This window comes from Filicampus tigris, chromosome 18 (assembly GCF_054856515.1).
Source record: "Filicampus tigris isolate MCC_2025a chromosome 18, RoL_Ftig_1.0, whole genome shotgun sequence".
Classification (NCBI taxonomy): domain Eukaryota; kingdom Metazoa; phylum Chordata; class Actinopteri; order Syngnathiformes; family Syngnathidae; genus Filicampus; species Filicampus tigris.
The window spans coordinates 6300240-6435000 of NC_141234.1; the positions used below are offsets into that span (position 1 = coordinate 6300240).

Here is a 134761-nt window from a genome sequence, read left to right on the forward strand (position 1 = left end):
ATGAACAAAGATACATGAGCTGAGTAAATAACGTTCGGACCTATTAATTGAAAGTAGATCATTTACAGCATACCCAAAGATCTCAGTCTCATTGAAATGGTGGTTGGGAAACACTGGCTTAGAATTAATGAGAACGCACTCACTTTTTTAAAGATCGAACATCTCAAGATATTACCTGAGAATACCATCTGTCTATTTCTCTCAGGACTCCTCCAGGGCACCTACTATTCTACACGTGAGGCCCATATTCCAATTGGATAGCAGCAACGGGGAATATTTTAATGAATTCATATGCATTGTCCCAATTAGCCTTTGCCTTTGAGTAATTATCAGCGCCGCACATGTTATACGCTGAAACTGGGAACAGCCCGTCGCAACCCAAAGGATTGTTGGAGTTATTTTTAAGCCGGGGGAGGTCAAATGCCTCCCTCCTCCCTTTGTGCACGTTAATTAGCTTGAATTCATTTGTGTAGAAAATGTGATGTGACAGATGAGCGGTCGGGTATCTTAATTCCTTCGATCTCGCCTCCAGGGATTCCAGTTGGGGCGAGGGGGAGGAGGGGTCCATGTTGTTAGAAAGCAGAATGCGGTTTGTTTCAGACGCATGATTGCTGTAATCTGCTTATGTTGTCAAAGTTAACCACGGTTAATGATACGGCCTCGAAGACCGTATTCATAACTGGTGTAAACAGTTGGTGCTGATTCATTAAAACTCTCAATTATGGATTAGCTGAACTAAGACATTTGAAAACACAAATATTTGTTTTTAATGGCGGGACAAGTATCTATGATGTCACACGTGCTACCGGATGGCAAAATCCATCTGATGGATTTGGTAAGTCCCTGCCCCTCTAATGGTGCCACAAGTAAACCTCTACATGTCATTTTGCGGAGGCAAAGCGATTAATAAAGAAAGGGAAATGGCTTGAATGATGATTTTAAACTTCTACTACTATAGTTCTGAATGTGTGACATGTCAATTAAAAAGCCGGTTAGGTTGGATGGGTTAGCGTGCTTTAACCTTGCTCCTAATAGAAATTGTGTGCCGGCCGTAATAAACATTTCAACGGGTAAGTTGATTAAAAAAATAGACATGATGGACATTCATGTTTTATTTTCCGTTACACCGGCACAAAACGATGCTGTTTGCCTGCCATTCAAATTTCAAATCTGAATAGGTAACCTGTGAAGATTTTAGGGCGAAACTTGGTCGAAAGAAGGTAAACAATGGGATGCAGAGGGTCCAGGGAAGGATGCTGACGTGGCGATGGTGTGATGGTGGGGGGGGGGGGAATGTCTGAATGAGTCAAAGCAAACATGACAGAAGAGAGTCGGGGTAGGAACATGGGGAATGGCTGACTGGCCTTTGGCATCTCGCACGCTTTAATTAAACAAGACTGGCTGAAGCAGAAGGAGAGAGGAGGGGAAAGGGGAAGAGGCTGTTGCTATGGCGACCAAGTTTGGGGAGATGTAAGCGATGATCGGCTTGAACAGCAGTCTCATATTTGTACACATCGTTTTATTTGTAAGTAGTAGAAAATAGCCAATCATCAGATTGAAAAAATATTTAATTTTTTTTTTATATTGGAGCCATTATTAAATAATCTAGCAATATATATTTTATCAAATTGTATGAGGTTATGCCTTGTGTCGGATGAACGTATAAAATGTTAGATTCAGACTTTTTATTATTGTTAAATGTATTTCATTTTGTGTGAATATGCGTCAAAAAATCGAAACCTAACGTACGTGAAAAAAAATCTAAATTTCTTGGGTTTTGGTTTAATCCATCTATTAATTTTCTATCTTGCTGATTGCTATTTACCATTCTAAACCACTGTCATTGAAAGTTACAATTACATAGTATTTGATGTGCTGCAGTTATTGACAAAAGGGGGTGTGTTTCTATGACACACTGTGTTACTCTGACCCCCCCCCACCCATCAGTAACTTGGCTGGTGGCAAGCAGCAGCTCATCACTCACACAGGATGGGGGTGATTACTTGGCTACGTATTGTGACTCCCGTGTCTAAATATAGCTTTGGCTGTTGGGCGAGGAAGTGGGGGTGGAGGTGGGGTGGGGGCATGACAAAGTCAAGCAGCCGTCATTGATTCGGCAGCAAGGGCGAAACGGCTGATTAACATTTATGCTGTGGACACACGACTCTCGTACAAGCTGGCATGCAAATGGCTGAAAAGACGAATTCACTGGAGATGATTAGCGAAGCAAAAAACAATCCCAGCAGACGAGCTAAAACGGCTAAAGGGCCTGTTTACACTTTGTTTACACGGTGTATTACAACTAGTGGCTTGTTTTTTTTTCAGTTCAGGCACAAAAATTCTCCTTGTCATTCACACAAGTGTGGTTTGCATTAAACAGGGAAAAAAATGGACCCACTTGTGTCCTGTGCTTTAGCCTCAACATTGACCCAATAAAGAATATTTCGCTTCCCATTTTGAGCCCTGACCCACCGTTTGGGTAACCTTGACCTCGCTTTTCAGCTCGCCGTCTCACTCTGATTAGAAGACTGACCGGGGCATCGTTATTTGTCATACGTGGAAGAGTTAAAGAGGGAATAACAAACACTGCCACAGCTCGATGGACGCTAATGATGCAATAATGTGAGCTTCTAGCATAGTGGAGAAAGCCACTTCTCTCCGTTGGAGAGGCAAAGCACCGGGAGAGTGTCAACAGATGGCCAAGTTGAAGAAATGCAAAGAGAATCAGGTGTTTTTTTTTTGTTTTTTGTTTTTTTAAAGGGAAGTCTTGAGGAGAGAGGCTATGTCTAGTCTCTAACATGCAATTGGATATGCATGGGTACCAATATAAAGAGAAGAGCTCTTTGCATTAGGGGAAGCCCCCTGGGAGGATGTGTCAGGGAATGACTCAAAATGAGACAGAGCACGACAGGCTCTTTAACACCCAAGTGGAAAATCAACAAAACTTCTGCCAAGGCCAAACAATCCCAAACGTGTCTGCCGTGACATTACTAGTACTGCAGGCAGCAGTCAATGTGAAAAGCAAAGAGGTGAGCATAGCGCCACTTAATGGATTTGATAAGTCACTGCCCCACTTGGCCCCCAAAGCAGGCAGACTCTAACAGGAAACAGTTTCTTGAGCAGTGTGTTGCCACCATTTCTTAGGTTTAAAACCAATTCCTTGATCCTTCCTTTTTTTTACACAATAAAAAAGTGGTTGAAATAAATTGATCTGCTGTTGTAACCAGATACGTACTTGATTTAAAAAAAATAAAATAAAAAAATAAAATATATATATATATATATATATATATATATATATAATGGTTCTTCTACTGACTCTTGGGGCACACATGTGACACGATGACCTGCCTTGTATTCGGAAATTGCCTTACAGGCTCCTGTGAACATGTCTTGTAAATCACAAATGCTTTTCTAATTCTGCCCTTGCTCTTATCATCCTTCCTGCTTCCATTGTTGCCACCTCAGATGATATCTCAGGATAGCTCATGGCACTTTTTCACCGTTTGCGACATTTGCCGCCACCTTTTTCCCTTTCCCCCCCCCAACCTGGATCAGGTATCCATGGAAACACAAGTCTTAGTGTGTTGCTGGTGAAATGGATTTCCTAATGGGCAATACTGCGATTATCTACCTGGTGAATTTGGAGCTTTACAGCCACCCATTCAAAAAGTTAGCATGAACGTAACCACATCCGCAACACACACTTTTCAAACTTCTCCCATTTGCCGCCTGAACAAGACTAAATAAAAAATAAAAAAAAATTCTACCCGGACGCCATCAGAGTCCTGAGCAAATGACATCCCAATCTGTCAACCACACTGTGCAATATTTTTCTCATGTAATCAGGTTCACTTGAACGTTTGCACTGTGCAATACCTCTGCAACGCACGATACTTGAGTAGTCGAATGCCTGCACCATTGCACAATTGATACATAGTTTTAATTGCACTAACTAGAATATTACTACTGAAGGACTCGGATACACTGTCTTTTTCAAAAAATGTCATTGTTTACCTCCCCATTGTACCTCATACAATGTATGATCCCTATTGTTTTATGTTTAGTTTGACAGTCACGTTCAACCGGGTGTAGTAATAAACAGCTCGTATCTCGAAAACACGGAAGTAGGGTCATTCGCACCTCAAAACTCCACAGTACTGTAAAAAAAAACATAGCAAAATATCGCTTCCACAAAACACAATATAACGGACAATCGAAAATGGATTGTTGTTGTTGCTGTTTTTAAGCAGCCTTATGTGCTTATAAATTACATCTTTATGGGCTCATTTCTGCTTTGCGCACCATCTGTCGTTTCCTCTTACTTTAGCCGTATGTTGTGTTGTTTCCTGAATCTATCAAGGGTTGCCTATACCTCCACCTAAAGTAAGCATAGGTCAAATCTGATAGCTCATACGGGAATGACCGTGTCATGACAACATCCACTGTTTTTTGCGTTTGTGCTCATGCTACTCAAGTGGCTGGCCGGCACAGTACAGTCGATTCATATTGCCTCTTGTATCTGGCAGAGTAGCACAGTTGAGGCATGCCCGAATATCTCCCCCAGGCACCTTTTCGGGCATCATGAAGCACAAAGCGGCCGTCCTGTGCTTCATGATCCCTTCTAGTTGATGGATATTGTGTGTTGATGCGTACACTTGGCAAGGCTGCCCCGCATGTGTGTCATTAGAGAGCTCTCTTCTGCAAATACAGCCAGTTGGCTCTACGCCATGAGTCACATTTTATCTTTTGTTTGCATCCCAGACGCTAAATGAATGCTTAACGCGGGTCCCGCCGGTTCATTTTAGCACTAAGGCGCTAGGTAGATGACCGCCGAGCGCTTTCTGGCTTTTATCGGCTGAATTCTGCTGGAGGATCAATTATGGCCGGGAATATTATTAACACATATATCACAGACTGAGTTCAATGGAGAAGCGGGCTGTGTGTCTGTTGTGAAACGATAAGGGGAACACAATGAGGAAGACTAAAAAGTCAACCTGCTTTCATCCTAAATAATTAATCAAGTCTGGGAAGGAGGCCACCGTTCTGCAGAACATTTGTATCGCAGTACTGCCACCCTATGGTGGATAGTGACAGTGATGAGGCTATTGCACCTGTTTTTAAACAGGGAACACCGAGCTGCTAGCCAAATTATTTTGTCAAAAAAAATATAAACAATTAATAGAAATGTATGACTTTTCATAAGGGCTCAACTGGCATTTCATTTTTTCTTTTCTTTTTTAAATTGCATGGCCAGCCAATCGAATAACAGTACATGGCCTACAGGCTGGGTGTTCCCCGGCCGCCCCTATGCTACAGTGAATTTAACGACAAAAGCAATAGATTGTTTTCATACTTTATTTTGAATTCTTGTTCATTTTTACATTTTCTGTTATAAGGATGTTAAAACCTGTCATGCTTATGTTTTTTTTGTTCAATTTTCCAATGTGGATAATATGCATTAACTCATCCTTGTTGGATTTTGAAAAGCCCAACAACCTTTTTTTTTTTTTTTTTTTTTTTTTTTAAATATGAGAGACCCACACATGACGAGGGAAAAAATCGCTGTGTGCTTAATAAAATAGCTTCACTTGTATTCTAACTGTATTCAAGGATGTAGATTATTACATTTTAACCTGTGATGCCCCAAAAGAAAAGGAGTCCCATTAGCATCAGCTTTACATTTATTCTTACACATTCTACATTTTAGGGCCAATGTGTATTGCTCTAACAAACGCTGCAAGCGGTGTGCTTATTGACTCAAAGGCACGAACTATGAAAAGCTGTATTTGATTAGGAATTTTCACTCATAACATGAAATACATTTAGTCGCATACAGTAGCACCTCCAAAGTCAAATGTTGTTGTACAATTTGAAGTTCTGACAAATTTTCTGAAAAAAAAGGGAAAAAAATATGCCTTCCTTTTTTGTGTGTGTGATGTTACCACAAAGAATACTGAATAAGAAACGTGATGATAGGCCCCCCAGAAACACAAACATATAGGATAGGAAAGGTTGCTATTTGCTCATTATAATATGAGCAGTCCAATTAAATGTCAGTCATGGGCTCATACCAAGCAGATGCTATCGTAAATACGCGTACTATTTTACACAACATTTTGTAATTGTAACAGTACAGTGCCTCTAAAAAGTCGCTAGGTAACAGTATCGTTCTGCAGACACCTTCTTGTTCCTTCTCCATTATTGTCTGTCCGGTGTTTAAATGAAGCACCTTAATTCACTTCAACATATTTCCTTGGGACCAAGAAGCTACCACAAGGTGTCAAAGCAATACTATTACTGTAGTGAGTCTAATGGTATAGAAAATGGATGGAAGGTTAACGTAATGGGTTTTTTTCTCTACAAAACAGCAAATGTGAGTTCATCAGATAACAACGGATAGGTAAAAAAACAAAAACAAACAAACATGTAAAATAGAACCAAACAACCAAGAAATCAACCAGCTTCACAGAACTAATTGACTTTGGGTGTTCCACTGATTGCATTGCATATATGTTTTGACCTATCTCCATATTGTACCGATGGCTTTTATTCACAGCGACTTTAGCATCTCCAAGCATTCCGTGATGTTTGGTGTTTGCTTGAGTTTCTGTTGTAGTTGTGGCTTGAAAGCAGCAAAAATTAGCTTGAGTATAAGTCAGTTTTCTCACTTACAAAATAATCAGAGGAGCCTTTTAGATAGACACGTTGATTTTCAATTCTCCTCTGGTCTACTTCCCCACACCGGAGTTTTGTCTGGCGTTGTGCTTCTGCGCGATGCCATAAGGCACGTGGGCCGCAATGGTGCCCATCTCGGCCGCGCCCTCCACGTGAAACATCTGGTCGTCAAAGTAGATGTGAGGTCTGATCTTCTCTAGCATGGGGCCCTTGGGCGCCCCTGCCAGGAACAAGGCCTCGTCGATCTCCAACCCCCAGGCCCTGAGAGTCTTCAGGGCTCGGATGCCAGAACTGGCTGCGCTTCGAGCCGTCACTAAGTAGGTCCGGATCGGGCAGTCCAGGCGCTGGCCTTTAGCGTAAAATTTCTTCTGGAGCTTCCCTAGGGCCTCCAGGAAACTTTTCAGTGGACCCTTTTGGAGAAGATAAGGGTAGATTGTGATTCATTATATTGATTTCACAGTCACACAGACTAGTTCAAAGCACATACGTGATCCAGCAGAGTGTCCTCATTTTCCCGCTCGTGTTCAAAGAACTTGTCCAGTCCGTGGGCCTTGAAAATGCGTTCAGACTCGTCGGAAAAGAGAACGGCATCGCCGTCAAACGCCACCCTCAGCTGGGTCTCCGACACCTCTGTCTGCTTCTCTGGCATGAACATAGTTGCCGCCGCGATACCTGATAATCAACTGGCATGTCAAAATTGCTCTTAATTCCTTGGCGCAAGTTGATTGTTGATTGATGACGTCACACGCAAGAAGTGTATTTTTGATTCTGAACTTTTCCAATGTAATTTAATCACTCTTCAGCAATAATGAAAGCACGCGCAGTGATATCCTCCACATCCAGGCAGTACTAGCAGATGGCCTCCCAGCTAATTAAGACCTTTCAAACAAAATGTCATGGATGCCGTTTTTGCCTGGCGTATGCGCATGTGTATGCAGCCTGTAGAGTCACCTTGGGAGGTGTGTGGTCCTACGCTTAATCCTCCCTTGACGGTCTAAACGTAGCAAATGCCAATTGATATGATGTCTAAATGAGATTTGTGGGTTCCAAAGGATTCTTGGGGTAAGGAATATGTGTCATGTGTCATCTTCCAAACCGCTTATCCTATACAGGGTCACGGGGAGGTGCTGGAGCCCATCCCAGCCGTCAACGGGCGAAGGCAGACTACACCCCGAACTGGTCGCCAGCCAGTCGCAGGGCACACACAGACACCGTCACTGAGCGGGAATCGATCCCACGCTGCCCGCACACAACTCAGGCGTGTGTACCACTACACTATCAGTGACTGGGATAAGGAATAATTCATGTTAATTGATGTTAATGTCACAATGAATTTAGAGTAGATTCCACTTAAATTCAGGTGTTTTGCCACAAAAAAAGTCATCTCAAGCCACAGCAGGGAAGGAGAAACACATTTATGATTGTTAGTCCACGTTATTGAAATGTAATAGGCACTCACCTTCAGCCAGCGCCTCCCTGACCTTTTCTGCATCGGCCGACAGGTAGAGGTTGGTGTGCCAGGCCTTGAGGTAGCCGATTGGGCTGCTTCCGCCAGTCATGCAAAACCGCTCAATGAAAAGATCTGGGAACAACACATTTGAAGGGACATCATTCCTTTGCAGGCCACTTCAAATCCAGAAGAGTGGCCGAGTGTTGCCATAACGAGGAGAAATGTGACGGCACGAGGTTAGCTAGCCAGCTAGCCCTTCTCCCCCATGCAAAAGCCACGTAAGATGCTGGGCGCCCTCTGTGGTCATGTTAAAACATCCCAATCAACAGAGTCATTCCACTATCTGTAGTTGAGTATTCCTTTAACTTTTTGTGCAACTGCAACTTTTCCATCTTTACTTCCATTTATGCTACGTATGGATTTATTTTCAAAACAGATGAGTTTAAAAGCAATCCATGTGGTTTTCAAGACAAAAGCAGACACCAAATAGGACAGAATTGCAGTATAAAAGCCTCCAAGTGATCCAACTGGTCCTACTAGATCTCATCTCGCTAATTGTTTATTTAGCTTTGTATTTGCGGTCTGGTGGATTTGATTCCCTCAACTCTTTGTACTTGAACTTTGTCAAGCCTTCCATCCAAGGAAAACATCCTGCAGTTTTTTTGTACTCTTTAGTCATTTTTGTACTCATCATCGGTCCGATCGAACATGTCAGTGTGATTTGGTTGTCTTAATCGTGACATCTGAAATACACTGATTATGAAAACAGGAAAGTCCTCTTTATGTGTACAAATGCCTAGGAATTATGTCAAGGCTACTTTCAAAAAAATTGCCCCTGCATGAAAGTACAATGAGTGATTAATATCCAAATGTTACCCCAAGGTGTCAAACGTTTCCTATGAGAAAGACGCACAGCAAACCGTGATGGAATTCTTTCTTAATCACTTTTTAATGACTGCCTCACTCAGAGTGGCCCATCAATGAACTTCTCTGCGGGAGGTTTGTTCAACATCAACATGTCTCCGTAACATCAGAGAGGCCTTGTTTGTCTTCGTTTTTGTCGGGAAGCTCAGAGGTCTTAAACCGCTCAAGTGTTCACGCAGAGAGCCTCCAGCGAGATCTAACATCGACTCTTCTGGGCGGCTCCGATGTTGTTTTTGTTTTGGGGCCCGCGGATTAACCTTGGATCCCGCGGGATGTGGTTTTGAACCCGGCGCAGCGTGAGGTCCGGAGGATCTGATATCGTTGGATGATGCAAACAGGAAATGGTTAGTGACGGAGAGGACATTTGCGTGGGAATGATCCATGAAAAGTCAGCTGTTGATACACGTTGTTTACGTCCGCTTCAGCATAGTGACTCTGCAGAAATGGCTTGTTCCTAACTAGATAGTCTTGACGAGAAGATAAAAAAATCATGTTACATCAGGGCTATATTAACACCGACAGCTCATCTGTTTTCTGAAGCTGAGCCATGATTGGTCGTTATCTGAACCCTGATCAAATCGGATGTCATTTTCCGTTGACAGAACTGACAAAACGGCCGCCCCACGAGATGGCAAAAAATGGGTGGATTTTGCTGCTTAACTCATATTCCACAAACGCAATTTTAATCTGAATGCCTTGTTTCAACTCATGGGTCTGCATCGAACATATTCTTTAAAATAAAATATTTGGGGTGACTTTCCTCTTTAAAGACTTACTGTGATGGTTGATGGTGTTGATGAGGCGGATCCCTACGTGAGCGTGGTTGTACGTCACCAGCACAATGTCGAACAGCTCTTCGCTTTGCGGATACAACTCGCGCAGACGGGTATTTACCGCTTCTAGAGCCTGTTGATGACAAGACGACATTGTTATTTTCACATCGACAAGATTTATAAACCTTTCCCTCACATCTCTTTCTTTGCTTTTTGTTGCTAACAAAACTAAGCGGGGTAAACTCAGACCGAAAGAATGGCATGAAATGTTTTCCTATTGGCATCATGAAAAGGAAAATCATTGGCATTTTTTGTATGTGGCGATAAAAGCTAGGACCACCTCCGTATACAGTAAATATAACTAGTTGCTCCTCTTTTTGTATCCCGCAAGAGCTCAATGTCACTTCCCGATCGGCAATCGTTCTTTCACATCACAATCAGGGAATCTGTGGCTCGGCCCAACTGGGTGTTGACCACACACGAGATGATTTGCCATTCTAACTATTAAACAGGTTTAGCAGCTGCGATGACCGGGCCTTCTCTGATTTTGATCCGAAGACAGGAAAACTGCTCAAATTTGGCCCAATTGTTGGTATGTTTGTCCCTATGCGTCTCTGTATAGCTGGTAAGTGTAGATGAGCATGCAAAGAAGTCCACTTTCAACCTTGACTAAGGGGAAAGCGGGTCCCGGGGCGAAGGGTTCGTTCTCATGTTCGATTTGGTATCTCAGGTATTCCTCCACGCCGTGCTGCTCGAACACTTTCTGCTCCCTCTCCGTTCGAAACAGAACCCGTGTGGAAACGGCGATCGTCACTGCGTTCTCAGGCTTAGGCTGCAGCAGCAAAATGAGAAACAAAACCAAGGAGAGTGTCACTTAGGTAATGGAAGGGATTGAACGTGAGGAATTCAACTGTGATGGGACCTAGAATTGTAGAAAGGTTGTGGAGAGGTTGGTACTCAAGACAGTCCTCTCATGATTATTGACATTCAAATGTGTCATTAATTGCATCTAAAATAAACCGTAGTTATTTACATGCCATGCTACATGTATCATTTAGCACATGCCAGTTAGGTGCAGTGGGCTCACTTGTGTCATCATCACTGTATAAGAAGCCAGTGCTTTTGGTCTTTTTATAGCTTCACCCAGCCAAGTTTGAGCGCTGTCACCGTAATGCGGATGTGCCTTGGTTCGAAGAGGTTGGTTCCAAGTCTGTGGTCAGATTTGGTCCCGTTAAAACCAACTCTGCTGCGGTTGCTCTAATTCCTGCGGTTCATTTGAGGAAGTGTGCATGTCATCTGAACACCAAACAAGCATACTGATGGTATGATGGCCTCAATTTGGTGCAGTTCACTCCAAGTGTGAATGGTGCATGGGCCTAGATGGGTCAGGGTTCAAATGATGGGAAAATCGCAACCGTCCAACTGGAAAGATCCACTTTCTTTGTATGTTTTTTCCTGGGTAACCTTCGGTCCAACAATAAAAACAACAGCATGTGTCAGGCTACAGGCCTGAAAGGCCCACTTGAGTCAGCACAGCGCTACGACGCGGGGAAGCCAACAGAGCAACCAGTCGGGAGCCGTGTTGCGCGTCCGCAAGCTTGAATAATCGCGTCAAATAAAATAGCACGGCTTCGCACTCCAGACGTGTGACCTTATGTGGCCGCGTGTGTTTGTGTGTTAAGGCTCTGGTGCCGGTATTCAGAGGTGATTGGCTGCATTCCGAATGGGGCAAAGTGGCATTCGTGACTGTAGTGCAGCGATTCCCAGCCACTGTGCCAGTGTGTGATATTGTTCGGTTTAAATTATTTACTACAAATCATGTCGATTTGTTAAGCAATGTATTCCAGTGACATATAGTGGCAAGCAAAATAATTCAGTGCTGTACTTTTCTATTAGATGGGAGAAGCTCATTGGTTGATTGCGGGTAACCAGATAATTTGATCGGGCCCTTAACTTAACCTGGGCAGTGCAATTCTAAAAACAAATGAAACCTAAGAAGACCAGGCCTTGCTTTATTTTGTCACTAGTCAGACAAAATGTGACGAAATCAAAACGACACACTCAACATTTCAACAACCAGAAAAGGAGACGAGGAAGGTTATGTAAGATTGGAAAGCAAATCTTAAATTTCACCTTTTCAGTGGGGTGGGGGAAAATATTGACGGATCGTTGTCAAAAGTGTCAAGTATCAATATTATGCCAGACTGAGTCTCTGTATTTTTCTTCATACGCTGCCAATTCTGCATGTCTAAAGGGCCATAAAACTGCTCATATTTATCATGCGATAGTCTGCTCCGAAAATGTTACCCAAACAGTAATGACTGTGGGAAAAAAATATTTTTGACACCTTTTAATGCTGCTGTCGTACCTGAAAAATCGCTAGTGTTGTATCAGAGAGTTTGCAAGCTTGAAGTGCAACTTTTACCTTTTAATGACATGTTGGTCATACTGTCTTGGTTTTTTTTTTAGTATATTGACTATCCCATAATAACTGTAGAAATAAAAAAAATTATGAATTTCACTCCAAAACAATGGTTTGAACACACAACACCTTCGACCGGCGGTTCATTTCATGCAGCCATCGCAGGGGAGGATAAAAAGAGGAGGGAGACAAAGCGAAACCTTTCATTCGTCCATGTGTCATACTCACAAAGAACACGCCTCCTTCCACCTTGCGGGCCCGTCTGCCTGTCACCTTCAGCACAATGACAGTTTGCATTTTTAAATCCAGCACACACAAATGGTGTTGGTTAAGAGCAAAATGTGATGATGGATCACAGAAATGGAACTACATGGGAAACAATTACAAATTGAATTGAATTAGACCAAGCAGATGTAAACATACAACAAAAACAGCAAGACCAATAAAACACCACTGAGTAGTTGTGCTTTGTCATTTTGGGTTTATCTCATTGAAGATTGGCCTTGGTGGAGGTCCACGCTCCCCAGTTTGAATCTCCCACTGTAACTTTGCTCTTCCGGATGTTTGCGACATTTTGGACGTGCCTAATCCACCAGAGTCAGTTTACGCTATGAATAACGTGTCATACAGTTGGAGGTGGGCCGTGGGAGTGTTGTGGAGGAGGGGCGGCTGGGGGTCTTTGCTTGCGATCCGATACGGTCGGCGTTAACAGCCTGCCCTCTGCCAGCCGGACCACACAGCGTGCCTGGATCACATGACTGCCCCCCCCCCCCCCCCCCCCCCCTTGGTAAACGCCTTCATCATCGGCACCTTTGCCACTGAGTGATAGCCCCCCGAAACCCTGACTCATCTATTTGCATACATGGGGATGCTGCTTCTGTTATTCCACAGAAACAAATGTGGAAGTCCGAAGGAGTTTCCAGGTAATTGTCTCATGATATGCAAAGGGTTCGCAGCGGGAATAAATAAAGGGTGAGCACAAAGTAACACGATTGAGGGGGATATTTATAGGTGAGCAAAAGGCCACGGACGATTTGACGTTTTGCAGCAGATGATAGCAAGGGAAGTGCGACTGCACTGAAGTTGACTTGTATCTCTGTAATGAGAATCAAGGAAGATGAAATGCAGCAGCCAAACAATTGATGTGCATTAAGCCACATTTACAGCTTTTGCCACATGAACCTGCAACAATGCATGTGTCCACTATGGAAAGCCATTTAGCTCCTTGGTCTATATTGTTGTATTACTGAGGCACACTAGTAGCAGTACTGTATTTCTAGTTATGTTACTTTGGCCTACTTGTGACCAATTAAACCTTTCTAATAAACTACAATGCTGCACTAGTCACACAATCAGCCCAGCTAGTCGGCATGTGTTACGCAGTAGTAGCCTCCTGGACCCTACAAGTAGCATAAAAATGCCCACTAGTAGTTTTACCCTACTAGCAGCATGTACATAGTAATTTTGTAGAGTACATTTTACTCTATAAACACTATATTTGGTCTCAGTAAAAATTTGAGGGTAAAATATTCAGTATAAAATTCACTGAGAATTTTGTCCTATTATTGGCCTAATAGTGTGCAGAAACGGCATAACGTAGTGGGAATTTTTTTGATTTTTGTTCTACTAGTGCGCTGGATTGTCTTACTACTGACGACAGGATGTACTAAGACCTTAAAATAGATATCAGGTATTTTGAATAAATGATCCACAGCCCAAATAATCCTAATGAGATTGTTTCACCAAGGTCGCCTCTTTTTGTTTTTAGCCTAAACGTACATTGTCGTTTCTCAAGCATTCTGAGACATAATACTGCATAAACTTCTATTTAATGAGAATGAAAATATTGTCATCTACAATAGGCCCACTTCTCATGTTCAAAGTTGTTAACAGTTTGTAAACCAAATACTTCCTTTGCTGTTGTTTACAGTATGTAGTGGCCAAGAGTTTAACTTTAGAGAGTACCAGGAGTCTATTAGGGATACGGTGTTTATTAGCCTTTATTTGTGCAAACACATTTTTAGAATAATTTTGAAAAACGTTTTAACAATATATGATACAATTTTTACTCACTAATAATGTGCTGTTGTTGTGTTTTGGGTCCTCACACAGCACAGAGACTAGTAGCAGTTGTTTCGTGGCTTATAAGTACTGTAACATAAAAGCAAATGTTTGCAATATGTTAGCATTAAGCTAGTGGACTTTCTTTGCTTTGGTGGTGTGGTTTGGTTGAACATTTTGCTGTTGAAATGTACAATGTTTGAGTCTCTTTTTTTACGCGTTTTACTGTAAACTTCAATGAGGAGTGACAAATGAACAGCTTGAAACAAGCACTTTTGACCTCTTCTTTGGTGAACTTATTTGGATAAATGTGTTTAAAGCATTTAAAGGTGCCTCCATATTGCGTGTGATTTTTGAACGTGATAAACGGTTCATTGTATTTCAAAAATGAAAAAAAATAATAATAAATGCCCTCTGCTATACCAGCAGAAATACGAAGCAGGTCACTTGTTTGCTGTTTATACTGCGTGATCCTCCTTATGACCCTTCATAAGCTGCTCATGTGCTCGTTAACAGCTGACGCCAAAAAGACTGTCTATTAGTGCTGATGTAAACAACTGGGTGAAAAAGTTGCTTGGACTTACCTGTTTTGGTTTGGTGGTGAGTCCCAGGCAGTCTTCTTGGAGCTCATCAGTCTCCTCCCACGACTCTCTCTTCTCTCCATTGGAAGAGGCGCAAATTTGGAGCTCCTTCACCTTCACGGGGTCTTCACTCATCTTCACCATAGAGATTGTGAGCACCCTTAAGGTGCCCTCTCGGATTGGCCTTAGTAAGTCGAAAATGTCACCAATGCAAGGCAACGTCCAGCAGCTGTCTGAAGCATTTAGTAGGATTCCCCTCGAAGGTGCATTGGCGAGTGGCTGATGTTTGCTGAGCGTGCACCTGCCTGCTGGAAGCTGCCCTTGCGCGAAGAGCAAAGATCCAGAGGAAAAGAAGAATGTTCAGCTAACCCCTCTCGCGCATAGCAATCTAGTGAACGGGGTCATGTGGAAAGTGTATTTGTCGGGAGCCGCAGTCCATCTGCTGCTATCTCTCTTCCCCCACTGCTCACTTGCAAGCAACACCGGCCTCCCTTGCTCCCTCCCTCCCTTTTTTTGTGCCGCTACAGGCTGCCTGCGTCACGGCCAATGCCACGCCGCGGCCCTCCTGGCCACCAATCGCGGGCACCGCTTCTGTGTTCAGTAAAGCTCTGTCCTTTTGCTGCCTGGTGTTGACACGGGGGAAAGGCACATGGGGTGTGGAGGAATATTATTTGGACAAGTGAGACAGCGTGAAGAAATAGAATATACTGTATATGAAAGGAAATGGGCTGCACGGGGGCCTAACGTTTAGCATGTCGGCCTCACAGTTCAGAGGTTTGGCGTTCAAATGTGAGTGAGTGAGTGAGTGAGTGAGTGAGTGAGACTGCACTGCAAAAATGTCTAAATTTAAGAAATAAATACTTGTTTTGAGAGGATTCAGACTACAAACAAGTGAAATGATCTGCCAGTGCAGTCAGGTAATTACACTTGCTAAGATTTCTTGAAATAAGAAAAATGATCTTGGCTTTTGAAAAGGCAGAAACACCTTAAAAAAGTGGTGAAACACTAGTTTCAAGCACTATGTTAAAGTAAAATAAAGGTGAATCTAACCTATCATGCATGTTTGTGGAATGGGGTGGGGCAGAGTACTCGGAGAAAACGCACGCAGGTACAAGGAGAACATGCAAATCCCACACAGGAAGAGCAGGGCCAGATTCGAACCCACAACCTCTACGCTGTGAGGCGGACGTGCTAACCAGTCAACTACCGTGCAACAAAAAGTGTGAATGAAGTGTGTTGATATTGATACACCCCAGGTTCTTGAAAAGTTTTCACAGCTAAAAGTTCTCTGAAAACATAAACCATAGCATTAAACCGAGACTTTGACAGTAATTTATCTTATTTTGCATGTAAATGAACTCCTTTTAAGATCTAAACGCTAAGTAACAAATAAAAGACAAATCATCTTAAAACAACATTAATAATTTTACAAATTCTACCCTTGCATAGTATATGATTCTCAAAACAAGATCAAAAAGACTTTTTGGCTTGATATAAGATTCTAAGTCTAGGTTAGATGATTTTTGCAGAGTGTGATAGGAGTGTAAGCGAGTGAGTGAGTGAATGAGTGTCTGAGTGAGTTAACAAGTGAGCGAGTGAGCGACTGAGTGAGCAACTGATAGGGAACATGTGAGCGAGTGACTGAGTGAACATGTGAGCGAGTGAGCGTGTGTGTGCCTTTGCGCACATGTTGAATTACCCTAAAGGTATCTGCTAATGGATAACCGCCTAACTGCAAGGCCATTAGCGCGCATGCCGATTGTCCCACGGAGTCGGAGGCACAATTGATCAGCACGTCTAAAGGCATCTGTGGCGCATCACCACAGATCAATTTTTCACACCTGCGATTGACGCCCACTCTTGCCAAAGTCAAACTGAATGTTTTCTCTAGAAAATGGATGGATGGATAGTTCACATTTATCCGTCACTCCTTTTCCAACTGGAATGGTCTCAAAGTACTCGGCTCTGTCTTAACGCCCTCATGTGGCGCCACTGAACACTTTTGTACTCTGCCATGACCTCTGCTATATCCAGACTGTCCTCCCTCTCTCCCTCCCTCCCTCCCTCCCTCTCTTGCTGTTTTTTTCCATCTGCAGCTCTGCCCCACTGCACAAATGTGAGTTTTTATCCCGAAGCCGAAACGTGATCCAGCGAGGCTCACGATTCGTATTGATCCATGGAGAGTGGCTGAATGAGGTGAAAATATCCCAATCCGAATAGTTTCACAGATAGGGGGCTTGGACCTGAAAGCCCACTAAATCCACTAAATGCAATTTTTTTTAGTTGAAAGCTACCACTAAAATCGGACACAATTTGTCCCATCATGCTGGTTGACTTTCAAGTTGTTATGCTTACAGCTGCATGCTATTTACATTAGCGTTCATTTGGCAAAACACATTTGGGCATGTAATTCGTATTTAATAAATTGCCTGATCCTGTCCTATGCTGTCTCAGTCATTCCATTTTGCTGGTTATCATCACACATTTCGTCTTTCTCTAACTACTATTTTATGGTTGCGTCACACACACACAAAAAAAAAAAAACATGCAAAAAAAGTCAAAGAATGGAAATCAAAATGTGGAGAGTCTCTGTTGCCACAATGCACACGGAGCATTGTCAAAAGCCTCTCGGAAACGTACACACACTCCGTCCTTCATTCTAGCCTGTTTCCTCTTTTTCAGGCCATCCCATTCTTCCATGACAATTTCACCATGATTTGGTGGTTCAGTAAAAAAAAAAAAAAGACAGAACGATATTTTATGTGAAGCCTCAAAGTCTATGATCACAAGTTTTTCCATTGTAGCACAATGGTGATGTGCGGTGCTCAATCAATTGGTGTGTCACAAAGAGACATGAACTAATTGTTATTCAGTCGCTTACGGTGGACCTCACTAACATTTGTATTATTTACAATAAATGAATTCCTTGTTTAATTATATAACTGAATAGAAAAGAAATTGTAATTATCAAAAATTGTATTAAATATTTAATCTTTTTAATTTCTTACTTATTTTTACTTATTATTTGTGATAATTATTTAATACAGTCTTTATGTATTTATTCCTACTCATTATATCACAGGCAAAGTTTTAAGTTACTCATCATTGTGAATCATCATGAGAATATAATAATTGTTATGATGCGTGCGCTTGCTACCACGGCGAAGCTCGTGTGTGTGATAGCTGGTCGGCCTTGGTATGGTTGCCATGGGAACAGCAGGGGTTGACGTCACTGCAGCAAGGTGACATCATCGCGAGATGGTGACTCATTACACTTTGCGGGTCTGCACTTCTGTTATAACAGAACAGGAGGAGGCGAAAACAGTTTTTTGATATCCACGTGTTTTAATCCATGTAACAAAAATAAGCATGTTACCTTTTTGCTTCTAATAAAACAGACAAATCGACATTTACAAATGATTCAAAAGTAAATATAAAACATTTCCTTAGCATTTCTGGTGATGTGAGTGACGCATCCTGTCATTTTCAGCTCCAAGGAAAACAAGACCATCTTTGGCACCTCAATATTGAATTTTGAACTGGAGGCTCCACACAACAAATTGCATACTTCTTTTGGGAGAAAATTGAATGTTTTTCTCTGGGGTCCAAAGTGGTCCTCATAACGACTGTGGTCCTTGTATCAGAAAAGGACTTGTTAAGGGGCCATTTTGTAGGATTATTTAACAAATCAGTGGAAATAAAAAGGGCCCAAAAAAAAATCAACAACGAATTAGTGCACATCATCTTTGTGATTTATTGCAATAGCGCACTTATTAGCATAATAGCTACAGTTTTGGTTTACTGTGCACAAAATCATTTCATTTATTGACTTAAATTACTCAATAAAAATATATAAGAGTTAGATTTGAACATCTGTTACTACTAAAATTAAGGGACATTCTATAATAATTTGGCCTGACATGCTGCTTCCATCCACTGGGCGGCACTATGACACACTACTCACATCTCTACATTCCCTTCACTGGCTTATCCACAATGTACTTTGTTGAGACAAAAACTTGTCTAAGTGAGTATTTAAAGTGTATGTTCCTCGGTGAATAAAACCACACACACGCACACACACGCAGACCCAAACATAAACACATACATGCTCACACATGCATGCGCACACACGGACACGCACACACGCACACACACACACACGGGCACACACAAATCAAGTACCAGCAGAGCACAAAAGCAGGGACAATAATCAGTGTGTTTGCACACACATACAATACACATCTATTGGTAAAACTAGACTGAGACGTCCTTTTGTAACACAAATGATGCAAATACAAAAACGTGTGTGAACGCCTGCAAAAGTCCCCAATACACACCCGCGCACCCCCACACTCACACACACACACAAACTGTAGCTGTGTCATCTTTATGAAAGTAGTTCTAAGCTACAAGTACATTTACATATTACATTTGTTTATAATCATAAATACCATTGTGTTATAATGTACATGTACATTTTATAATAATTACAGTATCGAACACAGGAGGGCTATTTATGTCAATGTGAGGAGATGGAAGAGGAGGAGCAGCAATATAATTCCCAGCACATGCAAAGGGATATTTAGAAAGTCGGACATTTGGAATGTGCCTGTGTTTATTCATCAAGTGTATTCAATGCTAACAAGGTGCTAAAAGTTGGACTCTGTCAGAACGTAATACCTGCTTATTAAACTTTTTTATTGTAATTGGATAATAAAGCTAATTACGAGCTAATGTCAATTATTTTAGCACAGTACCAAAGACACACAAAATCAAAATCTCTCATCATTATAACAAAGCCGGTGCATCTTGTTTACACAAAATGTCTTTCAGCTCGGTTAATTTAATGAAAGATTCCAGTGATTTTAACATGTGTACATAGCATCCTCGTTGCCAGTTAGCATCATAGCATAAAAACACCTACTCAAACCTGTCCCTCTCATCATCTTAATCAAAATGATACACCTTGTTTGTTTGCACAAAATTAGTCTTTGTCCTTAGCTAAGCTAAGTCGAGCTAGTGGTGATTTCAGCGTGTGTCCATAGCATACTCATGCCAGTTAGCTTAGCATCTTAATTCAGACACCTGGGAAAAATAAAACATATGGAACCTGAATAATTCGGCAAAATTAATCTTTGTGTTTATCTAAAATGAGCTAATTGAGGCTAACTACACGTGTAACAATCTCATGTCAATTAGCCTAGCAGGGTAGCAGAGAAAAGAGAAAACATACAACAAACACAAACTCCAGCCTACATAACTTCATCAACAAAATAAATCTTATATATACACAAAATTCAAGTCATTTTAAATGGTGTGGACCTATGTGTTTAGCTTTCTCTATTCGAGTTCCAGTCTGTGCTTTCACATTGACTAATAGGTGCGCACACATCACAGGGTTCTCGTTTCAACCTTTTGCTATTCCCCCCCCCCCCCCCACATTGATTTGTCTTTTTTTTTTTTTTCTTTCGAGATCAGAGCGGAGTTCAACAGTTCCTCTACCTGCTCCACAAATCAAAGCGCTTCCCCTGTGACATTTCGGGGGAGAAAGACGGAGACAAAACGAGCAAGGACAGGACGGCGGCGAGACACCGGCTCCACATTAAATCGCAGAGGAACATTTGACCTTCACAGGTAATAGCCACTGTCTGTAGTCATGCAATTATTGTCACTTCTTGTGTAGCTCTAAACGTAAACGTCATACATTTAACATCAGTCCATAATTTGTGATTGTAATGGGAACATGATAAGAAGTTCACATTTGACTTTGTAATTGCTTGTATTGAAATAATCCTTTATAGGGAACTCATTTTTCTCCTCAGACTCTGGGATGCTTCAAAACAAGTAGCGTGTAGTTATCATTTGCTGTTTATAATCGTCGTCATCAATGTAATGAACTTTTAATGAAGTTTGCTTTAAGTCCGGATGTCATGTTGTACAGTAATCCATTTAAAATGGTTCCTCCAAGTGGGAGGGGATTTGACTGATTACACCCAAACACACCAGTGACGCATTAATATGGATACACATGATCTCGCCAATGCACTGACAAATTTTAAATCCTCTTCCTATCAGTGTCATATTTCCAAATTTGAATCCCTCTTGAGCTTTTTTTTGATTGTTTTCTAAATATCCCTTGATTCATAGTGATGAAACTAACAAAACCGCCATGATTTCTCTAAACACTGGGGGGAAGAAAATTTCCTCGCAATCCTAGATTTCCTCCCTCCATCTCCTCCACTTTCCTCTCTTTACCTCCCCCTACTCCAAACAATCAGCGTCTACTTCTGCATGTCACACTGCAGCAATAAGACGATGGAGGGGTCCGACTTGGCCGCCTCCTTGAACTCCTCCAGGGAGATCTCGTCGTTGTGGTCCTTGTCCATCTTGGAGAAGATCTTGTCGACGCGTTGCTGTGGGGTCAGGCCGTCTTCGTTCATGCGCATCATGATCACCGTGCCCACCATCTTATAAATAGCCTACACAAGGGGAAAAAAAAAAACATGAATCGATATTTTATGCTGCGTATGGAAGTGAGGTCTCGAAAAACTTTAATCGTCTACCGTTTCAAATAAATAGGTGTTGCGTGTTCACATTAACAGATTGCACGCTCCGTTTGTGGGCCTGTTGTGCGTTTACTGCTAAGATTGCATCAAGTGTAAATGTGGTGGGGACCGACCTATTTTTTCGCGTTTCTGTCCGATAATTTTGGGGAAGCCAGCAATGGCTTTAAAGTCCTGTTTTTCTTTTATTTAAGTCTGAAAGAGGGCTGCACCAACTGCCACAGTGCACTGAAATGACCCAGATGCAAGATAGCAAAATCTTTGTCATAAACTATATGGCATGACTCCTTCTTGTGACTGTTTCCAAGTCAGCCCTAAGATCATTCAGAGGCTCCCAAATTGCATTGTTGAATATATTCAGTCGGTCGCAATAATGTCTGTTTCTGGAATTTCAAAAATGAACACATTCATTCTGTCCATACCTAGATCAAAAGGCTGAGTCAACAATACAACATGACCTCGTTAATACGAATAGTAGAATAATAATAGCATTCTACAATAGATGACATTTTGGTTGCAAATTCCGAGAGCCCAACATACTGTAGCTGTCCTCCGAATTGACCCACCTCAATGATCTCCAGCATCTCCACGCGGGTGATCTTGCCATCACCGTCCAGGTCATACATGTTGAAGGCCCAGTTGAGCTTCTGTTCGAAGCTGCCCCTTGAGGTGATGGACAGGGCGCAGATGAACTCCCTGAAGTCAATCGTCCCGTCGCCGTTTTTGTCGAACGTCCGGAAAGCGTGCTGAGCGAACTTGGAGGCATCGCCGTATGGGAAGAACTAAAAAACATAACAGGACATGGCATCACCGGAAGGGAAACGTTTGTTTCTGTATCGTACGATGAACCGCAACACTGAATCCAGTATATGGTCCTTTGCTCCCATTGTTCCAAACAGGTGATTATTCATGGTACCCTAACAAGCTAATAATGTCCTAGCTGAGTCCTTCATATTTATAGAAACAAACCTTTAGGCAATGTGTTTCTAATTAGCACGGTAACTCCATAACCCCTTTGACCAAACTCTGAGTTGGCCGCCATGCTGACCTTCACATAGAGCTGTTGAAACTCCTCTAGGTTGAGAATTCCAGAAGGGCAGTCCTTGAGGAAGCCTTTATACCACTGCTTGAGCTCAGCCTCGTTGAATTCTGTATTCTTGGTCAGGTCATCCAGGACCTCCGGGGCCAGCTTGCTGTTGTGTTTCCCCATGATGCCTCGCCTCTCTAGAGTCGGAGGACAGAGAGATAGAGACAGAGAATCAGATGGGGTCAACACAGGCGAGACAGCGCTTGAAGATAAACAAGAGCAGTAATGCATTGTCGTCTGTTGCTTCAGCTAGTTCAGAGCTCTAAGGATGGTGACAAACAAGAAATAGTAACTGTTTGGTTTGACCAACCCCCCCCCCCCCCCAAAAAAAAAACAATGTTGGTAAGAAGGTCAAACCACCATGTTTCACTATAGGTATGGTGTTCTTTTTGTGGAGTGAACTGTTTGAATTAGAGCCAAAAATGTCTAAATTTGCTTTCATTTGACCATAACACATTTTCCAACGTGTCAAGAAAAGCAAAATCAGAACAGCTGAACTTAAGGGTTCATCAGAGGCACTTCAAGTGCTGGTGGTGTGTGTGTGTGTGTGTGTGTGTGTGTGTGTGTGTGTGCTGACTCCCATTTAACATGAATTTCAATGTGATTGGTTCATTATGAACACAGCCACATTCCACGTACAAGTTTCCATTTGTGTTGTGCAGGTTATGAGCCAAATTAATGGTGGAAAATGTCTAATTTTATGTTATCACAAAAACCTGGCAGTTGAACAGGGATGTGTGTAGACTTGTTTTTGGTTTTTGTAATCACTGTCTGTACAATTTAACAACGCAATTGAGGAACACTCTTTCAAATCGCTGTTATAGCTAATGCCATATAATGCCATAAACATCACATTATGACTTGATTGGACTGTATAGTTTCATCAATGCACATCTATTAGACCAAACAATCATCCTTAAAAAGGACCTCAAATCCTGATAGTCCAAGTATCATGGCCCATTAACCTCCCATGGACAACTGCAGTCCCTTCATGACGCCATCCATGAGTCATAGCCCACTTCTGACAGCTTTTTCACACTTGCACACTAGGACCCAGCGTGCGGCCACAAATCCTTCCCCTCTAAAACTGCTCGTCCAGGAGCTTTGTGGCGAAAATATGACCAATGAGTCATCCGGCAAGAGAGCGAGGCAGCCAACCCTCTCCGCAAACCGCAGCAGGATTTTTGCAGGAGGAGAGCCACAAGGGTTACAAGGAGTGGAATGGAGGACAGTCCGCCTCGGCCTGTAACTTGCTTTGAAAATATCGGCGCAGTTCTCGTCAAGCCCAGGCATGAAAAGAAGAAAACCTTCTACACGTGCTGACAATTTACATGTTTGTTCATAGAATTCAAATACTTTGCGGCCACCAACTGCGACGGATGAGATTCTTCCCTCGGTTAGGGAGCAAAGGCGGCTCATAATAGAGTTTCCTCTGCGTGACGTCGAGACGCTCCATTAGCCGGGCGAGGCGAAAGCCGTCAAGAAGCAATCCCATTTGAGGGAATCAAAATAAACACCGCTCGTGACGGCGCGGCGGGCGGAACCGTCAAGTTCATGCAAATTATTCCCTGGAAGGCTTCACGTCCTTGCCGGAATGTTAAAGAGCTAGAAATGGTTTGTGTTTGGCCATGGGAGAGAACAACTCAACGCAAACAAGCAGCTTAATAACAATCAGTCGCACTTTGCAGCCAGTCATTCATTTAATTGATTACTTCTTCATTCAAAGGTAGACATGAGTAGCCGCGGTGCTTCACAGTGAATCAAAACCCAAGAAACCCTTCGCGTTATGTGCTATGACGTCCAAGACATTGAATTACAATATATGAAAAGCAAAAACACGTGGCTTAGTCTGCCAACTTGCTCGCATGCCATCGAAAGGGGCTGAGTTGATGTGGCAACAGGCTGCCACTGTGCACGGTGACGTCATTGATTATTAGGCTCAAAACGCGTCAGAAACGCACGCGCGCATCCTGGCGCTTTTCTCTTTTGGAGCAGTCAAAATGTAAACATGATGGAGGACGACACACACACATTCATCCAGGCACAATCATGGTTTCCTCGCATGGGCCACTTCATTAGGCACCCCTGATTTGTGCTTTTGTATTGTCATAAGGCAGTGGTGAGAAGCAGCACAATTTGTACTGAATTAGATTTTTCGTCACTAACCATTGGTCCGTTATTGTCGGACGCCCGTTTTTCTGATGTTTTTGTGGGAGACCGACTGACGACCGACTGACGGAATGACGGACTGATGATACCAATTCAGTTAATCCCAAAAAAATGACAGACTGACAAATGGCGGACGGGTGCCCTGGCTGCTGACGGATGACGAATGATGGATCGGCAAAATCGTCAGATCGGCCAGCCCCACATTGATCAGAATGACGCGGGATTAAGAGGTGAATGCACAGAGATGACTCAATGCGGATTCCCAGCTCAGAGGGAGAAGACCATTGCGGGGGAGAGACAGCTTGTGAACAGATGACAAAGATAGACGGCAGGCGAGCAGGCAGACAGGAGGCATCCGGCGGTAATTTATAGAAGCGGGCATTGGACAAGACAGACAGTTGTCAGGCTGATAGTAAACACAAATCAGAGCTGCTGACGTGCGGGACACCGACCGGGTGTCGTCTCACGGCAGAGTTAACTTCTGACGAATGTCATGTCAAACTCTCGTTAGAGTGATGAGACAATTGGTGCATCGCTGAATATTTATTTCAATTGTTGAATGCACCATTCATTGTGCCAGGCTTCCTGGTTTATGTGTGCTTAGGAAAGCCACGTTTGCGATTCTGCTACTCATGAACTCAGCTATTCGTGGATTCCTTTTAAACCATCCTCCGTTATTCACTTTGCAATTCCAAACCTCTTTTAGGGTGTACATCAATTATTTTCTCTTTTCGCTATTCGCAGCAGAGAATAGCGAAACTGGATGTAATGCGAAAAGCTTGGACATAGCTTCTTTGGACATCAACAGAACCTCTCTTGGTAGCTGCTGACTTTTGCCTCTGTTCAAGGCACAGTAAAGCAACAATCAATTCCACACAACTGTTCACATCATTGATTGTTACGCCCATCCCTCGTCTTAACTTGATGGCATTCTGGTGACTTACCAAATTGTGCGGCCTGGTGGGGGCTCGACATACATGGAAAAATAAACATATTTTTACATACATAGTAGCAGCGAATGATGTTAGAAGGCAGCGTGCCTACGCTCTCATTATTATGACAATCAGGCTCCAACTAAAAGCTGAAAGCCGAGAGCGGGTAGAAAAATGTCTCGCTGTGACTGAAAATGAGCTGGTAGAAACTGTAATTGAGTTGGAAAGTGTATGTATATATATATATATATATATATATATATATATATATATATATATATATATATATATATATATATATATATATATATATATATATATATATATATATATATATATATATATATATATATATATATATATATACATTGTATATATATATATATATATATATGACAGACTATATATATACATTGTATATATGTGTGTGTATATGTGTGTATATATAATGTGTATATATGTTTGTTGTATATATATATATATATATGTGTGTATATATGTACATATTTTATATACTGTGTGTGTTTGGCAATAACCTTTGTACAAGTGGAAAAAGTACAATGGACTGACAGAGGAACAATCAATGGGATACCAGTCAAATACAGATCAGCTACAATTGTGTCAGCGTGCATGTGCGCGCGTGTGTGCGCGTATGTGCATGCCCGTATATGCATGTGTGCCCGTGCATGTGTGTGTATGTTTGTGTGATAAAGTCGTCTCTAAGTGAATGGATGGTCTTGGGGGCAGCTCAGCGGCGTGTTGCCTTGACAACACATTGTTGCCGCCAAAAAGCAATAGAGCAAGAAATGATGGATTAGCCAATCGAGACAGGCCCTTTCCCAACTGGGCCTGCTCCAGTTGACTTCCCTCCCGTCTAGCTTTTTCTCTTTTTTTTTTTTTTTTAATCAATGGTTGCAATCACCGACACTTCATTCTACACATAATGCCTCGGTTTGATAGCTATTTGAAGAACAATGCCAACGGCAGACCACTGAACTGCATGTCTGCTTTTTCTAATCAAATCCACAGATTCTCGACTTGACTATGACACCAACCAGTGTAACTAAATGAACAACATGCCACATACACTGCGGCAGTCCATATTGCTTCTGCGCTGATTAGCGCCGTGTTTATTGACGTAACCCGACAATCACAGCGGCTAGGATCATGCTGGTGTCACTGCGCGCCTCAGTACTTGACGGGAAAACAACAACGGGGAATACGCTTGATCCAATCAATGCGCTGGCACGTACATGAAAACAAGACAAGGGATTTGTTATGCTGGTCGCCCGTGTTGATTGTAAAGTGGTTGTTGATGTCAATTGTGACCGCGTCGCTGAACCATTATTGGCTGTAAAAGTCTTAATTATCTGTAAAAATGACATTTAATCATTCAATTTGCCTTGAAATGCCACCGCTACTCTATAACAAACAGCCTATGTACTCATGTTGTTTTTGTAAGAAATGGATGACTTAATAATCAATGTTGCATTTTGTGATTGAAATTTTGGACACCAACAGTAATTATTGGTTTGAACCCACTGATGGCCACTATTAAATTACAACAATCCAAAACTGTCTTGGAAAGGTGAGACAAAAAGGCAACATTTTCCTCATATTCAAGTTCAATAAAAAAAAAAAAGATAAGTAGCTCCAGTCTAGTGACTGTTATAGCTCCAGTTTATTGACTTTTTTTTCCTGACAAATTTCCAACCAAATTTTCAAGAGGCTTGGTTTGAAAGCAGCCAACCTTCATCGCTCCGCATTCCATCAGCGTTGCCCGGCCACTCATCCGTGGCCTCGTATGCTTTGACACAAGAGCGCATGAACGCACCCCGTATTCCGGCATCCGTCTTCCTGTGCCTTAAAGCATGTGACACGAGACAAGCTTGTGTTGCCACGTATGCACCTCACACATCAAACACTCGCACAGCCAGTCATTTTTGAGAAAGAAATGTTGAACATCAGTCACCGCGCATAAGCCAGATCTAGAAAAATGCAGGACAGCTGCCACGTCGTAGCATCATTTTGTCGTAATGGGGGGAAAAAAATCCACATATACAAGAAATAGTGGAAAGCAGCTGCTCTGAACAAATACATCCCACCTATGGAATATGAATCAATTTCTTTCCAGAGCAAAGCTGTCGTCAACGTGCCTTTCCATTGCTTGTTGTTACCAACAGTAAGTTCCTGGTGTCATCGCTTTAGCAAATCACCTGCAGCTAGCCGCGTGCGGGCCACACACCTGCATCCATATGCACGCGCTGCTGCGCATTAGGATGCACATTGCCGATGGTGGCGGCGAGTCGAGGGAATGAAGTGAAAATGTCAGAAAATGACAGCTGGCGGAGGCAAAACGGTAGATTTACGATACACTTTTGCGGTGCAGTGGTTTCAGTTCATATTGTCGACACAAAAAAAAAACAAGATAGCCTAATTCCCCATGTGAAACGCCTTCTGTATTCATGCATCAGAAGTCAGACCGTGACAGTGAAATAAACACCATACCTCGACTCAATTACTTATTTATTCCACTTCAGTCATAAAAATAATAACCTTTACTATGACTATCTGACACCCCCAATCGTGACAACCATGACCACACCACACACGGCATCTGTAAAGCTATCGTATCCAGTGGCTTTTAAAAAATAAAAAGCTGTAGCAAATGTGCGCATCAGGATGCAGAGTGGCGATGCTTGTCTATATTTAAACTGTTCAAAATGTTCAACCAAACCTCCTACTGTGATAAACGTCTGCTAGCAATACAAATACAATGCAAAAGGCTATCGATGGGTTAACGGAAATTAGCGTCTAGATTCAACTTAAAATAACTACTATTTAATCACACAGACAAATAATTCATAAAAACTACTCACAGGCGTATAAACTCTCTTCTCTGTGGGAATGACGACTATTACTGGAGTTTAGTTGAGGACCTTCTCTGTCTTTTATTCTTGCTCTTTAAATACGCTATATCTGTTCCAGTAGACCTCATTGTTGCCCGGCATGGAGCCACGGCATTAAAAATGTGCAATAAACCTCAATGGTTCACTGTATACTACAATTCTAAATGCCTCTATAGTTTCTGACTAATTGTGGTATACACAGCCACGCAAGTATACACAAGTCCGAGACTGCACCCTGAGTTTGTGACGCCACCCAACAAATGAAAGAGTTCATCCTAACGTATATCGACTTCATCGGAGAACGTAATGCGCACTCAGTGGCTATGATGCAATTAGCCTGAACTAATCACCCGATTGATGAGCAGCATACGTGCAGACCTAGTTAAGACACATGTCGATGATGCACATCAGCCTGAAGGCCACCAGTGATCGTATGCGCTCGCATGCTTCCACACAAACGTCGCAATCTGCACTAGCGCGCCGGATATTCTCACTCATTTCAGACCTGTGTCGCTTTCCTGCGGACATATAACAAGCAGGTGTCCTTATGCATAGGGAGCATGAAGGGCACACTGTCATCCATGGCTGCGTGTTCCGATCAATGCAGAGGCACAACCAGTGCGCATCGTAGCCACCATTGCGCCCCGGTAATCCCGCATTGCATGAATCTTGCACCCCGAAGTGTCCTTGAGCTATCACATACTTCCATCTGTTTGTGTAGTCAGCTTTGTGAATTATTTTGCAGTGCTGGATGTGTGGAACCGCCTAGCAGACAGAGCAAAGGGATCACTTCCCCCAGAGAGCATCACCTTGAATAACAAAACAGCATCCAATGACTTGAACCCCCACTTCTTCGTAGTAATACTAGATGGATATTTGCCAATCAAAATGCCATCTACTCACCTGCTAAAGATATGGGGGGGGGGGAAAATATGCTCCTCGTGCGTGTGACAGAAGTGTGTCCCCCTGTTCTCCGCGTAGCCTTTGGGTCCCAAACACTTGCTTCCTGGTGTAAAAGTGAGCTTTCGCCGGTGAACTCACCTCTCTGAGTGAGGAAGATGATGAATGAACCACTGCCGTCTCCCTTGCCAACACAGTCGCATCAAGGCCCCCCTCCCTCACGCCCCCATTGGCTGGGGCGCTCCAGGGAGGCGGTGCTCTTTTGTCCGGATGGCTGTGGCTGCCTGTCAATCACAGCCCAGGTCAAGAGTGAAGATTGGGAGGGGGATTCATCATACTTCAAGGATTGATTTGTCTCTCTGTTTACACACTTAAAAAAGAGGCCTGTCAATAATGATACGTAGTTAGTGAATATTTAACTACATGGAAATTACGTAATAATTAGTAGCATTAGAATTAAATTCCCTTCACAATAGATTAGCACACTCTACTGCGTTGGAGATTTCCTTTAACACAGTCTATTATTACTGTATTACCGGGTTTTTTTTTCATCTATTTAATGCTCCCACATTATTAGGAAGGATGACAAATTTTTGTCCTCATCAACATCATCATGATCATCATCCATTATACTTTGTAATAATAAAACATTAATATATCTATTGCATGTTGATACAAAAATAACCATTTGTTTAAACCGCACATATAAATTCAAGCATCTTTATTTGATGAAACAAATTAATAATTTGTATAAAATGTATAATATAAAACAATTTGTAAAATATGTAATGATATACAACAATTTGTAAAATATATATAATATAATATATATTTATATATAACATATTTTTTTTAAATCAATATAAAGGAAAATATGAACAAATAATTTGAATTCTTGCATGTTTAAAGTGCACAATACATCAATTTCAATATGTAAAAATGTAAAAAAAGTTTTTAAAAGTATATATACGTACTGCATATAAATTCTATACATATATAGACAAATTAATAAATCAGCAGACCTCATAGGGTTCAATCGATCGCTCAAGGTCAGCCAAGGCGTATCCACAGGAGTGTCCGCGTCCATCACCTTTCGAGCACCGCTGCGGTCCACACGGCGCGTAATCTTTGTTGTTCGTCCTTCGCTCCAAGGTGAGCATTACTCACTTTGACTGAGGTGCAGATAATCAGATAAAATCACCAGCGTGACGCTTGTGCTGGACCACTTTGGCTCCAATTTGCACTTGCAATGCAATGTAGTGCAAAGATGAGGGGATTGTGTGGGGGAATTGGGCTGTTGACGTGTATGTGTATGTGTATATGTATGTATATATATATTTATATATATACTCATGTGGTCTTTGAGAGCACCATGTTAGTGACCCCTTGACCTTGACAGAAGTAGCATGTCACGCGGATCACATTCCTTCCATTTCCAAGTGTGACTGCAACAACTTTCCATATTCTAGCGAACACAATCCTTCACTGAGTTCAGCATCCCGTCCAAACTTCTAGTTGAAATATGGATGATTGAAACACCATCACTGAACTGCTCCTGTCTAATTGAACCATGCTTAATTGAAAATGGCATGAATATACCATGAATCCCTCTTTCCCGTGTTTTTTCCCCCTCCTTTGAATATTCCTGACTGCGTGTGTCTGTGTAGCCATCAGCAACACTGGGTTGCCATGGGAGATGGGCCATCCAGTCCACCATTATGCACTCACCCTTCTCGCTCATCATGCCCTCACTTGCAAGCCTCCTATTTGCGTGTGCTCTACTTTACTTTCTTTTTTCAACTTCTACTAGAAGACAGCAGAGTAGACGCAGACAAACAATGGGGGCCAAATTTTTTTCCCCCTCCCCATAGTCAAGGCTCAGACTCCTTTCAAAAAACTCTTTTTGCACATAAGGCGTTCTTTGTTTCAGCATGAACATGCAATGTTTTGATCCCGACAATGATGAGAATAGCAAGTCGGATGTATGATATTATTAATATTGTGTGATGCAATCATAATTACACGTGCTAATTACATGTGTTAATGTGACATTTAGTGCCTGGATGAGGAGGAACCTGTGGCCCGATAATGAAATTCAAACCACTGTTCGTGCCCTGATGTGTGTCTGACAGTGTGTGCGCGTTTATGTAATTAAGTGTCATGGAGCCCATGAACTGTCTAATTGACCTTTTTTGTTCTGCACCTCTTCCCATTGTGGCCCTTCTCCTCTTTGCTCCCTTTTTCCGTTTTCTGACCCTGTGACGATCCTGCTCGCCTTCACTCTCTGAGCTTTTATTCTCTATAAAAATGTGACTCACTCTACATAATCGTCCCTTGAGATGAAAAGACTTTTATTTTGTAGTATTTATGACTTGACAGGATTCACATTTAAAGTGGTAGTCAACCCAAACATATTTTTTTCAACAATATGTTCCCAGCAGGCCCACTTGTTGAAACACGGCACTCTGATTAATTTTGCGTTTGTGGAATATAAGTTAAGAAGCAAATGCATTTTTTTTTAGCCATCTCTGGGGGGCGGCCATTTTGTCTTCTGTCGACTAAAGATGACATCACAACTGCTCACAACGACCAATCACGGCTGACCTGTTTTTGGAATCTGAGCCATGATTGGTCGTTGTGAGCAGTTGTGATGTCATTTTCAGTCGACAGAAGACAAAATGGCCGCCCCCAGAGAGAAACACAATATTTATAAGAATGCCCTGTTTCAACTAGTGGGCTTGCATAGAACATATTCTTGAAAAAAATATGTTTGCGTTGACTTCCTCTTTAAGGTGGCTTTCTTTCTACAGATATAGATAAATAACAATATTCATTTCTAATGGTGGCTTAAGTCCACACATCATAGCCCGAAAAAGTCCAACCGGGCTTCCTTTCTTACAAGCTAACGAACTCTTAGCTGGCCATAGATGAAGTTGGCAGATGTTAATGAGCCTGTCTGTAAGCAGAGCAATGGATGAAGAACCTTGGGCAATGAGCCACTTAATCATGATAGTGAGGGGAAGGCGGAGATTAGGCAACCATGACGATCACCTCCAATCAGACATTCATTCCGCTCCTGTGACTCCATATAGAAAAAGACGAAGGAGGGAGGAGAGAGCAGTCTGACAACTCCTTAATTAGCCACATTAATGGGAGAAGAAGAAGATGGAATGAGGGAGGAGAAGAAACAAAAAGATCTTCAATACCTCTAATGTATCTGCAAGGCTTCAGTGCGCACCATGCACGCACTTATTTTGACACCTTTACCTGTAACTCACTTTCAGATTATTAAATCAGCGACTTATTTTAATGTCATAATATTTTCACAATAAATGCCCAGGGGCGTTTATTTGCTTAAATCCAGATGGGGTGTGGGAGATTTGCATAAACACACGTTTAAAATGGTTTAAAACAATTTATGTTGGATAATAACAAATCCCTCCTTTTTTTTTTCCAGCACATCACATATTATGGAAAGTGCAGCAAAATAGAAGACAATTGTAACTGCTTTGGCAAAATGATGTCTTATCTGTCACATTTTACAAATGTCTTTACAGGACAGGAATAAAATACAAAGTCGTATAGAGTAGTAGATTGGGAGGGGGGGGGGGGGAAAGAGGATGCAGCTAAAATTAATCAATATAATACAAGAATCATTGAATTGTTTTTATAGAACTTGGGGCTTGTCATATTCTTGAAAACAGGACTCTGCGTTGAATGAAAACAAATTCACACAGACACTCGCACACTGGATCTCTCTCAGACACCCACACACACACACTCATACACGCGCACGCAGACACACACACTATCTTTTCATCTATTTCCAGAATGCCTCTGACCTGCACACACAACAGGCCCTCTGACAGTCCAAACACACACAGTACAGTGCATACTTGTCACAGGAGAGTACGGTCATAGCTGCAAGTGAGGCTGACCCAGTTTCCATGGTGACCAAATAATGGGTCGGTTGCCGGGCGCTGATCCCCAGGTCACACCCATTTTTTCCCCCAGATGTAGAAGGAGACAGAGGGAGGCACACAAACTGTAAGAAAGTGGGAGTTATGAGTCAGTGACAGGAAGAGTAAATGATGCTATTGAACGTACAAATAGCCAGATTCATTGGAAGACAAATCAAATTTGGTAACTTGAGGGGGTGTGAAATGTAATTGACCCTCTACAGCGGACAGTCAAATTTACATCCATCTATTAGAAAAAAAAACATTAATCGTAAAATGGGTCACTAAACAGTCACTTTTCAGGAGACCCCAAAAAGTTTGTTCAACCATGAGCATTGCATCGTGAAAGAGAGCAAGCCATTTTCAACACTTTAGATGGGTCAATGTGTCAAAGTAACACCCACCCAAGTGTGTGGACTGACTAGAGTATAGATTTTTGAAAAAATATGAAATTCACCAAAAAGTGACTTGTGAGGTTTTGGCCCGCTGCCAGCCATTAGCGGGTTAAAACTAGGACTGCAGCTAAAAAAGTTGAAAAATCGATTATTGTAACGATAATCCCATCGCTCAATCGGGTATTCAGATAAATGTTGATTTTGCTTTATTAAAGTACAAAATGTGAGGTGCAGGTTTTATTTTTGTCCACTTGTCACCATCCTCACGTTTCACACCATACTTGTGACTTTGAATGTGTGTGGCTTTAAAGGTGAGCCCTGGCCTGGTGAGTGACGTGGGGGTCAGCCAATGGGAGTGGAAAGTTACTTTTTGTAATTGAATTGGTCAAGTTATTAACTCAAGCAATCAACTCAATGCTATTTGGTTGCATCTTGATTATACAATCAAATATGTATCAATAGTAGGCCTATTTTTTAGGGTGAAGTAGGCATCTAGTATTATTCATCTAAACGTCTGTTAAGACCTGAAATGGCCTGTGTGCCAACAGAAAGTTTCTATTCGCGTCGAAGGAAATATATGAGAGGTGACAGAAGGTGATGTATGCTCTCACGGCCCTGAAATAACTGCAAGGCTAAATTTAGACGCAGGTTGCCAGCAGCACAATGGAATAAAATAGAATGTATGAATGAGAGTCTGGCATTTCTGGGCGAATTTACGGTGACAATGATAACAGATGGCCGGCCGGGCGTGCGTGTGTGTAGGGGTGCGTGTGCGTGTGTGTGTTCTGAGAGTGAGAGAGAATGAAAAGTAACGGGGATTTTCACTTCAAAGTGTAAAGCGCCACAAAAGATTAAAGCACACCAGGTATCAAACAGCCTCAGGTGGTCAGAAGCACTCAGGAGCCTCCCTAATCCCCCATATGCATGCAAGTGTGTGTGTGTTGCCTGGATACTATGGATGGATAGGATACTAGTCAATTCTAGATGCACAGATAGAATACCAGATGGATAGATACTAGTCAATACTAGACGGAGAGATAGATACTTGTTGATACTTGGATAGATGGAGACTATGGGATAATAGATGGAGCGATGGATACTAGTCAAGACTAGATGGATGGATAGTAATTGATACTAGATGGATGGATAGTCGATACTAGATGGATAGATAGTAGTCGATACCAGCTAGATCAGGGGTGTCCAACTCCTTTTTCGAGGGCCGCTGTCCAGCATGTTTTAGATTTCTCCCTCCTCCTGATTCAAATGATCAGCTCTTCAGTAGCATTATAACAATCCTGACCATTTGAATCAGGTGCGTTGTTGGAGGAGACATCTAAAACATGCTGGATAGGGGCCCGCGGGGACTGGAGTGGGACACTCTGATAGATATCGATTGAGTCGATACTTGATAGATTTGAAAAAAATCATTAACACTGTTTTTTTTTTTTTTTTAAGTCTGATTCAGTTTCTTTTTGGTTGGACTTTTATTTTTACTCACAAACTAAGCATAGTGATGGATATGTGGTACAAACATCGTAAGGGTCTGCATCGGCTAGGAATGAGAACAGAAAGGAAGAAACTTGAAACAATTAGCATTTATATTGTACTTCACCTGCTAAGTGAAGAGTGCCAAAGTATCATTACAGAGAGAGTAAATGAGGACAACACACACACACACAGACATGCGCAATTGCACAGCCACATCAATTTACCCTCTGAAGTGCTCCCCCAATCCGGAGTGAAGAGTGACATGTCCATCCCAGTGGAGGGCACCCGGTGAGGGCCACAGGGTTGAAGCTCTCAGCCTCTCCTCCAAACACGCCCACTCGCCACTTCACACTGTTGTGTACTGCTGCCGTTGTCTTGTAATGATGCGAGTGTCTCTTAGCCACTCAATCCCATAATGGTTGGAACAAAAATATGCCAAAATAAAACAACAACAACAAAAAAACTGAAGGGATTAGTCCGCAGTTGTGGTTTCCATAGCGACAGACCCGGCCAGCAGCGTCCTGGCAGCTGTGATAATGGGGGTTTTAGTTTCGTATCCGAACGACACACAAACAACCATATAGTGTTTGGATAAATACTGACATCTGCAGCTACGATGCTGAAACTGCACCTACCATAACTTTACTGGAATGCACTCACATGTGCACTTATAGCTCTTTAATGAACGCAACAAAACAAATGTAAAATGAGAACGCTTGCAAGGAGCAGACTCTCACTGAAATAACCCGCCTGACTCCAGCTCCTGATGTCACTCACGAGGCCACGCTCCGAAACAGCGCGGCAAAAGATAACGGATGGGGAATCAGCACCATGGCCAGCGACAAGCAAATTGACCTGCAATGAGTTGGTTGCACCACTAGTAGGAGCCAAATGCGCTAGTTCTGAAAAAAAAGAGACCGTACGAAATACAGTATTTAAATGCATATTTATTGATAAATTTTGGCAGTTTGGTAAAACGTCATGAAAGCATGTCACTTCCCCTCCAAAAAAATAAATATATATATATAATATACAGTACATATAAAACATAACTTGCATAGACTTCTTTTGTAGTATTTCCTCATCTCTATACATTATTTTTTTAAACTGTTTTATTCTTGATGCAGGAAAGAGTTGCTTTCTCGATGAATTAGAAAATGGTAGAACATTTCATTTCAGTAGCCCCATTCAAAAGGTGAAACTCAACCAAATTCATGAGACACATGGGAAAATACTTCTTAGAAGGCCAAATTACTGCCCATTTTCTATATCAAGAATCATTTTATGTAATCTAATTTATTGAGGTACCTGTATAATACTCAAAATTATGCATGCATAAAATGTGTAGTGAATCTAACTACGAGTGATACTTTTTGATGTGAACTACTGATCTTTTTTTTGTTTCTTTTTTCCAATTTACTGTTTCACGTGCATACATAGTTATTGCTATTTGTATTACTACTAAACTTCTTTTCATTACATTTTGTGACAGTGTGGTTGTTCTGCTATTGTTCACTGTTAATAGAACCATATAAAGGCATTTTTAAATGTACCAGTTAAAAGATTCAGCATCATACCAATATACAGAAATACTGGGTGCAACTCTTGCCAAAAATATATTTTAAGTGCTTCATAGAGGTAGTGAAGGTGTGCATTATTGCTTAGTATTTAATACTTAATTAGCTGAATTCATAGAAGTGTTCTCTGTGATGTGGAATCTATTGAGGATGAAAGTCAGCCACTTCGGAAACAGGTTGTTCGTCCATGCCAGCTTGTGTCATGAGCTCCGTCACGTTCTCCTCCAGACAGCTGATTCGTGTTCCCATCTCATCTAGTGCCACAGTCAAGAATTCTAAGATTTCCGATTACCTCAAACGCCACTACTTGGATGCTTCAGTTTAAACGTCTACTAGCACCACCCAGTGGACACACAGTGTAAGTGCATATACGGGGGTCCTCAGTTTACAAGTGTCCTGACATGCAACTTTTCGAGTTTACGAACACACTGTAGAAATCTGTCGAGGACCCCTGCAATGACAAAAAAAAAGTTGACTCTTGCAATTTAGGATATTTTGTTCTTCCAAATGTTGGGCGATGGCCTGGAATCTTCGCCGTAGTCGCTGCATTGTTTCGTCCATCTGAAGGAAACAATGAAAATGCAATATGTGGCCAATCTAACTACAAAAACGATACATTAGAACTTACCGCCTGTGTCATCTCTTTGGCTGCTTTGCAGTCAGGTTTTGACATCCTTTAGCAGACGTTTCGTTCACCACTCTGCGTGTAGTATACCTACACCGATCGACCTTATTATTTCATGTAAATGAAGGAGAATGCGCCTCCATCACTAGCGTTAGCGGCGAGCACTCGGCAACTTTGATTCAACTTTAGCTAGCGTTCTTAAACACGAAGACACTATTTCCGCCTTCTGCAGTCACCACTTCAAAATAAAATATTTTTAAAATGTTTTTTTCCATGAAGCATTGCATGTTGCTATTGTTAAATTTGCAATAGTCTTCAATATTCGCCATTCAGGTATTCCCTTAATCTAATATACTAGTTTTTGTTGATGTGGGAATAAATGCCACATGTACCCCAAACGTATTTGTTTTAGGATGACTTGTCTTTAATTGTGAAGGTATGTGTAAAGTATTTCTGGTGAGATGTAATTTTTTCGTTTGTACACTTTCCAGTCATGAGTCATTGTTCCATTCATGTTTGCACAAGGAGGCGGATTTTTAACTCTTTACCTGTATACATATATTTCACCACAACTATAAATTTTTACGTTTTAATTTTGTTATATAAGCGATTGCACATGTGTCAGTGACAAATGATGATGTTACATAACTATAAATCCATTTTGGGCAGTGAAGTTTTTAATCTGGACACTGGACATAATCTATTATAGGAATCACACCACATTCTAGGAGCAGACAACGCTTGAATGCACTGCGACACGGCTCAACGTCTCTGCATTAAAGCGTCGATATCGCTTAACGAATTTCAACCAAAATGAAGTAATGCATTTAGTAGTAATGCGAATTTTAGCACAACTCACTGGTCGCTTAAAGTGTATAGTTTAGCTACGTTTATTTAGAAACGCGTATTTTCTTTTCGTCGTTTGCGTCCGACGAACTAGAGTAGTGAACTATCTTGAATGAGCCAAACATATTTGATCGGAAAGCGACGTACGCCAGCTGAGCGCTTGAAGGGTTTTCCGAGGTGTTAAAGCATCACTATTTCTTAGCAAATTCCAAATAAAGTCGAAGAACCATAACCTTTGTTAATAAATAACCATAATCAACCGTTGACTTGGATAGCGTGAGTTGGGTTTGCCTTCAAGGAATCAGTACAAAAAAGTGAACGCTCTCAATAGATTCAAGTATCTTTGGTCGTGAACGTGACATGTGACGCATACAGGAAGTGTCGGTCGCCAGAATCCAAACATTTCTCGGTTGTTGGTAGGCTTGTCAAACTTCTTCTCGACAAAATTGCCGTTTTAATGAAACATGCATTCATTTTGAAGGGCACTTAAACGTGACTTTGGGACGTTTTTGCATGTTAGTCAACTGCAGCCTTTGTGCACAAGTAGTCGCCACTGAATGCGTGAGTGTCCTGCAAGAATTTAGCTTTAAACCCTTTGTCCACTGTAAATAGAAGCGCCAACATTGATTATTGTTATTATTTTTTACATTATTATATTTATTTTAGTTTTTAACGAGCGATCGGTGTTGTGTGAGGTTGATGGCGTGGCATTAAGGTTGTATCTGCATTGCCCCGATAACCAGCGTCAAGCGGGTTTAACCACAGCTCACCATGGAATACGAAGCGTTTGAGCAGATAGTGAGCGTGTTTAACTGGCTGGTGTCGTGGGTGGCGGCCGGAGCAATGATGTTCGGCGGGGTGGTTCCCTACATCCCCCAGTATCGGGACATCAGGCGCACGCAGAACGCCGAGGGCTTCTCCACCTATGTGTGCTTGGTCCTGCTGGTGGCCAACATCCTGCGAATCCTCTTCAGGTACAAAACTAATGCTGGTGAGCCACATCATCAAACTCCATATAAAAGCCTATACGTAAAAGATAAATAAATAAAACATCATGCAAATCTTTAACAGCTGCAAGAGTTGTGCCATTGCACCACATCCCCAAACACCCACTTTAACATTGCAATCAGTTAACCATAATAGGTCCTGCAAAAGCTCTTCAGATAATGCTGTTGCACCACATAACAAACCTCCATTGTGAAAACTGCTGATTTAAGATACTTTGAAACCATAATACACAAAAACATCCCACAAAGACTAATGCTGGTGCATCAAACTCCATTGAAAAAAAAACAAAAAACATTTCAAGTTGGCAATGCGTATTAGCCATGAAAACATTCTAATTGATGGTAGTGGAGCTTGTTCTAATCAAGACCAAATGGGATAGTGACTCCTTTTCAGCTTTAAATAAAAACTTTAGACCTTCTTGATGCTATTTGATATGCTTTGCTACATGTTAAAGACTGTTCCTGCTTCTCCCGTCAGATTCGGCCGCTACTTTGAGACGCTGCTTCTGTGGCAGAGCATCATCATGATTGCCACCATGCTTGCCATGCTCAACCTGTGCACCAACGTCCGTGTGAACGCTGAACTCAACACCAAAAGGCGCTCCTTCCTAGGTCAGAAACTCCTCTTGTACATGGCTGCAACTTTGAATTTAGAACTGCAAGCTGCACCAGATCAATGAAACTATGCGGCATTTATTGCCCCAAGGGCAGTTGGTTCCTCGCTCCTGCAGTGTGCCGGATTCTACATTTACACACCTAAAACAAAAAGCCATACAGAAATGTGCTGAAAGCTAAACCACTGTATTATTTGCTTTGGAGGCTTCTGTTTACATAAGTGGTTTACTCATCGGGGGGTTAATGCATCATGTGAGTGAAGTCACATGGTGTGTGTTTGCTGGAGTGTCCCGGTCAAGGCATTTAATCCTGCTACAGGATTTGATTCACTGAAGATAAAACGGAGGCACTGTACAAACAATAAAATGGAAGCTTCGACACAAAATATTAAAGACAGTGTCTGACAAAAACTACATGGGAATTAAAAATGGGTATTTCTTCTACAAACATATCAAGAAAAATAAATAATTGAGGCAGCTAGTTTGGTTGGATAAAAAAAAACAAAAAAAAAACGATTTCAAATATGTTTACAAATAAGGCACATATATTACCTTGTATTTTATAAGCTCAGGGTTCAACTCACCCATTTGCTGTTTTTATGCTTTGGCCAGAGCCGTGTCTAATTAAAGTAGTGCTTTGCATTCATCTTGTGGCATCTAAAGGCAATTTTAAACCTTTGCGGCATCAATTACTTTGGATTTTCTCTATTCATGGCATGGCTCGGGGGGAACACTGTGGAGTTGGTCGTCTCCTTTTTTCAGCAGTAACAGTTCCTCGCCACTCTCCAGCCCGACTCCCATATTGCTTCCTTTGCCATTATTTTTTTTCCGTGTAGTGTTTCAATCTCCTTAAATTCGACACTTCATCCAAAACAAGCTCTTCTTCTTCTTTCCCTCACTTGTGCGTTTATTTCCCGCCTGTAGCCTCAGACATTAAGGACGAGGAGGTCAGAATCCCTAAGAGGCTTTTTCTGGGTAGGTACTCCGCTTAAATGTGTCCGCCATCCGTCATCAGCTCCCCTGGCGCCCTTCCCTCACCTTCGCCATCAGCCCCCGACTGACATTAACTGATGACTAACAGCATTGACAGCACCCCGCTCACTCACGTGTCCTGCGCATCTGTGACTTCCTGCATGGCACACTGCATGCTGCTGTAAATCACATCCCTGTAGCAGCCCTACAATTGGCTGTTTTAGTGTTGGAATGATTTTTTTTTTTTTAACTTCTTATTTGGGGGGGGGGGCTGGCGTAGACTTAATGGCTTTCAGAGCGGTGCATGTTCATACTGTATACAATTTGTTATTCTTCCTTTCACAAACGCTGCTTTGTGTGTAGGATTAAATGCAAAGAGGCTTTTGGATCCTTTTAACATGCTGTCTCCTTTACCTTCTTCTTCCTTCCTGAATCGATGGTTTTAAATGAGACACTCGTGCCACACTGCAATACAAAGCAAAAAAAAATGGCACCTGAGATGCTTTGGTGTAATTTCTACATTGTGGGCCTGCATGTTGTCTGACTGAGATTTCTAATCGGCTCTAAAGATCTTAATGCACTCACATCGGATAATTCATGAGAGCGATTCAGTACAATAGCTGTATCATAGATTTGTGCATTTACTACTTCTAGACATCCAAAAATATACATGTATATTTTAAAAAAGAAAACCAGTTCGTCATTTGTTATATTGTCATGTTTTTGTTTCATAAAACCCTTGCTTCAGGTCCCTGGGATTAACCTGCACAAAAGAAAAAAAAAATGCTCCACAAAATTACAAAGATGCTCCTCAAATGAAGTCATTGATTCATAATTTTTTTAATCTTTTATTTATTTTTTTAAGAGGAAGCTTAACTTTTATTTGGTCATATTTTGATTTGTTTGTCGAAGTTCTTCTATATTTTTTTATTGGCTATTTTAAAAAAATATTTTAAAATCAAATGTTAGTTAATTAGTTGAGCGCTTCAAATATATATTTCTCTGTAATGGTAGAATTTAAAATTTGATGTCATCCGCTTGTGAAAATGATACTGTGGCCTGTGCAATGTGTTGACTTGCATTGTATCAGGTGCCGACAGAACTGCAATTTCCTGCATGGCCATAGGATGGCAGTAAGAGACTATTTGCTCTTTGGTTCTTATAAATCTGAAACCAGTTGGCCTCATCCATAGTTGTCACTTTAGATATTGTTTTGCAATCATTCCGGGTTATTTTGCTAGAGCAGAGTTATAAGAGCCCCGACGTGCTGGCCATGCTTATCACCCGCCCGTCGAAGGGCGTAAATAAAAATACACACACACACACACACACCAGCTGGTACTCGAACTCACAATCCCCGGCTTCGGAGGCCAGTGACCCTGATCAGCATGCCGGCGCAATTGTCATTATTAGGATTGATCCCATGCCACAACTTCATTGACTTGCCCATGGAAACACAGAGCAACCAAGCACATTGTACAAAACCTGACGGCTAACCGTAAGATGATGTGAAAAGTTCAAGCGGCAAATAGCGTCAGTCATATTTTTGCTCAAGGCGGGGGGGTTGGGGGGGGGGGTGCATTCTCCGCCCGCGTGGCTCCCCTGGTTGCACACCTTTTCCGTTGCGTAAGCCCTAATCATAGCACGTGATACTGTAATTGTTCTCACCGCGGCGACAGCAGCTGCACGTTGCCATTATAACACCAGGCCCTTCTATCCAAACAGCTTGACATTTGCAAGCAAACAGCCAGGCAGACTTTTAATCATATTACTTTTTCTCAGCGCCAAATAAGGACGTGCAGTATTCTACGACGCTGTCTGGGATCATTTCAAGATGATTATTTGCTCATGGTTAACCGTAGACTTGGGCAAAATCTGATTTCATCAGGGACAGCTTACTTGACAAAAATTCCAAACGCTCAGTCAAAATTTTGAGTCGCGGTTATAAATGCAGCGATATCGTTGCCGCTTCTCTCACGGGAGCAATCCATTCGTTGAAGCGGAAGCAGAACGTCCCAGTGTGACCCCCATCTTTTGAGCATGTGCTCCAGCTCGGCAAGTCAAAGCCCAAATACTTTTGGCCACCGCGGGCTGTCTTTCTTGGCGACTGTAGTTTTTAATCTGATGCCTCAGCTCTGAGGAAGAGGAGGAGAAAGCCTCAGGGTGCACAAGTTTGTGTGATGGTTGTTCTGTGCAACTCTGCATGCACGGCACGCTATCCTTGTGTGCTGTTGTTGTTAACTCTTGGACGCAGATTTGAATACATTTGCCTCGTCACTGTCGATATGCCCCATATTTTGGCAGCTTCGCTGCAAATCGTGTTTACTCAAATAGTGGTTCTCTAACGGATGCATTTTGGTGGGGTGCGCATCCCAAGTGTTAATTACTCGTCCTTTGCATCAGGACTCCAATTTGAATTCCAAAAGGCCTCCTCTCATTTGCAATTGAGTAATGAAAAAAAAGAAAAAAAACCTCCACTGTCTGCAGAAATACTTGGAATGTCACGATATCCAAATGTCACTATACGATATCACGATATGATCCTCATGATGCGATAATTAGCACGATATTGTGTGTGGGGGGGTGGCGATATATAAAAAGCTCACAATATTGTGATTTTTTTTTTTTTTTTTTTTTTAATAAATAAATAAATTACGATATTCTGTTTTTGTACATAACAGCATTCACAAAGAAATGGGCTTGGCCAGTCACGTGCTCCTATTGGCTCAGCAGCGCAAAGTATCATGGTCTACGTAGTTCACAATGCTGAAGCGGGCCAACGGAGATGTTGAAAAATATTTGCTGGCATGACTGATTTCTGGGAGTTTCTATTGGTTCGAACATAGCTTTGTTCATGTGAGCAATCTGCTTAATTTGGTTGTGTGGGTGTGTGTATGGTTTCTGCAGAACACCAAATACAAATAAAATGAACATGAGCAGTTGCATGAAAATGCTAATTAGCTGTGGTCCTAATTCTACATCTAGTACAAATAGTAGAGTTAACATGAACTTCAATGTATATAAATGACCTACAATGACCGAATATTGAGGCACTTACCTGCTAATGCACGCGCACGTTGTGAATCGGGTCGATTTTGTGGATGAACTCAAATGTGTTATGTTCGCCTTCATCCAGCAATTAGAGTGCGCAAAAACATGCAGCAGATCAAACCAACTTTTAAACAGATTTGCTGCTATTAGTATCGTGACATGATGTCGAAGATGTTGCGGAAATGTTGATATTGCGATATTGCCGATATTGTGACAGCCCTAAGAATACGTTCCATTGATTAAGTCGGTTGCATTTGTTCCGCGCTCTGGGGTCACTTTAGCCGGCTTCCGCATCCCGTCGCACTTGACTGTCGTGTCAAGTGGTGCAACGCGCGCTTGCCAGCTTTGTGGCGGAACGTCGCTCCACCGTCCGTTAGTCGCCCTCACATTCGGGTTTTTTTTTGTTTTTTTTTTTATCAGCGCGGCACGGCTGGTGCCACTTGGCCCGCGCTCACACGCTCCTCCGATGCCAGCTGAGCTTCACGGTTAACAAACACCAGCAGCGCTAGAAGGATAGTCCGTTCCAAACAGACATGTACACCAGTTCGCACCTTTTATTTGGCCTTTCCAGTGAGTTTGGCCCGGGTAAATTATGGACCTCTTTCCCGTCTGATTCAGTGACATACATGAAATATGTTTGACTTTTTCCTCATCCCGAAAGAAGGATTGTATTTGCCTCACACTGGGAAGGCCCATTAACCTCGTCCGCCAAGCGTATTCGTTCAGAAATGCCATGTAAATGTCACAAGCGCTCTGCGTTAATTCTCTAATGAAAGCGTTTTTCATCGAATGATAACTTGAAAATGTCATGGAAGTTGGTGTCTTCCCCACTTGTGATTTTGGCTGATTAAGAGGTTAAGTTAGCATAAGAACAACTTTGGTGTCTGTGTGATGTACAGATCCTTGTCTGCAGGTCTCTACACTCGAAGAGTGCTTAAGCGCCAGATCGCCACTTCTTTGTGTACACCGAATGAGATTACCTTCACAAAGGTTATGTTTATTCCCATTTTCTTTCTTACTGGGAAAAAAACAGCTTCACTGTTTTCCCGAAAACTTTGTGGATCGGGCAAATGTAGAGCCCACACGAGAATGTGAGAGGCTCCTGTTGCTAATAAGCAGGTTTACGAAAAAAAAGTAGCAAGTTAGCATTTTCATTTTCTTTCAAACAGGATCTATATCTTTTTCATTCTGTTCTCTTTTTTTCATTCTATTCTATTCTCTATGTTAATAAGTTAATGCATATACAAACGCATTTTTCGAGATACAAGCCATTGCGCGGCTGATTTTTTTTTTTTTGTCGCGAGCATAAATTTAAAATAAAAAAAAAAGCTCTTTTGTTTTTTGATGCTGAAACAAAACAAAGAATTAGACGTGTTCAATCAAACCACATAACTTACGAAAGTCGACTATCTTAATGTTAACACAGCGAGATGTTATAGGCGAGATAATGAAACTAACGTCAACGTTGCAGTAGTTATAACCCTTTAGGCAATGATTTTTTTTAAACACAAAACGGTGCAGCAACACATGTAGAAAGACTATATACTCAGTTATGTATTGCCTGTCCTCTGTTCCTCTCTGAAACACAATTATTACTGCAGCTTACTGAGTCACTTGGTTGTGAAACTCTTCTTTGTGTCTATTATACTGCCCCCTTGTGGCCAAGATACACACAGCAGAAGGAGCACAATGCCAACTGGCATTGACTTCTGACTTTTTGACTTTTATTTTTTATTTTTTCCAAATGCTGTTTGTCGGGCTGGAACGGATTATTGGCATTACCATTCATTTCAGTGGGGAACGAGGATTTGATTTGACTTTCCAGTTCGTCCATTGGGTTCATTGAGGATTTGTAATCGGCTAGTGACCAGTCCAGGGAGTCAGCTGGGATAGGCGCCAGCTGCCCCTTGCCCCTTGACGATGTCTGCAGATGGCTCTATGGATGGCGTTACAGTCCACTTGCATTAGGTGCCAAAGTGGTGCAATGTCCAATCAGATCCAACAGATGGTAGCTGGAAATGTTAAGAATTGTTTTGCAGTCGAGCGTCAATAAAATCAGATTGTAGTTGCAGCAGTTTTTTTTTTTTTTATGACACCCTTTTATTGGAGCTCATTAGCAGGTGCACCGAATTAATCCTCTGCGAGTTTGTGTCAGATGAGAGCCTCTCTTATGTGATTGGAAGAATATACTTTATTGCTTTTGATGCTTGTGAAAAAAAAAAAAAAAAAAATCCCATTTGAAAACACGGCAGATATGAGTTTCCTGATTAATCTGTTCAATCGCCTCCGCTACTCTCACATTAAAACCTGCTGGAACAAATCCGTTGAACGTGGCTGTAGCATCATCGCAAATGTGAAGAGGGCGTGCCCGCGGGACGTCTCCCGTCATCATCAGCGTCTCATGCGGCCTTGATGTGAGCCCATGATGACGGTTTGGCCCCGTTGATCGTTACAAGAAGCCTATGGTGTGCTCGGAATCTCCATTGCGCCATTTGTTCTGAGCAGGGACGCTCTCGAGTGACACGAGGGCACAAGGCGGGCGCCTTGAAATCATTCATTAGCGTCCGCGTTCTCACCCCTGCTAATGCAAAGCCGCGCAGACCACCTCCATCTTGATCATCATCCCCCCGCGGGGGACTCATCGTCGTCTTCATCCCTTCTCACAAAGTAACAAAGCAGCACAGTGGGAGCTGCCTATTTGTGGCAGCCTCATATACTGCAGTTGTTTTTATTTATTTATATCTTGTTAAAAATATTGTGTGAGGATTCACAGCTCAAGTGTGAATCCTTTTTTCATCTGCGTTAATTCGTTTGACTATAAAAAGGAGCTCATTTTCTCACTTTTACTCATTTGTAAAGGTGCAAAAAAAAGAGAATCAGGCTCTTTTTATAGAGGTAACCTGGAATAGTCTTACTTGCTTATAGTAGACTTACTTACAGGATAAATAAATAATTATTAGCGATAGACCGATATGTTTTTTTTCAGGGCCGATGCCAATTGTTAGTAGTCAAGGAGGCCAACAACCGATATTTTGAGCCGATATTCATTTTCGGCTAAAAGGCAAATATTGGAATCAAAATCTAAAAAAAAAAAAGAAAACTCTTAACTTTGAAGCAACTAAAATTCTAAAATTCTAACAAATACGGAGCTCTCAGGGTTATCAGCATGTCTTCAAAAGTTAAATGAAAACATAAACAATAGCTGCATATAGTTTTCTTGAGTAAAGAAAGTCCCCCAAAATTCAAAATGACCGAAATGTACAAATTTCACTTTTCTTTGTTTTAATTTCAAGTGGGAAAAAAAAGGGCAGCCTGTTCCCAGTGTCAGTAGAATCAATTACAGAGTTAACTGAAATTTTAAATAACTACTTCCTTGAATTTAACACAGTTTTAAATCCAGATTTCAGATTTTTAAAAACGGCCGATGCCGATATTCGCCGAAACACGATAATCTGAGCCGATAATTGGCCCGGCCGATAATCGGTCTATCCCGACTAATTATATTTCAATCTATTCGATTCTATTGAATTATGTACATCCGTATTGTGTCTTACATCAAACACTTCACTACTTGTAGACTTCGACTGGAACTACTTCTGGTCGTGGAGCCGCTTCCTGGACTACGTTCAGTGCGTGGCGGCCTTCACGCTGACGGCGGCCTACGTCACCTACGTGCTGCTGGACTCGGCCGTGTTCGTCGAGACGCTGGGCTTCTTGGCGGTCTTCAGTGAGGCCATGCTTGGAACGCCGCAGCTCTACTGCAACTACCACAACAAGTCCACGGAAGGCATGAGGTGAGCGAAAACGGTTTCTTTATGTGGCCCTCAGTCGAAAAAAGTTTGGCCTTGCCTTGCCTTAAAGCGGCTGTGGGAAATTCAGAACTCACCAAACACCGCAGAATATTTTTGTTTATTATCCACAGCCTCAGGGTAACCAAACCAAACGGAGCTCAGTGGAGTTATTTCATCATGGATTCTGTTAGATCTGTTAATGCTGGCAATAATCTCCAGATTGATGAAAACGCTCATCAGTTTGGCTGTTATTGTTCTTCTAAACTGAACATTTCAGCCTTTCCGAGCCATAAAACACGTCAACAGTTTAACGCCACATTCTCTCTTGTGATGATGAATAGATATTGCGGTGGCAAAGTAATATGATAGAGAGCGGCATTTAAGGCGGAGGAGCGTAATAGAAGATAAGTCATTGTGGGATGTCTACAAGGCTGATAAAACGCTTTCTCACAGCCTGCGTGTGTGTGTGTGTGTGCGCGCATCTCCCTCGTCTACTGCTGGGTTCGCTGCAGTAGTCAGATAAGAGCGCTCCAGCAGGGCTGCCTGGCCACCTAACCCGCCATGACTGCTCCCACGCTGGGCTGCTCCGTGCACGCACGCATACCCTCTCTGCTCCGCTCTTTTAGTTTATTTTGTAGTACACAAACTTCCTACCCACTCAACTCTGTCCTCAGTCAGCCAAGGCAGAAAGAACCACTCAGAGCTTAGCTTGTACCTCAAAAATCAAATTATCAGTGAGTTACGATGCTGTATAAAAATGTCTGTAGTAGAGGTGTAACGATTAATTGACAAGTAATCAATTATCACATTAAATTAGAATTGTTTTTTATTTAATTAATTAAAAAAAATAGAGGGATCAATCGATTATTAGTGTAATTCTTAATTGCAGCCTTAGTCTATAGTGTGGCGTTTTTTTTTTTTTTGCATGTGTTGAGGGAAGACTTGCAGGGAGTTAGAGGAGAAGATGCAGAGGACACAAAAGAGATGGAAGACGATGATTCGATGTGGCAACCGCTGAATCAAACTAAGCCGAAAGGGAACGAAGAAGTCATAGTGTATTGTTTTATTACACTGTGGTGCCTTGCCTTACGAGTTGAATTCATTCTGTGACCATGCACGGACCTCAAATGACTTGCATCTCAAATCAACTTGCATGTGTAAGAATCGCCTCTTGAATCACAGTATGATAAACGTTTCCTCCCGTTTTCTAAAGCGCTTGTCATCGTTAGAGTCAAAGGTAAGCTAGAGCCAATTGTTTCTAAAGTGTTTGCAGGGTGATACTTTCATGAAACTATTGATATTTTGATAGACAATTAAACATTAGATATTCCATCATCAAAATGTTTAGCCAAACCGTTCAATGTTGTCTAACGCTGCTAGCTTGATGCTAACTTACAATGTGAAACAGCTTATGCAGGCTAATTGAAATTAGCATTGATCTTGAGAAGAAGAATGATGAACTTTCAAAAATTTGCTGGGGGGTCGAAACACACACGATACAGACCCACTGGCATCTATACTTTCTGCTCTGAGGGGGAAAACAACTATTACAGCACAGCGGTGTGCAGAAAACCTCTCCGGGTGTCATTTCTTTCCCCCTGCATACATTGTAAACATCCATTGTCTGCCTGCGTCCCTCCTGTTCTGTGGGCACAACCTGTTGAGAGTTGACAGCTGTTGCTAGGCTACTTTACCCCGACTCGTTCAAGGTCCGCGCGGCGCTCGTCTGCATCCATTCAGAGCGCGATTTAAGGGGCGGATGTTTAGACACGCGGCAGGTTTGCCAGTGAATGAACGGGCGAATGAGTAAGCAGACCGACAGCGAGACATCAACCATTGCGCCCTTTCGCCTAAGAACCCGGTGTATGCCTTGAAAGCATCTTGCTAATTAATTGGCCTTTGTGCCGCGAGCTGGCTGATTGGTTGAATGCGTCCGACTACCTCCGCAAGACGAAACAACCGTGAGTGGAAGTTTGAATGAAATATCGTCACGACTCTCATGGTGAACAAACTGAGACATGCAAGGGAAAGCTTGTTCTTAATCATGAAAGATAAAGCATTTGTCCCGCGAGGGCATCCTTGTATTTATCTGAAGCTAAATCCAGCCGATCTGCATGAATAGACGTGCATGTGTGTAGGATGTTACTACCCATAATGGAACTTGGGTTCGTTTTACTGCTCCCTACCTTCTAGTTTGAATTGCTTCACCTGTCAGCTCGTATAATTACGCTGAGCTTGTGTGGGCAGCTTTCGGTATATTTAACTTTATTCAACAACCATGCCGTAGTAAGCAGTATATAAAATACACAATGCCAAGGATGGTTTAATAGCTTTCAGCCTCCCGCAAAAGGCAGAGCTGCATACTGATGTTGAGTGGCCTGCCATAAAACAACGACAAGACAAACACTAAACAAGGAGACGGGACATCCAAAAATCCAAAAGTGTAGCCTTATAAGGCTTGTGTCCCAGCCGTGCCCTGCTATGCCGGATAACAGCAACAGGCCTTCATTTAGCCAGCACACACACACACACACAGGAAGAAGGGAAAAAAAGCGTCACTATTGATGTCGCTGGTTCGGCACCCCAGCGGCAGTGTGCACCAAACAAGAACGAAGCTGCTTTTGCTGGGACTCAGTTCCCGTGGTTGTCTATAAATATTTGACAATGTACATTTGTATTTGTGTGTAGTGCATTTTACAGGAAATATTTGGACCATTTTTCATTCAGAATGCACCTAAATAAAAAAAATGATATACATTTAATATTCATATATATGCTCACATTTTTTAGTGGCGGAACATCCGTCACAGTTTGTGTTGGCTTTTTGTTTTTACTCCAGTCGAACGTCTTCACTCAAAAATAATCGACTTAGTGCCACTTAAATTTTGTTCAATTTTTTAGGCATATTTTTCCAGAACATTTTGGTTGCCCTTCAGATTGTACCATTTTTGGGGACGTTCCTTTTTGGTTGTCCTCCCGTTCTCCCAACATGGGCCAAAGACTGTATCACACTCTTCACATGTTGACAAATTTGTAGTGTGCCCCCCTAGTGGTCCAACAGTTGATGAAACTGAAATTCCCTAACTTCCTCAATAGGTAGAGAAGCTAGCTTTTCCATTTACTGCAGAATATGTGAAGCGGGATTCAATGTGGTGAGTTACTCCAATTCATTTCTCGGTAATAGTTCTAGTAATTAACCTCAAGTGTGACTTTTTCACCTTTAAAACCACTGTTGAACGGCTTTCTCCCCCCCGATCATCCGATTGCTATGCACTCTGAAAGCCTCCGCGCCGAGTACATCTCCCGGGAAGGAGACAAACAAGTTGCCAGACGATGTTCTCATGGCATCCCGGGCGCCCTCTGTATTCCAGGGGCGGGGGAGGACTTGATCAAACACGGTTCTCGCCTCTCTCATGGTTACCTGCAGGAAGGCGTGCTCATAACCAAGACGACAGTCGACAAGGAGGAGGTGGAGGTTGACAAAGAACGTAGCTAACAAGCTTCTCGCTGCGAGCGGGGTTGCCATGCTGCAGGGAGGCGAGCGGGTACAGAGACGCTGGAAGGAGCCAGATTGAAGGGGAACGGGCTTTGAGGCTGAGAGAGGCTTTCTGAGATCTTATATACCCAGTCAAATGAAAAATAAAGTATGTGAAACTGCAGTAAGTAGGCAGCGCGAGGTAAACGGCAGGGCTTGCACATGCGGGTCTTCCAAATGAAAAGGTGAAGCTGGAGACGTGCAGAATGCAAAAAGGAGATTTGGCGGCAAAGCTTTTCCTTGACAAGGCGGAGGCGCAGATTTACAATTCGGGGATGCAGACAAGAGGAGACACCAGATTAGCCGTCATTCACTCTTTACAGGAGGTTGCTAGGATTATTGGAAGGCAGGGTATGTGCCGCGCACAAAGAGTATGGTTGAACCTTTGCACGAGTCATTCTGTGGAATCTTCAATCATAAGTCACAAGTCTTGGTTCAAAGGATCGGATATGCGCAGTAGGTAGTGGTTAAGCACGTTGACATCAGTGGATGGATGTCGAATGGATTCCTGCTTTAGTGTTTTAGAAAAAGAAAACAATGAAGGTTCACACATCCCCATAAATGTCATTATTCTGCCACAGTGGCGTTGATCAAGTGACCAGGATAGTGCCATCGGTTGACCTGTGGTGCCCACATAGCCCTGCTGTTTGTCTGCAAGATTAAAAAAAAAAAAAAAACCTTGGGTCAAAATCCATTCCAGTTGTGAATAATCAACTTGTCGTTTCTGGCAAGCCTTGACAAGCTAGGAGCAGGATCAATGACCAACTAGCCCGACTATCTTGGCCGGAGAATTCTGATACTATCAACCTAGACAGATATTTCTTCACTTGAACCATTCTTCGTGCTTGACCTTTGGCGTTATTTGGTCTCCAATAGACACCTGAGAGCTTCCGGATTTGAATTTTGGCTCAGATGTTTGTTTCCAGCTCTAGGGTGGTGTTAGAGACTTTGTGATTTGCAGTTTCAGTTCATTACCAATGCACCCGAGCGGAAATGTCAGTGAAGAGAATAAAATACAGGAAAGTAGATTGGCCCGGTGGATGCAAAAAGAAATTTCCTCTTCAAATACAAAGTGGTGTTAGTGATTTGTAAATACGCCCTGTGAGTGATTGAAATCGGGAGGGGCTGGGGCGGAGTGAGTTATGGTAAATGTCTGAGGAGGTCAGTCAAGCTCAGCATTAGCTTGATAAGGTCGATTGATTTAGAATTAATGACGGCAGCAGCCGCTGTTCGGCGTTTTCTGTTTGTCTCGGAGATGCGAGTGCATCGGATTGGTTCGGCCATGTCCCGTGTCATTTTTGTTTTTTCAAACTGAATACTCACAACCTCCCCTCTCGACTTCTCCCTCGCAGCATCAAGATGGTGCTGATGTGGACGAGTGGCGACACCTTCAAAACGGGCTACTTCCTGCTCACCCAGGCGCCCGTGCAGTTCTGGACTTGCGGCATGCTGCAGGTCCTGGTGGACTTTGCCATCCTGTTCCAGGTTTACTACTATAGCTTCTACCCACAAAAGCCGGTGTCGCACACCACATCCCACACCACCAGTGCCAAAGCCCTTTGAGATCTGAGTATCTTCACTCAGTAAAACAGGAAGAACTTTGGCGGGAGTTGCCTGAATAATGAAGATGCGCCAATAGAATGAAACCCAACGTGGTTTTGAATATTAATGATCTTATATTCTGTTAATGTAACAGCACAGTATGGAAAAAGTGGCAAATACTCTATGTATAAACATCGTCTGCGTATTGCAACTTCCCGAAGTTAAAAATGAAGAACACTTCAGAAATCTTCTCTACAGATGCTTCAACTCTAATGGGAGGGGTTTTTTTTTTCAAAGCATCTTCTGAGGAGTTGCTCATTGATGCAAAACAACATTTGTAAAGTTGCGAGCGTTGGATGAGCGTGCCCGGATGTGCTGCTCTAGTTCTCAGCTTTAGATCAGGTCCCTACATTTCTTACGCTTGAACTGTAACAAGAGACGACTTGGCATTTATCCGCTTTTCCTCACCTCTGTTACAACTCTGATACTACCCCGGAAGGCGGCTGATTCCTGGATTGAGACAGAGCAGCTACATGGAAAAAGGACAGAAAAAGGACAACTTTTAGAGGCCATGTAAAAGAGGCTATTTACTCCAAGAATGCCTTCGTGGACCCAGTAACGAATATTTTCCAAACTGTTCCAACAATCTTGGACGCATACAATTATGTACAATTTCTGATGACGCAATGGTAAGATGAGAAATTGACGGTAAAAAGAGGGGAACCCTGAACCACAACACCGTCGCCCTGTCCTTAAACTTACCCCCAACCGAAACCCTGACTTTTACCCTTACCCTTACCCTTCCTTACACAAGCCTTTACCCCCTAACTCCAACCTGGGACTAATCCATATAATGCATATCTGTGAAACCTGCGCATGTGGAGAATCATAGCACAGTTTACTGAACCGGACCAGCTTTGAAGGTCCAGGCATGCGGATTGACTGTTGCATGCCCCTCCCTCTGCCTTAATACACCCTCAGATATGGCTCACTGCTCACTCAATATACATTACTGAATGTATAAAATGGCATTTGCTATTCTTTTTTTTTTTATTTTCTATTTTATTTTTTATCCCTGCTGTTGTCGCCGACGTGCACGGTGCAAAACGTGGGTCGGTTTTACCACTCGCTGGCCTTAAGGTCCGTCCCCATGCGCCCATTTCAGAACACTTAAAGGACCCGAGTGTATTAAACAAGAGTCAATCAAAAAGAACTATTACCGCGGGGCGATTTCTTGGATGAGGAGTTATCCTCAGTTCAACCCGCTTTGGAATTTTGCCCAAAAGGACCTCTTGAAGTATTTCCACAAAGCGCCATGACCAAAGGCGTGTATGACAAGCCAAGATTTAATGAACTGAGCAGACTGTTAAATTACACTCACTGCAGGTGTCAAAGACACACAAGTCATTTCTCTCTATCTTCGCCGCTATCATGCTACCTGACCATTTGATTGATCGTTTATCCACAATTGAATAACTCCCCTTCCTTTACCGTGTCCACCTCATTACATGGGGGCTGTGTTCCAGATCCACTTTTGTACATGACATTTTCATTTCCTGTTCTGTGGAGGTGGGTGTGATCCACCCACATATGTTTTTCCCTTTTATTATTTTTAGTAGTATTATTATTTCCCAATCAGCCCGACAGGACATGGCAGTGCTATTATTATTATTCCCCCCCGCTACCCCACTCCTGTTAACTATTAATCAGCTTGGCTCCTTGGTGATGTGCATTGTTTCTGCTCCCGCATCCTCAGCAGCCCTGTATTTATTTAGAGAAATGTTACTGTAGGATTGTGTGTTATTCAGAGAACAGACAGGTGTCAATACCTGACACGTTCTCATTGTGCTCCACAGAATCAGAATCAGTTTCTGTTTTCCCATAGAGAGCCAACACTGTCTCATTTTTAAACTCACCTTGTTAAACTCAATACCAAAACTTGTTTTTTTTTAATATTATCTTTTTGTGTTACATGTTTTTATCAAACCATATCTTGTTTACCTCGACATTATCTACCGACAATGGAGTGGAAAGAAATGGACCAAATAAAGGGCTTGGAGAGGCTCAGCTAATGTATTTTGTTTGTTTTGCATAACAGCTACAATATTTTTACTTGTATTGTACAAATATGTGTTGAATTTCATTATATTATGCAGGTGTACTTTGTGTGCTGATATAAAAATTCTTCACAAACCCCTGTTCGAATGGCTGCCGGTATGTTTGTTGAAGGGCACTCACTGGTGTGAGGAGCGTGTCCATGAGGTGGATTTATTCTGTGTTTGTTCTGCAGCCTGAGAAACCTTCACCTCGCAGGAAGGCGCTGTCACTGTTTATCAAAGTTGCGCGCAGTCAGCCAACATCACTCGTGGAAACACTCCGTTTATTATTAACAGCGAACGTGGCGGGGGTAAAAAAAAAAAAAACACAGGACCAAACAATTCAGAATGTTCTAAGCACAGAAGTACAGGCACAACACGCACTCTTGCAAATTTCAGTGCATCCAGTGATAAATTGTTAAACAACAATTTCCTGCTCAGGAATTCATTCCAAACTTTATTTGTTAATCTTTTTCAAGAGAGGCTCTTTCAAAACCAAAATACATTGCAGGTTGTTTCATTCCGACCATCCATTTTAAAAAGTGTGTTTATATTTTAAAAAAAATAATAATAATTAAATAAATAAATGTGTTTGTGTGCAATTGTTGCATGCGTTGTTCCAGCCTAAACATGCGTGTGTGTGGTATTTTAAAATAGAGCACAGCTTCATTCCATTTACAGTTACACACTGTCGTTTTCTCCTGACAAGGCACTCCAGTCACGCAGTCACAAACCACACTCGTCGTCGATGGTAATCCATTATTTCAACACCTGACTCGGCTGAAAGCGCGTCAGCTGTTTTGTTTCCGCTGCCCGAGGCAGAGCAATGTATCGAAAGGCTTTTGTACTTTGCGATTTGCCCTTTGCACTCCAGCCAAGCTCTAAATATGACTAAAGGGTTGTCAGCGACTGATACGCACGACACTGTTAACTTCGATAAAGGACAGGTCACGTTCCCAAAATACAAAATACAAACTCAGCATTCATTCTTGAATTCCCTGAAATGTTTTGTAACATAGTTTCATCACTTGAATGCTTGTTGTCTCTGTCCATTATTTTTTTATACATACAGTCCTTGACTAAAGGTTAACACGGCCCTAAAATTGCTCCGTGATTTTAAAAAAATATATACATTGCTTCGTGAATGTATTAGAGGGTTCTTGGAGAGCATCCAGCATCAGGAAGTGATTTCATGCAGATTCTTTCCATTTTACCAAGCTCCCGATGTTTTACCATTTGAAACCGGAATGAGGAATTCCACTATATACAACCATATTTAACTGTAACTTAGGCCGTAAAAAAAAAAAAATCAACCATCATGAACTGTTGTTTTGCAGCATTCTCCAATGTTATGTTCAGAACACTCAATCAACATACTGGAAATTATGGCTAGCACATTCTCAACTACAGATTTCAGATGACCTCAAATGTGTAAACTAAAATATGATATTTACTGAAGATAATTGGGAGCAGCTCACACTTTTCTGGACTTTATTAAATCTTGTTTAAAAAACGTGGAGACAAGACTCATGGTTTCTCCTTCATTGTCCGGATGCACTGAACTCATCTTCCCCTCGTGTTTTCCTTCAGTCGATTGGCGTTGATCCTTTGTCGTTTCCTCGTCAATCTAATTTCCCGACTGACTGTTGAGCTTTTTTTTTTTTTGCTGTGTTGTGTCTTATAATTAGCTTGGCACTCATCGTGCATACTGAATGAGGCAGTAAAGGGGAATGAAGCAGCACATCGATAATTCCTACAAACACTACTACTTCAAATTAAAGACGGTGTGAAATATTTAGTAATAGGACGACGGCTCAATAGACGCGTGACTTAAGCCGGTTGCACATTCTGAATTTTTAACGTTCATTTTTTTTTTTTATATATATGAGGCACAACACATGACAAGGAAAATGTCATGGCATGTGTAGTTGCTGCTCTCACAGTCTCACACCACACACAACAAAATCTATTAAATCTATCTCCAAGCTATGCTAACTGTTAGCTTATCTCGGAATTGGCTATCGCTCAGTTTCAGGCGAAAATCACAGAGCCCGTGGCTCGGCCGAACTCTGTTGACCGCACACAAGGATATGTGGTCTTAAATATTGACGTGGTTTAAAACCTTGCCTAAGTCATTTTTAACTTACTGTCACAATCTCGATTTAAAAAAAATTGTGCCAATGTGCTTGCAATTTCTTTCTTTTGGAGGCAACTGGTCCCATTTTTTTTGTGTAGAATTTGTTGTTTTTCAAAAATGACTAAGGCAATTCTGATATTCAGCTAACGTTTTAATGATAACACTTGTCAGCCGGTGGTACTTGGAGAGCAAAATATTTCTAAGTGGTACTTGGTGTAAAAAGTTTGAGAACCACTGTTTTGTTTTGAAGAGGGCCTTTGCTGACCTTCATTCAGTAAAAAAGAAAAAAAAAAATCTCAATTTAGTCCCGATTGTCGCCTGTGTCCCCATCTTGAAAAGTCTTTATGGCAGTTTTTCTTTTTTTGACTTTTGGATGGTTAACTCATTCACTGCCATTTACCAATTGACTTGTCTTTTCACAGTCCTACCATTCAATCCCAGGAACTTAATTGTATTTTTTTTCAAACGTTAGGGCAAAAGAGGGTCAGTCCGGCAGTGAACGAGTTAATTTATCAGCCGTGATTCTAAAGTCCAAAGTTTTACGAGGTCCAAGCAGGAACTCCAACTCAAGTTTCAAGTTCACGAAGACCAGCCGAAGGAGCTGTTAAGTCTGGATCTGCTCTCTGTGCAGAGCCATGGACTTCCTTCTCTGCATGGCCGTGATGGCGGCCTCGGTGGCCCCTTGGTAGCTGTCCGTTTCCTGTGAGTCTTCGCTATTCTGCGACTTGGTGCTGTCCTGCGAGTCCGGCTTCTGCCTCAGCGCTCGATTCTGCTCCTCCTTCAGTTCCACGTAGGACCTGGAGAAGGTGTGAAAGATGGACGTGACGGGGAACGCCATGAGCAGGATGCCGCTCAGGATGCTACTGAGCGCCACCACCTGACCGGGGATGCTCCTGGGCACCATGTCGCCGTATCCCACCGTGGTCATGGAGATGACCGCCCACCAGTAGCTGCCGGGGATGCTGGTGAACTCCTGCTTGGCGCCGAATTCACTCTCGGCAAGGAAGACCAGCGGGGAGAAGAGCGCCATGGCCACGCACAGGAAGAGCAGCAGCAGGCCGAACTCCCGCGTGCACCTCCTCACCGTCAAGCCCAGCGTCTGCAGGCCCAGCGAATGGCGAGCCAGCCTCATGACGTAGAAGATCCGCAGGGCCCGCAGGACGCGCAGGACGAGGCCCACCTTCTCCAGGTAGTTGTTCCCGGAGCCCGCCGGCTTGCCGCCCACCGACAGCGAGTCGACGATGAGGGTGATGTAGTACGGCAGGAGGGCCACCACGTCGATGATGTTGAGCGGCGTGCGCAGGAACATGCACTTGCTCGGGGTCTGGATGAAGCGCAGCACGAACTCCAGGGAGAACCAGGCCACGCACACAGTCTCCAGCACGAAGATGTTGAAGCACCTCTGGGAGCACTCCCCCTGCAGGGCCAACCGACAATGACATGACGGTAAGCGACATTTGCAACAAAGCACAGTTCAGTTGGATTGAACTTTTCAGTACGATGAATCTGCTTTTAGTCTTTAAGAACTGTTTTTTCAGAACTTGTATTTTTTTCCCCCCCCAAAGGTTTTAGCGCAGAGTGAATGTAAAGACTGCGCAATGTGGCTTAAAACATCTCATTTTTGATGATCACTTAACTGTCATCATTGCATCATCTTTCTTCATTGAAATGAATCTTAAGGAAACTTATTGAATCCATTCTCGCTAGCAATTTTGTAGTTTTGTTCTCAATGACCTTCGGTATGTTTTTTGCAGAGGATAAAGAATATATGCCTGTAAGCATCGTTATATTGACTGTCTACATGTCTTGGTGCAGTGTTTGTGTTCAAATTGCTTGAAGCATTAGAAGGCTGCGGCATGGATGCTAATTGTTAGCCCATCTATTGCGTTTTGCATTGTGTGCTTCACATTAAGCTAGCAGACCTTCACCAAGGTAGTGTTTTAAATACACCTGTACTTCTCTTTTCTTTTAGTCCTTTCAAGAATGCGCTCAGTGTCAAAATGAATACGAAAGTGACGTCGCAGCCGAAAAGTCAAAGCGCTTTGGGAGTCTTGCCTTGAGACTTTGTTTCTAATGAACAAACAAAGGCGCTGATCATTCATTAAGTGACAAAACACAACAAAAAGGCACTGACACAACATCAAAGGTGTGCTGAAAAAAAAAAAAAAAAGCGGAACTAATCTCCTTCTGTCATCAGTCGCCAGCGCTCATGAATATTTCAGCGTATAATTACAAGACATTGTTTGCTTATTAAGTCAGTCGGCCCTGAAGCACAGTGCAAATGAGAACTGCTTGCTTTTCATCTTTACACATTTACCTTTAAGTCTTAAACATTCACTTTGTGCTGTGCGATAAATAGGAAGCTGGAGACAGCAGTAGTTTTATCATGATGGTTCGAGACATTAAACTGTGAATGTATAAAGGGACATTTCCTTGCTTTTTATTGACACTCTGGAGGAGTGATTCCTGATGAAAACCTCATTTGTCGATTTTGACCCCCAAGAAACGCAAGCGGGAACAAAGAGAGCACTCACTTCAAAGCCCCCAATTATTCCGATTACTTTTTAATTCCACTCTATTTGCACGAGTGGCCGATGTCCACCGAGAGCGTGAAATAAACAACAATCAGCGTAAGTCCCACAGGCGCTCCGCCGGAGGCTTTGGCTGCAGGCTCTTATATTGAAACGCAAAATCTGGAGGCATTCCATCCATGCGGGGAAACTTGACAAGAATTACAAAGGGAAAAAAAAAAACGTTTGATTCATATTCATTTACCTTAGTGTGCCAAAGCGATTGGCAAAATATAGAGTCAAGTGAATGGTAATGAAATGTTGTCAAACGCATCCCCGCAGCATGCTAATCTTTATGCAAATAGTCACTGAAGGCTTTTTCGTTTATTTTTTTTAATAATCACATCCAAACAACCAAACGTTGACACTGTCAACATGTCACGGCTTGACACCGGCGCTTTCAGCTTCCTGTCAGGGGTCCATCATCACAGCCCAAGACAAACGTGGAAACTGTTCGCTCCTCACCTCCGCTTTCCTATTAATTAATTCCATTTATTTACTGGCCCTGTTTGCTTTGCATCAGCAGGCTCCGCAATGAAATTGTGTGTGTGTGCTTGTGAGTATGTGTGTGTATGTTTAGAAGCTTCAACGCACCTTCCTAACATCCACATGGCATCTTTGAAAACCATGTATTCAAGTTCCATGTAGACTTAATAGCAAGTCACGGTTATTATTCAGTTGATAATAGCATTCAAAATTATGGGGTGCTCTGCATTTTTTTTCCACTTTTATTTCAAGAATTGCTCTTTTTGCTTGGTAATGAAACAAACCAAAAAACAAATACTTTAACCTTGGCGAAGGTTAAAGTAGTTCTTGTAGCAATTGATTGGAGTCCAATGTGTCGCTTTTGCAAGAGACTTAAAATTAAAAGCACATTTTGACTGATTGGAGTGCACCAGAAGAGGCGTTGGGAGGGTGGCTTCTGGGAGACAAAAGGCTCCATATTTGATTAGCTCGTGACACAACTGGACATCCCTGCGAGACTTCCCACTCAATGTCCTTTAGTGCTTCCTTCCTTTGTTTGAAAGGAAACGTTGGACAAGGTTAGTTTTGTTTGCTTCGAATTTAGGGTAATTCTATGGGAAAGCGTTGGGAACATGTGCCTTATCCCTTGGTCGAGGTGTACGGGTTTTAAAAAAAAAAAAAAGGAAAAAAAAGGCAGTGTTCTTGCGTGATGTCACTTATCTTAAATGGAGCCCCAGGTGCTGTTTAGTCCAAATGCGATTAAGATTTGTAGGCATAAGTGGCACTAATGGAATCAAGGCAACACCATCCTCATTTAAACAGGATGTCCTTGAACGCAACACCTCACCCGGCTGGATTGTTGTGCATTATCCTGATGCATTTTCTATGAAAACCTTTATCCCCATATGTTATTATTACATTTAAAAGTAATCGTCATGAACTAACATACTAGTATCTGCGGCATATACATGAATTTTGGCATAAAAATTCATGTTATGAATTTTGGCATAAAAATTCATGTAAAAGTTATTGGGAAATTTAGGAAAATGTCAGTAAAAATGTTATAAAAAAAAAAAAAAAAAGACAAATAATAATGCCCTTCCTGTCATGTAATTTTAACTAGCAAAAAAAAAAAAAGAAAAGAAAAGTGTATGCTGACATTTTAGCCAGAGTATTGCTTCTACATTTGTTTTCCATTTTCAAAAGCTTGTGACATACAGGTGTAAGAAAAAGTATGTGAACTCTTTGGAATTGCCTTTATGTACTGTCGTGTGCGCGTGCGTGTGCCTGTGCGCGTGGCTGCGCGTGCGTGTGCGTGTTTTTATAGGGCAGAGCAGCTTTAACTAACACTCTCCAATCTCTCATATTGATCGGACTCCAGGTTGGCTGACTTCTATGATTAGCTCTTGCAGAAATCATTAGCCTAGTGGTTTACATACTTTTAAAAATGTGCAATTTATGAGAATAAAGTTGTAAAAATACAGGGGGAAAATTGTAAGTTGACAAGACTAATAAAGTTATATTTCAGTGAGAATATGCACATTTTTGTTTCGTCAAAATACAACAAGAATAAAACAGCTCTCATCCCGTCCTTTTTTTTTTTTTTTTTTTTTTTAAACATACACACGGCACTAAGAGACCAAAGCCTTTTTTATGCCAGCTGGCAGTGAGCGAGAGAAGAAGCGCAAATCACATCTGCTCGTGATCGATTTTCTTTTTGATGATGAATGTAACTCTGTCAGCAGAAGTGACGGATTGCGTCGCTTCTTCTGCGTAAATGGCAAAATGCTGACATTTGCCATCCGAATGGCAATTTACATATAAATGTTGGTGGCACTGATGGGTTGAAGATGAACTTTGCACGGGATATTCCGGTAGAATAATTTGTCATGTTCAGTCCCATATTTATCCGCGCACAGTTGAGAGGGAACTATAAAACATGACATGTTGAAAATAAGAGAAGAAAAGGTCTTTGCAAAATGGACTGGCCATTAGAGGAGTCAGACAGGCTAAGTGCTGTGCATCGTCCTTGGCTCCACACTGTGAGCATCAGGTCAGGTCATGTGACCACAGTGCATGAACAAACACCACTTCCTGTGTTGCATTACCAGCCTGGCCACCCGACTGCAACTTCATTCAATGATATGCATATGTAGACAAATGAAAAATAAATAAATGCATAAGATAAATGACCATTTTAGTAAAGCAAAATGAGTCAAGTTGTACTATTGCAGGGGGGTTAGTTGTTGTAATTTGACAAGAATAAAAAGTAGGATTTCATTAGGGGAAAAAAAGTCATAGTATGATTAAAACAAGTTACGGGAAATGTGGTAATCATTATTGTTACTTTATTTAGTAATCATGGCATTCCATTTTTTCTTTTATTAGTTTTTGAAAGAATACGACTATTTTAGCTGATTGCTAACGATTCTTGGATTTATATTAGGGCTTCATGATGTTGTAAAAACATGCGATATGCAATTATGGTTGTTGAATATAGCCATTTTGATATTATTGAGATATTTAACATGTACCTAAATAAATTACATTTTCGTTATCCAATGACATAATTGTTGTTGTTTTTTTCATGCAGCAAAATAAGCAAACTCAATGTATTCTTGGCTAATTAATTGTAATTACTCTCGATAATGTTCAATTAATTGGATGGCGATGCACACTAAATTTGTGTCTGACTGGTCAAATTCAGATAAAAGTATACAATTCCATAAGAAAAGTATGTGCATGTCTTTGCGATATACATATTGCATGGGCCAATATCGATATTTTTTCAATATATTATGCAGCCCTAATTTTTATCCTGAAAGTAAAGAAAAATCTGAAAACAAAAATTGTGATGACAATTTTGGCCCTGCTAGCCCAGTCCCCCGCCAACCCTATTTGTGCGTAACTTGCTACCAAGCAAATAAAGCGAAATTAAACGAGCTGATACGTTTAAGTGAGTCCAATGTAACAGCTTGTTCCATGACATGACTTTCCATTTATTATCATAACTCACGCACACTGGCAGCATCCCCCCACAAACACAAAACAATGTTTTCCATGTGTTGCTTTCATTAGCATGGGGCAGATCAGCGCTAATGTAAAGGCTGCCTATCAAGTCTAATGGATGCTCTGTAATGATGGCGGTGGGGGGGGGGGATCTGTGGGGTGAGAGTACCCGCCTTTCGATGGAAGGAGACGCCGTAATTAGCTCAAGCACTTCACCACGCAGAGTCCTTTTGCATGAAAAGCGCTCGGATGTAAGCACAAGTAACAGTGTGCCATGCGTTTTCACAAGTGTGTGCTAACGAAGTCTGCGCTTGTCTGACACCGCAGACTTACAGTACATTCATTAATGTGCACTAGCTGCTCTGTGACAATTGTAGGAACTGCAATAAACATGCTCTCGATCACTTAAAGGGCCGGTTTACAGTACATGTCGCCTCTTTAACACCTTGTTAGGATTCATGCTAGCACAAATGCCGCACGCTCTCAGTCTGCTTAACTGGAAAACGGCAACAAAACAAAAGCATGCTTGGTATCTATCGAGCTATCGATCAAACATAGCTGTCTATCGAGTTAGCTAGTGTATCTATTAGGGATTTGTGATATTGCGGTATTAAAATTGCCACACCATATCATTGTCGTCATGTCGCAATACGATAATGTCACGGTATGAAACTTGATGATGCGATATTCATCACAATATTGTTGGGAGGTTGGCGATATATAAAAAGCTCACAGGGCAGGGCAGCTCACACTTCCAATGACTTCACGTTGATTTGGATTCGACATTAGCCAACTCCTGACTCTCTTAGCTCTTGGAGAAGCCATTAGCTTACGTTCACATACATTTTCCAAACTGTATTGTATATGTTCACGTTTAGGTCCATGCCACTTTATGTATACTGGAATGTGTTGAGCCACCTTAAACCTTAAACCACCTTTCTTGAACTTTCCCTCTGAGGTGGCGTCTTGTCGTATCAACCACAGACTCCTCAAAACCTCTTAGCGGTTTTAAAGATTAACATGCATGTCAAAAGACACAAGACAGATCAAGAATTTGCTTCATGTTCCTCTTAAGGAGAAAGCCTTCATCCTCCATGTTTGACAGAGAGGTGCGGCGCCTGTGGCCGTTTCTTTAATCACGCTCGGGTTATGCATCATTCACGAGGGGGAATTAGTGAAATGAAGTTGAGTGCCCCGGGTCTTAAAAGGGGAAACATGCGCTTGTTTGGGTCGAAATTACGGTGATGTTAGGGCATCCATTAGCACTTGGGTTGTCCTGTAAAGGTAAAATGCTTGTCTGTGCGCATTTTTGGGTCTAGTTTTACATTAATTTTGATATTGAGTCTGTATTAGACTTGTTTGCTGTACTACAGTAAGTCGGAACACTGTTAACCCTTTCATGCATAGTGGTCACTACAGTGGACAGCTGTTTAAAAGTTGCTTTCGTCTATATTAATTCATCTAAATTTAAAAAAATATTTTTAACCCTTTCATGCATTAATTATGATTTAATGTTATTTAAAATATACATAGATTTTTTAGTTTAATTGATATAGGCGAAAGCAACTTTTAAATAGCTGTCCACTGTAGTGACCACTTTGCATGAAAGGGTTAATGCTGCTACGGTAAAAGGAAATTGGCCACGTTTGAGCAAAAATATGAGGCGTAATTTAGATTGCCACTTTTTGTTGAGTTCATTTTTGTTGCACAATGTACAGCCAAATTGCAGCAAAGCACTACATTCTTCTAAATGAAGCCCCTCAACTCACTTCAATGTAGTTCCTTGGCAGCAAGATGCCAAATGGCATCAGAGCAATTTTAATAGGTGAATTTTTGCAAATTTTGCAAATAGCAGATGATAGGTCCATATACATTTAAAAAATCTGTAAATGAACTCGTGAATCAGAAGTATGTGTGGGAGTGGTATTCTACTTAACATTTTTATCGCATAAAAACAAAAAAATACAACTCTACAGCTTCCACAATTGGTCAGATGAGGTATATACGCTTTATCTGCACGGATTAGGATTTCAGTTACAATTTGCATCAACATCGTGTTATATAACAAATTTAAGAAAATGCTAAAATATTGGAAAGAAAAGGTGAGAAAACCCCCAAATCCATTTCCGCATGGCCTGCGTGGTCGTTAGCCCGTCTATGTGTCGCATTCGCTTCTGTGGAGCGGGGCCTCGACGTGGCGCTGACAGGCGAAGGCAGCCAACACAATAAGGTGACGCTCACAAGGAGCTGCCGTGTGTCCCTGAGCTTGTGTCTCTGTCACGATGATTTACACCGAAGCCCAACGCCGGGTACTCGACGTGGGCCGCTGCATCAACATAATCTCAATTGTACTGGAGCAGCATGCATCCCTAAGGCTGTCCTGATGTGAAACGGCTCTATAATCTCACTTGTTCCTCTCATGGTGAAATAACGGAATAACATGCAGAAAGACTCCGTTCATTTAATCTCTTGGTTTCTCATCCCCAAACTAAAGAGTCAAGTATGTGGCTAGTTTCTTCATTGAAACTTCCTTAAATGTCACATTTTCATTTGTTGACGTGCTTAAAAAGTAGGGATGGGCGAGTACCGATGCCAGGTATCGGGTAATCGTGGATTATGCCGATACCAGCCAGAGATAGTTAAGGCATAAAAAAAAATTTAAAAAAATGCGTCATTGAGTAGTTCCTCCTTGACAGTAGTTGCCGCTATACTGCGGCGGTTTGACACATCGGCCAATCATCGTCTGTGTCAGTGTTAAATAGAATTTTAGATATCAAACGTACTAGTATGAAGTATCAATACTCTGTATTGGTGAGTCCTCAGAGTAAGTACTCAAACTGGAACTGTATCTATCTGAAAGAAACACACATCCCAAAGTTATCAGTGAGAATAGACAACCTTTCTATTTGTGATTTATTTATTTGAAAGTGAGGCTTAGCTTATAGCCTCTCCATTGTCTGTTTTTACCCAATTTTGACATTTTGTTGTAGAACGCACGCTTTCTTTATTTCAGTTATTTCTTATCTGAAACTCATGAAAGTGATAAAGATTGACAGTTGATGTCGATTGAATGTTTATCCCTCAGACATTTCTTAAGGCTTCGAGCGAGAGTTAGTGTTTCGAGTTACGTTGCGGCTTTTTTCGTAGCATGTTTAATGTTTGAAAGTGGAGGTTCAAGACAGGTTGGGGGTTCCTGGTTTGAGTTAGCATTTCAAGCTGGGTCAGAGTTTCAAGGTGGAAATCCCCTTCCCCGGCGAAGCAGGTGAACTCACCCTCTCCTCCTCCTCCCTGAGGTCCGGCATGGTGCTGACGCAGAGCGTCACGGCGGTGATGGCGACAAACAAGACGGACAGGCAGGCGAAGATCTTGCCAGGGATTCCGGAGTGCGGGTTCTCCACCATGTCCCTCAGCCTGCGCATGCAGCCCCCCTCCTGGGCGTCATCCGGGCCGGCGGCCGGCTGCCCCCGGCTCTCCTCGCGGGACGGCGGCGTGGGCGGCTCGGCCTCCTCTTCCTCCAGCCTCCGCATCTCCTTGTACTCCTCCTGGCGGAGGCGCAGCTTCCTCAGGCAGCACCAGTCCAGCTTGTTCTCCTCCACGCCCCAGTAGAGCAGCTCCTCCTGGAAGGACAGGGCGCACATCTCCCTGAGGAGCCGCAGCTTGCCCGCCGCCAGGAAGGTGACGATGGTGCGGAAGGCCGACGGGCTGCGGTCGAAGAAGAACTCGTTGCGGCTGCCGTCGTAGTCGTCGCACACGTCCATGATCTCGGCCTCGTTGCTGCAGCCGCGCAGTTTCCCCAGCCTGGTCATGGGGAACTCGTCCAGGGTGGACCAGGGGATGCGGTACTTGATGCCGCCCACGTTGATGATGGCCGCCCCGTCGTCGGCGTCCGTCTGACGGGCCTGGGGCTTGACGAGGCGCTGGGCCCGCTTATAGAAGACGCCCTTCTTGGCAGAGACCTCCTGCGGGTTCTCCACCCGCTTGAAGTGGAAAGTGGTGAACTGGCGCTCGGTGCTGCCGGCCAGGAAAGCCACCTCCTGGTACATGGCGACCGCGTTGCTTCACGGAGAAGGGCGGGAAGGTCGCGGATCGTCAGCCATTCAGCAACACTCCGCCGCTCTGTCGCAGAAACAATGGCGGTTGCGTCTAAAGTCAAGAAACTGGAATTCTGGGGTGAGTATAACGACAAGAGAATCCCACAACTGGTCTTATGTTGTCGTGGCACCAGGCATGCCAAGTACCAAAGTACTTCCAGTACTTATGTCTATTTTTCAGGTATCTGCATTTCCGTTTTACCTTACTCCATACATTCGAAAACAGATAGTGACAGGTCACTAATCGTGTCGTGGTACATTTGCTTGACTGCAGCGTGGGTTCAGTATTTTATATATGTGTGCCCTGCAACCAAAAGTCTTTTCGGTAATAAAATAAAAACGAGAGTGTTTCGACAAAAAACGATAACGACCTCAATTATATTTTATGTTTATAAAACTAACTAAAATGTCCCTTGTTTTTATCTTTTCTCTTTGACCCTCAGGGTTTATTTTAAATGTTTTTATTTCGGTACTAATGTGTGGATGCACAGAAAAATGGCGATTGAACAGTCGTTTGGGAATTTTAGTTTGCTTTACTTAATTCCATACACTTTAAAAAAAATTGATCTTGCACTAGACAAATACCATAAAACTTAGTGAAGCATTTTCGAAAAACTTACAAACCCGCTCTAAAATATAATTAAAACGAACTGAATTTCAAAAACAGAAGTAAAAAAAAAACCTAAATATTAAGAAAAATCCAAAACTATTATAACCCCAACCGCCCGCGGCTGACTGGCATCCAATTCAGATTGTACTTTGCCTGGAATGGGCCCCGGCACCCTGCGATCCTTGAACAGGATAAGCTTTATTGAAAATGAATGGCTGACTAGTTTTCACAGAAGTGAACATCAATAACAGGTACTCCAAGTGGCAAATCATGAGTAGCAACTAATTCCAGAATTTGTGGCGACCCCTGAGGGGAAAAGCCGAAAGGATAACAACAACATATAAGTAGTTGCCAGTGTGCCCTCCTGTGGACAAAATTCGCAACAACAACACATGGACCGGATTCGACTCACCACCATCAGGCTGCTTCTGTACATTTGGCATTACTGTTTCCAAAGAACGAAAACCTAACCAAGTATGTTTTCTTGTAACCGAATCAATAGGCTGAGAAACAACATAAAAAACATCCAAGAAAGAAACACACTTTACACTCAGCAAAAAATAAGAAAGTACAATGACAGCGTCAAGGAAACACGCATTTGCCATATTACGCTGCTCTCAAGCGCAGCCGTGCTCTAATACACTACATGGCAAGACCTACAGAGAGCTTGCATTATGCTCTATTAGTGTACTGTTGTGTGGCAGCGGTGCGCACGTCTCCCAACCACACACCAGTCTCCACACGAAAGCGCTAATGGCTTGAAATGAAGGTAAAAGAGAGGAAGAAGAGAAAATAAGGATGCTTTCCACTTGAATGCTCTTCTTCGGATGCAATTGAGGCATAAGGAAGAACGGCAGATCACAGTTAAACAGTCATGTTCCTTTTATCATGTTGAAAGTTCTTGCACCCCACCCCCCCCCCCCCCCCCCCCAACTTATCTCCAGCTCCACAAGGATGGCGCACGCACAACTGCGAGTTCACGTTAACAAGCCGAGACACGTCGTCTTTTATTTAAGGCGGGCATCTGCTGGAGCTGACATCAAATGGTTAACAAGCTCCTAGCTTACATTGTTTATAGCAGGTTTTGCTTAGTAAGGATAGGGAAGCTAGTAAACAAGCCCAGCATGCTTTGTCAAAGCTTATATAATAGACACAAAAAGCACATATTAATTATTAATGCTGTTATTTATTATGTAATGGGTTCGAATAGCTCATAATGACGTATTTGTAGCGCGAAACATTAGCGCACTCATTTGGTACAACGGCAGTCTAATTCAAATGGGTTTTGTTTACTCTCCATCCATTCATTTTCCAGAGCGCTTGTCCTCATTGCCAGCCAATCGCAGGGCTCATATACCCAACACCCATTGACACTTGTAATATTTAGTCTTCAGTGAAAAAGTCATTCCAACCCCAAACCTCGGAACTGCGCGACAGACGTGCCACTAAAAATAGTTGGGTTAAAAATAACACAATTTTGGGTCAAAAATGGACAGATACACTATTTGGGTCTATTTGACCCACTTTCTTACCTTGTTTTGTACAAAACCGTCCAATATTTTGGATGGTTTTGTACAAAATTACCCATTCTATGGGTTGTTTTCTGCATAAACAACCCAGAAAGTTGGGTTAAATTGACCCAAGTAGTGGATTGGTCCATTTTTGACCCAAAATTGTGTTATTTTTAACTCAACTGTTTTTAGAGTGCAGTGTTTACCACAATAACCCGATTGTTCAGGAAACTGAGCGGTGTCATCTAGCTACACTCTAAAAACAGTTGGGTTTAAAATAACACAATTTTGGGCCAAAGTGGACGGATCCACTACTTGGGTCAATTTGACCCAACTTTCTGGGTTGTTTTTGCAGAAAACAACCCCCCAAAATTGGTAGTTTGGTACAAAACAGCCCCAAAAATTGTGCTGCTTTGTACAAAACAACACAAGAACGTGGGTCAAATTGACCCAATTAGTGGATCGGTAAATCTTTTACCCAAATGTGTGTTATTTTTAACCCAACTGTTTTTTGTATCTAATGTTGTGGCGGGCGAGTCTGCATTTCAAAATCTGGAGTCACTGCATTCATATTTTACCGCATACATATTTTAAACTTAACTCCTTCCCAGGTGGACTTGCATAAATCATCATATGTAAGTCACCTTCCTCCACTTCTCGTCCTCAAAGGAAACTTTTCGAACGAGACAAAACCCAGTTATGCATGCAAATGGGACTCGCTAGACTGCACGAACATACAGTACATCACCAAAGTGACGTTTTTGTAAAAAGAAATGAAGAAATGACACTTTGTGACAAAGTGAAGTAGTGTACACCTTGTATAACAATAGTGAACCAGTTTGAGAGTGAGCGAATGAACACCAAATTTAACCCACCTGCTCCCCATTCATACTTTGTAACCGGACATTAATTTGGAAAAATGAATACGTGGGCCTTATTTGGACAGTCTCACCTAGGGGTTGACTCGCTTTAGCTATTAATAGCTGGGTGTTGAGTTCTTTTGAGGGAACTGTACATTTACACTGTTAAAAAAGCTGTACACTTTCTCAAGATATAATAAATATATTTAGAAAAATGTGAGGGTTGTACTGAGAGAGATATCGTGCAGAGATCTTGACCCAAGGCTCCCTCCCTTGACAGGCTTCAAAGCAGCCCGATTGGCCTCCATCACTCAGGGTCCCCACTGCTCACAGCGCCAGACAAACGGCGGCAGGCAAATGAGCCCGAGAGCAAAAGTGATTGATGCAAAATGGCCGTCAAGTGCTGCAACAATCAGCAGAGAGAGGACTTGTTATATTGGAGGGCTTTTGACCATTTGGACGCTCGTTCGCTTCAAAACACGTCCGCCATGTTACCAGCGGTAGCTGAACGATTTTGCTTCTGTTTATGATTGCACTTGTAGTGCGATCATCAACTTCATTCCTAATATTTTGGCTACAATTAGAATGGCGCTATGGCACTCCCACAACCCAAGTAAGAAACATATTGTTGTATTAAAACTATAAAATCATTCTGTGTAGTTCAAATCTTGATGTGAAGAGGCACATGGGATTTTAAAAGGGAACCTTATAAGGGCAATAATAGTGGTTGCAATTATCTTTATAATTTATAATCATTTAAGACAAGTTATACAATCTTGCAAAAGTAATTTAATAATAAAATCATCACCATCATCATCATCATACTTTTATTTTTGATTTTTTTTTGGATATATTAATTGCATTAGGTAGTAACTTGTACTAACATTTTATGGGTCAGATGATTGGAAAGAATGATAATTCAGTATTTAAAATTGTAACTCTAATAAGGATGACAAATGTAATTAGCATTTAATAATGGACAACATAATACTTTAAGCCAGAAGTAACATTTGTCCATTTTTATTATTTGATTTTATAACAGATGGATTCAGCGACATGGATGACTCAATAGGACTCTAACACTTATTTTCAAGTTACTAAAGACAGCTTGTGATTTCACGACGTTTTTTTTTTTTTTTTTACCACCTTTAGAACTCTTGCCGTCACCCGCTCACACGTTCTCACACAATGTCGTCATGTCTGTCCTCCTTAAAAGTGCGCATTCGTCTTCATGCAAGTTATCGGTGGAGTGATGATGTCATCAAGAAAAGTATAACGACGAAGCCTCACAGGACTCATCAATTGAGCGCAACCAAGTCTCCCCTGAAGAGCAGAGCATAAAGTCGCACTATTAACCCTTGCCTGCATGTATGACACGTCCACGCTCAAGCTCGCAATTGACACATCATACTTGTAAAAGCGCCGATTCGCGCGTGAAACAACAGTCAACGCATGGAGACGGAACAAGACTTACCCAGCTGTCCGAGCTCGCGTCCATCTGCTTCAACGTGTTCCGCGCGTCCGCGCAGCCGTCAACGCGCTGCATGCCGCCAAGTTTCCCACGCACACGCCGCGGGATGAAGCGCGGGGGGAGGAAAGGCAAAGCAAGGCGAGCGCCGGCGAGTCCACCCAGATGCGCATTTTACGCGCACGAAGCACACGAGGAAAAATCAGAAGGGAAAGATCTGCGCACACACAAAAAAAGAGTTCCGGTTTTTTTTTTCCCGTCACGCTCCTTCACAATGCTGCTCTCAGCGTGGACTAAAAGAAAAAGCAGTTTCCAGTGGTGATGCTCCTTTCTCCCTGCGCTGCCCAAACTGTGCGCGCGCGCGCGTGTGTGTGTGTGACAGCGTCATGGGGGTTGTCTGTCATTCACTTCCTTCCTCTTCACTTAAGTGGCAAACTGTCATTTAAAAGAGCTTCATTGTACATGTGGGGTTCACTGGCCTCCTCAGTGTCCGAGACATAACAGCTCGCACCCTGAGGGACTTATGGACTGCCATACTGACCCCATTTTTTGCAGTTGTACAATCAATACCTTTGAAATGTGGTAATCAGGCGGTGTTCCTCATGGAAGCCTATTAAGTACCCTTTGCCTTGTGTTTATGACTGGAGGTTTTTTTTTTTTTAGATATCAACATGAAGACCCATGCGTTTAGTGAAATAATACTAATACCAATCTGCACTATAGAGTGACAACCGCCAACAAGGATAACATTTGTGTAATACGTCTAATTTTACAGAATTTAAATGGAAGTCTCACACTAACCCGGTTACTTATACAGCATACAGTCAGTATACTTGAAATGTGGCAATCAGGCGGTGTTCCACATGGAAGGCAAGTTGGTACCCTTTGCTTTGTGTTTATGACTGGATTTTTTTTTTTTTTAAATAACATCAAGACATCTACATTTAGTGGTATATTAATGCTAGCTGTCAGTAGAGTGACAAGCATCAACGATAACATTTTTAGTGTAAAAATATATACAATATATTTAAATTGACTCCCTCACAAACCCATTTCCTCAGCAACGTAAAGTTAATATTTTTTGAAAGGCGGTAATTAGATGGTCTTCCTCGTGTTTATTCTTGTCAACATTAATATATAAAAATATGAGGAATCTTTTGTTCAACTATAGAAGTGTACTAAAATCATTTAAATGATTATTCACAACTAAAACATTTTTTAAAAGTGTTATGAAAAATGTTCATAAATCTCATCGTAAAGCACTACAAAGTTCCCCACCTAAATCTCTGTAAAGTTTTCAGAGAACCGTGTATATTTCTGAACCTTTGTCACCTGACAGCAAGTATGACGTGACTGCAGCTTTATAAAAAATGTTCCCGTTGATGACAACAACAACGTCACCATCCCCGTTGCTGAAGGAGCGTGGCGGTCTTACGTATTCATCTCAAGGTTACTTTATTAGACAGGCTTCATAAACAGCAACTACACTGAGATCCAGTGCAAACATCGAGCCGCTGGCTGCGCATTTTAAGTGACTTCTCTTGTTTTTTTGTTGTTGTTGTTGCAGTATTCATCAGTGGGAGGCAAAGCGGTGTCATGATCCAAGCTGCTAGAGGGAAAAATGGACTTTTGGGAGTAAAGGACTGTACCGATATCCTTAAATGTAGCAAAGTGTAATTGGATTTTTTTTTTTCACATGTCCCCCTGTGGAACGATAAAGTCACACAGAAGCTCCCATACACTTGGATTGTTTGGACTGACCATGCAGCAGCTCCCTGTCCAACTACCAATTCAAGGTGTTCTCAAGGCAGCCTGTGAAATCATGTTTAATCCCGCCACATTGGGATATTTGGAGGATTTTCAGGCATTGCAAATAACCAATGATCTGAAACGATCATAATAAGCACCTCCCCCAAAGCTGAATGTGTGTGACTTTTGGATTATTCTATTATATATTGTAAGGTTGGAGAATTTCGATGGAAATCGGATTGAACAATTAATTGCATTCAAATCGACATTGCAGTGTAGTAAAATCCAATTTTCAAATTGCAAAGGGAAAAAAATACTTCATTTGGATTGGTCAGTTGGCTTTATTTTGACAATGATTAGTTTTAATTAATGAATTTCAGCACCAAACATTTGTGCGCCATTCCAAGAATTATCTTGACGATGCTCACATTCCAACATTCCAATTCCGATGTCTGGGATGCACAGCATCCAGTTCTTGTGGGAATGATTAAACATTCTCACGCACAGATACAGCTTGTTTCTCAAGGGTACTGCACTTAGGCCTTACAATTATGAGCCACCGACATTAATGAGATGCTCACCACAGGGCTGGATTTCGCCTTAAGCCCGAGGTCGACCAGGAGTGCTTTGACATGAAATGCTGACATGGATCCAAACAAAACACACACAAAAAAAAGACACAAAAAAGGTGTTAGCTCCACCTCAAAGACGCCAAAAAGCACATTTAAAGTACTGGGAAGGACACAAGCGCTTTGAATCGGCTGCACAATTTTAACTTTGCATCTTGCTGCTTCATTGAAAAGCCAATTACGTAATAACACTGGCATGAAGGCTGTCTCAAAAGCAAGAATCCGTCAAAAGAAGACATCATTTTCACATCTTTTTTGAAGGTTAAACCACTTACCGTATATTTATTATGGCATTCCATAATAAAAAAAAGATTCTTAAACATTAATTCTGCGGGAGCGTAGCTTTTACCGTATTTTGTTACTTGAGTGGGCCCAGTATGCCTCACAGTGAGGCAGTCGAGCCATCGCCTAATACAATGATTGAATAAAATAAAATACAATCAAATCACAAACTGCCACTATAATGCAGTGCATATTAACTCCATTCCAAGACAATTATTCAAAAACAGTAATCATATAGAATTGTATTCAATCATAGAAAAAGTCACAAGCTACATTACCTTCGTAATCAGCTAAAAGCAAAAATTTAATCAAAACTCAAATGTCGCATACATTACTATATTTATATTCCTAGCCAATCATCTAAATGGAATAATTAAATAAAACAAAGTACATATTGTAAATGTTAAGTTACATTTTTCTCCTCACATAAGCTATAATTAAATTGTGTTCAGTTAAAGGCACATTGGTCTCATCATCTTTCTGGGTGTGATTTTCACCTCACAGAATATTTGTTTTAGGACTATGTAATCACTACCAAATGAAAGATTAGACACATTTTCTACCTTATTCCATTTTTTAGTAATCAGCGGAAGAATATGGGTTGGTTTCACCCAAATCACCTATTTTGGACCAACCCACCCCTACAGAAAACAAGCTTTTTGTGAAAATAAATGTTATGTATATCAGTGACCTTTATGCTAATAATTTTTGCTTTTGTGATGCCTCAAATATCTGAAGTCGTTTTCTTGTATAAAATACCCAAAATAACAATGAAAATGTGCTTTTGATGGCACCGTATTTACAAATATCATGACTGTAGCAATTTTATATTTCTCAATCTTTACAAGCTGTTTAGTAGTAGTAGTAGTATTTAGTAGTGTGTGTGCATCGTGCCGCTCGTGTATTTACATTACGTCATCACTTCTACTTGTAAATTTATGTAATCTCCATCATCTTGTCTCTCATGTATGCCACTCTTTGTAGTTGATTTAACGTAACACGTTGCTCAACCACAAGCTCCTCGTAACTGTCGACTTTCCCGAGATCCGTCACGTTCACACGTATCCACATTGCTTTGATACATGGTGTTCTCATCCAAAACAACCCAATGCTACCATCTGCTGGCCATATATATATATATATTTTTTCAACTCTTCCACCTTAATGATCAAACTAGAATTGGCCAAGACTTTTATCCGCCTATTCCCATTAAGAAAAAAAACATAACATAATTGACGGCAATTGCAAGAGTTAACCCATTAAGGCCTAAAGCGCCTGGCTCAACAGCTCCCCAAAACCTAAGGTCGCCTTTGGAATTACCCTTGAAAACCTGAAGTTTTCCCCGAAATTCAACACTTACCAAATAATTAATATCTCAGCCCCTGTAGCAGACAGGTATAGTAAATAATATAATAATATTATAATATAATTGAAAGAAAATGTTTCAATCGAAGATATAAAAATAATGTGTCAGTGCAAGAGAAGCACTATTTTAATTTTTAAAAATCGAGTGGTAACTACCATTCTCTATTTTGTTACAAAGACGTCAATATCGTCATTGTCTACAAACTATATCATATCACGTTCGACTGGTTCCACTGGTTCAAAGTCCACAAGCGCGTCATCTATTTATCGCTGCCGTTACTTATTTCAGAGCTCCTGCCGATCAACGGCGTCCGCCATTAGCCTACGGCTCGAAAAAAATCTGCGACATCCTCCGCGGATCTCGCGACACCGTCACGTGTATATTCTGATGCATTAAATTGGCTAAGAGATGGAGAATTGGATTAAAAAAAGACACAGACGTGTCCGCTCTCCCAGCTTTAAAGGTAGAAAGACGCAAAAGCGCTCCCGGCTCTATTGGTAGAAACGCGGTTATGCGCTCCCGTCCTTAATGGGTTAAAGCAAGTTTGACCTATTGGGGTGCACAAAACTGCGTTCCTTGTTGGATTTTTCGGATAGCGACAGCAAGACACAGCAACACAAATGGACAGGCACATCAAGCGTAATAGGACCCGGCTTCCTCACTCCAAAGTTGTCGTTTTCAGAGATAACGACTCATAATGGCCAAATCACTTTGGAAAGAAAGCACTTGAATAAATGACATCCATTGTGCGCTCATTTTTCTGTCTTTCCTCAAATGTCAGCAGGCGGCTCGTAGCAGGAAGTGGGCGCGGGAAGACGTGGAGGTGTCGCCTGGGCCGTGATTGACACGCTCTCCCGTGTGCGTCCTTACAGTACGCGCCTTTATTCCGGCGGCGCCTACTTGAATTAGAAAGTCTAATGAGCCAGAAGGAATGGAGAAAAGGTACACCGCAATCGTCTCAATGCTGGACCTTTCATGTGCGCGCTTGCATGAGTAATGTGGAATGCATAATGTTAGGGGGCTCAGTATGTCGTCAGTGTCTCCCCGATCTATCAGTACGCAACGTAATTGGACCCGTATCATGAGGCTACAATCCGCCGCGCTCCTGTCACCAGCTTGGACGTGGACCACCTCACTGGAGTGCCTTCAACATGGAACCCGCCCCGTAAAAGACGATCGATAGGCTGTTGAAAGGTGCAGTCGCCGCTTAATTCCCATTAGGGGCAAGCGGGAATCTCTAAGGCGATCAGCACCGAGCGCTGGTCCACTTCCTACTTGCGTCCTGAAGCCACTTCCTGATTGATTCAACTCTTTTTCAAAGAGACGAGAGCACGCAAAGGGGCTTATACTTGCCCACGGCCTTGGCCCTTTATGAGGACAGTAAATCAACACGGATGTGTAATTTTTACAACGTTTAAAACAGAGATAGCCCGATATCCTTTTTTCAGGGCCGATAACGATTATTGGTAGTCAAGCAGGCCGATAACCGATATTTGGAGCCGATATTCATTTTCAGTAAAAAGGACAATATTGGCATCAAAATCTAAAGAAAAATGTACTCTTAACTTTGTTGCAACGTCTTTAAGCATGTTTATTGAACAATGTTTCAGGTTTGCATAATGTTGATTTTTTTTTTTTTCCTTTTTTTTTTTTATTATTACTTCAATACATTTTTGAGAACATACATCTCTGTTATAAAATTCGAACAAAAAGTTCAGGGAGCACCCGGGATTGCCAGCATGTCTTAAAAAGGATAAAAAACTGAAAACTTAAACAATAGCTCCATGTAGCTTTCTACAGTAAATGAAAATTTCAAAATGACAGAAATGTTAAACCGTCACATATCTTTGTTTTGATTTCCACAGTTTCAAATTGATTTATTATCGGCCAGCAGAGTTTTAAAAAAGGCCGATGCCGATATTCGTCAAAAAGCCAAATATCGGTGCCCGGGGGGGGTTGTTTGTGTGTTTTTAAAATATTTTTATTATTGACGATGAAGGATGAACGGGGCCAGTCGGTGCACTTGCAGCTCAGCTAAATGAAAACACTCGTCTTGGTCCAGCTGTGGAGGGAGACAATTTCCTTTATGCTAATCTGTTAAACATCAGTCTGCTTATCGAGTCGGCTCTCGCATCACCGGAGAGATGCGGGAAGCTCAACAAAACGAGCGCCTGCATGTGCGCAATGAATAATGCCATGCGTCCTACTCATTTTCTGGAAATTTGATGCAAATATGATGCAACATCAAGGCAAAAAGACCGACTGGATTTCCTCCTCAACTGGAGCTGTGTTTATTTACTCAAACGCACAGTGCAGTCAATACTAGGCATGGGCCCATTACCCGTTTGATGGTTTACTGCGGTTTTCAAAAGTTGAGGTTTCAATTATCGCTAATCCTCTGACAGTGACCTGCACGCCCCGTCCTTTCATCATCAACAATTGAACGTTTTGAGCTACGGGTGCTACGGTCGCTTCGCAAAGACAAAAGTGCGCATGGCCATCTAGTGGCTAATTATGCAGAGCGGTATATCCTGGGACACGGGTTCAACTCCTTCTGTTAAGTGCTGTACAAAAAGGCTTTTATGGCAAATATATCGACCACTGGCTTTAGTTTTTTTTAATGTAATTATTAGCTGCCATTATTATATTTGAGGGTTTGTGGAATTTTCTCTTTTTTTTTTTTTTAACACATGTACTTATGACCCTTTTCTGGTTCTCTGAGGTGCCTCCTATCCCCCTGCAAATTGCCGTGTGTTTTGTTACCTCTGCCTAGCGGCCTTTCCCTTCACCAGGCTTCTCTTCCACCCTACAAAACACAAACAACACACTGCTTTTTGTGCATTTCTGCTCTTTACACTGCTCCGGTTCTCTTTGGTGTATGCAAGCAGCTTCTTCAAACTGTAATAAAATAAATAAATAATGGGATTCTGCATTTCTCAATTATTTCAGTGTCTGTTGGTTTTCTTACCTTCTTACTCGGACAAGACGCTCTTTATTACTTTTTTGTTCAATGGCCATGTGTTTTGTGAGAGATTGAGGGATTGATCCCCTCCCAGGATGACCAGGCTGCAACGCTTGTTGGATATTCTGTTTGGAAGCAGATATTAAAAATGGAAAAATGACAGGTTGTTTGATTTTCATTTTAGAATAGAAACACCAAAATTGGAGACAGGTGTGCAAGAAGGGATTCGTCGACTGCAGTCTGCAGGTGCGGCAAGATGGCGACTAACCGCGGGACTTTTTCCTCAGCTAAGTGAACGCACGAGCAAATGTCTGTCGCCGTTTCTCACGATGACATTTTTGCTTTTTGCAGGATTCGCACACTTGGGGGACGCAGCAGCGTTTGAGGATTGTGCACAGCACGCTACAATCCACTTTTCTTTGCGTGATTTAGCACATTGTGGCCTTTAGTGAAGGCACTAACAAATGTTTGTCGTTTCTTTTCCCGCCGTTTCGCACAATGACATTTTGCATGTTGCAGGATTTGCACACTTGAGGGACGCAGCAGCGTTTGAGGTTTGTGCAGAGCGCGCTACAGTCCACTTTCCTTTGCGTGATTTAGCACATTGTGGTCTTTAGTGAACACACGAGCAAATGTTTGTCGTTTCGTTTGTTGCCATTTCTCACAATGCCATTTTGATTGTTGCACACTTGAGGGACGCAAAAGCGTTTGAGCACAGCAAGTTGCATTATATGCCCTTTGCTTCTTTTGCCTTGATTTAAAATGATTTTGGTTTGTTTGATTTTAATGCTGGCCAGCTTTTTTTTTTTTTTTTTTTTTGGTACTTGAATTGAACTGCAAGATGGTTTTGTTTGACTAATTGTTGGTGTTCATGGAATATGCTGTTTTATTTCAGGTGGTATGCAACTTTATTTTGTTTCTGAATTATTCCAATTTCCTTGTCTGGTCTTAAGAAGTTTACTGTCAGGGTCAAAAATGTCACTGAAGTGCATTCAATTCGATTTGCAGATACCTGCGGAAATGCTGAAATAATATTTTGTCAAGAAAATCCGTTATTCCTCATTACATTGCGCACACTTGTGTGCAGTGTAAAGTGCAATACACACCGGAAGGTTTCTTTTTTCTGATAATTGTTTTCCCAGAGAAGGGTCAAGATGGCAAAAAAGAAATGTACACATCCTGCACAGGCCATGACCAATTATTGCACTGTCAAAAGATGCTTTATACATACACACGTTGGAGAGAGATACAAGGTTAGGGTCGGTTCCACGCAACGCATAGACACGTGACACGTTACGGCGGGGCTCGAACCGTTCACCTCACGTGAACAAATCCCGCCTGACTCTTCTCGGCCAAGACCAGCGGAGAGCTGATGAGTTTGCCGCCTCCCGTCCATTCATCTTCGACAGGCGAACGTCTCGAGCCGCGGGCGCTACATTCGGCTCGTCAAGTCAAAAGTGTGACGTGGGTCACGTTGTCCCATGTCCGCCGTGGTCGGGTGGTTAGTGACACCGATTGCAATCATGTTGGATGAGGGATCAAGTCCGCATACCTGCTGCGCAAAGAAAGCAAACCTTTATAGCAATTTTAAATGTAGTTATTCATTATCGTTTGTTCCTGGCATTATTTGTTTTTGAGCTACAAAAATAAAAAATACGTACATGTGTACATGCAAAAAACACTGTTAAAGAAGAGAAAGTTAGTTTTAATCCGTTAATTGCATTGGAAGACGTTTCAGCGTTAGGATTAGGATTAGTAGCATACATTAGACAGTTCATTGGTTAGGGTTAGGGTTAGTGTTAGTGCACATATCGCACGGTTAGAGTTAGTTACATACATTGCATAGACAATTACACATGGCATGATATGGTGGGGCTCGTACCCTGGACCTCAGGTGTACGAACCTCAGACGCAATTCTCTCGGCTAGCGAGGACCTGAGGACGACCGCCGCTCCTTTTCCATTCATCGTCAACTACTGAACGCGGACGCCACCTGGAGCTTGACCAAGGTAAAATAGTGAAATTACTGATCAACCGCCACAGCCACCGTGGTCAAGTGGTTAATATTACAATGCGGCAAAGCATCGGACCCTGGTACGAATCTTAGTGCCACCCAATTAGACTGCAATGCGCAAGATATTGGCAGACGTTCCACTGTGTGCTTGGGTCGCAGCTGGAACGTTTTTTAAGTATTACAGTTATTCTTTTTTTAGGTTAGTTAGACTGCTGTGGGTGGGACCAGGTGGGGCGTGGCCTCGACAAGCCCCGCCCACTCATTCAAATAAAGTGACACTAGTAGGTTCAAACAACCCTACTAATTGACACTAATAGTGTCATTTAGAAAGACACTAGTAGGGTAGGGGCTGGCCTTCGGCCAGCCCCTACCCTACTAGTGTCTTTAGGAACCACTACTAGTGTCTTTAGGAACCACTAGTCTCCCTCTTAATGACTAGTGGAAGGAGTCTAGTAGGGTAGAGGCCGGCCTTCGGCCGGCCTCTACCCTACTAGACTCCTTCTTGATGAGAATAGAAGGAGACCAGTAGGGTAGGGGCCGGCCGAAGGCCGGCCCCTACCCTACTGGTCTCCTTCTATTGTTGACCAGCGTCCCTCCAGCGTTGTTCAGGGGGGACGCTGGTAGGCCGGCCCCTACCCTGCTAGTCTCCTTTGTGTTCTCATTAAGAAAGAGACTAGTGGTTCCTAATGACACTAGAAAGGCCAACTAGCGCCTTTCTTAACAACACTAGAGAGACGCTGGTGGACAATAGAAGGACACTAGTAGTAGTGTCATTAGGAACCACTAGTCTCTTTCTTAATGAGAATACAAAGGAGATGAGTAGGGTAGGGGCCGGCCTACTAGTTTTCTTCTATTGTATGCTAGCATCTCTCTAGTAGACAATGGAGAGAGACTGGTGGGATGGGGGCCGGCCCTGGGCGGGGCCCCCGGGTGGGCGGGCAGGACATGCCCCATCTGGTACCGCCCACAGCATTCTAACTAACTCCAAAAAAATTACTACTATAATACTAGTGTAATTTTTTCACATTTAGTGTGAACACACATGTTTGGAGGCGTGCCAATGAATTGTACCTTGCAGTCTGTTTTAGAGGTACGGGGATTCGTACCAGGGTCCGTTGTTTTGCCGCACTGTAATTTTAGCCACTCGACCACTGTGGCTGTGGCGGTCATTCGGCCACTTCACGATATTAGCTCCAAGTGGCGCCCGCGTTCAGTAGTTGAGGATGAATGGACGAGGAGCGGCGGTCGTCCTCAGGTTCTCGCTAGCCGAGAGAATTGCGTCTACGGTTCGTACACCTGAGGTCCAGGGTACGAGCCCCGCCATACCATGCCATGCATAATTGTCTATGCAATATATGTAACTAACCCTAATCGTGCGATATGTGCAACTAACCCTGGCCCCGCCTTACCATGCCATGCCTAATTGTCTATGCAATGTATGTAACTAACCCTAACCAATGAACTGTCTTAATGTATGCTGCTAACCCTAATTCTAACGCTGAAATTCCCACCAATGCAATTAATAGGTTAAAATTAACTTCCTCTTCTCTAACAGTGTTTTTATTTTTTTGTAGCTCAAAAACAAATAATGCCAAGAACAAACGATAAGTAACTACATTTGAAATTGCTATAAAGGTTTGCTTGCTTTGCACAGCAAGCATGCGGATTTGATCTCTCATCTAACATAATTGCAATCGTTGTTACTAACCACCAGACCACGGTGGACACGGGACAGCATAAACCCCGTCACACTTTTGACTTGACAGCCTAATGTAGAGCCCGCGGCTCGAGACGTTCGCCTGTCGAAGATGAATGGACGGGAGGCGGCAAACTCTACAGCCCTCCGCTGGTCTTGGCCGAGAGGAATCACGCGGGATTTGTTCACGTGAGGTGAGCGGTTCGAGCCCCGCCGTAATGTGTCACGTCTCTATGAGTTGCGTGCAACCGACGCTAACCGCGTGTCTCTCTCCAACGTGTGTATTTACGAAGCATCTTTTGACAGTGCAATAATTGGTCATGGCCTGTGCAGGATGTGTACATTTCTTTTTTGCCATCTTGACCCTTATCTGGAAAAACAATTATCAGAAAAAAAAAGAAAACCTTCCACCTATTTTAACCCCAACCGTATAACTGTCCAGTGTGTATTGCACTTACACTGCACACAGGTGTGCGCGATGTAATGAGGAATAACTGATTCTCTCGACAAAATTCAGCATTTCCGCAAGTATCAGCAAATCAAATTGAATGCACTTCGTTGACATTTCTAATGCAATTTCCAATTTAACACCAACTGCATATAAACACATGTACAGTATATATACTAGTCATGATTTCTGGTTAACTCATGAAAAAAAAAAAAAAAACACATCTTACTATATGTATATACACATCGTCGTTTTTCCCATAAAAACGCCTTACTATATACATGGTAGTTTATTTCCCCAAAAACAACATACAATACATGGTGGGTTTTTTCCAAAAAGACACCTTACAATACATGCCCCCCCCCCCCCAAAAAAAAAACACCTTACTATAATTTTTTTTAAATAATACCTTATCATGGAATGTTTAGGAGAACGCCACGCTGAACATAGCCATTTTTATAAAACATGACATGTACTCCCTCTCCAATGTTAAAAAATAGACCACTTGAAACCATTTCACAATTTTAATTCAAGTACAAAGGCACATTTGGAACATACAAAAATACATGTCGTTTCACACAAAAGAAAATACAAACATGTCAAAACAATATTTCAGAGAAGTTACTCCAACAAAGCATTGTTGCCTTGACGAACGGCTCAGTACAAAATGCTGTCTCAGTGTTAGTCAGTGCACACCCAGTGAGTTAGTGACAGAGAGGACACACACACACACACACACACACACACACACACACACACACACACACACACACACACACACACACACACACACACACACACACACACACACACACACACACACACACACACACACACACACACACACACACACCAAGTGGAAGAAAAACACTCTCCCATTCGAGTTGGCGCTTTGCTGTCCGAGCGCCCGCACCTATCGTTGGGGAAGGCTACCGCAAAGAAAGACTCGTAACAGGCCTCGACATCCACGTTAACATGCACGACTTTGACACTCACCTCAAGAGCCGAGAAGCTGTTCATCTCGCAGCCGTCCTTCCTCTTTGTCATCACATCGATGGCCTTCTGAGCCCTGCGACGAGAAGAAAGGAGAGGGGAAAAAAAAAAAAAAAAAATTTGTGAGTGTACCACTGGCTTCTACATTTGCCATGCGTTTTGTTACCTTTGTCCAGCCTTGCATCCAGCTCCGCTCCCACCCTTGCTAAACCATTTTACTTGTGGGACTGTACATTCATACTTCTGACCCTGTTGTGCTTCTCCACCCTGCTGCAGCAACAGCAACAGAGGATATACTGTAGTTGGATGTCACGAGCTCATTTCATTGCCCGTTACCCCCATCCGGCTCATTGTTCATCCTGCAAAACATTCGGTACAATCAGGTATGCGTTTGTCACCCGATTGGCTGCTTGAGTGATGAGTACTCCCAACTGGCAGTCATTTGCGCCATCTCACCCCACTGCTGCCGAGTAACAGTCTGTAAAGCAGAAGGGGGATGTTTTAAAGTGCTCTATAAATAAAGCTTTTCATGACATGGCTTCCACAGACACACATCTTACTTTTATCACCATTTCCCTATATTATAAGCAACTTTTCTTCTCTTAGGAGCTATGTCGTTCACAAAGCAAATTAACTGTTGTGAAGTTGGGGGAGTGGTTAGCTTGAGCCGCAAGGCAGCTTACTGTGGCGAGCAGAACTGCCCCTTGTGTTTATATGACATAGAAGGGCTCATAGTAATGTTACGAGTTATAGTAGACTTACATTTACTAAAAGTTCGGCGAAGTCTAACTCACCGACTCCCGTCGTGTATGTGCCTGGCTCGTCCAGGAGACGGAGAGAGCGAGCGAGCAGGGAGCACACTTTACGCTGAGCTTTACGCTGATTGGCTGTTACGCACTGAAAAAGGAACCAATCAGATGGTGCTTTGGGCAGGGCAATTTGCCTATGCAGGCAGGGCCAGTGGTGCAGGAAACAGAGAGAGAAGCACGCTGCAGCAAGCACGAATTAAGCAGTTTTTAATTTGTCAGGCTTGAAATGAAAAAAAAAAAAAAAAAAGGCAGGTGCCCGCCAAAATGCCAAATATTGGCCCCGATAATCGGCCTCTCCCTAGTCGTCACCTTTCATAATGCTTAATTTGCCTTTACCTTAGTATCCTAGTGTATAAGACATTTGATATTGTCATAAATATGGACTGTTGAAAAATACATGAGAAAAGAGCCTTGGGAGAGAAAGAAAAATCCCAAAGTGGGGCGGAGGGGAAATCGCAATTACATTTTCCTTCAACGTTCAGCCCTAATTTACATAATACACTACACACCAATAGCACAAAAAACAAACACCTGCTTACCATGGACACACTCGCAGACAAATTATACACAAGTCGCTGTGCTGCTTGATTCGTGGAATTGCTCCGTCTGAGCTGTGCTGCAACAACAACAAAAATTGTAGTTGTGCCACTTGTTTGAGTTGCCATGTGTGTGTTGTTACCTTAGCCGGGCCTTTCCTTTCATCCGGCTCCTCTTCCAGCCTGCAAAACAAGCATCAGCGCGGCACACCATGACACTTGTGCTCATTGCCATGATATTGCCACACATTTGCACTTTTACGCCGCTGCGGTTGGACGCGACGGGCTCCGTCCCGAGCGGCTCGTTCTCCATCCTGCAACGACAAGTGCATTCGTGGAGCCCTTCGAGCAAACCCACAGTGGATTAAGATTAGTGACACCACCTCGTGAAGTGACCACAGAGGACGGAACCCCTTCCCGGATGAGCAGGCGGCAACATTTCACAGTGTCAACTCAAACAGCATGAGGCTATTTCGCAAGTCCAAGACGACAGGCAGGAAGCCGTTCTTCCTCAGAACGTGGCTCGCTCGATCTGTCGACGCAGAACACTCCAGAGAGACGCCTCTCGCGGAAGCAGTCCACCTCAGATCTTGCCCCGTCTGCGGCTGCAAAATCCACACAGCAAAAGCGTCAGAAATTAAAACAGTTGTATGTCACTTGCTTATTTGATTGGAGCATCTACCTTGTTGGTCACCCTCATCCATTCTTTCATCGTCTAGCCTGCAAAACACATGTGCAATTAGTTGTGCTGCTCACTTCACCGTGCGCTAATGTGTAACTCATCCGGCGGTTCTGGGTGGCTCTCGAACCATCCAGTTTAACCGCCGCCATACAACAACCTGCAGAGTCATCAACACAGGGAGGGCAGTGAAAAAGTACAAAAGTGACAGGTTACTAAAACACAGACTAAACAACAAAACATCCCAATACAGAGATGTGCCGTTCAGCCTAAAACTAAAATCGGCATATGACTTGAGGGCCATATTTCTTCACGCTCCACTTATTTTAGTGGCGCACGTATTTTTACCTGGCTTTTTGTCCCCCCCCCCCCCCCCCCCCCCCCCAGGGGGAGAGGAAAAAAAAAAAAAGGTACTCATTAGCCTGGTCCGGTTCCTTTTGGTGCCTCACACCAAATTCGGTGCCTCCACAACCTTGACAGGAAAGGTTTTGTGTTGATCACTATGACTGAGTGCACCGTAAAACCCCTGCGCTGTAATTCCTTGATGCCAACATTTGTTTGAAGAAAAAAAAAAGTTGACTTACCTTTCCTCCCACTCAGTTTGAGCAACCTTTCAGTGTGGGCAGTGAGCATGTAGTGAGCATGTCACTTGCGGAATCCACAAAAGTTTAGGCACTGCCCAACAGTGCACATTTGTACAGTCTGGTCCTTCCAATTGGACTAAGACATACAAAAAAAAACAGAAATTATTTTAGACTGGATGAAATCACAGTGCACACAGTTGCAGCCACAAATAAGCTGAAATTTTACAGTTATTTTTAGCTGGTCTGAGGTCCTCCTTCTTGCTTTGTATTGAAGGAGCCTTGCCTTTTTTAGTTCTGCAAACAGAAATTAGATTTTTTTTTTTTTTTTGGAATTACAGATACTAGAGTGACATTTAATAAACTGCGAGTGTTGAAAGCTGTCTAGGTACAGAATCTGTCAAATTTCTTCAAAAATACTTGTCATTGGCATTCTACGTCCGCATGTTAGCGATACAAGTACACAAAACAGCTCATAATGTAGCACAACTTACCCCAAATTGGACAGGTAATCCAAATGTGTTGCAAAAATGGCCGAGTTGAGCTTAGCCGTGCAAATGCGATGAAGTGTTCCTGCGACCCGAACCGAATGCGTGCAAATGGTTCTGAGGTATGTGTGTTTTTTTTTTTTTTTTTACCAGCAGTGATTGAACAGCCACAATTTTTGGCTGTATTTGGAGCAAAAAGGGTTTAAATACAAATTTGCAACTATTGGCATCAAGTATTAGACAAAATTACATTAACAAGTTCGTAAAGCAACAAACATTCAAGGAAACAAAATTGCACACGTGGCGGGTTATTCACAATTTTAAAAAAAAGTTACATTCACAATAAGACCAGACAAGGAAATTAGAAAAATACAGAAACAAAGTTACATACCACCTGAAATAAAACAGCATATTCAATAAACACCAACAATTCGTCAAACAAGACCATCTTGCAGTTCAATTCCCAAGAACAACAAAAAAAAAAAGCTGGCCAGCATTAAAAACAAAAAAAACATTTGAAATCAAGGCAAAAGAAACAAAGGGTTGTGTTAAATCAAGCAAAGAATTGCGACGTGCTGTGCTCAAATGCTGTTGCGTCGCTCAAGTGTGCAACTCCTGCAAAAAGCAAAACAGTTGCTCGTGTGTTCACTTAGCTGAGAAAAGGTCACGCGGTCGGTCGCCATCTTGCCGCACCGGCACTCCATAGATGAATCCCTTCTTGCACACCTGTTTCCAACTGATCTGCAGGCCCAACGTCACGTCCGCCAATCCAAGGCAACCTTCTTGGCCTGTTTATTCAACGGCGCTTTGCACACTAGCGCCACCTGGTGACCTTTCATGACTGCTTTGGCTTACCGTGAAAATAGTTGCTGGTGTGTCATTTACAACAAATAATGCGCCATTAAAAACAAACCTAAAACATTTGAAATCATGGCAAAAGAAACAGAGGAGAATGTGTTAAATCAATTAAAGAGAGTGAATTGTAACGTGCTGTGCTCAAATGCTGCTGCGTCCCTCAAGTGTGCAAATCCTGCAACAAGCAAAATGTCATGTGAGAAACGGCGACAAACATTTGCTCGTGTGTTCACTAAAGACACACAATGTGTTAAATCACGCAAAAGAACGTGGATTGTAGCTTACTGTGCTCAAACCTCAAACGCCGCTGCGTCCCTCAAGTGTGCAAATTCTACAAAAAGCAAAATGTCATCGTGAGAAACAACGATAAACATTTGCTTGTGTGTTCACTAAAGGCCACAATGTGCTAAATCACGCAAAGGACAGTGGATTGTAGCGTGCTGTGCTCAAACCTCAAACGCTGCTGCGTCCCTCAAGTCTGCAAATCCTGCAAACGGCAAAACTGTCATTGTGACAAACAGCGACAAACATTTACTCGTGTGTTCACAAGCCACGCGCTCGGCCGCCATCTTGCCGCACCTGCAGTCTGCAGTCGATCTTCTTGCACACCTGTCTGCAATCGCTCTGCAGGCCTGACGTCACGTCCGCCTCTTCAAACCGAACTTTTTCTCCTTGTTTTTATCGGCACTCTGGACACTAGCGCCATCCGGTGACCTGCCATGATGACTGCTTTGGTTTACCGTGGAAATTGTTGTTTCAATTTCACGCCACATGCCATGAAGTACGACAACCTTGTGATCATTACATAACACTACATCGTCTTCAGGCGCCAAGTTGTCGCCATCTGCTGGTCAGTATGAGAAATGCTGACGGTGACAACTTCCGGGAATCCAAAATAAATAGACGAGATATTAATAAATAGACGAGTCCTATACGTTGTAAAAATAATAATATAAAGTTGAACACTGAATGGAATACGGAAATTCGAGTAAAACGCGACATATGTTGTTGTTGTTGTTGTCATCATGAGACCTGTTTTTTGTTTGTTTTTTATTTTATTGACAGAATGTTCAATGTTACATATCAATAACATTTCCTTTGACATTATAACAATTGCGAAAGAAAACGAAACAATCAGACATTTTTAATGTATAGCAAGTCCGTGCACCTCGAGAAAAAAATGTTGATCTCGCCAAGCCGATATATTATAATGATTGGGTTTGTCTCAATACTTTTGCCCACAATTTTATTTCCACTCATCATAATCTCGCTTCCCGTTTTCTCTCACAAACACTCTCAGATGTTTGTTTTTTTGTTTGGGGGACTATTTTATGCAAGCAATGCACGGAGGCGTCACACATGAAATCAGACTTCGTATAATGCGAAAAGATTTTGATGTTTGAAATGAAACAAATGCAGTATATGGCGGAGTGCAAGAAGACAAAAGATGAGAGAGTCATATTTCAGGGCGAGCGGAAATGAGCTGTGGGATGAGGATGATTAATATTCTCAGCGGTTAATGACTGAGGCGCTGATAAGTGTCACGCTTACTGTATCGACTCTGCGTGCGCATGTACATTTTAGTCAGTCATGATACACTTTTACACTCATGTAAGACAAGTAATAATCTAAAATCTTACCCACAAGATTAACTTCGGATAAGGTATCAACGTTCACATGAAACATGCAAAGCGTTACTATGGCGATGAATACGGCTTGTGAGTCTCATGTGATCATGATATAAGAACCCTTCAAAAACACCTCCAAGAATTCAGGCATGATTGCGGGTTGTGTGCTCAAGGGCCACGTTTGATTTTTAAAACAGAATTCATTTAAAATTTCCTTGACCAGTTTTATTCATTAAAATATGTTTAGCAAAATTATATTGGGACAGGTACACAATTCTCCTTTTGGCTCTAAAACGGCACTTCACAGGGCAGATGGACAATAACCCAAAGCATGCTGTGAAAGCAACCCAAGATTTTTTAAAGGCAAAGAAGTGGAATGGTATGCATTGGCCAAGCCAATTTGGAGTGTTTCTAAAATTCTTAAATTCCCATTAAATTTACCAGAAATTTCCCATCCTTTTGCAACCCTACATCCATCAGGACTATCTGATGGATTCATACTTCCCCTCTCCCTTTGAGGACCACAATACAGCTGTAATGTTTACATTAACCTGCCCGTCTTGTGAGTGCCACTCGGGGTATAATCAACCTGGCACCCGACGAGCCATTATGTTGCCTAATGTTGGTTACTTCCGGCGGCACCTCACAGACATCAACATTTTGGCTCAGGCTGGGAAAAGTGTGGAAAACATGACTCACTGTTGATAAAAAAGACATTAAAAAGAGGAAACAACATGTTGTCTCTTCCCTAATATGATCAATAGCGCCCATGTAATGACCCCCGCTTGTCCCGAGCCGAGCGGCAAGATGGAACACGGCCTAATGGCTCACCAATGGTTTCCATGACAAAGGAGCCATTAAGTGGCTGACTGGAGTCTTGCGGTGTTGCACACCATGATTACGCCGTTAGGCTCGGCTGTCATGCAGCGGCAAAAGAGGCCAAATTTCATGCCTGTCAGTGGGAAAGAAATGCTACTGCATCGTTTTTGTTTCAAACATCTTTATTTCATCAAAGTTTTTTCTCTGTCAGTGTTGAGTAGGAAAATGCAACATCTATTCCAATGATGATTAAAAAGAATGAATACAAAGGATAACAAGGGGGATGACTGGAAATGAAATGGTTGAGGTTTTTAATACTGGAGCCAGTATTATTATTGATGTAAAAAAAACAAAAAATACATATATACATCCTGACCTGACCACAATACAATGTTTATGATTGAAATGCATGAAAACTGTCTGCCATTAATTACAAAGTACAAAATATGCCCAAAACAACCCGAAACCTGCATAACTAAATCGTAAGGTGGTTCAAACCGATAAAAAGTAGCTAAATATGAACTTTCATTTGGGCTGACTTCATATTTTTATTCTGTTGCTAAGCGCATTAACGAATGCGGTGAAGTAATGGATGCTCTACCCAGACGGTTTATAATTGCCTACTGATGCCACAAGATGGCGGCAAAGCACTTTTTGTATTCGACAAAGCACGAAAAGAACAAGGTTAACAGAGGCTGATTTCCCCCTAAGAAAAAATCCATGAGTAGGCAAATTTGTGAACGCAAAGCTGCAAATTTGCAAGGGTTCGCTGTACACTTTTTATGTAATTTGTTTGTTACGCAATTCTAAATGATTTTTTGCAACCCTACCATTTACCTGGAAATAAATAAGCTGTCATCAATTACAATTTGGGCCATAAACATCCCATGAATCACCATTAAAAAAAATTTCCCCAACACACACAATTTGGGATGACTTTGTGCACAAATATACTTAATTATTTTTATTTCTTTTTTTTGGGGGGGGGGGGCATGTTTCCCAGCACCTTTTCAACCCCATCAATAACGTGAAAGCGATACACAACAGTTGTATTTCATAAATAAAAGTGACAACATGTATAGCTAGGAGTGTTTAGGGATGTACAAGCTGCATGAGATGACGTGAAGGGCGTTTTTACACCACAACACATGAAGTATAGTTGGCTCTAACTAGTTGTACAAGGTTGTCAAGAAAAGGTGATAACAACAATGTCAAAGTGCACTAGAGGAGGTCAAAAATCACATCATCAATATATGTACAAACGTGACGAACCAGTGTTGCAGTGTTGACACTAATAAAATAATAAAAATAATGTTTAGCTGCACAACTTGGCAAACCTACAGAATTCTTTGGCATGAGCGGCCACAACATTTGGAAGGTGTATCGCCACGTTTTTTTTTTCTTTTTCTCTCAATAACAAATATAAAAATTGAAGTAGAAAAAAAACCCAAAACAAAACCAAACTCATAAGTATCAAATTTATTTTACCAACATTTTGTTTCCCTCACAATAAAATAATGTCAAATTGATTGATGGCCACAAAAAGGCAATCGGGAATATTAATGCTACAAAACACAGCAACATGTCATTTCTGTACAGGACATTCATTGTTTTAATTACAGCGTGTGCGTGTGTGTGCGTACGTGCGCGTACGTGTCCCACTTCACATAAAGTCATTGAGCTCCGCCTCCAAAGCGGCAGCCATCTCGTCCGCCTCTGAGGAACTTCCTTCCTCCTCTTCCTCCTCTTCTTCTTCTTCGTCGTCGTCATCAGACTCTTTGGAGGACTCGTCGTCCTTGTCGTCGTCGTCATCCTTGTCATTGTCATGCTTTCGTTTGTGGCCCCTGCAGACGAGAAACGATGTTTTAGCGAGTCCGACTCATCTTCCATCGTGCCACTGCCAACTCTGGATGGATTCATGTTATTTTCTCCCATGTGACCCAGTCATGGCAGCGTAAATAGGAAAAAAATAAAGCATGGAATTGGATAGCCTTGGATCCGAATCAGGCCTCTCACAAGCAATATTAATAGCATCAGATATTAATAGCAAATATCTGCCAATGCAACAGCAGGGTAAAAGGAAAAATGTGATGTAATTTCCCTTCAATGTGAGCCTGATATCCATTGTGTTAATTCAGTAAGTACATTTTTCATTCAAGATATTTAAGTGGAGCTTTTCGGGCAAGTGTAATTTTGAAGCATCAACTTGAGAATTTCCGCCTGTATGACGCTTATTGTTGGATATTTTGAACTGAAACTTCCCCGAGTAGCAGTTGGAACTAACGGGTCAGGATGTACTGTATGATTAAAATATAGGCATAGTCGAATATCAGTATCCGACCAATTTTAGCCTGTTTTACTGCTACTTCTCCACTCTCCTCTCCTGCGTGAAGAGCTGGCAACGATTGAAGTGAGGCTTTTATGTGGAAGATTCTACATCGACTGACCGGGACAAGATCTGAGGAGAACCAAATACCCGGAGGCATCTGTCTACCTGTTGTGCTTCATTTCATTAAATGGTCTCTCATGCTGTTTTGAATAACAATGCAGAGCATCACTTGGCCACTCTGATACGCATCTGTGAACACACAACGTTTCTTCCTCTTTTCTTTTTTTTGTTTCCTTCAATGGGTTTTTCCTTGGCTGCATTCGAGGTCTAGACAAGAGGATGTGTCATTGATTTTTGTAAACTGTGGGCTTGCAAAGCCTTTTGAGACTCCTTTCTGATTAAGGGCTATATAAATAAACTGGACTTCTTAGCAACAACTTCATATTCTGCATAATGAACCTCGCTGTGTTTTTTAGGGAGCTCTAACTCCAAATGTTTCGGTGTCTTTCTTGGTCCACACACTTTCACAAGCTTTCAACCCACTAAGTTCAACACACATCAGAATTGTAGTGGCTAAGTGGCTCGAGAAGGCATCGCTGCGGCTGTAAACATGCCCCCCCCCCCCCCATCTTTCCGAACCACTCGAGGTTCCCCATGACTCATGCAAACACTGCAGAAGGACATTGCGTGATGCTAATGAGGTGCGCACGGGTCGTCTACTTATTGGTGGGGGGTCTGACACCAATACTGCTGAGAAGCCCCCCCCCCCCCCCCCCAACCCCTTCATTAGACCGCAGCGCTGTCAGACAGCATCCCACAACAGCAGGACTGCAGTTTTGTGTTCATTAAAGGTTAGAAGTCAGCCTATATTAGCCCGGAGGCCGCCGACGTGACAGGCTGGGAGGACCCCTGCAGACCGTACGACATGCGCCAAGTGTTTTTTTTTTTTGGAGTGGCGTCTCAACAAAAAATAGGCTCCTTCAGATGTACATAAGGCTTCATTTCCAGAGCCACGAGTTGAAGACTGGCTGGTCAGGGGTTAACGCGAGGGTCTGCCTCCAATGAAATAAGGGATTAATGAGTATTTATTTGGCCAAAGTGTGGAGAAAATGAGGCAAATCCCAGGGCAGTGCATTCAGTAATAGGATTTATCTTATCCTGGCTGCTTAATAGACCTGCTTAGGAGGTTATTGTGTATATGCAGACACGCAGAAACAAATTTCAATAAAAACGAAGTACCTTTATTTTATTTATTTTTTTCCCATTCCCCAGCACGCGCAGCCAAGACAATGGGAGGCGATGCCAAGGAGACTTTATTGCTTCTGGCTTCAAGTCATTACATCCAATCTAAATCCTTATCTATTAATCCCACCACCTACAGACAGCCATGACACATCCACACCAATAAATCACAAGCGGTGAGCAACTTTTATGATACTTAACAATGAGGAGCAGGGACTAATTACGTTTTTTTTTTTAAAAGTCATTTCACGGTGTGACCAAATTTATGGAGGAAAAAAATGATGCTACGGCTGAAGTAATTATTTTTATTTTATATTACGAGCAAGTTATTGATAAGTAAGAACGACAGGAAATTAGTTTGACAGCATTGCGGAGGAGTTGAGAAACAACTAACATGAAAGCACACAGTGAATGGGTCCAAAAAAAAAATCCTCAACTTTTAAAAAAGGATTTCCACGAGTTGAGCCAGTTTTAAGCAGACTTTTCAACCAAAACGGCTTAAACCCCTTTAGAGCTCGGCGACTCTGTCACAGAATATTTAAATCAAGTTCTGGCTTTCTCCGGAGTTCCACAACCAGGCCCCCAACCCACCCCGGATGCCCTTGCTTTATCGTTAATAGCTCACAAATAATAAAGCCTACTCAAGCAACGTGTCAAGGAGAGAAGTCACATTCCAAATTCAGAAATTGTTGCCCCGGCAGTGTGAAGGTCATCTAGAATAAATCAATATCTGTTTCAGCAAAGACCCCTGGAGAAAATCCCCTTTTTAAAAATTCCGTTTTTTTTTTTTTTTTCCCCTGATCTTGGTTGCTGTGTCTTAAAGTGCTCTTGAGTACATCATCTTCAAAGGTATTGCCGAGAAGCTATTTATGGAGCTGTTTCTTCTTAATTATCTGCAAACATGTGTTGCAAGTGTACCTTTCATGTTTGCAGAAACCATCCCATTATCTGTAGCCGCTCTTGTAAATGTACTCCGGGCCCCGTAAGTGTGTGCGCGGCTCTATCATGCATTCGAATGTAGGGAGGCCAGGCAATGAGATGTACAAGAAGGACTTTCATTTAATTAACCAGGCAAATTAGACCGGTGAATTTATTATGCGTTGTGAAGCCCCCCGTCCACAAGGCTACCATTGCAGGTGGAAATGATTCTTAAAAGGCAAATGCGTTTTTCAACACCATCCCAAACGTGAAATATTACAAAGCCACAGAACAACTTATTTGATATTCCCTCCTCATCAGCCTTTTGAGTGGGCGGAGTGCACTGAGCTAAAAGCGCAGCCTCCGCAAGGCGCTAATTGCCCCGGCGCGAAAAGGTGGACGCTAATGAGGTACTCCAAACGAGGATTCTCCATTCCGAGATGCAATTCTCCTGACATACTGTGGGTAATAGTCATACGGGGTCGAATTGGGAGCGGCAAGCACAGACGGCCACTGGATGCTTCCCAATCAATAACGCTTAAAGTTGCGATTTGGGTAATTCAAAAGAACAGAGTGTCTCTTTTAGCAATGCTGTTGATTAAAAGACCATACGGCGAGTCACAGTTGGCCAAAGGAGTTGTGGCTACTCTTCCAACTAATGTTTAAAGTCTAAGCAATGAACTATCCGTCTATCAATTCATTTTATGAACTGCTTACAGTCATTAGGATCGTTAGCGAGCTGGAGTCTATCCCAGCTGGCTTTGGGAGAGAGGCCAATCTCCCATCGCAGCGCAAATGGCCGATTATTTGTCAATAACCGTTACCACTCACATTCTCAGCTATGGGAAAATCAAGGCTTAATAAATAAAATAAAATAAAATAATAATAATAATAAAAAAAAATATCACTGCATGGTACCAAAACATAATAGTGGTACTGGATCAGGGCAGGGCAATAATGGAAACAGGATTATTTTTGAATGATATTGAAATCACGATTCATAAAAACGATTATTCATTGATTTCAAAAGTTGGTATTTATTCTCATTCCGCTACACCTTTGCTGCCTCGCATCATTGCACACATTCAAACCCTGAACAAGTAGATCCATATTCGCTTCATCATATGTATTTTTGTAATTTTGTTGTTCTATTTTTTATTTGCACAAATCTTGGGATTTACTGGGCTAACCTGGCGCCTTGAGATCGTATTACCTGCCATATCACGTGTAAATCTGTGTTGGAATTCCTTGAATCCTTCAAAACTCAGCTTTAAATATACACTAAGTTGAAAGAACAACCAGAAAGTAAAACAGAAGCGAAGTAAAATAAGATTCCACTAAAAATATTTGCAATAAATACAAATGAACATCGGCTGTTTCTGCTGTGCGCACGTTGGCCTCTTCTGGGTTGTGCATGCATGCCTACAATGAAATAAAAAATGTGATTGATCTCAATAAATATAACTAATATTTCACAGATTGTGTGCGAATATTCGTTGTTTGAAGGAATATCACTCGCGGAGGTTCACACTAATTCCTGCTAGCATGTCAATGGGATTTTACATTGACTTTAGCATTAGCCTGGGGACAAATTCGGCAAAAGATACCCAAGATATTGTGCTCAAACCCTTGTACATGTGATTCATTTCAAACTAAACCTTATTATGCATTACCCTGAGACACCTTTTGCACATTTCCATGCGGGGAGTTTTACGCATTTGTGAATTTTGCATGCGTAGCCATAAACAACAGCTCGAAATAGGCTGTCATTCTCCTGGGAGTCGTATTGAGCTATAACAAAACAACAAGGAAAAAAAAATTGCTTAGGCAAGCAGCTTGCAGGTATGGACCAAGAGGGGGGAAATGGGTCAGATTACTTGCAGTTTTGGTCTTGCTGCTAACATATTCCCCCCTTCTTTCTTTTTTCATACAGTACATTAAAAGCCTGCCTAAGCATTTTTTTTGTTCCTCGCTGTCTGCTGCCTTGCTCGCACGGCTGAGCTACGTCTAGAGGAGGCAGGTTTGATTGTATCGCATCTCACGCAAGAAGGCACTTGACTAAGAATTAGGCTGTCAAAGGCTTCTGTCGCATACCGTACAGTGTTTACATTTATTAAACCCCCACCGAATGTAAACGTTTCTTATTTTGCGATAAGAAAAATCCATTAGGCTGTTTTATGTCTCTCGCGACCTCAAACTTTAGGTCCATGCTTGACATTTTCATTCATTTGAACAGAGCAGCACAGCAGACGGACATGCACGAAGGTTTGGCATTGAAAAAAAACAACAAACACCAAAGTGCTGCCAATCAGTCGATTGAAGCCAACAGAATCACAAATCCAATTTAATCGTTTGAACAAACACGGCACCATTAGAGCAGTCTTTTGGGTATCAGAAAATCGATAAAAACAATTACTCACAACAGGGCCTTCGGGCGTATCTAATTAGAAAACTCGACTTTAACTTATGAAGAGGTAATGGCTTCATTTGCCAATTCGCATGACTCAAATATAAAGCAGTTGGAGAAAGAAGAGAGAGCTTTTTAACCATAGAACATGTCAGTTGTGCAAAACATGCTGGAATTCCCCATCAAGATATTGCAGTGGAAATCGGAACCTCGAAAATGTCCTGGAACTCAACCAATATGGGATTAAATAAAAAGATTTTTTTTACCCAAAGGTTTGGAAAAACATTTCTTCCATTTTAGGTTAAAGCAGGTGAATTTTGACATTTGTATCTCAAAAAATGTAACTTGAGAAGTTGCCTGTTCAATTAAAAAAGCATTTGTGACTTGGGAACGAATGAACCATCTTTCCATCACACCCTAGGGGGAAAAACATGATTCCTAAATTGAGCACGAGCTCTCCATGTCAACTGCAAATTGCAAAGCGTTTTGATGTTTTTTGGTAATTAAACAATATGTTTCAACACTGAATGGAAATAATGACAGGGTTGTTGAAAAGTCAACTGCAATGATGAGAAGCAAGAAAGCGACGCATTTTCAGAAGAACATTCCGCCCAAATCTAGTGAAGAATAAAAACTGTGTGGGGGGGGGAAAAAAAACAACAACGGGAAAGTAAGTAGGTCCAATTTACGCCGCGAGAGGGGCTATACTTTTATTTTTAGCTTTAATGCGGATCAAAGCAAACACTGATCAAAAAGGCTGCAACTACCGAGGCGACCCAGAGTGTTTGTCAGATAAGCGTCGAGCTTTGAATAATTGCATTTTTCCGGGGCGCTGCTGCGTTTTATCCGAACCGGGCTGCTCAATTTTAACTTGAACATGATGACGGTGATTATAAGTGCAAACAACCTTTTCATATTCAACCTTCTGTGACAGATACAATCTATTGCGATCAACTCGTTTGAGGTCATCCTAGCAACAGTGCCAGGCGCTAACGAGGTGATCAACGCATAGTACGGCGATTTACGACTTCTGCTTCCTTTATTGAGAAGTGGAGAATTTATAGTGGGCGATGTATATTATTCTATTAGAGAAAAACAATACTGACGGGCAATTTACAATCAAGCTGCTGCTTGGGCTTGCTTTTGAAACAGTGATTGGGTTTCCAGTTATAGATTTGCATTCTAGGCAATCTAATTGTGTCCGAATCGCCCATTAAAATAAATGAGTAACCAACTCCTCCCAGAAAATTAATATCCTCAAAGAAGAGATGATTTATATGCTGAATTATTATCACCCAACAACTGCAATAAAGCACTGCATGTGGTGAATAAACCTGGATCGAGAGACTTCATCTCAATGATCATCAAACAGGATCTAAAATGTGCCAATGACCCTAAGAGCAGGAATTAAAACTTATTAGGACCAAGAAAAGAAGCGCGTGTGGATAAGCCGACTGTACAATAAGCGGGCGATAACAATAAAATAACTGAATGTGATCTTCTAGAACTTACAGTGCAGCTTGAATGCAGCCTGTCACACACGCAAGATTGAATTCCGAGTCGCCATTGTGCAGCGTGTATTGTGCCATGATGACTATTTATCCGTGCAAATGCCGTTGGTGGAAAGAAACTACGAGAACAAAAGCTCCATTTTGTTGTTTGCAATCTTATTCTGCAACAGTATTCTTTGGATCTTGTCATTCAAAAAAAAAAAAAAAAAAATCCTCAGTTTAAGAGCTCCGCGCAAAGTTTGGTAGCGAAGATCAGAGACACTTGTGGGGGGGTGGGTGTAGGTGGTTGGGTTTTGGGGGAAGTCATTCTCAACTAAATCGATTTTGTTCTAGGACCACAGCAACAATGACCTGACGAGAAATTGCTACCAGAGTCATTTCATCAGCAGCCCAGGACTAAATCTCCACCAAGGAGGTATATTGGTACTATTCAGGGACCTGTCTGGGAATACAGACGTACACCACTTTTTTTCCATGAGAAAATAGAGGCACTTTTACACTTTTAGACATTTCTGTAAGGAATTTTATGACTTTGCGTGACTACATATAATATTACCCTTGATGTGCTTTAATAATTCATGTAACACTGCTGCACAGCTAATAATGCTGAATCAGCACTTATAACAACCCTGCTCACAAACGCCCGGGGCGGAATTAATCGCATACTGTGGTGGTTTTTTTCGGACTTTATCAAAGTGGACAAGCATGTGAAAATTGTCCTCGTGTGCCATTTACTGCAAACCACTGTGACTTAAACGACGATTCCCCGCAGTTGCAATAAAACAAATGACAATGCAGGTAGCTGGTGCATTATGGCCCTTCAAGAAAATAGTGCTCTCAATGAACTCTTGTCTAAAGCAGAAAATGAGTCCAAGATGATAACCGATATGAATTATTAGCGTCAGTCATCCATCCGTGGCAGACAAAGTGGATGAAAAATTAGTGTGGAAAACGTTAGATGAACAAAAAGAGGCGCAAACTAGGCCAGCCTATCACAAAAAGCCACAACAGTTTGTAACGTTCCTTTAATGGCCGACTTGTCATTTAGTGCCTTCACTTTAGAAGTAGGCACACTACAGCGGCTAGAGAAAACTAACCTTTAGAAAAATTCGGAATAAAATCATCGCTTTACGCTCCACAGCTTTGTCGTTTGAGCGCCATCACAGACACGACGAGTCAAGTACCAGTTAGCGAGTAGCAACCGTCACCGACTACTTTGCGCCAACCTCGTTTGTTGACAAATCCACAGCTAATCAAGACCGAAGATTGAAATATAATCCAGTGCATGTAAACTGAGACTTTACAAAGAAGTGTGACAAAGTGGAGACGGACCCAGACGGGCTTTCTAATTCTGGTTTCACTAAATGGGGTGGCAAATTAGGACTATTAGTAAACTGGAAGTGTGAATTTGCGCATCATTAACACATTCGTAAAGTTTTGCTCTAAAATGTGCAGCAGATATTTGCAAAAGGTCTAAGACTAGCTCTTTTTTGAGTACTGTAAGCATGTTCGGGGGCCGTATTATAAAGGAAGATCTAGTTTGACCTTTTCTGCATTGTATGCTATCGGCGTATAGTACTTTTTTCACCGCAATATTCTATACATAGACAAAAAAAAAAAAAAAAAAAAAAAAGATAAAATCAAAGCCACTAGAGCTCAAGGAGTATTTGTTGTATCCTATGTTAAAACATTTCTGTCTGGCTTATCCTCTGACACCTGTAAATACTCAGCAAAGTCCCACTCAGCCTTAGTTACACTGCAGGCTGACAGTGTAAAAAAAAAAAAAAAAAAGTAAAAGCATTCGACAAACTCAAAGGGAATATTGGAAGAGAGAATATATAATGCAGGTGCTGGCTGTTTATCTTCCGGCAAATCTATCAGAGAGCTCAGTGATAGTAGAGGCAGCATAAGGTGAAATGGAGGCGCACGCGTCACCACACAGTCACAACAGACACACAATCCAATGATTTTATATATATACTTTTTTTTTTTTCTTAAATGGGGTGCGCCGAGGAAAGATGAAACACATTTTGGAATTTCACACCTGGCCGTCTGACAACCCGAGCACGGACCGTAACGAAGCGCTGCCCACCTTCATCACAGTCATGCTGCTGAGAGGTTAAAACAGTAGGATGACTCGCACTCCCACACCCGGCATGGGAAGTCAAACACTCGAGACGAACACGGCATCATTCTGAATAGCTGCGTGGCCGTGGAGACAGGAAATGAAACCAGACGGCGCCTGACAACAGCAGCGACAGCGTCCAATTATGCTTGTGGAGCCAACAAGAAATTATTTTTGCTTCAGTGTCACCTCAAAATTTGAATGCCTTATCTGTCATTCAGTTCGGAAACTGAGCAAAATTCTGGGAGGAAAAAAATGTCCAAAGGCAGCAGCAAGGCAGGTGTCCACATGGACGTTTGGCATCTAATTGCGAGAGGCAGTAATGGAGGAGTTTACCCTCGCAATCCATCAGAGATGATTCTGCATCGTACCGAGTTCCCAAGTGTACTCGCATGTTTTTATTTGCCTGTCAAGCACAGTCAACTGGGCCGCTTGAACATGCCGGGCCAACTACTTTAGCTCCTTTTAAGAGACATCAATTAGGACTCAAACTGGATGAGTTGCTTGGTTGCCAAGTCCCTCGAGTCACATTTTTTTTGGGTAATATGCTTTAAAAAAACAAAACAAAAGGGATGGAATATGCTTCAAAGGTAAACAGGATTGAAACGTCTGTCTGCCAGATGGATTTTATTATTTTAAAATGAAATGGCTTGCATGATCGCTACAAGGGGGGATTGACGAAATTATGCTGAAAATAATGACCGTTCCGAGTCTGCCTCGAGGTCATTCTCTGACGGAAAATCTAATGAAGCTAATTATACTTAACTATTTACAACACAAGGTGAGAATTGTTCACAATCATTGCCTCTAAAATGGCAACCCGAAACAGCCAAATTGTAGAAGAATGACAGCAAAATTATTGCCATGATCAGGAGCAGGCGGACAGTTGTGGTAAGAACACATGCATTACTCCCATCCGTATCTTAGCAACAGATGCCTGTCTGTATTGGTGCGCAGAACCTGAATAGACTGAACCACTCTGCACCTTGTTGGGGAGTAGAACCTGAAATAATGGCAAGCAATAAGGAAGACTTCAGGGTCTGATGGTTGAGGGATTGAACACTACAGTATATTCAAGAGGACTATAAGGACGATGTAAATTTGACAATTTCTTAGCCCGTGTTTTCCATTCGGTTCAACTGAATTGGAAGTCGCACAAGTGTCTTGTATGTGAACACCTGTTGCGATTGAATGCGCCCGCCAAATTACATTACCCAAGATGCACAGGTTTTAATAAAATGAACTGAAAATGAACCCAAATGTCCTTCAGCAATAAAAGGCTCTTATTGCTCAGAAATGTCTGACGTCTGTTTGGACATGTCGCCATGGCAGCGGACCACTCAGTCTGGTTCCAGCCCGGGCTTGCTGATTAAGTGTTTTTTTTTTTTTTTTTTTATAAACAGTCGTCGTGGCAAATAGTAAGTAAGGCCAAGGAAAAACACTGAGCATCTGATGATTTTTGGAGCAGTGGAGTGCCTCTCTGGAAAAACTAAGGTGATTTCATCAATGAAAAAAGTGTCGAGTGAAGGGGGCGGGGCAGTGGCAACGTTACTGATGAATAAAATATTTCTAGGGGAGAACATTCACATGAATGTATCAAGATAGTTCTTGGATGAAGCAGAAGTAGTCACAGCCTATCTTAGCACAGCATTTCTCCGTTAACAGGCCCCTTGCGGGGGTAGTGAGCAGTCGAGGGAGCTGATTGGACACCATGACATCATCATTAACGCACTCAACAGTCTGACACTAAGTACTTTCTGTCACTTAAAGTAGTTCTGATCTGAATGGAGCCAATATTAAAACCTGATTGGTTCCACTCAAGACACATTATACCTATATTTATTAATACTTGTGTTTTACGGCCTTTTATTGTCTTTATTGTCTACTGTTTGTAAAGTACTTTGTTACAGCTCTAGCTGTTATGAAATGCGCTGTATAAATAAAATTGGATTGTATTGTATTGTATATTCACTGCGAACAATAGTCTCTCGTTTGATTCTGCCTGTTTTTTTTTTTTTACACAGAGTAGCATTTGATCTTGTGAACAACTAACACGAATGCTACTGTGCATGAAAAGAAAGAAACAACCCGATTCGATGCGTACGGCAACGCCAGGACATATTTGTTTAGATTTTTACATTTGCTACACAAACGGCATTCGTTTGAATGCTCGACTCTTGTCGTGCGTCTCACCTGGACTGGGTAGCGAGCAGACTGGCCTCAGCGCATGCCACCAGGACCGGGTCCTCCACACTCAGTGCCTGTGGACCTGCCTCTCCTCTTGTCCGCTGCTGTTGCTCTTCTTGCCGCCGCTGTTCCTCCTCGTCCTCAGCCTCCTCATTACCGGCTTTCTCTTTCCCTCGCCCTTCGCTCTCGTTGTCGCTTTCCTCGCCCAAGATGTCATCCACCTATTGAGCGAGACGAGAAGAGTGGCAAATAGTCTGACATGATGGACTTGGCAATGACACCGAGTGCAGGTGGATCACCGGTTAATCGCTAGCAGTGTTCTTGTTGTTGTTTGTGGCAGAAACGCATCTATTATACTGGATTTGACGCTTCTAACTAGAGACCTTGTTCCCGCAGCACTTAAGCAAAACATTGAAGCGCTACAGGGTCAATCACATGGCTGGCTTCCGCGTAGCTGGTACACCAATCAATCAATTCCCACTCAGTGCTCCATTGACAATCGACCTGTGATTAACTGGTGACAGTCGCATGCCCTGACCAAGAACATAAAATTAGGGTGGATAGGAATTAAGTGCCGGAAATACAGGGCAGTGTCATTGCACAACACAGGATTAGGTTCAGTTCATTTCACTTGAAAAAGTAACATTGCACTTTTTAATGGAGAAAAAGCCATTTAGAATTCCCAGGAGCAAGTCAGTAAATCTGCTGCGACACAATTCCAAATGGCTTTTAATGAAAAAGCAAAGTGTTTCTTTATTCATACAAATGTCATCCGGCGCCGTTATGAGACTTTAATGTGATCCAGGGAAACAAGATTTGAAGACACATTTCCATTGAACTTGTTTTTGAAAAATGGAAATCAGTGACAAAAGAGGCTGCGTCATCATGGTTTGTGTTTTGTTGTTTAAGATTCACGGTTGGAATGTGTGAAGACTTAAAAAGCAAGGAGAAGCCTGGCACTCACGTCTCTTGACATCTTTTCCGAGTAGAAGCACACCACTGTCGTGAGCGGTGATTTATAACTGTTCAGCTGTGCGGCACAGCACCAAATTGGAGAGCTAGATGTGGGATGCAGTCATGTGCTCGGGATTGCCACAATTTCAAAAACTGCCATGGCTCATTTGACCTTTGCTGAAAATGGAAGTACGAACAATTGCGAGATATAGTGCAGCAAAGTTCCCGCAACATCCATTTCCTGGCTGCAATCAAAGGCCACGCAAAGTACACAGGAGGCTTTTTAAAGGCGCCCTCCCCCTAAAGCTAGTTGAGAGGCTGGTGGTCGCTGATTGTAAATGGACTGCAGTCAAAGTGTGATTCCAAGCCAGTTGATTTATTTTGTGAAGTGGCTGCAAGGTGAAACGTTCTCTGTCGCTCTCTCTCTAAAGAAAATTGAAGAGGGACCGTCCGAGATTAATCTCATAGCAACATGTGCAATCTACTTTGGAGGTTTCTTGAGGCAACTTTTCCACAGTCAGCTTTCTTGGTACCAGTTTGTTTTACTGTTATTGGTGGGAATTGATTTCAAAGGGGGACATATTACGGAAAATTGACTTTTTATTGTTTGTACACAAATAGTTGTGTCTGGATTGCCAGTCCACCCATCAAGTGAGAAATTTGTTCTGAAACAGTGTGGCTAACAGACATAAAAACCAACCCCCTATTTGAAACTGTGACTATGAAATAAAACAAGCCGCTGTCTCCTCCAGGCTGACATCTTTACAAACACACACTGAAGAGGGATTATCGGGGCTTTAGTCCTGTCTGAAATACTGATTTAATTTGTGAAGAGGTGGTAATAGGTCAGCCGGTGAGCTGGAGGTTGGCAAGAAGACGTTTGCGTTTGAACAGGAAGGTTCATCCGACGCCCAGAGGGATGTTGGATGAATCAAATGTATAAGTGGAAAGGCAGACAAGAAAACATGCATCTTAGTTGTTCATTAGCTCGGGGTGAATTCAAGGCCATGCTGCTACCTTGCTGCGACTGAGTTGTTAACTCAACAACTGCCTGTTACTACATCAAAGACGAGTCGAGAAGGGAAATATTTGAGAACTGTCTGAGCACAAGAACTCCACGGAGACCGGGGATGTTGCATCTCTTTCCCATTAACTCAGACTTAACAGAGCTCCACTGCATTATGCAGAGGCAAAGACATGAAAAGTAGTACACTGACTAGACTTGAGACATTTTAAATGACGTTTTGGACTTGCCTGACGAAGCCCCTTTTTCTGCTGCAGCAAGACTGTGTCCCACTGCACAAAGCAAGGTTTGAAAAAGAACAAAGCCAAGCTCATTCTTAGCTCAAAAATGTTCTTCCAGACGAAGGCGCAAAAAAAAAAAAAAAAAAAACGAAACCAAAAAACTCCTAAATCTGCGTACAGTACAGTACATATTGATACCGCGTGGATTATTCACAGCATTCCAGGTTGAGGGACATACAACAAGATGAGCTGCTGGAGTTGCCATGACGGATGAACGCAACTGGCCACTTACTGAACCTGGAACCTGTCACAGGACCCCTTTGTAATTGGACGCTATGGGGCAGGCAGGAAGATCAACTGTGTACAACTGTCTGATCCTATCAAATCATGAAGGATCTTGTGAATTTTGTCCTTACAAATACTTGTGAACAAGTACAACGCTGAAATGTCAATACTGCATTCATGGCTTGTTGCTTCCATACTCTGGGGGCCCAAAAAATCATTTATTGCAGGTTTACGAAGGACGTGAGGCTTTCTGCGGACTCGTGGAGAACAGTGTCCTCCCTTGGCATCCAACAAGGATTAAACCTCAGCACGGGATGCGTGAGATCGATATCTGTAAGGGCTGGGATTAGCGTGAGTGATGTCGAGGTTGCCTTCTCCTATGATAGCGGGCTTGAGGAGTCACGTCTCTGAGGGTGCCCACAAACACTGAGGTGTTGTGTCGAATTAACACTCGATTCATTCATTTGTGCGAGTTCCACTTGACTGTTCCCTTCACAAAACACTGACGTTCTTGAGACAGCGATAACTACGACTAACAGCGGTCAAAGTACTACAAACTGATAAGCCAAAAAGAAAATCTTAAAAACAATGCTAAAATGAATTCTCTGAGTCCATTAATTCTGATAGGGAATGAACCTTCTGGGAGGAACCATGTTCAATTTGCCAAAGTCTACGGTAAATGAAATATGAGGATTTGCAAATGAACACGTTTGGGAGATTGCAATGTGAAGTACTGTGTTTACTATTAATACAACACCTTTGAAACAAATAGACAAGATAAATGTTCGGTTAAACTTTGGCAACACATGTCAAAATGTAGTATTTTTTTTTTAGTTTGTTTCTCCAAATCGGTTCAAATATTAAAAGACCCAGCAAAAGTAAAAGCTCCCAACATAAAGGGAAGAGCTATATATATATATGTATGTATTAAAAAAGGTGCATTACATTTCAAAAGTACATTCTACACATTCCAGTGATTCCTTCGCCGGCCAAAGCTGTGCGTCACATCTGCGTCAATGACGCGTCACCGCTGGCGACATTTACCCGACACAGCGATTTGTATATGGAGTCACTCAATTAAAGACTGGCTCGTTTTCCCCGTGCCCTCAAGTTGGAGAACATTTCCGAATGTCACAGACTGCCCTTTAAGCTCAGATGACATTTGAAATGCAATGATTCTGCAAAAGCACCCTTTCATCTAGGTCATTTCCTAAAATGTTCAACAATGATTAGCCTTGCAGGAAGCAAGCCGCTCACCTGCAACCCTCGTGAAGACAAGCGCTATAAGAAAACAGATGGAGGGATGGAACACCGGTAGTCTTAATATGCATTCGTACATCGCCAAATACAGTGAATCAAAGTGGAGTGCCCAAAAGAATCACTGCCCAAGTACAGTTCAATTCAGTTGTATTTAACTTTTCAGTACAATACATTTGCATTTCATTACTTTGTGTCAAAAGTTTGAGAACCACACTCTCATAGATGCTTCACTTAACATGTCATTAACCAACAGCAGAAGAGGCAAATGGCAATAACATTAACAGATGTAGACGAACTACACTGCCATTATGGTCTTGTAAAAAGTCACATTTACATGCGTGCAATGTAGCGATTCAGTGCCAATGCACTGTGTGAACGCCAAACACCTCATTAACCAACTCGATCTCTGACTGGCGCTACATTTAACTTAGGCTGGCATTTAATTAGGCCGCAAATTAATTATGTCCATCACGCAACGGCAATGTAGACAATGGTGCTAATTAATAATGGCTGTGGTCGTAAAAAAAAGAAAAGAGTGAGAGAAAGGACAGGTCTTTGGGCCTCAACAATAAATAAAAATGAAAGCGCATGTGCTTCCAGCTGCGGCAGCAACGATCTCGAGCTCGCAATTTCCATGTACACGGAGCGACAATTATTGGACAGATTATCCAGCAGATCTCTCAGTGGAAGGACATAATGGAACAACATTAGTTACATAATTTTCACAGCCGGGCCGAGACTTGCCATAGCAACATCCTCAGAGGCGATTATAGTTATCAGACTTTCATTACAGAATAAAAAAAAAATTTGAAAAAGAAGTGGAAAAAAACAGCAACACAAACACACTTTGAGTCTCTCTGGCATTCATCTTAATATCAGATGCATTAAGGAAACATTTCCAGATAAATAATAAGAGAAAAACAATTGAGCCAGCTTCCTGTAGCCTTACATAAATAATCACAAGCATGGGCGTAATTTGACATGTTTCTTTCAAACTTGTTTCCTGCAGAAAAGTCAGTATTCACAATGACAAAGTGGCAGTCGCAATGCTATTTCGCAATATAAAACCTGCTTAACATGTGAGATTTATGTGTATACTGTATATAAAGAAAAAAAGCCATTCTGTTTTTATTTTCTTGATGATAAAGGACTTACAACACTCTTGCATTGGCAACATTGACTTTTGTGTAAAAAAAAAAAAAAAAGTTGACAAAATATAGATACAAATAGAAGGAAAATGACACTAATGAGAAAACCACCCGTAGTGTTACTATGATGATTTAAAGAACAATGCAGAACTACCATTGAATTTAACTCCATTCTTGCATTCTGTGCATTTCACGAGACTGCATCTTTCAATACTTACCAGTTACAGAAAAAGAAAAGAGAAGAAAAAAATAAAACGGAAAGGCATGGCACAGCAGTTTCCAAACTGAATTACAGAGTTAACTTTAAATGAGTTACTTTAAATGAGTTATTAAGTGCGCTAGCTGTTTGGTATTCCGTCAAACCATGACCAATTACAATGACACCCAAGTCCTTGGGGAACATTTCATTTAACTAGCTCTCATTCCTGTATAGAAAGTGCAACCTCTGACTGAGCTCAAGGATAAACATACAGTGGAAATGTCTACACACCCCGTTCAGATTTTTGTGAGGTAAAAAAATTGAGACCAAGATTAAAAATTTCCAAGCTTTTTTTTTTTTTTACCACGATAATGTGGTCAAATCCAATAAATGTTTTTTTATCTTCTCAAGCGGGGCAGTAAAAATAAATACCCGAACAAATTTTACATGTTCTAGCAGCCTTTTCATTACCTTTTTTATGCTTTGTAGTCGAAGCCGAATAAAACGTTTTATGCCAACACTGAGTGATATTTTGAACTGTTCAATGTGTGTCCACCTGAAGAAAAACAGCACCATCTACTAAACACATGACAAAATGTTATATGGCCCAATGAAACCAAGGCTGTGCCCCTTTGGCGATCATTCCAAAAGGTTAGAAACAAAAGCTTAAGGCTAGCTTCAGGCTTCTGCTAGAAAGCAAAACATGTCATGAAAAGCCTACTAAAACACCAGAATCTTATCATCTGGTGTTATCGGATTTAGAGCCACTTTGAATGGTGTCAGATGTGCCACATGTGTCTTTACCTCTTTATCCATGCTTTCCAGGTCCTCCTTGCAGAGAGTGTACAGAGGCATTGTTTCCGACATGCTCGGCTGGCGCTTACGACGCGACGGCCCTAGTGACTCGTCATCCTGGCTGGGCCCCGCTGCCGCCTCTTGCTGGCTGTTCGGTGCTCCCCTTGAAAACAAAAAAAAAATAAAAACGATAAAAATACCGGATGATGGTCTTTCTTTTTAGTTTCGGTTTGAATTCAGGGACTGAAAGTGATGGCGAAGGCCAAGATTATACAACATGTAAATCTCAAGCAAACGGAAATCGGATGTTTCGACTTCATTAAATCTTCTTTGATGATTAAAATCTAAATTGATGCAAATCTGATGCGTCTGTAATCCTTGAATTACTTAATCCCATTTCCCCCCCTCACGATAGCTCATTATCACGTAACAGGGGAAAAAGCCACACAAGCCTCGTGCAACCGGCAGGGCGCAATGATGTACTGTAGCGGTGGCATCATTAACAGTGCAGAAAAGCAACAAATAATCACTAAAATGTGAGTTTTTACTGTCCAACTGAGTAGCTACGGAAACCTATGTCACCATTGGGACTCATTTGGGAAGTATGCTATCTGAACAGTAAGCTACTGACGGCGAATGAGATGGAAGTAAATGGGACCTGGTGGACAAACCCGCATACAGTATTTAAGATGTTTGATGAATTAGTCTTTTGCCAATACAACAAAGACAAACACCAATGGTACGACCACCATTTTAAACAACGCCCAAGAGTCAGTGTTTCCTCTTGCTATTATTCTTGTGAGCATACAAATTGTCTGCCATCTACTCCTCACATCCGTTATTACCCATCTGAAGAATGTGTTGTACTGTTATTGCACCAGTGCGTTATGATGAAATTGTCTCAGCACTGTACCTGAGACACGACTGCTCTTGTTGATCAGACGCCTGGAGGTAAGGCGCCGCCGGCGACAACGGAGGGGCCTTGCGAATCAGCTTCCCGGTGACGGGGTCGTAGGTTCGAATCTCAGGGAGTGCTGGTGCAGGTCTGTGCTGGATCGGGGGCGGGTTGTGGAAAAGAGGCTTGTGCCGGGAGCCCTGCTTGTCAAAGAAAGCCGCTGGGCTGTTGCTCCTGCAACCGGGAGGAGGGAAAAAAGAAATCAGAATAATCAGCCACAATGATTCTTAGTCTGTTACTCATACTGTACAAAATAATCAGTTCGTTTTTCCTTTTTTGTAAACAAAGTTACAAAACATTATTATCCTGAACCATTAGATGTTATGTTGTGTGAGGTGTATCAGGAAATTATCAGAGCAGACAATTGTAAACATGATACCTATACAATATTTCCCATAGCAAATCTTAAAATGAGGTTAAAAAAACTACATCCACCCTCTAATTATCATATCTCATCTGTGTATTGCCATCCTTACTGGAATATATGTAAAGCTACAGTCCAGTGAACTTCTTCAGCCTAGTGCCAGCCCAATTATGATTGTTTACAACTCAACAAATGTACCACGGCTGCTTGGCGTAGTCCTCTTTTAGTGGGAAAAGCTGCTCCTCCACCCTCTCCCAGCGCTCCAGACAACTCCACAGCCAGTCTGGGTTGACCACATGGAGGTGCTTGCAGCCCAGTGCCTGACGGACCTTCTCTGTGCCTAGTGGACCAAAAGAGCAAAAAGGTCGGGTGACTTCAAGCTCGTCAAGTCGGCCCTCCCTAATTTCTGTTCATTTTACAGCAACAGAGGATGTAATTGATTCAATTTGGGCTCCAGGGAGGATTTCAAATTGGGTTACTTAGCTGAGAAAGAAAAGCCTGCTCAAAAAGATACAGAGGATAAACTGTACTTAAGAAAAAAATGAGGTGAATAAAACTAGTGTCATGGGGCAAATTGGCAAGAAAATGAAGATTTTGGTTAAATAGACAAATCTCTGTCCAATCACTGTAGCGTTTTTCTCATAACACAAAAACAACACTTTTTAATGGGGTTCAATCCAAATGAAGCAAACTTTGCAAAGACCCGATTTCCTCTGCTCTTGTGATGCTGTAGAATGTGAGTGATTGCCAAGTGTGTCTCACAGCGCGGACGGCTCCCAAGGCAACGGCCCCACTTCACGTGCTCGCTCGTTTTCAGAGGCTAAATTGAATTGGTGGTGCACACAGACACGAGTCGCATTTTGAATGAGTATTATTTCCCGAGATTTGCGGGCCGACAGTAAGCATTTTATTAATGCATGCATACAATTTGCATTCTCTTTATTGAACCCGCCAACTAACTTGATCCTCCATTTTCTCTCAAGAACAATTTTGCCAAAACTCGGATATACACCGCTGCCAATATGGCGAGTAAGCTTGACATTTAAACATCCTTGGATTGCGGCCTCGTTAAGCAAAGAAAAGCTTCCACCACTTCAGAATAGTTCCAGAAATACTGCTGATGGACACATAGCAATGGACTGGATGGACTAAATAAAAATATGGACGACAGAAAAAATAAATAAATAAATAAATAAATAAATAAAAGATGGTTAATTTCACTAAAAGGTCCATTTGAATTCAGTCTCTGTATGGTTGGACTCAGCTTTTCTCTATGGAGGTGATTCGAGGTTTGATGGTGGAAGTTCACTCCAAGTCCGGAGCGTCTTAAACAGAGGACTCCTGTAATTACAAAAATGTGTAATCTTGGCGTAGGAGATTTTCAGTTTTGTCAGCAGTCCTTGAATGCACCATCAAAAGTGAAACAAAGTATGTTTCTGCTTCTCTCCACATGTAGCTACCTGTGACATCTATGTGAAATGTTTTGTTTGTGATGAATGAAATAATTTCATTTTTATGTAAAATGGGCTCATGATTCTGTACATGCATGGTGTTGTCGCTTTATGGTCCTCTCCGCCATCCGGAATAATTTTTTCTTCGATTTTTGCTTTCCGTGTCAGGGCTCGATCGCTACCCCACAAATATCGTCGGTTCACTTTATGCCCATTCCTGAAACCAGAAGTTGAACATATAAAATCGATTTTACGTACCAGATTTTGCTGCAATGAGGTGCGTAGTGCCATTGGGTTCTTGTGAGTTCAGGACCAAGTTCTTGCCAATCTTTGCCCCGAGTGCCTTGGCATGGTAGTACTCACGAGTCCTCTCTATTGGGTAGTTGGTGGGGTACAAGCCGCTGAACACTATCGTGGTGCCGTCTAAGGTCTTGCTCTTAAGCTCGGGGACGATCTTGCGAATGTCCGGCGTGTCGGGCACCTCGGTCTTCAGGAAAGCCTCGTAGCGGGCGTAGTACTCGCCGTGGATCCGTTCCAGCACCCCCTCCAGGTAAATGAGGTGATCGTCCCCGTCATTATCCACTTCCTCTTCCTCTTCATCCTCCATGCTCTGGTCCAGGAGCTCCTCCCCCATGGTCACCCCGGATTGTTCGCTATTCTGAGACTCGGTTTCGGGTTCCCTCCTGTCCGAGCAGCCGTTCCCCAGCTCGGGGAGGAGAACATCCGAAGGTTCTATTGATTCGGAACTTTGGACTTTACTGTTCCCATCTTTTGCCTCATCGCCGTTGTCTTGTGAGGCAGCTTCATGCTCGAATTTCTTCGCCTTGCCGTCACTGTCCGCTGAGGGCGGCTTTTCTCTAACAGACTCACTGTCGCTGTCACTGGAAAGGTCAAAGTCCAGATTATTGGACTCACTGTTTGCTGTTAAAGAGTTGGCACTGTCCTGTGCCTCACTTGTCCTGCTAATACTTCCCTCTTGACTATTTTCCAGGCTTTTAACCCCCTGAGTTTGTGTTGCTGTGGCCTCCTCATCCGCCTCTGAATGTTTATCAGTCAATACCTCATCTGGCACAGACGCGGCGGCATGTGTCCGTTCATTTGTCGGGGCGGCCTGAGAACAGCGGGATGCAGCCAACCCGTCCTTTACCGACTTTTTCCTGAGGCCATTATTTTGCTCATCCGCTCCGAGAGTCTCGTACAATTCTGGGCTCTCTGCGGGGCGCCCTGCAGGTGAACAAAGCGCATTAATCACTTCATAATCAAGGACAATGGCAATCACTGAATGAAGGCTCCAGTTCAGAAATCAAGCCATCAAGGAGTTCTGAGTTTGTATTCATAACTTTATTATTTACGGTGGCTTCTTTTCACTGTGGTCATAACACTCGTCCTGCATAAATGATTTTTTTCTCCAAAAGGCTCAAAAGTGTTTTGATGTTTTCGTGGTAATTTATGTGTGCGTATTTAGGGACTATCTATCCTTTTTCACTTTTTTCTCCTTCCCCAAAAGATTTCTTTCATGAAACAGCTCAACATATCTTAAACTCAGATTTCACATTCGTCAAAGAAATTGGCCTTTCTGGCCAGACTTGTGTCAAAGTGTATTGCCGGTCAAACAGAGTTGGCTGCAATTTGTGTCATCATTTGAAACTCTGGATCACAATCAAACAATGAGCCAACAAGAGCTTTGCGGGAGAACTTGCTTGTTATCTGAAAAGTGCCTCTTCGGTACTGTGCAAAGAACTGGAAACATATCCTTGAACACTTCATTGAATTGGATGTGCTCCACACTCACTGTTCGTCACAAGGACACATTTTATTGAGAGAGAGAAAGAAAAAATCTTGCTTCTGTACCTTTCTTGGCCATCAGAGCTTCTTGCGAACCTGGCGGCGCGCTAATGTCCCCGATGCCCTCGAAGTAGACGTACTTCTTCACAGTGATGAGGTTGGGCGCAAACTTCCACACGTCTTCGCGGTCATCGATGATACACACCATCGAGTCCCCACAGGGGAAAAGATACCTGGGAGGACAATGAAGGACAGCGAGCTTGTTGACATGGCAATATCCTGCACATTGAAAGGACATATTATGCATTTTTTCCCACAATTTAATACAGACCCTAGCTGTCTTAATGAATGGTATATTTACCTCCAAATACCACAATTGTTAAGATAAAAAAATAAGCATAGCAGGCCTAAGTGTTCAACAATAAATGAGTCAGACATTTTATTCCACAGGAAAAGAAAAAAACTATACAGATGTGGTAAGAATGTGCTTCTGTTGACTGTATTTTGTTACCTTTTGTTTTAAAAAAAAGCAATTGAAGGAGAACTAGCAGCTGCTTCCATCCTCTCTCTACCTAAACCACAATGGATTACAATTAATTTTAACTAGAGGTGGCTGATGGTATTCAATTAGCTAACAATGTTTACTTTCCAGGTACCAACTGTATGCACAATAAAATCTGCAAAGCACTGAACGACAGGATGGACAGGAACTTCAGAGACCCAACTATTTGTAAACACACATTTATGAAATCATTTTATGAAACACCGTTTTTTTTTGTGAGATATGATCAGATTTGTAAATTTAACATTCAGCACACTTCAACTCCCACCTAAGATTCCCCGTCTTGGAGAAGGGGTCGATGCATTCATCTCTGGACAGGATGCGATGGGAGAACAGCTTTGTTTCGGGGTCCAGAAAGCCTAAGAAAAGAAAACAGCAAAGAACACATCTGCATACTTTCGCTTTTTTGAATCAAGCATTCCATTCAAATAACTTCACAGCCGCTCTTGCTTTCTTGACAGGAAATATACAGAAGCTGGAGACCCAGGTTGGCCTCTCAACTCATCAGAGGCAGTAAATTTCAATTCCAAATGCATTAAACATTCATCACATGGCTGCAAAACAATGCCTTGCTGGGGTTATATATTGCACGGCGTGACAGAAGACTGCCACTTGAATAAAGGAGAGCCTATATCATGCTAGCTCAATTTAATCCAGCACTGAATCAAAATTCTGCTGAGAGGACATATGGGGTTCTTTTTTCATAACATGGTTTTCATGTATGAGTATGAGTGCATGTTTTATTTCAGACGTCTGGGGGGAAGAAATAAAAAAATTGATGCTCTCTGGTACTACTCATAATGGCAAAATTAAATAAATAGATCGCTAACCAGCATATTAATCACACCTTGAACATAATACAGTATATATGCAAATGGCTCCCCCTTGTGGACCCAAACTGGAAGTACAAATGGTACAATACACGTCCTGCACAAAATAACTAATCTAGGAGAGAAATGGGAGCAAATTACCCGCAATGGTGTGTGCATAAAGGCGGCTCCCGAACGTGAAGACATGCAATTCGTAAAGATTGGCAATTTTCTCCAGGAATTCCTTGCAATGTGGCCGTAGTCGCGTGTGGAGCATCGGCTCGCCTCGCCCCAGCTGGAAGTGGAAAATGCCCTGAAAAAGGAAAAAAAAAAAAAGGGCTCAACTGTATGCTCTTATAAAAACAAACTTGATATTCAAATTGAACCATGTTGTATTCGTTATATCTATTTTAATGCCAATTTCCAACTATCTCAGTTTATTAGACATACCAATTTACAAACAGAATACACATTGCCTGTCAGTCACCAGAATGGACAGAAGAACAAAGATAAATACATTGTAGTAAATACGAAACCATTTTCAGATAAATTAAGTGAAATTGGTTATTCTCCGTGGCACGCCTAATTATCGCTCACGCCACAATCATGTAAATGGTGTCTGGGAAATGCTGGTATAGGCAGTTGACGTATGTGTTATGAAACAAACCTTATTGGACATTTGCTGGCAGTGTTGATCGGTGGTGTGGATGAGCGTCTGGTCCAGATCCACCATCAAGACCAGCTTTTTATTGCGGTGGAGCCGTTGCTGGTCCTCTCGGCCTAACTGCTCTGCTTGCTGTTCGGAAAGAAAAGGTTTTTAGAGGTCAAAGAGTGTGTACAGTGCAACCTCCAGACCTCAAATGACGTACAGCTTGTAAAATGTTACTAGCTTCTTGTTAACAAAATACTGTGATTCCGATCTTCTGTGACTGGTGTCATACATTTGAGTCCATCAGTTGGTAATGTTTGACAAGAAGGTGCACTGAGTGATGATATAGTGTATGCTGCTAAATTAGCTTCTGGAGCTAGACGCTGGCTGACTGGCTAGTTGCCATATGTGTGTCACTCGTGGTAGTGAAGGTGAAATTCAAAGGATGACCAGCATCACATGAAAGATTCCGTTCGACTTTGGAGGTTCTCGACTTGATCACATTCCCATTTAAGTACATAAAACCGGCCTTTAGTGTGTAAAATGTTTGAGAACATTGATGTACTCAAAGGCAGTAGAAAGAGGTATCTGCGTCACACGGCTCACCTCGGAGCTGACCATCAACTCGGGTACGCTGTGCACCATGGAGACTGTTGCCGTGGAGATGGGAGTTTGCTGGTTTCCATTTGTGCTCTGCAGTCTGAGAAGAAGCGAGAGCGGGGGGAGGGGTTTTGGGGGGGGGGAGAATGAGCGAGTGAGTGGGTGGGTGTTATGCGTACTTGAGCATAAGGTGACTCAGAAGAAAAGCAGCTTTTAAGAAGATGCTGTTGAATCAGAAATTGGCTTGATTTCAGGGAAAATTTGTTGGTTTCAATGACACTGAAAAAGAGTGGAAGTAGATTTATCACAATAGCCGTCTGTAACTGGCACAGCTGCTTCTGGCGCCACCTAATGGTGACATCTAAAAAAAAACGACACCACAAATATGAACTATTAACAGTTGTTACCATATTTTTAAAAATTTTTCCCACTAGATGACAAGTCATAAAACATGCCAGTGCATCAATGTGGGTTCTTTATCAACCATCTCGTTGATGTTATGTTGACCACAAACATATTTTTGCATGCCCTTACTGAGTCAGGTCCTGGCCACATTCGGCACACAAGCCTTTCATCACGATCGGGTGGCTGCATCCTGCTATTCTGACAATGACGCCCCTGGGAGAATAAAAAAGACAAGATACAATTTGTCAGTGTCACTCAACAGTAAAAACAAAAAGTTTGCAAAACAACAGTTACATTTAAATCACTGTATGTCTCAAGAAGTAGTTTTGTTGAGAGTTATGAATATCTTATTAATAGGGTTCAGAGAGAGGGGGGAGAGAGAGACAGAGTATTTAAGATAGGTCTTCAATTATGCAATATAAACTTTTGTTGAATTAATATTAATAATATTTAATGGCCGTTTCAATACAAAGACTCTTAAAGCCCACCTAAAAACACGTTACACACACGGGGTATTTTGCTTCTCAAGATAAACGCTACCCAACTACGATACACTTCCGCTTTCAAAGTAAAACTTTTTCAAGTTTCTTACTTAAACCCAAACGCGTTTGTGCAAATGTTAAGAGTTGTTATTTAACTATTATTGAACTGCTATTTAATGAAATTAGTTCTTGCAAGAAGACTTTGTGGAATGAAACGTCAGCAACGAGCCTCGCTAAAATAAAGCTATTTTACTTTGGCAGTCTACCTCAAAACCCAAACACTGTCATTTCATTAGCTTGATTGCGTGTTAGGATTTAGCTACCAAACACGCTAGCCTTCACGTTAGCGCCCATGCTTTAGTAGAGTTAGCTCGTTAGCCAGCTAGCATAACACTGTCACGATTCAGTTAACACGCAGCAGTTACCACAGTTGCGAGCGAACCATAAGAGGCTTCGAGCAAGTAACTCACCCAGGAGGTATGACCTGTCCGGGTTGACAACACAGCTCCTTGACTACCCCTGCGCGGTCAGACTTCACCTTCCTCTCTGGTAGCCTGGGTGTCTCAGCCCCCTTCTCCGCGGGTAAGGGGACGCAGAGCGCTAACACTGAGTCCACGTTGATGTGAGAGCCCGGCTTGACTTTCCACTCCAAGAGGCGACAGGGGAGCGTCCCTATCGTACAGCAGATATCCGACACTTGCACCGCGGGGCCCAGCGTAGATGCACCGCCGCCGCCAGAATCAGCGGTCGGTTGCTCCATCTGCGAAAAAAATCTTTTGTAATGTTCCGATTAAAGCGTGTCCGCTTCAAGTCGCAAAACTCGAATCATTAAAAAGCAACCAAGCGCCAACTTCCAAGTGAATTAAAATATCAGTGGTGGGATTTAAACCCGCTAGCCTCGAAAGCCGTGGTTTACTCTTCCCGCCCGTAAACAGGAAGTGGCAATACTGCAGACACGCAGGTCGTGATGACAACTTCCGGTAGAGCTGACCAAAAGCTGAAAATGAAAACTATGAAAATGTATTAATCATTTTTTGTAACGGTAGTTACTGTCTTGTGATCTCCTTAACACTTCGTATTCAACCATTATTTGTTTATTTTTATTCTTGACAAGACTATAAATGTATTCTAGATATTGCAAATGAATCAATTACTATTGAGGTACAGTATAATTGCATTTCCTGATAGCGAAGTGGAAACAGTTTTATGCACTGCTGCATTTTAGTATTTATTTTCACTATTATTTTCATTAAAAATGAACATTCATTATCATTCATTCAATTGCGTATTATGCGTAATCTTTTGTCTGTACCGCTTATCCTCACTAAGGTTGTGGGTGTGAACCCCGCTGAGTGAGTGAGAGGCGGGTCTCATTATTCAAAATTAGTTTATGAATATAGTAAACATGCTTTACTGTTGCAACACCCGAATGTCCCCTCTGGGAAACAAAAAAGCATATAAATATCATTTTTTGATTGATAGCATACCCTAACTTCTTTATTCACATTTAACGGTACTTCCGGCGGAAGTACGGATGCGCATTCTCTCGAGCTTAACCAAAGCCGCACGTAACTAGCAAAAGCGGAAGTACGTCGTAGAACGGCCTCTTCATTTTCTGTACTCTTGGTCTGCGTTTAACCAATAGCGGATCTGCTGTGGAAAATGTAGTTACAGGCTGCTCAGGCGGACGTCACCAGTACGGTTATTTGATGCGAAGAAAGTCACTGTGCCGAACTGTGCGATTACGCAGGAAACATGACGAGGAAGATCCAGGGAGCTGTATGTTGTTCATATTTCATTTCGAAATAAGTTGTAAGCGAATATTGCAGCCTGGTTAGCTAGAATTAGCCATTGCACTAGACGCGGCTAACAGAAGTGTAGTGTCATGCGGGTTGCTTTAGCAACTAAATGTGCCAATATGCTAGTTCTGCCTATGAAAGACTGTCTACTTCTGTGTGTTTATGCACGGTCATAGTGTTTTTTAATGATCCAGCAACGTTGCCATTAAATATATGTAACCACTTTATGCATATTGGTATTAATGAAACCATAAAAATAGTGGTTTTCATACATTTGTGACAGAGATTTTGACGCTTGAGCTGTCAGGTCCCTGACACCCCTGCATCAATTTGAGACACGGTGTCCCTCAGATGTAATCATCCAAAACAAAAACAACACTGCGTGTCCTGTGCTGGACACGTTGGCCTTGGGTTTGCTCTTCCACCCTCCCCCTCCCAACCCACATAGCAAACGTGTATGTTTTACTAACGGGGTGGGGGTATTCTTTCCCATCCGCAAAGTTGGGGGTGGGGTAAGGGGAGGTCGGCGGCCACTTTTCTACATTGGAAAGTAGTCAGTGTTTATCTTAAAACTGTGTGGATGGTCTGATGACACCATGATACATATATTTGGTTCACGTGGTGTCAGGTGTGGGGAAGTAACCAGGTGAGGAGTCCAAAACAATCGTGTCATGCCTGTAGTCAAGCTTGGTGGTGGGAGTGTCATTGTCATTAACCGTGTCTGCATGATTGTTGTCGGCACTGGGGAGTTAAAGTTCATTGAGGGGAACTATGAATGCCAACACGTATTGTGACATACTGAAGCAGATCATGATCCTCTACCTTCAGAAACTGCGCCACAGAGCAGTATTCAAACATAATCATGAACCCAAACACACCTCCAAGACAACCATTACCTTGTTAAGGATAAAGGTGAAGGTCTGTCCAAGCATGTTCTCAGACCTAAACTCTATTGAGCGTCAGTGGCTCGAACATCCACCAGCTCTGTGATGTTATCATGGAGGAATGGAAAAGGAATCCTGATGCTACCTGTTAAGTTGAAGATGAAAAATAATGGACAGTGGCCACATAAAATATTGACACGAGGTACAATTTAGACATTTTCACATAAGGGTGTACTCACCTTTGTTGCCACCAGTTTAGACATTTGTTGCTGTGTTTTGAGGAGAAAGTAAATTAACTGCTATACAAGAAACACTGACTACTTAACATTGTAGTGAAGTGTACTTTCTTCAGTATTATCTCATGGAAACAAAATATTTCCCAAAATTTGAGGGGTGTACTCACTTTTGTGAGATACTGAGATACTGTAACTAATTCATCTTAGCACATGCTTGATTAAAAAAACAGCCAACACTGTCCGCCTGGGCTGTGCCGTTTAAAGTCCACAGTCCACTGGCCTTTTAAGCCCTGCTTCCCGGTCACGTGATATTCACGCGATTTGTTTTTTTTGGTGCTTTTCCTCCTCTAGTGCAGGCTATGTATGCATCATGTCGCTTTTCTCCAAAGAAATCCTGGCTCATCAATACAGTGCTCCAGAAGCTTCAGTACACTCAGGTGCTAAATATGAGCAACACGTAGCCATAAAAATGACTACACAAAAATTATAATTTTTTTCTTTTTGCTTCTAGGGAAGGAAGGCGCAGGGGTTTATTATGGAAAACGCTCGCTACCGTCGGTGTGGGTGTGCCGGTGATGGCGGGCGTGCGGTACGCAGTGTCGGACCAGAGAGAGCGGCGGAAGATGAGGATAGTGACCGAGGGATTTGGTCGGTTCTGCAGGTGCGGGAAAGTCTTTGTATAGAAACATTCCCAACGTGTCTTTATGAAGACTGTCTAAGAGGTATCAATGTAAACTTTTCAGTGGGAGTGGAAGTGCAGCATGTCATAGTAAGATGTTTCTATTATTTTGCCCCTGTCATGTTGCTAAAAAAAGGCAAAATATGAGATTAAACACCATACATAATGACGTCAATCATCAATTGTATCTTTGTAAAACAGTTTGGATACAACTGTTGTTTTTGGTATACTGGATTCAATTATGTAGGTGGGCCTAAGTGTCCAGTGAGTTTATATTTTGGAGCAGTGTTGCGAAAAGTGTAGCACACGGGCCACATCTGACCCACTCAGTTCTTTAATCGGGTTCATTGAGCATTTACAGTCACAACAGTTCGCTTAATATTCATTGTATTAATGTTTCGGTTCTTTCCCCTCAAAATTTGTTAATTAAAATTTAGTTATTAATTTGAGATTTTTTTCATTAACTTTATTAAATAATAGGTTAGTTGATTGATTGTAAATGGTCAAATAAAAATATCAGTAAACTAAACTATTACAAATTTAACAATATTTCTTCAAATGTTATTAAATAATTGGGTAGTTAATAATTCATTTTAAACAATATGATGATGCGAAAAATGGTTTGTTCAGGGCTTCCACATTTTAGAGCATTTATGAGATATATTTTGACTTTTCATGTTTTAGGTCTCTCTCAGTGGGACTGGTGATATCGGTGGACTACTGGTGGACCACCAATGTGGCTCTTCGGGGTCTGGATGAGGTAAGCTTCATGTCATTAAAAAAAATAGCTATGATCTGAAGATATTACGCATTAGTAGATTGAGAGTTAAGTAACAGTATCAAGCCACAACATGCACTTATGAACTACGGTAACAAACCGACAATCCTGTTAGCATACAGCACTATGTCAAACGTCGTCTCGTTTGACTGTGATGTCTTACTTGCTAGAGCAGCCCATCCTACGCTTCGGTGATGTCAGCTTGCCACCAAAGAGCGGCGCAGAGCATGGTGGAGGGCGCCGTAAAGAACGGCGGCATATACATCAAACTGGGACAAGGTCTGTGCTCCTTCAACCACCTCCTGCCGCCCGAGTACATCCGCACCCTGCAGGTCCTGGAGGACCGAGCTTTGAACAGGAGATACAAAGAGGTGAGGACAGCGAGCAAAACAAGGGGAAGACAAAGAGGACATGATATTACCGAGGCTTGTTTTGTTGTTGGAACAGGTGGATGCTCTTTTCCAAGAAGACTTCAACAAAAGCCCGCAGGAGATTTTTAAAACCTTTGATTACGAGCCCATAGCCGCCGCCAGCTTGGCTCAGGTTCACAAGGCGGAGCTTTTGGATGGAACCTCCGTCGCTGTGAAGGTGAGCGCCGATGAATGTCGCAGCGACTTCCGGACGAGACAGGTCTCGTCAACATACAGTAATTCCACCATCTCAGGTGCAGTACATCGACCTCAGGGACCGCTTTGACGGTGACATCAGGACGTTGGAGATCCTGATGGACATTGTCAAGTTCATGCACCCCAGTTTTGGATTCCGATGGGTCCTCAAGGTCAGTAAGCTGTTCTGCAGAGCCAATGCCAAATACGACAGACAGACAGACAACCGACTCATACACCTTTTCAGAAATGGGCAGCCCACAAAAAAATGGTTATGTAATTTCACACTTGTTAGGTGAGCAGGTAGTCCAGAGACCCAACTATATTTAAATAAGCAATTGAAAAGTGAATTTTCCCTATGTCCACTTTAAAGAATGTGTCTTTGCTGTCCATTAAGGACCTGAAGGGGACTCTGGCTCAAGAGCTGGACTTTGAGAACGAGGCCAGGAACTCTGAGAGGTGCGCCGACGAGCTGAAACACTTCAAGTTTATCGTGGTGCCCAAAGTGTTCTGGGAGCAAACCAGTAAGGTGAGCTTAAGCGCTCTGAAGATAATGGCGCTGATTTATTAAAAAGCTCCCTTCCATACTCATTTTCATTTCAAGAGGGTTTTGACGGCACAGTTTTGCAACGGGTGTAAGATCAACAACGTGGAAGAAATCAAAAGACAAGGACTGAGCTTGAAAGATGTAAGTTGTGCACTTGAGATTTTGGAAGTAGTCATACGTAGAACTCTGAAACACTTGGGTTAAAAAAAATGTTCACAGACTGCAGACAAGATGATACGAGCATTCGCCGAGCAAATATTTTACACAGGTTTCATCCATGCTGATCCCCACCCTGGAAATGGTGAGTCTGTCAGTGAAAAAAATAATTACAGGGTTTTCACGGTTCACAAGGTTCCACATCCAGTATGTTTCCAGATTAGGCATCATAAGAATAAGGCACGCTGAGTTACAACCAACCTTACTGATTGCTACTCTAATTATGGATGATGAATGGATGCATTTGTAGAAATAGTCCTTTAAAAAATTACAACCCTCTGCAGTTGTGGAAATTAATGCATTACTTTTTGGGTGGGTCAGTTCTAGTGAGGCGAGGTCCCGACAACAAGGTGGAGTTGGTACTTTTGGATCACGGCTTGTACGAACACCTTAGCCAACAGTAAGTCACATTGTTCAAAAGATTTAAAATAAATCTGTCCATTTGTGCTGCGCACGTAGTATTTCTCCTCACCTTTTAGTGACCGACTGGCGCTGTGTAAGCTATGGAGGTCAATAGTCCTGCGAGACGAGGCAGCCATGGAAATGTACTCAAATGCCTTAGGGGTTAAAGGTGAGGTTGAAGTCGGCAAACCATCTCTCCAAATCAAAATCTAAGGCATAATCTCACTTGTGCAGAGTACTTCCTCTTCTGCGAGATGTTGCTGCAACGGCCCATCAACATGCGCGAGTTGCGTCTCTCCAACATCCTGAGTCAAGAGGAGACGGCCTACATGCGCCAAATGGCCATCCACCGCTTCAACAGCATCATGCAAGTGCTCAAGGCCATGCCTCGGCCCATGCTGCTCGTCTTCCGCAACATCAACACCGTCCGCAGCATCAACATCACCCTGGGCGCGCCCGTCGACCGCTACTTCGTCATGGCCAAGAGGTCGATACCGGAATGTGCTAACAAGCCATTTTTCCATTTCATTATATTATTCTAGTGGAGCTAATCAAGATTTGTGGATGTATATAAACTTTGAATTATTAGATTAATATTAAAAGTGTTATAATGTTGATGTTTGCCTGTCAGTGCGGTGCGATGTTGGGGGAAGATCCAGGCAGAGAGGACCAGTATGCTGCACAGATTCTGGATTGTCCGCTGGTTGTGGACCAGATGGGAGGGCCTCAAGTTTGAGCTCTCTTTAAGGTTAGCTTACATCACTTTTTTTTTTTAGGCAACCCGTGCCACTCACGAGTCCTCTGTTTCAGATCGGAGATGGCGTTGATGAGCATGACACGCTCCCTGGTAGACCTGCTGAGCTACTTGGGTCTCATCTCTCTGGATTCTGAAATGTACGAGTACCTGAGATAGTGGTCGGCTCTCCAACGTCACGGCGGGGACCTTCTCCGCAAAAAGCTACGCAGCCTGACCACATGGGACTTTTCACCTCGAAGTCACTCCAGCAAGTTTGTCTGGCTCGGCTTCCCAATCACAATGAACTGCGGGAAGAGTGAGAGGGCTGTAATGTGCTGCAGGTGCTAATGTCCTCTTACGCTGACGACGCTGCTTTCCACTTCTTAAAGCAAGTCTTTTGGATTATTTGAAAAGCCTATTGTAATGGTTTTATTTATCAAATTTTAAATATATAAACAATATTTTTAAGGTTCTATTATGATATGCATGTTAGATAATGTGTGGTATTTAAAGTTAAGAATCCCTACATGATTGATTTATGAATTCAAATGCTGCTGGATTGTGTCACTTTGTAATTTAATTTGTGCCGAGGAGATTTTTATGTTTGTAATTAAGGTCCATTTTCTCTTGAGGAAATTCTTACTTTCAAGGTTAAAGCAACAACCAAAATGTTTAAGAATAAATGATCCTACCTCCTTTTTTCCACCCATTGTCATGATTTTGCTGGTGAAGAAATGTAAATAGAACAAATTTTTTTCCAAGACTTTTACTGACATTTTTTTAACAAAAATTAATCTGGAGTATCTAGAAAAACAATCAAAATTGAGCTCAAAGACTTTCTCCACTGGATATTAAAGGTCATGCGGTGGATAAAACGTTGGAATGTGGCTGTTAGAAATGAGCTGTTACTCTGTCGATTTCCAGAAGGTCATCCAAAATCTGAAAAGAAACCAAAGGGGAATCAAATGACTTTTTTTTTTGTACATATTGGTAGTATGGAATGGAATGTGTTCCTTACAATGTCTGGAGTGGTACCAATCTTTTTCGCCAGCTCACTGCGCTCCATCATGCTAAGATATAAGAACTTGTTGAGGAGTTCTCCATCCAGGATGTTTCGTACGGCGTTCTGCAGGCCTCGTCGTTCATAGTGCATCATCCTGCAGGATGGGGTGTGAAGAAAAAAAAAAAAATCAGTAAGTGAATCACCTGCCTTCTCAGAAATAAACATGGGACCGTGGCCTGAATGGAACCTGAAAGCTTTCGGGTTTAGACCAGCGTGATGAGGCAACAAGGTGTTGAGCGCGTTCTGCAACATGAGAAGTCGGCGGTACGTCTTCTCCTGCATGGGGAGCAGCATCCCGATGCCTCCGTCCAGTGTCGCTACGGAAACAGGCAAGCGTTAAGCACACCTGCGCATGGCTTGTCAAAAAAACATGGGATTGCCTACCAAACCACGTGATGTGCTTGTTATCCCACGTCAGAGCCTTTTTGCTGCTGGTGTCCATTGCCCCTCTGCATGGCATGCGCCAGAACGTGTTGACGTGGGCGCCCACATTGAAGTCGGCTCGCCTCAGCAAACGCATTCCACCAAAGCTCTCCTTAGCTGCAGAAACGAGTTTTATCAAAGGGTGCTTTATGTATGGCATTGCGCAACCTCTATAATGCGACTTACCTTCAGGTAAATACATGTAAACAAAGAGGTTCTTGTCACGATCCGACACTGGAAGGAAATAATGGTGAAAATGTAATCAAGCTGTCAATTTCTCCTACCAGTGCATCCCTATATTTACCCAGGAATCCAAGCTGGTTGTTATCCACCATGAACTCAATGCTGTACACCTCCAAGGGCTTTGCATCCTGTTCTCAAAACAAGACCAAAATACCTCAATGCCACCAAGCAGTGCAACATATCACGGAATGATCTTCCTCGACAAAACAGAAAGTAACATGGAAGATGGCAATATTTGCTGCTGGACTATTACAAAATTAAAAAAAAAAAGTGTGTAAACATTGCAATAACATACGGACCATCAGTCCGGATGTAATTGGACAGTGATAAGAGTTTTTTTTTTTTTTTCTATGATTCTGCATTTGTCTCACCCTGCTGACGAGCGACAGCGTCTTGCTCATCTCCTGGTAGCGCAGCAGCGAGATGCTCTTCATCAGGTCGGCAGCCAGGATGAAATTCTTAATGCTGAACATCTGGTGGATGTAAAGCTGCGTGTCGATGAAGGCCATGCCAGTTAGGTCGTTGTCCTTCAGGACCCACAGGAAGATCTGCAGGAACGCGACACTCCATGTATTGGTTTTACACAATCGACATAAAGTGCGGGAGATGTAAAACTCTCAACTCAAGGAGAGACCTTCTGTCCGATGGCTGACACCAAATATCCGTTACAGTGACACAGTGCTGTCACAGGTCCTTTCTGCTCCTTCTCATAGAGCATTTTAAACTTGTTCTTTGTGAGGGGTTGACCAGGCTCAGGCACCACTTCAATCACATCCAGGATTAAAATCTTGAAAAATACAAATATATAAAAATAATTTCCCAAAGAAACAGAGAAAAACTCTTTTTGTTGTGTTTTTGTTGCTCACTCTCCCCCTGCAGGTGACCTCCTCCCCCTGCATGACACATGTCCCGGCGGCGATGTAGCCCTTCAGGCCTGACACAGTCTCTTGACTCCTCAGTGCCACCGTCTTCATGCAGGTCACGTGCTCCCACTCCTCCAGGTCGACCCTTGAGAGCAGAAAGACACTAGTCAACGGATGTACAAGAAAAAAGGATAAACACAGCTCATTCTGCCAGCGGCCATTACCCTTTTTGAAGGCTCCGAGGAGTGACGTTTTATTAATGTACTCCAGAGTTTAACTTGTCTTTACAACAGCTTTTCAAGTATCATATATGTAGAAAGAAATGCGAGTCATTTAATGGGTTACTGAGTAAAATAAACAAAAGGAGCCATGTGAGACTAATCTGTGCCGTTCAGATTAAGCACCGAAAAACAGCATGACAGGATAAGCCTGGCTGTAGTCCGTTTGCAGATTTTTCTCAAGCTTCCCTTTGATTTTGTCCATCCTTACCGTGTGTTGGGAATGGTCTCCCAGCTGACCGGAGAGATGAGCTGGATGGAAAACCTCTCCTGCTGAGGGTTGATGTAGCGCTCGTCTGCAAATTGACAACGGGCGACACTTGAAGCATAGACGGTGTGGAGTTTATGCAGCACAGTGGAAATGAATATAACCACTGGCCACTACATCAGGTACACTTTAACACCCAGTGTCAAAACTGATGTCAAGGAGTAATCTTTGGGAAAGCACCTGCGTCAGAATCAGAATCGCTTTATTTTCATTGTTCATTATAGCCCAGATGCACTGAGCAGGCTTCACAAGCCATAAAAGCGCCACCAAATCCCAGCGCCAGCTGCTCTGTAATAAAGGACGGTCTACCTAATATTGTGACCTGTATATAGTGGGATTAGAAGATTTGGTTTTATATATGAACCTCGTTCGATGGTTTCAAACTCCTTCTCCTCCCCGGTCATCTTGGGGATGCGCGTACAAGGCTCTTTCACGCTGGTGCAGACCGCATACACCTAAAGGGGAGTGTAAGGAAAGGATGTCACAAACAGAGACATTTCCAAACTCTTGTTGGGGCCGAAGAGGAGGAGTCTTACCTTGGTTTCCACATGGTAGGAGACATAGTGGACGGTGCACCTCAGCGGGATTTTTCTCACTGGCCACGGGGCGTCATAGGACAAGTAGGTAGGCAGGACGCTGATCCTTAGCTCCCCCTGCAGGCCCGCATAAAAACATGCACTGAATTTGTGCCGTTTGCAAGTAATATTGTCAGTCAGTCTCATGCTTACCTGCTTGTTGAAGTAAAGGAAACCTTTGGGGCAGTTGATGTTGTGGAAGGGGGAGAAGGACTCAATGGCGCCATCGATGGACATGGGGTGAAGTCTCAATGCGCCTCGAGAGGTGACTAGCATCCAGTGAGGGGAGGGTCCGCAAATGAAGACCTGACAGGAGCGAACAAATGTAAATGACTAAATCTAAGTGTGAATGTAAATCTAAATGTGTTTATGAAAATGTAAGTTTTTTTTTTTTACCCCTGAGTATCCAGAGATGTCCTCAAAGTACCTAAACCTCGCAATACGACTTTTGACCATAGTTTCATCGCTGATGCCTCCTTCTGGCTTCTTATCTCTCTTAAATTTGGACTTCTTCTCTCGGAAGTTTATGTTGTGGGGAACCTAATGCAGGGGAAAATTTACGACACAAGATCAATATTCTCCAGAAGTGGGACTACTGTATTCCACTTGGATCCATCTTACCTTTTTGAAGCGCGCTTTGAGGTTATTTTGGGGTTGCTGCTGATCGTAAGGGAAGGCTTCATAGATGAGAAGCTCCTGTTCCACGTGGACCTTGGATACAAGAATATGAAATAATGCAGACGAGATCTTGAGCAAATCAATAAGAAGCATCTTTGGGAATGTCTCTCACCAGTAAGTATGGCCGGCTACGATTGTTGCCCAGCGAAACCAAAGTCACCTCCCTGACCAATGGCATGTCTCCCTGACGTGTCACTTCCTCCTTCTTCCCTTCTCCCTGTGCTGCTGATTGGCCAGATGAGCTGTCCACCAGCACCCTCTGACCTACAGGGAAGTTCTTCACCAGGAAGACCAATCTCCAGTCTGGGAGCTGGTAAATCTTTCAACAAAGAAATAAGTTGATATATTAAACAATTTAAGCCATGGTGAGGAGGTCATGTGTAAGGTGAGTACCTCCATGACACCGTTTTCTCGAACGATCATACACCAGTGGGTGGGCTCAGCTTTGACCGGGATCCCCTCACTTCCAGATGGCCCCACTTGTCCCGAAGGGCGATTTGTTTCCTCCTTCTGGGGGGCGGCGCTGGTACTTGAGTCGCCATACAGCATTTCCTCTTCATCGTCTACTGCGTTACTGCGTAAACAAGAAAAACAAAAAATGTAAAAACAAATTTTAAATGAAGAAAATAAGTGTGAACCAATGTTATTATACTTAACTAAAATAAAAATAAAAATCAGATTTTAAGAAAAGGAAAATTAACTGAAACTACATTTTATGTTAGTAAAACTAAATAAAACTATAATCATTGAGAAAATGTCAATTTTCATCTTTGTAAATTATCATACATGAGCTTTTGGGTTAGGGTTAAAGGGAATTATAGTTTACTTTACTTGATGACACAATACTTAAGGACGACGAAAACTTCATTATTGAAAGAACTAAAACTAATAGTTTAAAAAAGAAAACTCAACTAAAATGAAGCATTTTTGAAAAACTCATAAAAACTAAAACTTGCCTTTAAATTTGAAAAACAAAATATAAACTAAATCCCAAACTATTATTATATGAACTCTCACCTGAGGTCCTGGATGACTGTCTCCACTTCCGACACACTCCCCATGTTTGTATCTTCCGCGACGGGACAGCTCACTCTGTTCTCCGTGGTGAACATTCCGCTTACGTCTCGGTAGGCGCAAAGCGCGATCACACGAGATTGCTTGAGGGGAGACAATTTGAATTTGGGAAACCTCAATAGACTCTTCATTAGATATAATGACATCCTACTACACCAATAATGTTGTATAGCCTTTAAGCCTTTACATGGCTTGCTGTGTTTAGTTTGACACTGTCCTATTAATTCAACTATGTTTAATATTGTGGTGGTCCATTGTGGAAAGTGCCAGAGAGTTTACAGAAATAAAATTGCTTTTTCTTGATAATGTGAAAATGTGTGCTCAAGTTAAAAATAAAATATATATATGAATTTTGTCAAAACCTGCATGCTGCATCTGTAATGTATAAATGAACTCTGTGTCACTCACGGTGGAGATTTGTGGTTTCCGCAGAGAGAGTCGCTGCGTCTTCCCCATGTACGAGTCGGTCTTCAGCACAAACATGGTGACCACGCCGTCGGCGGTCATGATGACCACATAGGGGTCCGCCACGGAGCAGTGCACTATGGGAGTGCCCAGGTCCACTGGGATGAAGTGCAGTTGAGTCACTGGAAGAAAAAAAAAAATATATATATTGTGATTGTATTTTGGGTTTTTTTTGGGGTGGGGTTGACTATTATTAGTTGTTTTCTTTTTACCTCCTTCCAGCAGCCTAATGCCCATTGGGGAGACCTGGATGATGTACTTGTTGTCGCCGATGTTCCCCGCAAACACGGTGGTTCCCTGTGTGGCAAAGCCACTGGTGTCCAGCTCCATGATCTCCTGGCCTGTTTGCAGGATCTACAGAGACACACAGAGGTGGTCGGATTAGATTCCAAATAACAGAAAACCCCATCCATTGAGTAGAAAAATGCGATCCCAACCATGGTTGAATCCTCTCGGCTCAAGATGAGAAACCCGTGCTTTTTAGTGTCATCCTCCAGAGGCGGCTCTTTCTTTTGCTCGTCTTCCTTTTTCCCCTCCTCTTTTTCCTTTTCGCCCTCTTCCTTACCCTCAGCCACTTCCTTCTCACCCCCGTCATCTGACTCGTCACTTTTTCCTGCCTGGAATGACAACAAACTTGTATAAAAAAGGACACAGAAAATTTGATTTGAAACCTGCATTGGGTTAAACCAAACAGTACTTTTTCCTTCACTTCACTTGAGATGACTGTCCACATGTCGTGGCAACCCGGCAACTCGAACGTGGTGACAACTTGGGGTCTAATGCTCCTCTAACAACACAGCAGGAACAAATGGGGAGGTTATGTTCACAAGCACAAATTTAACAGACATGCACACGAATCCTTAAACGTGCAAGAAATGTCACTGGTTGTTTAAAGGCCACTCCGTCGAGCTCTGAGGCGGCCCTGGTAAATCCAGAATTCACTGTAGCACCATCAGATGACCTGTGATAGATAGGCCTTGCAACCACAGGTCTTTAGAACGGTGCAAATATCTTAAGCATGCATCTCCACACACACACACACACACATACACACACACACGCACACGCACACACACGCCCACACACGCACACACACACACACACACACACCACACACACACCACACACACACCACACACACACACACACACACACCCACACAAGGGGATCAGGAATAATCTGTTCACCTGAAGAACCGACAGCGCCCCGTTCTTCCCGAAGCCGGAGCACACCACCACTTCGAGGTCAGGCTCCGTGTTGGCCTGAAACTACGAGTCGAAAGAGCGTTTTGGTGAAAGGCACGTACAGGCATGACAAAGTTTCATTTCAAACGTCTCTACCTCTTCTGATAGGAATGCAGGTTCACCCATGGAGGCATTAGCGCATGGCCCAATGTTCAATATGCTATCGCACACCTGCAAAGACAAAGTATTCAAGACTTTTCAAATCTGCACAGATGCATCATGCTGTGGAAGCTAAAAATGAAGCATAAAAACCTTGAGGTTGAACCGTCAAATTGTAAGTCTCAGCACCACAGAGGTTCCAACATGCTATGTTCTTATTTCTTTTACCTCAAAGGAGTATGTGGCTAGCTGCGTGCCTGACTGAGCCTCGCTTCCATACACTTCAATCTCGTCAACCTCATCTGTAAAAACCACAAGCACAGGAATGAAACACATATTTCAGTGAGCACATTTCTAAACACAGTTTGAAACATACCTGTCCAGTTGGTGGAGGACTCTACTCTCTTCTTTTTGCTTGGTGGCTCCTCCTGGAATTTTATTGTTAGGTAAACAAACATTCAAGAGTATTGTTTATACAGTATGGATGTGCGTGCCGCACACAAACAAGTTCACCTTCTCTTTTTCTTTCTCTTGCTGTTCTTTGACCTCATCTGGCGGCGCCTCCTGCAGTTTCTCTGTGTACTTGAGCAGCAATGAGTTGCCCAGGCGGGAGCCAAGGAAGAGATAGCCGTGCTCCATGGTGACCATCTGCAGGGGGTAGCAAGAAAGCATTGTTATCAACATATAAACTGGATCAGCCAAACATGAACAGAAAACAGATGAAGAGAAGTGTAACTCATTTCAATGGGGAATTTTAATTTGATAGATTAAACTAAGGTACTGCTTTCGATCTACTACATGTAGTACTTACACAAGTTGTCAAAACGCTGGCAGCTGCTTTGTCAAAATGGAAGTCTCGCACACTCCTCATACCGTCAGTGATGAGTGTCAACACATAACTGCAACGAGTAAAGAGGCTCCCAGTGTTTTTCTCAAATTAGTATATATGTACAGGCCACCATATTAAGTAAACGTGGCGATCTTAATGAGATACAATGCAATAGCTTAGCAACTTGTTAATGAAAGGGGAGTGATCTTAGAAAAGACCTAGTGTTACGATACAAACTTGTGTCTATTTCGGAATGTAATCAGAGTGACTCACATTTCTCCTCCTTTCAAAGAGATAACCATTTTGTCATAGGCAATAAAGTCAGACTGGGAGCAGTCCAGAGTGATCTTGACCTCCTCTTGTATGCCTAAAAAACAAAATAAAGTCTATCGAGCGTGATACTGTAAAAGACTTTTAGGGGTGCTCGGAGTGTTTAATTAAAACTTACGAAGAGGAAACGCAGTGGTCCCATTTGTCTGGGAATTAAGGGAAACTCCATACGGTGGAACACTCTGGTTCAGATATAGCAGTGAATTCACTGCAAAAACCACCACGCCACCTACAGGCAAATAGAGTGATTAGAATTGACAAAAAAACAGGACCATGTTATTGTACAAAGAAGTATAAACAGGGCAGGACATAGCCCGAACTCACCGATGGGCTTGGGGACCGCCATGACCTGCGTGCAATCAAACGGCAGATTGATGAGGGACCAGATGACCGGGTGGACCTTCTGCATGATGTTGAGAGAGATGGCGACAATGCTGCACGTGTCCTGACGCACGGCTACACGCCTGGATAAACACAGCTGAATTTAGAAGTGTACCTATCAAATATTACTGCTATTATAGTCAATGTGGTGGTGTGACTAACCCGGGCCAGGTTTGGTTGGGCTCAAAAAGAATGAGCAAGGTAGGCTCGTAGTAGCCGTGGAGGAACTTCATGTCAATGATGTTGAGCAGCTTTTCGTCCAGCTCCCGAACGTCTATGATGTAACTTGGGAGGAAGCTGGATTTGGGTCTGCAGGCAACATGGACAGGAAGTACTGAGACCTTATAATATTCAACATCTGTAAACATTGAATATCAGCCTTTCCTCAACCGAACACAGCGCACTGCTTCCCACAGTTATTAGGTCACCTGAGTGTTTTAAATCACTCAGAAAACAGAACATGACTTCTTTAAAGACACCCGAGGACACGACAATTAATTGGCTGCAAGGCGTGCTCACCCATCCCCCACTCCACCCTCCTGTTCGTCAGTCAGCGTGTCCTTCCGGAAGGGAAGCACCACCAGTTTGGTGCCATAGATGAGCATCACGGCGCAGCGATTCTCCGGATCCACACGGACAATGGGAACATGGACGTTCTGTACGAAGCCATCCTGAAATTTGAAAAAGGAGGAGGTGTATTTGGTTTTATTTAGTAACACTTCCTGCCCTTATTTGCAGATGAAACTAACCTAACCCAGTATATGGCACAAGATGGAGGCAAAGTACTATTTTTGTCTTCTCCACATGTCACAAAAGCAATACTGTTAATTATACTGTTTGCCAGCGAATAATGGAGGAATGGTAAATGAATTGGTGAATATGGAAATACACATACTCTGAGCTCCGGCTCCTCAAAATAGTGCAAAGACAAGGTCTTCAGGTCATGTGTCCCTGGGTCATACTCCACGACAGATAACTGGTAAGAGAACACAAACATTTTTGAAAATTCTTTTTTTTTTTTTTTTTAAACATGACTTTGCGCTGTACACTGCTTGAACCTTGGCATCTTTAAAACTGAGGAGCAATGCATCCCTGCTGGAACCTATAAGCTGCACGCTGGCCATGGACATGATGTTGCCAAAGAGCGAAAAGCAGGCCACCTGTTCCAACTTCTCCTTGCGAGCTTTGGCATCTAATGAGGTAAATTCATATCACATTAAATCAAATTACAATAAGACTTCAAAAATGGTATCCGGACATACCTGAGGGCTTGTCAGACTTTGACGTACTCTGAAACAAAAACAAATAACATCACAGGGGAATGCTCCCGTTTAGGTTTGACAAACCTGACGAAACAGCACAGCACAAATACCTCGACATCGTGGATAATCCTGTACACAAAAAGTTGCGATGTTCCCGCGACGACGAGATTCTTCTCCTTGCTGGAAATGAAGTTGCAGTAGACCGAGAACTCCACGGCGGTGGGCGTGTGGGCCTGCCTGTGCACAGCATACATGGCGGCAGGCTGCCCACAGCGTCTGGCAACAGTCATGTTTAAACATTAAAATCTTACCATAAAAGGGTAGATTTATGATTGTAAGGGATAGTCCGCGCCGACTTTAGTTGACAGGATATACCAACTCAAACAACTATTCACGCACAAACCTGTAAACAGTCTTCAATGAACCCAAAATGCATATTTTGTAATGAAGCCTCATCATTAACTGATTGATTGTATGGTATATTTCAGGACCATTTTGTGAGGAGATATTTCCCTGCGCTAACATTTAATACAGCTACAAAGCAAAGCAAAGCATTTCGCAGTACTAAAAACACACTTGAGGCTAATGAATGACCTGATCCTTGTGTTAAGGATGCTACGAGTTTTAACGCTAACAATTAGTGAACTATGATTCGATTAACTTATTATCCCAACGGACACCGTATGGTGAAGGCAAAGTGCGTTTCTGTTCGAAACGTGGAATTCATAGGAAATTGTTGCAATTAAAAGTTAGCAGTGGCACATAGCGGCGCAGTTAGCCATATTAGCTAGCATGAGGCTGCGTCTGACACAGTCGAATCATTTCCGTTTTTTTACTAATAAAAACTAGGAACGTACCTATATCGAACACGCTAACAGAATGAAGAAAACCCGTGGTTCCTTTTTTCATTTGGCATATCTTTCTTCGAAAAG

At 42.3% G+C, this 134761-nt stretch overlaps 8 protein-coding genes and 1 long non-coding RNA gene across 23 annotated transcripts in view; 2 read left to right on the forward strand and 7 right to left on the reverse strand.

Annotated features, from left to right (window-relative positions):
• Window positions 1-5666: 5666 nt before the first annotated feature.
• nt5c1aa (5'-nucleotidase, cytosolic IAa) lies at window positions 5667-15357 on the reverse strand. Of its 2 annotated transcripts, XM_086015265.1 has the most exons (7): window positions 14893-15357; window positions 12476-12520; window positions 10490-10657; window positions 9829-9958; window positions 8138-8260; window positions 7166-7350; window positions 5667-7088 (listed from the first exon to the last, which is right to left on the reverse strand). In XM_086015265.1, exons 1-7 carry the CDS (start codon window positions 15031-15033, stop codon window positions 6732-6734), a joined length of 1149 nt encoding a protein of 382 aa, XP_085871391.1. In that variant the 5' UTR covers window positions 15034-15357; the 3' UTR covers window positions 5667-6731. The 2 variants fall into 2 exon arrangements, with proteins under 2 accessions (XP_085871391.1, XP_085871392.1); XM_086015266.1 differs by lacking the exon at window positions 12476-12520.
• A 3906-nt stretch (window positions 15358-19263) lies between these two features.
• On the reverse strand, window positions 19264-29624 carry LOC147132199 (hippocalcin-like protein 4). Of its 2 annotated transcripts, none has more exons than XM_086015352.1 (4): window positions 29456-29624; window positions 22504-22679; window positions 22022-22237; window positions 19264-21371 (listed from the first exon to the last, which is right to left on the reverse strand). In XM_086015352.1, exons 2-4 carry the CDS (start codon window positions 22663-22665, stop codon window positions 21174-21176), a joined length of 576 nt encoding a protein of 191 aa, XP_085871478.1. In that variant the 5' UTR covers window positions 22666-22679; window positions 29456-29624; the 3' UTR covers window positions 19264-21173. The 2 variants fall into 2 exon arrangements, with proteins under 2 accessions (XP_085871478.1, XP_085871479.1); XM_086015353.1 differs by lacking the exon at window positions 29456-29624 and adding an exon at window positions 28523-28765.
• A 6597-nt stretch (window positions 29625-36221) lies between these two features.
• hsbp1l1 (heat shock factor binding protein 1 like 1) lies at window positions 36222-37698 on the reverse strand. Its single transcript, XM_086014772.1, has 3 exons — window positions 37500-37698; window positions 37366-37432; window positions 36222-37128 (listed from the first exon to the last, which is right to left on the reverse strand). Exons 1-3 carry the CDS (start codon window positions 37542-37544, stop codon window positions 37013-37015), a joined length of 228 nt encoding a protein of 75 aa, XP_085870898.1. The 5' UTR covers window positions 37545-37698; the 3' UTR covers window positions 36222-37012.
• Window positions 37699-38158: 460 nt separating this feature from the next.
• slc66a2 (solute carrier family 66 member 2) lies at window positions 38159-54921 on the forward strand. Of its 2 annotated transcripts, XM_086014768.1 has the most exons (5): window positions 38159-39316; window positions 39828-39961; window positions 40888-40938; window positions 47564-47780; window positions 52665-54921. In XM_086014768.1, exons 1-5 carry the CDS (start codon window positions 39114-39116, stop codon window positions 52873-52875), a joined length of 816 nt encoding a protein of 271 aa, XP_085870894.1. In that variant the 5' UTR covers window positions 38159-39113; the 3' UTR covers window positions 52876-54921. The 2 variants fall into 2 exon arrangements, with proteins under 2 accessions (XP_085870894.1, XP_085870896.1); XM_086014770.1 differs by lacking the exon at window positions 40888-40938.
• Window positions 54922-55217: 296 nt separating this feature from the next.
• kcng2 (potassium voltage-gated channel, subfamily G, member 2) lies at window positions 55218-74055 on the reverse strand. 2 transcript variants are annotated; one of them, XM_086014767.1, is made up of 4 exons: window positions 74002-74055; window positions 71678-71888; window positions 66404-67247; window positions 55218-58504 (listed from the first exon to the last, which is right to left on the reverse strand). In XM_086014767.1, the coding sequence occupies exons 3-4, from the start codon at window positions 67172-67174 to the stop codon at window positions 57692-57694; spliced, it is 1584 nt and encodes a 527-aa protein (XP_085870893.1). In that variant the 5' UTR covers window positions 67175-67247; window positions 71678-71888; window positions 74002-74055; the 3' UTR covers window positions 55218-57691. The 2 variants fall into 2 exon arrangements, with proteins under 2 accessions (XP_085870893.1, XP_085870892.1); XM_086014766.1 differs by lacking the exon at window positions 74002-74055 and having other exon boundaries at window positions 71678-72004.
• Window positions 74056-83327: 9272 nt separating this feature from the next.
• Window positions 83328-88571, reverse strand: LOC147132203 (uncharacterized). Of its 9 annotated transcripts, XR_015082256.1 has the most exons (11): window positions 88211-88338; window positions 88044-88089; window positions 86910-87933; window positions 86645-86712; window positions 86419-86554; window positions 85838-85875; window positions 85299-85760; window positions 85159-85235; window positions 83977-84288; window positions 83814-83886; window positions 83328-83746 (listed from the first exon to the last, which is right to left on the reverse strand). It is a non-coding gene; the product is annotated as an uncharacterized LOC147132203 (long non-coding RNA). The 9 variants fall into 9 exon arrangements; XR_015082250.1 differs by having other exon boundaries at window positions 86419-87933; window positions 88211-88245; window positions 88338-88571; XR_015082255.1 differs by having other exon boundaries at window positions 86419-86712.
• Window positions 88572-90375: 1804 nt separating this feature from the next.
• ctdp1 (CTD (carboxy-terminal domain, RNA polymerase II, polypeptide A) phosphatase, subunit 1) lies at window positions 90376-120045 on the reverse strand. The gene is made up of 15 exons (XM_086014080.1): window positions 119795-120045; window positions 119568-119700; window positions 117343-117632; window positions 116520-116603; window positions 115992-116085; window positions 115404-115532; window positions 114899-115049; window positions 114196-114286; window positions 113432-113598; window positions 111839-112804; window positions 110328-110469; window positions 109724-109939; window positions 108820-108973; window positions 102931-103145; window positions 90376-92049 (listed from the first exon to the last, which is right to left on the reverse strand). The coding sequence occupies exons 2-15, from the start codon at window positions 119601-119603 to the stop codon at window positions 91869-91871; spliced, it is 2916 nt and encodes a 971-aa protein (XP_085870206.1). The 5' UTR covers window positions 119604-119700; window positions 119795-120045; the 3' UTR covers window positions 90376-91868.
• Window positions 118472-124450, forward strand: adck5 (aarF domain containing kinase 5). 2 transcript variants are annotated; one of them, XM_086014081.1, is made up of 15 exons: window positions 118472-118651; window positions 120143-120228; window positions 120303-120452; window positions 121155-121230; window positions 121419-121619; window positions 121696-121836; window positions 121913-122026; window positions 122251-122382; window positions 122458-122541; window positions 122620-122701; window positions 122938-123016; window positions 123096-123187; window positions 123253-123505; window positions 123650-123766; window positions 123829-124450. In XM_086014081.1, the coding sequence occupies exons 1-15, from the start codon at window positions 118628-118630 to the stop codon at window positions 123929-123931; spliced, it is 1734 nt and encodes a 577-aa protein (XP_085870207.1). In that variant the 5' UTR covers window positions 118472-118627; the 3' UTR covers window positions 123932-124450. The 2 variants fall into 2 exon arrangements, with proteins under 2 accessions (XP_085870207.1, XP_085870208.1); XM_086014082.1 differs by lacking the exons at window positions 118472-118651; window positions 120143-120228 and having other exon boundaries at window positions 120305-120452; window positions 121424-121619.
• A 47-nt stretch (window positions 124451-124497) lies between these two features.
• Window positions 124498-134761, reverse strand: part of cpsf1 (cleavage and polyadenylation specific factor 1) — a 10365-nt gene continuing 101 nt past the window's right edge. Inside the window, exons 1-38 of one of the 2 annotated variants that reach the window (XM_086014078.1) lie at window positions 134687-134761; window positions 133940-134105; window positions 133830-133857; window positions 133626-133759; window positions 133463-133543; window positions 133087-133238; window positions 132730-132876; window positions 132511-132650; window positions 132305-132415; window positions 132130-132223; window positions 131839-131926; window positions 131541-131675; window positions 131404-131455; window positions 131256-131329; window positions 131025-131099; window positions 130872-130952; window positions 130382-130471; window positions 130122-130301; window positions 129897-130038; window positions 129628-129806; window positions 129163-129302; window positions 128539-128719; window positions 128258-128464; window positions 128089-128178; window positions 127864-128007; window positions 127621-127773; window positions 127429-127545; window positions 127257-127347; window positions 126836-126920; window positions 126350-126491; window positions 126118-126270; window positions 125855-126031; window positions 125545-125611; window positions 125427-125474; window positions 125202-125357; window positions 125005-125134; window positions 124773-124911; window positions 124498-124693 (exon numbers count right to left, since the gene is read on the reverse strand). The exon at window positions 134687-134761 is cut by the window's right edge and continues 100 nt beyond it. In XM_086014078.1, the coding sequence (XP_085870204.1) occupies window positions 124646-124693; window positions 124773-124911; window positions 125005-125134; window positions 125202-125357; window positions 125427-125474; window positions 125545-125611; window positions 125855-126031; window positions 126118-126270; window positions 126350-126491; window positions 126836-126920; window positions 127257-127347; window positions 127429-127545; window positions 127621-127773; window positions 127864-128007; window positions 128089-128178; window positions 128258-128464; window positions 128539-128719; window positions 129163-129302; window positions 129628-129806; window positions 129897-130038; window positions 130122-130301; window positions 130382-130471; window positions 130872-130952; window positions 131025-131099; window positions 131256-131329; window positions 131404-131455; window positions 131541-131675; window positions 131839-131926; window positions 132130-132223; window positions 132305-132415; window positions 132511-132650; window positions 132730-132876; window positions 133087-133238; window positions 133463-133543; window positions 133626-133759; window positions 133830-133857; window positions 133940-134083 (4395 nt within the window). In that variant the 5' untranslated portion in view covers window positions 134084-134105; window positions 134687-134761 and the 3' untranslated portion in view covers window positions 124498-124645. Of the gene's footprint in view, window positions 124694-124772; window positions 124912-125004; window positions 125135-125201; window positions 125358-125426; window positions 125475-125524; window positions 125612-125854; window positions 126032-126117; window positions 126271-126349; window positions 126492-126835; window positions 126921-127256; window positions 127348-127428; window positions 127546-127620; window positions 127774-127863; window positions 128008-128088; window positions 128179-128257; window positions 128465-128538; window positions 128720-129162; window positions 129303-129627; window positions 129807-129896; window positions 130039-130121; window positions 130302-130381; window positions 130472-130871; window positions 130953-131024; window positions 131100-131255; window positions 131330-131403; window positions 131456-131540; window positions 131676-131838; window positions 131927-132129; window positions 132224-132304; window positions 132416-132510; window positions 132651-132729; window positions 132877-133086; window positions 133239-133462; window positions 133544-133625; window positions 133760-133829; window positions 133858-133939; window positions 134106-134686 lie in introns of those variants that run through there. The other variant, XR_015082031.1, reaches the window with a different exon arrangement.

Coding starts and splice junctions, on each gene's coding strand:
- nt5c1aa (XM_086015265.1), bottom strand. CDS start 15,033: ATGGTGAAGATGAGTGAAGACCCCGTGAAGGTGAAGGAGCTCCAAATT. Junction 9,959..10,489: donor CCGCTTTCCCCTTAGTCAAG/GTTGAAAGTGGA, acceptor TGTCATCAACAG/GCTCTAGAAGCGGTAAATAC. Junction 7,089..7,165: donor AGGACACTCTGCTGGATCAC/GTATGTGCTTTG, acceptor CTTCTCCAAAAG/GGTCCACTGAAAAGTTTCCT.
- ctdp1 (XM_086014080.1), bottom strand. CDS start 119,603: ATGCTTGGACAGACCTTCACCTTTATCCTTAACAAG. Junction 114,287..114,898: donor TTATGCACACACCATTGCGG/GTAATTTGCTCC, acceptor TTCTTTTCTTAG/GCTTTCTGGACCCCGAAACA. Junction 110,470..111,838: donor CCTCATTGCAGCAAAATCTG/GTACGTAAAATC, acceptor TTGGTCCACTAG/GCACAGAGAAGGTCCGTCAG.
- LOC147132199 (XM_086015352.1), bottom strand. CDS start 22,665: ATGGGGAAACACAACAGCAAGCTGGCCCCGGAGGTCCTGGATGACCTG. Junction 22,238..22,503: donor TTCAACAGCTCTATGTGAAG/GTCAGCATGGCG, acceptor TATGTTTTTTAG/TTCTTCCCATACGGCGATGC. Junction 21,372..22,021: donor AGATGCTGGAGATCATTGAG/GTGGGTCAATTC, acceptor CCCCTTGTGTAG/GCTATTTATAAGATGGTGGG.
- hsbp1l1 (XM_086014772.1), bottom strand. CDS start 37,544: ATGTCAAAACCTGACTGCAAAGCAGCCAAAGAGATGACACAGGCG. Junction 37,433..37,499: donor CCAAAGAGATGACACAGGCG/GTAAGTTCTAAT, acceptor TGTTTCCTTCAG/ATGGACGAAACAATGCAGCG. Junction 37,129..37,365: donor CCAACATTTGGAAGAACAAA/ATATCCTAAATT, acceptor TGACTGTGGCAC/TAGATGAGATGGGAACACGA.
- adck5 (XM_086014081.1), top strand. CDS start 118,628: ATGACGAGGAAGATCCAGGGAGCT. Junction 120,229..120,302: donor AGAAGCTTCAGTACACTCAG/GTGCTAAATATG, acceptor TTTTGCTTCTAG/GGAAGGAAGGCGCAGGGGTT. Junction 121,231..121,418: donor CTCTTCGGGGTCTGGATGAG/GTAAGCTTCATG, acceptor CTTACTTGCTAG/AGCAGCCCATCCTACGCTTC.
- kcng2 (XM_086014767.1), bottom strand. CDS start 67,174: ATGTACCAGGAGGTGGCTTTCCTGGCCGGCAGCACCGAGCGCCAGTTC. Junction 58,505..66,403: donor TCAGGGAGGAGGAGGAGAGG/GTGAGTTCACCT, acceptor TTGGCCCTGCAG/GGGGAGTGCTCCCAGAGGTG.
- slc66a2 (XM_086014768.1), top strand. CDS start 39,114: ATGGAATACGAAGCGTTTGAGCAGATAGTGAGCGTGTTTAACTGGCTG. Junction 39,962..40,887: donor CAAAAGGCGCTCCTTCCTAG/GTCAGAAACTCC, acceptor TCCCGCCTGTAG/CCTCAGACATTAAGGACGAG. Junction 40,939..47,563: donor CCCTAAGAGGCTTTTTCTGG/GTAGGTACTCCG, acceptor CACTACTTGTAG/ACTTCGACTGGAACTACTTC.